We start from the raw sequence: 144179 nt of genomic DNA on the forward strand, positions 1-144179 counted from the left end.
TCTCCAATACTAATGTACTTGCAATAACCCTTATCCCTGAGTGGCTTCCGGGCCTTGATAAGTGGTGATCACTGTGTAAAAAGAAAAAAAAACTATTGCTACACTATCCCATTGATTATTGTACACACAATAACCCTTATCCCCGAGTGGCCATTGGGCCTTGATAAGTGGTGAACTCCATGTAAAAAAAAAAGTAATATAACATAGCGTGGACGGCTATATGCAAATTAGGGAAGAATAAAGATTTTTAAAGAAATCACGCGAGAGACGTGAATAACGTTCGAGATTTCGTTAGCGGAACGATCACGTATGTGACGTCACAGCCGTGACAATGAGGAAATAAATGTCATTGTTACGAATAATTAGTAAGCCAAAAATTCGCAAAAAAACTTAATATATTATGATTTTTCTCGAATCCAATTTATATGGTCACGCCGATCTGATTGTATCAGAAGTAATTAGTTCACATACGTTGAACCTAGTCAGTGTCAGATGGGTGACTATTTTGCTGTAAAAACTGCTCTGTGTAAGGCACAAAAATTTAACAATATTTTTATTACCATTTGGACGACGATTCACATAATATTTCAGAAAGATAATTCCTACGATTTATATTATTACATGGTAAGAATTTCTCATATAAGCTTTAAACTCACCATTTCATATCAGATATGCCGCGACAATATTTATTAAATAACCACGCACGCAAATATTCTTATATACCTGATATCCACCCGGGATTTCCATGACTCTAAACCGAGAGATCTTTTTAAGTTTTCACCTCGGATTACTGAAGTAATGTAACCCTAACCCGACGGCCATTAAAATGAATGCGAAATTAAATCACCGGTAAGGAAAAATAAAAAACTTTAAAAAAGAGATCACGTGGGAGACGTGAACAACGGCCGAGATCTCGTTAAGGAAACTTTTATGATCTGAGGTGTTATGTTGTGTAGTGGGGTCAGGGTTCATATGGGAGACGGGGGACTCAGAACAAAGGATTATAATGGCATTTATATTCTGCGAGAGACATTTATAAAAGATGTGAGAGAGATGCGAATTCATTATTGAAGGAATGTGTAATACAGTTCTTTGACATCAGAAGGTAATTCACTTATGATGGAGGAGGGGACAGACAATTAATACTTTGAGGGAGGTTATACAAAGTTCATTAAAGATTATGATAGAGAAAACACATTTACCTTTCAGTTGAATGACAACACGAGGACAAACAGTTACAAAATATAGCTGGTGATTCTTTATTCATCAGCCGGCAGATTGATGACTCAGGACTTCAAGCTTGTATGGCTATATTGTCTCCTCTTTTCCACTTCCCCTTTAAGCTTCACTAAGTCGCTGTCCGACTCTTGTTTGTTACTGACTCTATCACTCCCCAACTTCGAACCCTGTTTCAATATATTGAGAATCTCCTTCCTTTATGACGTATATAGAACTTAGTTGGGCTGGGGTTCATATGGGAGACGGGGGACTCAGAACAAAGTATGATAATGACATTTATATTCCGAAAGAGATGTGAATTCATTATTGAAGGAATGTGTAATACAGTTCTTTTACATCAGAAGGGAGATAATTGACTTATGATGGAGGAGAGGACAGACAATTAATACTTGGAAGGGTTTTATACAAAGTTCATTAAAGATGATGATAGAAAAAATACATTTACCTTTATCCCCGAGTTGCTTCTGGACCTTGATAATTGTTTACTACCTTGTAAAAAAAAAAGTTGTAATGACCACACGAGAACAAACAGTTACAAAATATAGATGGTGATTCTTTATTCATCAGCCGGCCGATAGATGACTCAGGAATTCAAGCTTGTATCGCTATATAGTCTCCTCTTTTCCACTTCGCCTCCAAGATTCACTAAGTCGCTGTCCGACTCTCGTTTTTTACTGACTCTATCACTCCCCAACTTCGAACCCTGTCTCAATATATTGAGAATCTCCTTCCTTTATGACGTCGGAGATGTGGTCAACCAATGTGACTTTATCACGTTTCAATTTAGCCGTGCATTTTGCAGGTGTATATACACATCTGTGATAAATAAATCCTTAAATTAAATTGTATCATTTAACCTATTTTTTGCATACCATTTTCACTTTTGTTGTTGTTCATTCTTTTAACTGACATATTTAATACCCAGTTATTTCTAAAAGAATGGATAATTGCTCTATCTCTGACATAAATAATATTTAGTCATTTCAAAAAGAATGAACAATCGGCTGCATTCCTAGTATTTCAATATCTATTATCTTTTAACACATGCCTACGGGGTTCGATTCTAGCCTTTTCCTAATATCATTTTCACTTATCTAGTTTGCTCTTTAAAAAAATCTATATCATTAATTGCTCGATGAAAGATAATGTTTTTAAATTGCAACAAAATGTACATTACATAAAATAAATACAAGGCAAATTTTAATTAAATTTTTATACCTTACTTTGTAAAATTTATAAAAGTGCACTTTGAAGATAAATGAATTTCAAATTGGATCTTGTACCTTTATTTTTAAAGCCTATAGTAAAATTATTTTGTTTAATAATTTTCATGCCTTGGATGAAATGCTTTTCTAACTTGTTATATTATGTGCTACTCTGTATTTAGTCTACTTTGCGACTGAGGCCACAACGTGTTGGTTCCCGGACAACGTTACAGTAATAAAGATCTTCCTTGGATATGCTGCAACGCGAATTGATTACCCGAGTCGAAATCCAGTGCACTTGACAATGGCGAATTAAATTTAAATGTAGCTAATTATGGTTTGATTGACGACAAGATGACAGTGTCGCTACTAATTTGAGACGTGTTCGTTGAATGGACACGTAATAAGATGATGAGTGTGAATCCGAAGATGATGAAGATGTCAACAATTGTTGACGCCAATGTTAAAATGAATCAATTTCATCCTGTCATATGACTAACACTCAATTAACAAAACCGTCGAGTTAGGGTTAGGGTTAGTTAACAAAACCGTCCTTTTTAATCGTTCTCAGCCATTTTGACTATTTCATAACTGACAATATTGAAACATATATTGTATGGCATCAGGAATTTGTTTGTGTTAGACTTGAAGACATCCATATATTGTAACAGAGTGCAAAAACGCGTATGGCAGCTGTATGCAAATTACCAAGCCGTGTACGAAGTGACGTCCCGGCAAAGAAAAAGAAAAACTATAAAAGAGAAGGCCGAGGTCATGATCATGTTTTATTCAGAAATTGTTTGCTGTTTCAAAAGGAAATAATAAATAAATATATATATATATCTGTAAAAGTGAGAATGCGTGTGTGTGTGTGTGTGTGTGTGTGTGTGTGTGTGCGTGTGTGTGTGCGCGTGTGTGTGCGTGTTCGTGTGTGTGTGTGTGTGTGTGTGTGTGTGTGTGTGTGTGTGTGTGTGTGTGTGTGTGTGTGTGTGTGTGTTTGTGTGTGTGTGTTTGTGTGTGTGTGTGCGCGTGTGTGTGTGTGTGTGCGTGCGTGTGTGTGGGTGCGTGTGTGTGTGCGTGTGTGTGTGTGCGTGTGTGCGTGTGTGTGTGCGTGTGTGTGTGTGCGTGTGCGTGTGTGTGCGTGTGTGCGTGTGTGTGCGTGTGTGTGCGTGTGTGCGTGTGTGTGCGTGTGTGTGTGTGTGTGTGTTTGTGCGTGTGTGTGCGTGTGTGTGCGTGTGTGTGCGTGTGTGTGCGTGTGTGTGTGCGTGTGTGTGTGTGCGTGTGTGTGTGCGTGTGTGTGTGTGTCTGTAATGGCATTTTTCAACCTATATACTCAACGAATCTTTTATCTCTAGACTTGAAATTTGGAATATAGAGTATTCAGACATGTGGCAAACTTATTAATCGGTCTTTATCCGCAACAAAGGGCTGCCAAGGGGTCAAAATTTAATGGGAGTCATCGGATTTTTATCTGTTTGTCAACTGTTTTACGAATGCGCATGCGTGGATCGTTCACATGACAGAATTCTTATATTTTAAATCCGTGTCAAGCTAGTCTAATGGTTATGGTACGTTACTCACTGACTTCAGATTTTCGTTTCAATCTTAGCTCGAGTATCATTTTAATCACAAAAAGTGAACAATTTAGGCATATGTCTCGGTTTCTGTGTGGATTAAAATATAAAAATTTCTGCGTATTTTACGACCGGAAAATGCCGGGCAGCCTGCTTGTATGGATGCGTGGGTGTTTCACATATGACTCACTTCACATCGTAACAAATATTACATCCGGTTTCAAGTTTTTTAATTAACTTCAGTTCCAGCACACGGACTTTTTTTGTTACATTTCACCCCAAACAAAGCCAATTGCCACTTTGGTGTAGGGGGCTACTATCAGGGGCAACAACTACTGGGGTACTATGTAGGGATTTGGACAGCAAGATGTCGGTTCACGTTACACTTGAACTTCTGCATATCAGTACAGTTGGGGAAGCAAGCACCTGGAATGGAATTCCAGCGTCTAGCGGTTCTGGGGAAGAAACTACTGGAATAGAAAGATCTTTTACATCTAGGGATCTCTACTGTGTGGGGAGGGATTTTTGACGAGGGTGTCTACGTCGTGGGGGCACAAGTGTCTGCAGTTCGCCAGAGCATTCACCATTAAGATACTTGTAGAACAGACAGAGGAATGCAACGTTTCGTCGATGGGACAGAGGCTGAAGCTTAGATGCCAGTTCAGGGCCTATCAGATTGGCTACTCTCTTTTGAACCTTGTCTGGGGGCGAGAGACTAGTAGCAGATGCACCATCCCAAATGTGACAGCAATACTCCATACATGGGCGAATGGTGGCCTTATATAGGTAAAGGATACTTTCGGGCGTTAGTAGATTTCTAGAACGGTAGAGAGAGCCTACCTTCTTCGATGCGGTCCTGGCAATTCTCTCTATGTAATTGTTCCAACTCATGTTTCTTGTGAACGTTAGGCCAAGCAGTTTGAAAGATGTACTCTCAGATAAAGAGTCACTAGCCATTCTATTGGCGGCAGAAAAGGTTTCTTGTAATTATTGAAGGAAACAAGTTTAGTCTTGGCAGTATTGAATGTGACCTTCCATTTTTGTCCCCATTCCACTAAAGATTGGAGGTCATCCTCTAGTGTTTTTGCCATTTCTTTAGATATGTGTTCATTTGTTTTCCTGTCGTGCCTGTTATAGAGTGTGGTGTCATCAGCATATATACCCATGTCAAAGACAATTTTGGCGGGGAGGTCATTTATGAATATTAGGAAAAATAGAGGTCCAAGGATAGACCCTTTAGGAACTCCCGCATTTATATCACACTGTTTAGATGTACGACCGTCAAGGACAACCTGTATTTTTCTCTTATCTAAGAAGGATTTAATTATGTTAAGTATTCTACCAGTAATACCGTATGATCTAATTTTCCTGAGGAGACCCTCATGCCATATCCTGTCAAAAGCCTTAGATATATGTAGAGCTACCGCCCTGCCCTCCCCTGCTTTTTCCAATGACTGGTATATACGTTCAGAGATTACAGTGAAGATGTCTGCTGTGGAATATGTCCTCCCACCAAGACTCTCTGACTCGACACCGTGATTTGTACATATTGTAAATATACCTTTTCTTTAATACACTTATTATTGCGTTATCTTGTTGTTTGCATCTTCATTGTATTTCCTTACTAATTATTGTTAAACCTTGCAACCACAACAATATATATATATATATATATATATATATATATATATATATATATATATATATATAGTAGCAAAAGTACCCGTCGTTGACTGGGTTCAAAAACAGCCTACAGAAAATGGATTCTGATTTATGGACTTTAACATAAATTTTTAACAAAATAAACATCTGTTTATTTTGTAACTATGCAATGGCTTGAAACGTATATAATACGTATCTTATTTAATATATATATATATATATATATATATATATATATATGCAATTTGAATTGTGTTCAAATATATAAGCAAACAATACAAAATTATTTTAGATAACTTAATAGTACAATACTAGAACTATAGTATTTTTTATAACATAAAGCTTTACCAAAAATAGGCACACATTTTATAGTTGATTTAAAAAATAAAATGAGATTACAACTGAAATGAACAATAAAACGTGTGTCCAAGTCTCATTTTTATAGTTGTTATTGTTTAACAATTTTTTAGCAAACTCATCCCATGGCCTTCTTCGGGTAATTAGCCGTGACTGGATAGAAATGACAAATATTGTAACTTCGGGGCTCGCAGCGTAGTCAACAGAAGCGTTGAACCTCTATAGTTTTCAGGTGAGCACTGTCTGAAGATAGCGGTTTCAAACCTATCCAAGCAGCCCAGAGGATCAATTGGACAAAAACTGGAAAAACAACAACTATTGTAAGCAGTAATTACTGAGGAAGCAATTACAAGATCCAGTATTCCTATTTCGTCACGGTTAATCACCTGAAGAAGGTCAAAGGATGAGTTGGCCAAAAACGTGGTGAAACAATACATAAAGAAGGAGTTAATTACTGAGGATGCAATTACAAGACTCAGCATTCCTATCTTGTCACGGTTAATCACCTGAAGAAGGCCAAAGGATGAGTTGGCCAAAAACGTGGTGAAACAATACATAAAGAAAGAGGTAATTACTGAGGATGCAATTACAAGACCCAGCATTCCTATCTTGTCACGGTTAATCACCTGAAGAAGGCCAAAGGATGAGTTGATCAAAACAACTATGAAGATGAGAATAACAGCCCACAAAAAAGAATGAGTTTTCTTATTAATATAAATAATACAAAGATTCATGCCTCATCTAAAAAAAAAATCTCAAAACCGTCAGAACGATGAAGTTCAATAAGTTTCCAGTCTGTTTTTGTACACATTTTAAATTGTCGTAGACTCTCGAGAATTCATTATGTTATTGCTATACATCTGATGAGATGACCGACCAATTTTTTTTTTTTTATGATTTCGAGTTCGAATGAACAGCTACGTCAGAAATGAGAATACATCCTACTAAAACCTGACTGTCACAGCTGGTCAATTCATTAGCATATTTAGATAAACAATAAAATTCTGTTTTAAAGTTGAAAAGAATGGCATAGAAACGTATGGAATTGTTCATGAATCAACCATCAGTTTTTAAGTGGCATAATTGATTTAAGGGAGGCAAGAAGTCTTGAGGGATAATGAGAGGTGTGGGAGGAGTGAGAAAGTCAGAACAGCAGAGTTGATTGGCCAAATAAAGAATTTCATGAATAAGAACCATCGTTTTTCTATAGAGACAAAAAAGCAGTTTGATGTCAGTGTTGGAACTTTACACACAATCATTCGCGAGGAGCTGAAAATGCGTAAGATTTGAGGGAATGAACCAGTCCACATCGTCATCATTGTCACAGACTATTTAACCAAGATTAGAATCAAGACGACTCCTCACTCTCTCTATAGTCCAGAACTTGCTCACTGTGTGTTTTCCCCTAAGCTCATAGAAAACCTTAGAGGCTTTGGTTATGAGACAATTGAGGAGATAAAAAAAGGTTGTTACAAGAGTCATTGACACGTTCACACCATAGGACTTCTATGGGGGCCTTCAACAAGTTGTTGGAACCGTACAAGTGCATTGCAGCCGGAGGAGATTACTTCGAATGGGACGAGTTTTATGTGTGTACCATCAATAAAAATGCGCATACGAAAAACGATCAATGTTTTCTATCTAAAAATTATCAAAACAAACTTCCTGCTAGGCTCAGTCATGGATATGCGCGCGACTACATGAAGGTTTACTAATTTGCATATCCATGTGAAAGACGAGCGTAAATTAATTACTTATTTGTTATCGTTTCTTGTGAGATGATTGAGTTCATTTCAATATAATGCGGAATTCTGTTTATGCATAGTTTCTACATTCTGCATAATTGCATAGAATTGAAGATGAAAATATTATAGCACACGGAAATATATATATATATATATATATATATATATATATATATATATAGCTATCTCTCTCTCTCTCTCTCTCTCTATATATATATATATATATATATATATATATATATATATATATATATATATATATATATTGGTGATAGGACGAATCCAATATTTTTTCCTGATTCCGATACAATTACCGATTCTGTACTAAATTCCCGATTACGACACGATTACTGATTCCGATTGTTTATAAATCTCTAAATAATTAACTGCAAAGTAGTTATTTTTCCCGGTTACCATAAAACACACACGATAAATGGGCATATATTTTTTAAAAGTTAAAACATTTAGGTCACGGTATGATGTCTCTTCTGACGCTGCACTTGAGTTGGTTTATCCATGGTCAGTGTGAGGGACGCCATTCCATACCAGGGCAATTTTTATTTTTGCCTACTTCCAGTGCCCCTTTTGGAGGAGCTGGTTTCCTACCACATTAAAAACGATCTTATGTCACATATTGCTTCTATGGGGAAGCCATTAATTACCAATAGAAAAAGTAGATCTAACCTTCGGGATAAGATCACAGTATAGTATCTGTTCCGGCAGATGCTGCATTTTCAGCCCATTGCCCTTATGACAATTAGTTATTGGTCCATGTAGGGGCAACCCTATACACCATGATAACAGTACCAGCTCCTCCTTCCCTCACATTGGGGGGCTTGTCTCCCCTTCCCTTCCCTCTTCCACTCCACATTAAAAACGACCTTGTGTCATATTTTGCTTACGTGGAGAAGCAAATAAATACCCACAGTGTAGTATCTGTTCTGATGCTACACGTAAGTTAATTTTTCCTTAGTCAGTGGAGGCGAAACCATGCTATACGAAGTAGTGTTGGGACGATTAATCGGAATCGGAATCGGGAATCAGAAAAATCGGAGCTTTTTGGGGTATCTGAATCGGTATCGGAATCAGAAAGATTTGAGCCTATTTTCCGATGCCAAAACCGATTCCTTAAATTATCTTTATTTGATTTTGGTTCAAGAAAAATCTTCCACTGCTTGTAGTAATAATAAAATAATAAACATTTATTGATTTTAAACTTCCAGTAAGACTAAAAGTTCTAGATCGCCCCCTCACAAGTGTGTTTTTAAGTTTGAGAAAATATAGGCACATTTAACATGTTTTTACAGTAATCGGGAAAAATAACACTTTTACAGTTAAATAATTAAAGATTTATAAAGAATCGGAATCGGTAAGTGTATCGGAATTGGGAAAAATATTCGAATAATCCCATCACTAATACGAACGCAATTTTAATTTTGTGTCTTCTTCCAGAGTGCCCCTTTTTGGGAAGCTGGTTTCTTCCCAGATTAAAAACGACCTTGTGTCACATTTTGTTTTCGTGGGGAAGCTAATCGAAAAGTTTGGCTTTTAATATAAATCTCAGAGCGAGAAAAAATCAACTTTATATGTATTATATTGATTGATAAATAAAAAAAAGTTATTTGTAATACACTAAATCAACAGTCGTATATTTTTGCTCTCCTGCAGAAGAAGTGAAAGGGGTTTGATGAGGATGCAATATCGAAGAAAAAAAAAAGAGTTGTAAGGAACCGAAATAGATTAATTCTAGATTTTGTTTTTCCTTTTTAATTTTAGCCGTCTTTACTGTTATTTTTCTCGCTCAAACTAGACAGAGTTAGGCTAGAATTATGACTGAATAAAAAATATTTGTACATAACATACTTCTCTGTTCTACAATTTTCGCGGTGAATGTTTTAGTTACACGTCAATAATATATTTTTATTTTTTGTCTAGTTTCGATAATTGTTCTTATCTTGATTGTTTTTCTCTCAAAGGTTCGGCCGTTGTAACCTTCGACCGTCTTCAGATGCATTCATACTGGGCAGGAGCTGCTAAAAGCAGCATATCCTGCCTTGACAGAGTACAAAATAGACTTCGTGGCTTAGTGGGGATGCCCTTTTCTCTTTCCTGCAACCTCTCTTCCACAGAATAGACGTCGCAAGCCTATCTTTGTTTTATTCGTTATTTCCATGGCAGGTGCTCGTCTGAACTCCAATCTCTGGTCCACCCTCGCAAATCTTTTACAAAAAACACCCGTCTAGCTGAATCCACTGTCAAAAACTTTCCCCACTCTTTATCTATACCTAAATCAAAACGTAGATTCCATGAACAAAGCTTCTTTCTAGAACTGCACGCCTATTATATTATATTATGTTGTATATTATATATTATATGTTATTATATTATATTTATCATCTTATATTATATTTATTATATTATATAATACTAGCAAAGATACCCGTGCTTCGCACGGAGCTTTGTTGCGCACTCGGGTACCAAAATCTGTGGGCACCTTTCCAGTAAGTTGATGTTGTAAGAGGAACGATTGCATAAGGTGATTAACATTTTAACTACCTCTTGTAGTGACTGAAATTCAATCAGGAACTTCACAAAACATTTTCATCAAAAAGGAAGGTTACTTGATGTTACATAGTAAATTTTTCATTGAAGTAATTTTCAACTCTTGCTTAAATTTTATCTTGCACATTCAATACTAAAAACTTACCACAATCAGATCATGTCAGTTTTTCCTCATATCCATTTCTCGAACTTTTCACTGAAGAGCCTCAGGGTAAACTACATTTCTGCTGCTTTGATTTGGAGCCAGAATGTAGAGTTTTTCTGAACTTCCTGTCCGGCTGATGGAGACGTAGAACATACCGTGACTGAAGCAGTCTGATGTCAAGTCTACGCCAATGGTGTTAAATGTCTGACCTTGACTTTTGTTTATGCTCATTGCAAAACACACCTTCACAGGAAATTGGAGTCTCCGGAATTTAAATGGAAGTTCTGAGTCCGATGGAACTAAGGGGATCCTTGGCAGTAGAACGGTTTCGCCTTTGTAGGGACCACAGGAAATGGTGGCCTCAAGTACATTGGTGTGCAATCTGGTGATAACACATCTGATTCCGTTTGTTGTTTTTGGCGGTTCCAAGGATCGAAGAATCATGATTGGCGATCCAATTTTGGGATTTAAAATGTGTGGAGGCATTCCAGATATCTCCAAAGAGTTTAAAAACTCCACAGGGTAGTGAACAGCTTCATATTCATTAGTAGCCGAATCAACTGACTTATATTGCTTTGTGTCTCCTGGAAATTCATCCATTATTGAATTGTTCAAATGATTCACATTGCTGTTTAATGGCGAAATAATAGCCCTCTCAGCAAGCCAATCCGGTGATTTTCCATTGTTTTGCAGGTCTGGGTACACTTTGTCTTTCAGTTGCTTCTGATTACCGACACATTTACCAAGCGCAGTTGGAATCTTAATTGTGTCAGGTGAAGAAGTGATAGGAAACTGACCATTACCGATTTGGAGAAGCAATTTTGAGAAGTCTGCTGCAGCTGTGTTATCAGAGATATAGGCTCTCATATTAGTAGTCAGTCTCTTCACTATAACGTGCCTCCAGAGATAGGATTGTTTCAAACTTGCATTGACAATGTTAGCCTTTGTGCCATTTTTAACCACTGGGAGGATTTGACGGAAATCACCGCAAAATAAGGTTGGAATGCCACCCATGGGATTCTTGTTTCCTGTGATGTCTTGCAGTGTTCGGTCAATTGCTTCATAAGCACTCTTGTGCGTCATTGGGGCTTCGTCTACAATGATTGCAGAGGTGTCTCTAATTACATTTGCCATGGCTGAGTTACCAGTAATTTTGCAAACTGGCTGATCCATTCGATGAGTATCCAAGGGTACTTTAAAAGTGTTGTGAAGAGTGCGGCCACCTTGTAGTAGAGTAGCAGCAATGCCACTGGATGCTGTTGCAAGCACAATCTTTCTCATGGATCTAATCTTTGCAAGGATCAAATTGATTACAAAAGTCTTGCCCGTACCACCTGGAGCATCAAGAAACATCATGTTTTTGTTCATTTCACCTTGTGCTTCCAACATTGCCATGAATGAATTGTAAACTTCTCTTTGAGAATCGGTCAGTTTTTCTTGCATATTTTCTGCTTGTAGGGAAAGTTCTTCAAGATTATAAGTAACTTCACGTTGATACTCTCTCGCGAGTCTTTCATCTCTCCCTTGCGTTGGTGCAGGTAATCCATAGCTTGCCAATGGTTGACCGCACATAAGGAGAACTTTTTCTTCAATTAGACAAGGAGTTTTATTGTAGATGTCCTCATTAAAATCTGCTTCTGGATTGTTAACTTCTTGCCTGTATCTGTGAAGAATGTCTTCAGATATTACATCACGAAAAGCCATCCAGATCTCAAGAGGATTTCTTGGCTCACAGGCTGTTAAAATTATCACAAATAGGCTTCGCAAATTTGAAGGTGATTGAGTGGCACTTGCCTCTCCTACTGCTTGATGCAAGTGATGGTCATTTTCTAGAAGGCCTCGAACAAGGCACGCTGCTCTGTATGTTTCAAACACCTGACCATTGTATGCTCGAAAATCTTGAAATGAAGTTGGACCAGCAACCTCATTGAGCAACAGGCGTAAGAAATAACACTCCCCTGCTTTTGGACTAATCGTGTAGATTCTCCCAATGCATGGTGCCTTCCATACATTTTCAGTACCTTCAACTTGTACCCCACGCATTCTTCTCATCCATTTCTTTGTCGATTTGTTCCAAGTGTAAAACTCAGGGACTTCTACGTATTTGAGACCCCTTGCAAAGTCATCCTCATGGCAGAGTTGAAAAAATGCTGTCAAAGTTGTGGCAGGCGGTGGACCTTGGGCTCGTTCCAGAGCAGTATCAGCTGAGAACATGACACGCTGCCCATTTTCAAGATGAACAGAAAGTTGTACAATTGGGGGGAAATGTTCATGGATGGGATGTTCCAATATCCTCCAGGCCGCCTCTGAACTGCCGACATACCTTGCATTCTGGAACTGCTGGATCTCATCCACAATGTGACTTTGTACTTGGCCTTGTTGGTTAGCTGCTCCATCAGTTCTTTGTAGTTCAAACACTGCTTGATCACATCCTTTATTCACGTATTTGAGGACATATTTGATGCTTTGGATCGAGCTGCAAATTTCTACGTTAATGTGAGCGTTGAACTGCTGAAGGAGGACCTTGTTGTACGGAACAATCCACTGGTTTGTTATTTCTTGATTAACATACCGACCATTTCTCTTCATCCTTATTGTACCAGTCTGGCCTCCATCTTCTGGTTTTCTTCGCCTGTACTTGGGGTAAGAGTCTTGGCCTTGCTCGGTACACTGAAGAAATTCTTTTGGGTATTTTTTGGAACATTTGTTGTCAATCATACATGGACAATTTGGATTAAATGGTCCACAAGGTCCATGCACCATATGTGCCATCACTTTAGCATGAAGATCAGGATCTTCCTCTTTGTCAGGGATCTCTGCAGATATGCAGAGATCCATTTTTTCTGGTAGAAGTTTGTCCTCTGGGGCCTGCCAGGTGAGGATGTGTGCATGCGGCAGTCCTCTTTTTTGATATTCAATACTGTACAGGAAAGCCCTCAACCTGCCAAATCCTCCCTTTTTAATAAATTCAAGTAACTTTTTTAGCTTCTGCCTGAAAACCCTGGCAACAATATCTGGACGATCCTGAGGGTCTTGCCCTTGAAGACAATTTTCTGTAATTTCTGTCCACTTTGGATTTGTTGTGAACGTGATGAAGAGGTCGGCTCGGCCCATTCGCCGAACATATGCCATGGCATCACTTTGACGCTCAAACATGTATCGAGGACCTCCTGTATAAGTTGCCGGAAGTACAACTCGTTGACCAAACTGTTCTGGATTCCCATCCTCCCTAAGAATTGAATCTCTCAAGTTGCTATAATTGTCAGCTCTCAGGGTCTGTTGCTCACGCCTCAGGAACTGTAAACGTTCTGTTTCAATCTTGCAGTACACATCCACCAGCCATTGTTGAAATAGCCTTCGGTACCAGAGAAAATAGTTTCCAGGCCGAGTCATTAAATGGTACGAATAAAATTGCTGTTGGGTAACTTTTCGCCCATTGGATGCCTTCATGTAGATGTTGTAAGATGGAGAACCAAAGGGGTACATTAACGGGTACATTAAAGTATCGTAGAGGGGATGTAGTTCGGAGATCCGTTTTAATGTATCATTTCTAAAACGCAAGACAATATCCCGGTTAGCTGTTGGTTCATTCTCCATTAATATTCCAATCTCATACGTTGTTGTTGGAGCATTGAATCGCCGTGGATGCTCTTCTTGCGGCCTTCGGTCTTCCCTTATGACAACTTTATGTTCTACCAAGTGTTCTTCTTCAATCCTCTCCTTTGTTGTTTTCAGCTGACAAATGAAGCTGTTGTTCTCATGTAAAAATTCAGTCAGACTTCGGAGAATGTCTCTATTGAGTCTACTGTCACGTCCCCGATTATGTAGTTCCTCTTCCAGACTATCCAAGAAGTAGACTTGAATAAACTTTGCTGTTTCATCTTCAGGTGGTAAAAGACTCCCAATCTGGTGGCAAACCTGGCCTCGAATTCTAAAAGAAGGATTCCACCCATGTACTGCCGCAATTTTGTGACCAAATGATGTCATTGCAAAACAATTGTTATAACTGCGTAGATTTTGCAGAAAATCTTTAGAGATGGGACCATTGCCGGAGAGCAAATCTTGAAGCAACTGAGGCAGTGGTGGAAAGCTATCAAGCACAACTTTGCCAGAAGAACAACAACAACCAGGGGTTTCTCCTTTAAATTTTACAGCTGAGCAATGTTGACATACTTTGTCCATTTTTCTTATATCAGCTGTAGTGAGAGAGTCATTTTTGTTGTAGAGCAATCCTTTTCTATTGCAGTGTTCTATTTCATGGTGTCTCAAAGCAGTCATTCGTTGTCTAGCTGCCTCGTTTTCTGTCAATTGCTGGGGCAAAGTCATACTCTCTCTCCATGCAGCCTCTCGTTGTTGCCCTTGGTATAGGCGAAAGCTTCGTTGGGTTTCCGATTCATTCTGATGTCGTTGAGCCACTCTCAACTGACCTTGTGTACGTCTACTTACCTCATATAATTCATTCGATCGTAATATTGCTTCTCTTTCCAGTGCATATCTTTGCCTTTCTTGAATTTCATCTTGTGATGAATTTAACCGCCTTACAGCATGTCTAGTTCTGTCAGCTTCACGTTGGGTTTCTCTTTCCAAATCTGACAGTCTTGCTCTCCTTTCTCTTTGACGTATCCTGTTAAGTTCTAGACGTCTTTCTCTATCTGAATTGTTTTCATTGGAGCGAATCGCAGCAACTCTTAGTCTATTAGCTTCCAATCTTTCCATTCTTTCTTCCTTACTTTCGTTTCTACTTCGTTTGGGTGGCATAATTTCGGTTTTAAACGGAATTGTTTAACGATATTAATGATTGTAAATTAATTAAGCGTAAAGGAAATGTATACTAACTGAAATGGACGAACTATAAATAATATTTCTGAATAGTACAATTATAAACAATTATATTGTAGCAAAAATGAATAAAAGCGACCTACTTGTGACTCATTACTTCCGGGTGTAAACGTCACAGTCTAAAAGTAATAATTAAAAAAAAAAGTAAATGTAAAATAAATGTAATACCAACTTAGGTTAACTAATATATGTAAACAGTACAATTAAAACAGTTCTATTAAAACAAATAATTACTAAGATCTAGGTAATTGTTAGTCTCATTGTTATGGTTTTAAAGAAAAAAATGTGTAAAAAAAATTCTGCTTTTGTGAGTACGTGTATTTCTTTTAAATTACATAACCTTTTTATTTTATTATTTATATCTCTTTTAAATTTATATATTTTGTTAGTAAACTGGAAGAAATTCAGTTGAATAAAACCTTGTTCGTGTTCTTTACGTTAAACTCATATTTTTATAAAAGGTTCATCCGGTTTAAAGAAAGCACTACGTTTAAATAAGACTGGAAATAACTAATTCAATATATAAATAGAAAAATGAAATAAATATAAGCTTTAAGTCTTAAGATAGTAATAATCAAAATGTAATAAATTATTTGTAGTTCAAATCTATGATAAGACAGGCTTTCGAAATAGGCTCGACCAGAAAGATTAAATTGGAACGAAATTATAATCTCCGTGCCATTTTCAAAACAATCCCACAAAAGTAACGGTATCCTGCAGTTGGTTAAATGACAACGTTGGTTATAAGAAAAATGTAAAAGAAAATGCGCTTATCTGTTTATTTTGAACTGTTTTATTTAATTAAAAAAAAATTGGCTATAACTGGAAGAGAGCGTTATGTTTTGGGGGTTGTTTAAAAAATAGAATGGAAATAAAGTTAGTTCCGTTTTAATTGTCTTTAATTGCGGCAAGCGCTAACAAAATCGAAAAAGCACTGTTCCCATTCGAAATGTTAACTTTTATAGGTTTACAGGTTTGCTGACAAGGCTGGGGTGTTTATTTAGAAAGCCATACTTAACATGGGGAGGTTGGGATGTTTTATACAATTATTTTACTAAATTGATTTTTTTCATTTAAAAATAAAATTATTTCTTTTTTAATAAAGTTTTATTTTAAAATATTTGTTTTTGTTTATTTATATAAAATTACGATAGTTGAATTGTATTCTTTCAATTATATTGGCAAGTAAAATATAAAAGATTAAAACGGAACGAAATTGAAATTTCCATTACATTTTCAATACAATCCCAAAACATAAAGCTTTCCTCACCAAAAAATTGTTTTAGCAGTAGAAGAAATTGATAATTATGCACTGTAAGAACCAAGCTGTAATATGGGCATTAAAGTAAAATTTTATCCAACTTTTGTACTGGGAAAATAATAATATCTACGAAAGTATTCAGTTGCGAAGTGTTTGAATATCAGATTCATTGTCGGCGATTATTCCGAAACCTTGTAAAAAAAATATTGGGGGGGGGCGTAATTCTTGTAATATGATGTTTTAAATATTTTTTTAGGTAAAATTAAGGTTTCACGATATTTTGTAAATAAGCAGATCATCTAAATAAAAAATATGAAAACTATTTAAAATTTTAAACTATTTTCAAGAGTTAACAATTTTTATTTATTTTAAACATTATTTTTTTAGCTAAAATTGAAGTTTCACGATATAATTTTTTTTTTAATTGTTAGTTGGAAGCACAAAATAAGTTACAAAACATCTTTGCCTTCATGGCTTTCAAAATAGTAACGTTAATATTTCAGAACGGTACCACAAATACCGAAGGAACTGAACTGTCTATATTGGTGGCCGGAAAACTCGTCCCGGGAAAACTCGTCTCGGAAAAACTCGTCTCGGGAAAACTCGTCTCGGGAAAACTCGTCTCCGGAAAACTCGTCTCCGGAAAACTCGTCCCCTTTCGCTAGGTAGGAAAACTGGTCCCTTATTGAATAAATACCGATTGAAAACACATTTTATGATCATTCTTGAAGGAGATATTATTTTTTAAAATAGACTATAGCCCCCCCCCCTAATATTTTTTAAAAATATTTTTACTTGTTTAATGTTTTCTTTTTTTTTTTTTTTAATAAAATCGATTTTCTAAGTGTCCGTTTTCTACCTAACTGGCTAAGTTCTTAGTGGTTTCACTTATATTAAAGCGTTTATTATGTTCATACAAAGTTGATTACAAATTTTTTTTGTTCTTATTTTAACGATGTTTTTTCGAGTCATAAAAACAATAATTAAAAACAAAACCAAAAAATTAAAAAACAGGGAGCGATTCGATTTTTCGTTACTTTTTTGTTTTGGTTTTTAATTATGATAGTTTTTTGTTGTTATGTTTTTGTTTTCTCTCATACCAAATGCACTCATGCGTTATTTAAAATTATATTTTTATCCATTATCAACATTTATTGTCGTCCTGTCAAATTTTGCAAAAATTAACTAATAAATTAAAAGCGAAATATTTTTTTGGCGCGATAGATGCCATGTGCTTACAATCTCTCGTTAACTATTTTTTAATTTTTTAAATTTTTACTTCAAAATTCTAAAATCAATCATTCAGAGAAAAAGTAATCACTAGATAACTTTATTAATCAATTTTATTGAAAACTCCGCTATCGTTTATCAACAATCTTTTTAATTTCATTTTTGTTGGTTGTTTTTCGGAGGGAGATATAGTTTTAACCCCCCCCCACTCTCTCTTCCTCTCTCTAAATTATATTTAAAAAAATATTAAAATTTATTATTTTCTATTTAAAACTAAATCTCCCTCCGTAATTTCTTTAATTTTCTATTTTTTAGCGATTATCAAGACCCCTAAGATGTGATTTACCGGACATTATTTCTCGTTCGGGTTTGTATTACTGTACACATAGATTCGAAAAAGTTGTCAAAAAAACAAATATATAACAAATAAATGTTATCAAAAGCAAGATAAATTACTTTTCTACCAAACTGGATATAATTTTCGTGTTTTTATTTAATTTAACATGTTTATTCAGCTCAAAAAGCATACAGTGTTTACCGATGTATTGGAAAATTCAAAATGGCGGCCGACTCTCTCTATTTAACACGGTAAGTTCGGGAAAAGGTGTTATAAATAATAAACCAGACAAAATACTATTAACAAACCACCGAATATATGTCAAGTTATGTCACGGCAACATATATTGAGCAAATTTCTAACAGTATTTGTTCTAGTTTATTATTTATAACACCTTTTCCCGAACTTACCGTGTTTAAGAGAGAGTCGGCCGCCATTTTGAATTTTCCAATACATCGGTAAACACTGCATGTTTTTCGAGCTGAATAAACATGTTAAATTGAATAAAAACACGAGAATTATATCCAGTTTGGTAGAAAAGTAACTTATCGGGTAACCCAACTTATCTTGCCTTTGATAACATTTATTTGTTATATATTTGTTTTTTTAACTACTTTTTCGAATCTATGTGTACAGTAATACAAACCCAAATTAAAATTTTAATATTTTTTAAAATATAATTTAGAGAGGAGGGGGGTTAAAACTATATCTCCCTCCGAAAAACAACCAACAAAAATGAAATTAAAAAGATTGTTGATAAACGATAGCGGAGTTTTCAATAAAATTGATTAATAAATTTATCTAGTGATTACTTTTTCTCTGAATGATTGATTTTAGAATTTTGAAGTAAAAATTTAAAAAATTAAAAATTAGTTAACGAGAGATTGTAAGCACATGGCATCTATCGCGCCAAAAAAATATTTCGCTTTTAATTTATTAGTTAATTTTTGCAAAATTTGACAGGACGACAATAAATGTTGATTGATAATGGATAAAATTATAATTTTAAATAACGCATGAGTGCATTTGATATGAGAGAAAACAAAAACATAACAACAAAAAACTATCATAATTAAAAAACCAAAACAAAAAAGTAACGCTCCCAGTTTTTAAATTTTTGGTTTTGTTTTTTATTATTGTTTTTATGACTCCAAAAAACATCGTTAAAATAAGAAACAAAAAAATTGTAATTAACTTTGTATGAACATATTAAACGCTTTAAAATAAGTGAAACCACTAAGAACTTAGCCAGTTAGGTAGAAAACGGGCAATCGATTTTATTTAAAAAAAAAAAAAACATTAAACAAATAAAAATATTTTTTTTTAAATATTATGGGGGGGGGCTATAGTCTATTTTAAAAAGCAATATCTCCTTCAAGAACGATCATAAAATGTGTTTTCAATCGATATTTATTCAATAAGGGACCAGTTTTCCTACCTAGCGAAAGGGGACGAGTATTCCCGAGACGAGTTTTCCGGAGACGAGTTTTCCCGAGACGAGTTTTCCCGGGACGAGTTTTCCTAAATTCGTCTATATTATTGGTAAGTGGTAAATTTTCACAATATAAATTTATAGGAATATAAACAGAACAGTGATATAAAAAATAATTTTGAAAGAAATATTGTTCACAAACCTTTTTTAATATTAATTTCAATTTTTTAATGTTGTATTAACTTAAAATCCAGCAGTTGATAGAGCAAACGTAGATATGTATGTAGGTTTGGTAGCGTGCGGAAAGAATACGTTATTATTTCGAAAGGCATTCGTAGTGTGAGGAGGGGGGTGGGAATTTAAATAAATATTGTGAAATTTCAAGTTTAGATAAAAAAAAAATGTATTAATAAAGTTATGCTTAAAATAAATAAAAATTATTGTTTATTTTTGAAAATAGGTTAAAAAAAAGTGTTAATGCGTAAGCACCAGAAGTTAAAATTATAAACATTTTCATATTGTTATTTTTTTTAAAAAGGTAAATTTAATAATAAAAATAAGTGGAAAAAAAATCCAATAAAAAGAAAAATATCTATTACAGACAACATGTAATGACGTAAATCTCCGATTGCACAAACAGTAAACCTTTCAGATAATATACGTAAAGTGAAATAAATCGAATATAAAATTAAATGAAAATATATTAAATAATTAAATGTTAAATAGATTTTGTAAATAGTACAGTTGAAATGATTAGAATATTTCCAATATGTAATAAGGTCGAGGTAATTAGTTAAAGAGATTTAATATAATGTGATATGCAAATGAGCATAAGTCATTCGATATGGGGGTGGTTTGTAGACTAGTATATAAAGAAATTAGGCATTGATTCTTATGTCTCCTATAACAGAAACATCCTAAAATGGGTTCTAATGTTTCTCTACCAGGAGAGATCTACCCTCTTACCTCCTTTATATTTCTTTGATGGTGGAGAGCTGTACACACAGACAGAAACACACGAACCCTATTACTTTATAAAAATATAGATTTATTATATTATATCATATCAATTATATTCTATTTATTATGTTATATTTATTATATTATATTTATAATATTTATTACATTATTTTTATTATATTATAGTTATAATATTTATTATATTATATTTATAATATTTATTATATTATTTTTATTATATTATAGTTATAATATTTATTATATTATATATTTTTTATTTATTATATTATATTTATTATATTATATTTATTATATTTATTATATTATATTTATTATATTTATTATATTATATTTATTATATTATATCACATTTATTACACTACATTTATTGCATTATATTGTATTATATATATTATATTATATATATATATTATATTATATATATTATATTATATATATTATATCATAATATATTCATTATATTATATTTATTATATTATAATTAATTTATTTATTATATTATCTTTATTATATTATATTTATCATATTATATAATATTATATTAGATTTATTATATTATGTTTATTATATTATATCCATTATATTATATTATATTTAATATATTTATTATATTATATGTATTATATTATATGTATTATATTATATCATATGTATTATATTATATTTATTATATTATATTTAATATATTCATTATATTATATTTATTATATTATATTATATTATATTATTATATTATATTATTATATTTATTACATTCTATTATATTATATTATATTTATTATATTTATTATCTGATATTTATTATATTATATTATATTTATTATATTATATTTATTTTATGTATTGTATTATATTTATTATATATATTATAATATATATATATCATATTATATTATATTATTATCTTATATTTATTATATTTATTATATTATGTTATGTTTATTATATTATATTCACCATATTATATTTACTATATTATATTAATTACATTATATTATAGTATATTTATTATATTATATTTATTATATTATATTTATTATATTATATGATATTTATTACATTTTATTCATTATATTATATTATATTATATTTATTATATTATATTTATTATATAATATTTATTATATTTTATCTATTATATTTATTTATATTATATTTATTATATTATATTATATTATTATTTTTATATTATCTGGATTGTAGAGACCCCATAGATGTAAGGACTTCTAATCTAATATTTTTTTCAGAACTACTAGACTCTAGAATTACTATTCGCTTTGATGTTTTCCCAACTGTACTGACATGCAGAAGTGTACGTGTAATATGAATAGACGTCATGCTGCTTATCTCCCTATATAGTCGGAGGTTACAAAAACAATCAAGAGCTGGAGTGGGCGTAGTTTAGCATAATATCTTTTCTTCCTGTTAATATGGGCAGCCTCTTTCTTTTCTTTTTTTTTTGATAAATGTCTGAGGAAGTATCTGTACAAAGATGTTATTCCAGAGATTTAGCTTTGTACGACAGCTAGTCTCTGTCTCAGTTCAAAATGTTGATATCTAGCAACAAGCAAGAGCAAGATAGCCAGCAACAAATCAATCTGCAGACCAGCTTAATGCGGGTACTGGTCTTCCGCTTTATGTTTTATTAGATCAGAGATTTGCTTCTCCTAGAGAGGCTGCCTTCACCATGGCTTTCTGGAGCCCTCTCCACGCCAGATAAAACAAATCCATGCAACATGTAAAACAAAGCAGCCATGAATCTTGGTGTTTTGTTTTTTTTTTTTAATTTAGAGAAGCGTTTAAAAACGGTATAATTCCTCAATGGTCATGACGATAGTGATGATGCTTACAATTCAATGAATACACACGATAATAAAAATAAAAACAAATCCAACTTGCTTACATACATACATACATGCATACATACATGCATGATGATTGCAACGTCTTGTCAGACGAGTGCCACTCCCTCAGACATTTAAAATCCATGAGCCCAAATGCCTGAGGGAGCATCTATACAAATATGATGTTACAGAGTCTTAGCTTTGTACGACAGCTAAGTCTCTCTCTCGGTTCAAAATGTTGAGATCCAGCAACAAGCAAGAGCAAGATAGCCAGCAACAAATTAAACTGCAGACCAGCTTAATGCGGGTACTGGTCTTTCGCTTTATGGTTTTTTTTTAAATCAGAGATTTGCTTCTCCTAGAAAGGGTGCCTTCACCACGGCTTACGGAAGCCCTCTCCACCCCAATACACATATACACACACAAATATACACGCATACATGCATACATACATACATACATACATGCATACATACACACGCACACACACATTTTGATTTTTATATATTAGATTCCATGAATGGCAGTTTTGTGACGATCACGTTATACTAAATTAAATCGGAAAAGATAAAAATATGACTGATCCTTTCGGGTCTCTCATCGTATAATGCCGGCTTAGCATGTTGTGTTTTTTTATTATTATTTAAATGCTGCCAACTATCAAGGTCAAAATGATTCGCCTCTCCAAAGAGATTTATTCAGATTACGATTGAAATAAATCAATTGCTCAGCACTGAGCTTAAGGCGGCCCTCCGATTATTTTATCTTTTTCTGATTTCGATCAATTTGCAATGAATAAATTTTAAATTGTAAGCCGCGTTTAGTGGTTTGGAAATAAGATGCGTGGAATCCGTCGTGGGCGGAAGAAAATACGTTTTCTTACCCATCCCACCAATTGTTAACATCGTTGTGATTTTATTAAAATGTTGTAATAATTTTGAAGTTGTTCGTTGTGTGTCTGCGAGCCGTCGTGTTGAGTGTGTCGCGTAAACTGTGTACTTGTGGGTGGTAGCGTCGAGAGTATGTTTGCTAGTCTCCGCACGAAGGAGTCTCTAATGGTTTGTGTCTCTATCTTTTTGTAAGTAGAAACTCTTGATTTTTTTTTTACAAAGTAGTTACCACTTATAAAGGTCCGAGGGCCACTCAGGGATAAGGGTTAAATGAGTATGCATTAGTCAATGGGACAATATCGTAGTAATCGTTAGTATTTGGTAAATTGATTACTTAAGGGGACGGCCCATTAAGAATTTGTGTATGTTGGACTTGAAGACAACCATATTGTAATCAGCTGGAAAGAAGGCAAATGGAACAGATTTCCACAAGTTTGAAGTTCTAAGAAAGAAGCTTTGTTCGTAGAATCTACGTTTTTGTTAAAATCAGTGAAAAAAATGGTAAGGTTATCGAATGTAGATACGTTGAAAAAATAATAACGAGTTTGACCTGTCAACCTTTTGACCTGTCAACCTTTTGACCTGTCAACCTTTTGACCTGTCAACCTTTTGACCTGTCAACCTTTTGCCAATAGTAAGGAGGTGCATTTATTTAGATTTTAATAAAATGGAAACAACACAAAAGGTGCGCTGAATCAACATGATCATCGCATAGAGTGCAAAGTTTGACACAAGACATTGGGAGCAGTCAAAGAAATTGAAGCCCAAATACTTAATTACGGCCCTAGCGATTGGCTGCTCTAGAATGACCAATCATATACGAGTTCGGAGAAGGGGCGTTTCTTCTTGCTCTTCTTCGTGATTGTGGCGTTTAATCATTCGTCAACAGTCCTGATTGGCTAACAAAGCAGAAAGCACATTTGCGAAAATTTGGGGCCATAAAAAGGGAACACCAAATTGAGAAATCGAGTTGGTTCGTTTTCCGTTTACCGAGAACCAAGTCCCTTGCTGACAACTCTACCGTTGCGGTACCTGCCATTTTTGACTATCAAAGATTTTCTATCAATCAACTATATTTTCCCATATCGCCTTTATTTTAACCAAGTTTTCTCCACATATTATTGTAACACTAACATTATTGTTGTTATTGTTGTCAATCTGCTTTTTCCACTTAAGTTGCTAAATCCATTACAAGCATTGCACAATCTTTTGGCCGAATCGCCCCAGGTCTTCTTTTGTGAAACTATTCTGACACAACGTGTGGAACGAAGGAATGTTTGAACGGCCGAAACCCCCACCACCACTCTAGTAGCGTGACAAAATAAGGACCAAAATATATATGAAACTTAGGCATCTATGAAGGCTGAGTATGAAGTTAGCCCCGTTTTTTTTCGGTTTTGTGAGAAGACTAAATTTAAAGAAGGAAAATATTTGCTACTACCTATGTGGGATTATGTAGCTAGGCGAATTAGGGCAAGGAGAGCAAATTATATTTTAAACGGTGACGAAATGTGTGTAATCTTGCTCTGAAAAAAAGCTGGTAAGTGCGAAAGATTGACTCTTTGTTTTTTTATAGTGTCAATAGTTACGCTACTGTCAAATGACAAAAGTAAGGCGCTTAGTTAGAAAGAGGCAAAGATGAATGCGACACACTATCGTCCTTTAAAACAGTAGGAATAATAATATGGTTGACACTTTTTGCATCCATTATCTTTAGATGGTTCGGTTTACTGTAGTTTTCTTTTTCTTGTTTTTTTTTTGTTTCGTTGACGGTGGTTTCATGAATATCTAATCCAGATCTTGATGGGAAGAATATATCCTGCGAGAGATATTTATTGCTTTTATTAAATAAGAAATAAAAAAAATTATTCACGTGCCTATCATGTAAAGCGGCCAGTTGGTCTGCATCGTATTGTACGGGGACAGTTTGTCGCGGTTCCAGAAATCTGCAATGAATAAATAAATTAGAAGTACACCGAGTTGGGGCGAGATGAGTTGACATATTTGGAAAAGGACGACGACAGTGGAGCCAGCCAATTCTTGATCTTAAACATCTCCTTACAATGTAATCCGTCATTCTTGACAAAAACATAGCATTTTTTTTATTTTAGCAAATATATATATATATATATATATATATATATATATATTAGCATATATATATTACCATATATATATTACCACATATATATTACCATATATATATATATATATATATATATATATATATATATATATATAAGAGCAAATAGTTAATAAAACATGTTAAAAACACTTTGAAAAAGAGTTTTTAACATATTTAATCTGAAAAGGAAACACTAAATAAGTGGATAGTCCTTAATCCGCGGAGTTTCGAACTATCCATTCACGTGAAATCACCTTTTTCCTCACCATATTCCCTCTGCTTCACTTTTTGTTATCAAGTAAGATCTTTGACTTATTTGCATTTTCATCAAATACTTTTGTATGCAAAATCCGATCCCGCATTTTGCTAATTCCTACCGTCTGATGAGAAGGAAAATATTTCTTCGAAACTCCGGGGATTAAGAACTATCCACTTATTAAGTGTTTCCTTTTCAGATTAAATATGTTTTTAACTCGTTTTCAAAGTGTTTTTTTAACATGTTTTATTAACTATTTGCTCTTATTATAAGCTCTATCTCCTATTTATTTATCGAGCTTTTACATCTGGTTGAGATTACTTTATAAATATTAATTCTTTAATATTTATAATATACTTTAGTTTTACCATCTTGGATCATTTTGGTGAATTTAATTGTAATTTATATATATATATATATATATATATATATATATATATATATATATATATATACATATACATATATATATATATATATATATATATATATATATATATTACATTTTCACCCCAAACAAGGCACATTGCCACTTTGGTGTAGGGGGCTACTATCAGGGACATAAGCTACTGTGATACTATGCAGAGAGTTGGGCAGTAAGATGTCAGTTCAGTTTATACTTGAACTTCTGCATGTCAGTACAATTGGGGAAGCAGCGAGCCGGATGCTTTCAATAAATTTCCAGCTGTTTTTCGTGTGGGCACTTTCATTCATAGTACGCATATGAAACTCTAGTTCGCTTCAAAGTAATTTCCTCCGGCTGTAATACATTTGTTGTTCCGTTCCAGAAAACTTCTGTAATCCCCATGGAAATTATCTTGTGTGAGCGTGTCAATGACACTCGTCACATCCTCTTTCATCTTCTCAACTGTCTCATAACACCAGCTGCTAAGGTTGTCCTTAAGCTTAGGGAATAACCAGAAGTCACAGGAAGCAAGATCGTGACTTTAGGGGGATGAGGAACTGCCTGGATGCCCATCTTGATCAACTAGTTAAACGTAGAGCAACTTTTGGAACAAACTTACGTACAAATCACCCGTATCTTCAGTTCCTCGCGAATAATTCTGTGAAAAGTTTGATATCAAACTGTGTACTTCGTGTCTATAGACACACGACGTTCCTTATCCATGAAACTCTTTATTTGGCCAATCAACTCTGGTGTTCTAATTTCCTTACTGCTCCCACACGTCTAATTATCCTCACAGACTCCCTTTCCTCCTTGAATCTCTTATGCCACTCAAAAGCTGATGCTCGATTCATGCAAGATGGTGCAAAGGCTGTCTAAAGCATTCCATACGATTCTGTGGCATTTTTTCAAGTTGCAACAGAATTTTTTTGCTTTTCTAAAATGTCATCACTTCCAGATTGCGCTTTTGAAATCTACGATCTGTGACATTCAGGCTTTAGTAGGGTGTATTCCAATTCCTGCTAATGCTGTTCATTTGGACCATAAAAATTGATCAGTCATCTCATAAGATGTATAGCAATAACATACTGAATTTTCAAGAGTCTACGACAAATTTAAATCTATGTATAAAAAATGTCCGGAAACATATCTAAGGGACGTCAGTTCCTTTAAGAAACTCGTTTCTTATCGTTGAGCACTTTCAGCTGAAATAAAAGTCTGTCAATTTACCTCATATGTACAGGTCATCATATAATGTTTAGATCACTCTGACAGACGTTAAAAACATTTCAAGGAATAAATGTTTAAATTTCAATAACATTTCTCGCGGTTAACGGTAGCCAAAGGATTAGGTCCTTGCTAATGAACCCAGTGATGGCTTCTGTTTCCGGGTTCGAATCTATCGACTGGTGTTAATCGTGATACCCTGCACTGATGATTCCCGAAAGGATGACACTAGTGTCTGTCTGTAGGTATTTGATTATCATTATAGTAAATAATTATATATATATATATATATATATATATATATATATATATATATATATATATATATATATATATATATATAGTGATATAAAACGAACAGGAACACAGAACTTTTGGAAACAAACCTGGGTACTCCTGCAGTATTTTACCCAGCGATTTCACGATCTTAGCCGAGCGTTGATCGACATCCGTCGGAAAACGCCGGAACATGGCGAGCGGTACGATACTCTATCAGCCAATCAGGGCGCTTCAAACGAACGCGCAGCAGACGAATAATTTTCATTGAAATTACACACATAGCGTTTCATTTCAGTTATTTTATTGTTGAAAGTAAAAATACGCAGCCTTTCATTTCAGCTATTTAATTTAGCGATAAAAAAAAACCGGGAGCTGTTGGAAACATATTTATGCGAATTTATGTGGAGACAAAAATTTGGACACAACCCTTTTGTCTCCATAATAAATCAAATCGCGGAAGGCTACCCGGTTGGGAAGGAGCTTCTTTCCACATCCTCTGAAAACCCTTTGCTCCCTACTTTGCCTCTACAGTCAGTAGAAAATCTGCCAGTCGGAACTAAAGATAAACAGTCATTGTTGTCCCCCCCCTACAAACATTACTGAAAAAAAAAACAAAAAAAAACATTGTTGTTACTGTTTAATAACGTTTTGTTAAAAACAAACAAAAAAAAACATTGAAGTGTTTATTACTGTTGCTTACCCCCCCCCCAAAAAAAAAAGCTATTGGAAAACAAAATGAACCAAAAAAAAAAATATTCAACAAAATAAATTTATTTTACTTTAAAAAAACTTACGGTAAGTGTTTGTGATTTATTTTATCCAAATTTTTTGTATTAATTTTATCCATTTTGTTGTGTGTGTGTAATATCTTTTCCTTGTAATGTTGCTATTCACATACTTTTAGCGTTCTTGCACCGTAGCTCCGAATTCTCGGCTTTCGTCGGCGTTAACGCCGAAAGCGTTCGTCAACGCTCGGCTAAGATCGTGAAATCGGTGGGTAAAATACTGCAGGAGTACCCAAACCTGTATTCACATATATTACAGGCGAGGCGGGTTAATACCATTCCTCCACGGTTGGGCGTTTTCACACGCCCTCCCTAGGCCTTCCCATTGCCGCGTTCCATTGCCGGGCACTGGTACTCTATACCGGAAGTCACGTCACCAGAGGAAGTGACGTCATGAGATAGTGCATTAATCTCATGAAGGCGTGATGTGTTGTTTTTATAACTTTTAAAAAACACTCTCTCACCTGATATGGAACATTTACTTGGTACACAAATGGTCACTAGTGGCCCTGACTGTTTGAGTAAGCGCGTGTCAAAAACGGATCTCATTTTCTGTGCAAACATCGTTTCTGCAGGTGAGACTGCTGTTTGTGTGTTCGGGTTGGGTGTAATCTGATACACGTGCAGAAATTGTTGAAGTGCTTCAGCTCTTGGGGTCCCTTGAGCCTTCTTAGATTGCTTAAGCTCGGGGAATTCTTTTGGTGCAGTTTCAGTTTTTTGGCTTCCTTTGACAGATTCCGTTGAAGCTTTTTCGATTTTTCCGTTGCTGCAAATGGGACGTTTCTTTTCTTCTTGAAAAAGGGCAAAGTGTTTTCTTTTAGTTCGAATCTTGCTATAGCCTTTGTACATTTCCCTAGTCCTGCTGAGAATACTTCTGGAAATTCCTCCTTTAACTCGCCCCTCAGTTGCTGCGCCTCCGTAAACGAGTCTTCTACCCTATGACAGAATTTATTTATAGTTGGTCCTACAATTCGAATCGCTCAATCCAGTCGGTACAGGTTTTCGGATGACCTATGTACATACACTTTCACTTTTTAGCAACACCATTTAAGGTCACCGGGAGTGTGAGCTCTCCCTCAAATTCCACTTTGTCGCCTGTCACAACTCGAGCTGATTTGTTCGTCTTCCGCATAGTTGGTTTCCTTAGCCTTTTCCATGTCTTAAGATTAATGATGGACAGGTCTGATCCGGAATCCAATTGTAGATGCACAGTTTTATCTACGATATTAACTGTGACATGTTTGCGCCGGTTCTTATCCGAATCCAAGTCGAATCTAGTTTGTCGGACGCTGTTCTTGTCCTTGTTCTTCCTGTACTGGATCGCTTTGTGGCCCACCCTTCCACATTCGTTGCAGTACTTATATTTGGAAAAACATTGACTCGACCAATGTTTCCCTCCGCGGCGATAGCACGGCTTGTAAAGGATCCAGGTCTTGTAACTGGTTGGCACTTATTAGGTGTAGCTTGAGTTTTCTTATTTTCAGCTTTGCTTTTTAGGAGTGAGTATTTTTCCGGTCTGAAGGTCGTCCTTCTAATGAATGCTGTGCCTGACTCATCAACGTGTCGAGATGTTCATTACGCAGACTACCCGTTGACAATCCTCGGCCAACTTCTGGACGGTGAGGCCCTGTTCGCTCTCAAGCCTACAGAGAACACGTCGTCTAATCTCAGCGTTTTTGGATCAGACTAGACCCTGCGTAAAAATTAAACACTTGAAATCATCTGCCGATAAGTCAGATAGACAGAAATCATCGGAGTGTTTATTAACCACGGACGCGAAGGTCAGGTAATTGTCGTCGTTGCTTTCTTGCAGGTTAATGCACTGTCATCTTCTATGAAAGAGCGTAAAATTCGTGCTGAACAGTTCGGATAAAAGTTTGACCGCCTCAGAAAATTCCAATTCACTCGTCTTCCTGGAGACAATATAATCCACAAACTTTCTATGTTCTGTGGTCCCTAATTTCCTCAGAAGTAGGCGAACTTTCTTAGCGTTGCTCCACTCTTGACATTTCACGGTAAATAGGTCCTCATATCTCCGATAGAAAACGTCAAACGTCCCATCCACCTCCGGTTGGTAGTTGAACGTTTCTATAGCGTTCCATTTGGTACTTTGGGAAAAAGCAAAACTCTTGTCTCTGTGTTCTGTTCCATCAAATATTTTTAACAATAGCTCTTCTTGTCTCTGTTGTTGAAGTAGCATTCTCTTTTCCAACGCTTGTTGCCTCTCTTGAAATTGTAACTGAGGCTGTTTACCACGTTCTTTTAAATTTTCCTCACCTTCTGCTGCTGGTCCATCTGGGCCTTGATTAGCTGTATTATACTGTTTTAACCTCCTCCATCTTGTAAAGGCTTTTTTCAAACGCACAAAAAACTTTATTTCCGTTTTTGACTGTAGAAGAGAGATAAAATAATGAAAAAAAGAAAATGCCCTTTCTTTGAGTGTGTGCATATGAGGCGGGAGCAATGTATCCCTTACTTCTTGGTAAAACCCTTAGAGATAACCCAATATGAGGGTGGACAAAAAAAGTTTTACTTGCGCAACAAAAACAAAAATATTGCAGTTGCAAAACAATAAAAAAATAATTGTGGAATTGTCTGGAAGTTAACCAAAATGGCTGTTTTTATGTGTGTGGGGGAGGAGAGTTGTCCCCACGCGGAACATTATTTTCACTTTAGAACCGACAGGTAACAATGGAATATTTCAAAAAAATTTCTTTTATTCCAAGTAAAACGAAAAGTGAAGAAAACATAAAGTCAGCAGCACAAAACAAAGGCAAAAATGTTCAAATTTACATACGAATAAACAGTCGACAAGTTACAATAGAATTGTTGTCGTGGTGAAATTGGGTCAACATTTTTCTCTTTTTTTTCTTCCAATAAGCAACCAACTAACTTTTACGGCCTTAACCAAAAAATGCGTTTAGCACAGTTCTTTTCAATTCTCACGGACACACAGACAAAGTTCATTATATATATATATATATATATATATATATATATATATATATATATATATATGTATATATATATATGTAATATACTGAGTTCGTGTAATTCAGTAAATTTTCATATACCAATAGGTTTTAAGCCAAAAATGGTCGACTTAAGGATTAAGCTACAAAATTATCACATTTTATAATTGAGCATTAATATACTGTGTGTGAAAAACAAAACTTCAAAACAAGGTGTTGGTGGCAACAAAAAGTGTATTTGATTTTATGTTACAATTATGTCGTTTGAAAATTTTCAAATCCAGCATTTCTTCAGACTTTATGAATAAACACACTTTAGGCAATGTAGTATTTTTTGAATAGAAAGAAAAAAAGCGGGGGTGGGAATCTCTAACGAAAAATTTTCAAACAATATAATGCTTGAAATTGTCGGACTAGACATTGAAACAATTGTAACGTAAAATGAAATACACTTTTTGTTGCCATCAACACCTTGTCTTGAAGTCTTTAATTTGCACACACAGTATATATATAAGTGTAATAGAAGAGAGATGTTGTTGTAAGAGAGATTGTTCGTGTTATGATGAGATTCATATATATAAAGTGTTCATACTTAGAAGTGTAATAGAAGCTCTTTGAGTGATGAGACAGTGTTCAGACAGTCTTAGTGTTCACATTGTAGATATGAGATGTCGAGACGTGTATGTAAAGACATTTTAAAACACATGATATACAAGACATATAATAACAATTTCACTTTACCTTTGGTAGAATTACAACACAAAGACGACGTTTATAAAAACACATGATGGGTGTATTTCTTCTCCCGACCGGTCGTGGTTTTCTGGGTCAAGAATTCAAAGCTTCACATTCTAAGTTTCAAAAGTGACCGTCTTGCTTCTAGACGTTCGAATCCCATGTCTGGACTGTCGTCTGTCCTCCTCAGACTCTCACTCTCAGACTCCCCCTGACTCTCTCTGACTCTTCCTGCTTAACTCTAGAGCTTCTAACTATATCGAAAACTTCCCATTTTCCATGACGTCATGCACATGTTAAAACATGTGTCTTCTTTCACGTGTTCTGGAAATGCGTGTCCAAAACTTTTTCCTTTGTTTACAAAAGGAATTTTAACCTATACTCTATAACCTATATTTCCAATATGTTAAAAACATGTTTATTAAATTATCTTATAGGTGCATTCTTCAATTGAATTTTCATAACAGAATTGACAATTCACATTCTTTTCTTGAAACTATTTTATCTCTAAGCTAAACAATGGTTTGTTTTCACATTCCATTTGCTAATTCTCTCTCGTAATCTATTTCTAAACCTAAATTACGAGGTTCGAATTTCGTCTATGCTATTTCATTTTCATTTTAACTAAATCTCTCTATTTTTATACTTACATGAAAAGGGGACAGCCCTTATCATGTAACACAAACATGTTTTCATAGCTCCGGCATTAACGTGTAAGGAAAAAGTACATCGTAAGCTAAACGTTTTGGTTTCGATTTTCGCTGGTGGCACACGACTCATTTTATTTTTACTTTTTAAATCATTACTATATATTGTCTGTTTAAATATATGTATGTATGTTTCTATGTCTGTCTGTATGTATGTATGTATGTTTGCATGTATGTATGTTTGCATGTCTCGCAAAAACTTTCGACAAAGGCGACTGATTTTCACGAGATCTGTATTGTTTTAAAGCTCGACAAATATCGAAAACATTGGCCAAAAACATTAATTCTTTCACTCTCATCTTTGCATTTTTCTACAGGGAGGGGTCAATTTCTTCGCCGATATTTTCGAAATTCATCGCCTCTTTTCGATTGTCTAGCCTTAATTTAAACATACGGCTTATTTAAACATTCAGTTTCACGATGGGCGCAGCAGCAAACACGTTTTTTTCACGTTCTTTTCCTCCTCCGCTGTACGGGTTCGAGCCTACCTGCCTACTACCACTTTTTTTTATTTTTGCTCAACGCACAATTCCAAACACCCGGGCAACGCCTGGCACCTCGGCTAATATAATAATAAATACGAAAATTGCATTAATCCAAATATTATATTAAAGCGTATTTTACGACCGAGCAATGTCGAGCGGCCTGCTAGTATATATATAATCTAAACCATTATTTACTTTCTCTCCTCCCCCTCTCTCTCTCTCTCTCTCTCTCTCTCTCTCTCTCTCTCTCTCTCTCTCTCTCTCTCTCTGATCATCTTATTTTAAGATCTTACTTTCTCAGGCGCTCTATTCAAATTGCTCTAATTCCTCTCTCTCTCTCTCTCTCTCTCTCTCTCTCTCTCTCTCTCTCTCTCTCCCTCCCTCTCTCCCTCTCTAGACCCTTCTCTCGATCTCTCAAAATGTCACTTTTTCGAAACTTTTCTTCCTTAAGGTGCCCAACTTTTAAAATAAAGTTTGTTTTTTTTTGTTTGTTTTTTCGCGGGAACCATTCGCGTCACAGTTATTGACGCTTAACTAATCATTCGTCTTCATATATTACTAGAAGAGTAACGACGTGTTTTTTTTTTCTTTCAAAAAATATCATCTGCATTTGACAGGAAAAAACGAATGAAGATTTTTATCCGACTAAAAAATAAAATATAAACAATTAAAAAGATGCGAATTTTCGGTGAAAAAAAAAACGAAAGTAAATTTGATCGATAACACGCGTGAATGTATCGCAAAAATTACGAGTTGCTATGAAAGCCGGGTTATATAATGTAATACTTAATCAAGCAAATATTGACAGCGAAAATAAAATCTCATACGTTGCTAAATTATTTTTCCTTAGCAGGACTCGTTAACCGGCGTTGCCCGGTGGTAACATGCCGCATAAAAACATTCAAGTACTGCTATTGTTGTTGTTGTAGCACAAACTCCAATCTCCTCATCTTAAGAATGCCTTTCGGAATGGACACCCCTAACCTCTCTATCTAAAGAACGGCTTTCGGAATAGATACCTGATTTTATGAGTGCCCGAAATGTAACTTTGATCATCGCTGTCAGGATTCCCACGCGCAAATACTATACTAATGTCGGTCGGCCCGAGTTTACTAATTTGGCTACCTGAGTATGGTTCAGTGTGTGGTATTTATGTTTGCAAAACTGGAGTTTAGGTGGCAAAATACTCTCGAACCCTCTATCACTTAAACGAACTAAATTTTTGCTGTCACCTCTACGTTTACCATGTCAGCATGTAAACGACATTGAAAGAAAAGAAACAGAACAAATGATAAACAATTATATAGAACTTTGTTTATATTATAAACAATATCGTTTATTATTATAATTATATAGAACTTTGTTTATATTATAAACGATATCGTTTATTATTATAATTATATAGAACTTTGTTTATATTATAAACAATATCGTTTATTATTATAATTATATAGAACTTTGTTTATATTATAAACAATATCGTTTATTATTATAATTATATAGAACTTTGTTTATATTATAAACAATATCGTTTATTATTATAATTATATAAGAACTTTGTTTATATTATAAACAATATCGTTTATTATTATAATTATATAGAACTTTGTTTATATTATAAACGATATCGTTTATTATTATAATTATATAGAACTTTGTTTATATTATAAACAATATCGTTTATTATTATAATTATATAGAACTTTGTTTATATTATAAACAATATCGTTTATTATTATAATTATATAGAACTTTGTTTATATTATAAACAATATCGTTTATTATTATAATTATATAGAACTTTGTTTATATTATAAACAATATCGTTTATTATTATAATTATATAGAACTTTGTTTATATTATAAACAATATCGTTTATTATTATAATTATATAGAACTTTGTTTATATTATAAACAATATCGTTTATTATTATAATTATATAGAACTTTGTTTATATTATAAACAATATCGTTTATTATTATAATTATATAGAACTTTGTTTATATTATAAACAATATAAATGGAACACTTTATAATTTGAAACATTGTACATCTTTGTAAATTTAAATTCTAGACAACAGAAACAGGATTTTTATAATAAATTTCAAAGTAATATTGTTCACAGACATTTTTTTAATAATAAAAAATGAAATTGAGGGAAATTAGGTAAGATAGTTATTTAGGTTTGTGACCTATTTGCATTTTAAAATAAAAACAAAACATTTAAGATTAGTCATAAGTTTTAAAGTACACAAAAATATTTTGAGATATATACAATGGTATTTTGCTTTGTGACCTATTTGCGTTTGAAAAATAAAAATAAAACATTTGATATTAGTAATTACCCGCGCGAGCCCTTAGAATTTTTTTTAAATCAAGCAACCGCCTATAATGAAAATAGCCTCGAGTACCCTTTCCAGCGCATAAAAAGGAAAAATATACCTGCAATAGTCAGGTTCGAACGTGTAACGCTAAGAGGAAAAGGGGTGAAGAAATACCGACTTAAAATATGACTTTGCGAGCAAAATGAAATGAGTACATGATGCTTACGATGCTCCTCTCTCTCTTTCTCTCCTTCTATCTCTTTCTTACTCTCTCTCTCCCTGTATATTTGCTTAACCAAATAAACTGAGTTCAAACGTTTAGCTAACGACTGTCCTTTTTCTCTAGCTCTCCCTCTCTCGGTTTCCTTTCTCTCCCTTTCTCTCTCCCTCTCTCTCTCTCTCTCTCTCTCTAACTATTTCAGTGTATATTTGCTTCCATAGTCTCTAGCTCGCTCGCTGTTCTGTAAAGCCTTCAAGTTCGTGCTTGCATGCTTGTTTATTTATGCAGAAAAAAGTGTATAGTAAATTAAGTATTATATTTAAGAAAAAAAGGAAGAATATTGGTTTGTTTTAGATTAAATTTATTGAGGTGTAGAGAGAGCAGCCATGTTTTTAAGGTCTAGCGTGTTCGTTTATTTAAGAAAATGTATATTCCCGAATAAGTAATTTGTAAACTCGCAGCCAATGAGAATTGCTGTAACTATATAAGGGAGAAATTTTTATTTTTGTAACAAGAAAAGTGAAAGGCAATGGTTTGTGTATGAGTTTATGAGCCAGTTACGAAGGTAGACAGGGTGGTATATGTATAATGTGTTTATTAGTTCCCGGTATTGACATGAATTAAAGTTTAAAATGCAAAAGTCAAGTATCATGCTTCAAATAGACTCATTCATTTCGACCGCGCCCTTGTCATACCAAAGAATCTACTGTTTATTTTATATGCCTGCCAATACTGGTTGTGCGGTGCTAATAACTTGAATGTAAGTTTAAAATTAAAAGTTAGGAATCATTATGAAATTAGCTTTAAAAAGAAACATTAATTTAGAAGGCGCCCCAGTCATATTAAAGAACCTACTATAAATTTTATATGTTGGGTCTTTTAGTAAAAAAACATTTTCGGTGCATTTTTGATGTTAAGCTTTGTAAGGTTAAAAATTTGTAAGGTTAAAATCGCCTGCTTTTTTTCATCGGATTATTTCGATTATCGATTATCGATACTTATAGAAGACATTTCGACACAAAACCTATATAAGAACACTGTCAGGTACATGAGGTACATTTATATGAAATTGCATAAAAATCGATCCCGCCATTTTCAAACTCACGGACAGACACAAACGTACTTTTATATAATAGTACAATATAGATAGATAGATAGATAGATAGATAGATAGATAGATAGATTTTTAATTTTCACCCCAAACAAGGCGCATTGTCACTTTGGTGTAGGGGGCTACTATCAGGGGCAGCAACTATTGAGGCACTATGTTGGGATTTGGGCAGCAAGATGTCGGTTCACGTTGCACTTGAACTTCTGCATGTCAGTACAGTTAGGGGAGCAGGGACCTGGAATGGAATTCCAGAATCTAGCGGTTCTGGGAAGAAACTACTGGAGTAGAAAGATCTTTTACATCTAGGGATCTCTACAGTGTGGGGGGGGGTGATTTAGCAGCCTGTCGGGTTTGTCGAGGGTGTCTACGTCGTGGAGGCACAAGTGTCTTCAGTTCGTCAGAGCATACACCATTAAAATACTTGTAGAACAGGCAGAGGGATGCAACGTTTCGTCGATGGGACAAAGACTGAAGCTTAGATGCCAGTTCAGGGCCTATCAGATTGGCGACTCTTTTTCGAACCTTGTCTAGGAGCGAGAGACTAGTAGTAGATGCACCAGCCCAAATGTGACAACAATACTCTATACATGGGCGAATAGTGGCCTTATAGAGGTACAGGATACTTTCGGGTGTCAATAGTTTTCTAGCACGGTAGAGAGAGCCTACCTTTTTCGCAGCGGCCCTGGCAATGTTTTCAATATAATTGTTCCAACTAATGTTTCCTGTGAACGTTAGGCCAAGCAGTTTGAAAGGTGTACTCTCAGACAGGGAGTCACTGGCCATTGCTATTGGTGGCAGAGAAGGTTTCTTGTAATTATTAAAGGAAACAAGTTTAGTCTTGGCAGCATTGAATGTGACCATCCATTTATGTCCCCATTCCACTACAGATTGGAGGTCATCCTCTAGTGTTTTTGCCATTTCTTTAGATATGTGTTCATTTGTTTTCCTGTCATGCCTGTTATAGAGTGTGGTGTCATCAGCATATATACCCATCTCAGAGGCAGTTTTGTCTGGGAGGTCATTAATAAATATTAGGAACAATAGAGGTCCAAGGATAGACCCCTGAGGCACTCTCGCATTTATATCACACTGTTTAGATGTACGACTGTCGAGGACAACCTGGATTTTTCTCTTATCTAAGAAGGATTTAATTATGTTAAGTATTCTACCAGTGATACCGTATGATTTAATTTTCCTGAGGAGACCCTTGTGCCATACCCTGTCAAAAGCCTTAGATATATCTAGAGCTACCGTTCTGCCCTCCCCCGCTTTGTCCAGTGAATGGTATATACGTTCAGAGATTACAGTGAGGATGTCAGCTGTGGAACGGGCTTGTCTAAATCCATATTGTTTGTCAGTCAGAAGTTTAGCATCTGTAAGGTGCCGGACTAGAGCATGGTTATATATATATATATATATATATATATATATATATATATATATATATATATACTTCATGTAATATATACGAAACCTTATTTAAGAAGCTCAATCTAATTACAGAGCAATATAGTGATTAAATGACAAAAAACTATATTCCAAAGTTCATGATGTGGACCATCTTATAATTTATTCCTTTAATTCACTTAACATTTACAATTCTTGGCTGTATCTGTTTCGTAGCGCAAAATCAATCACTTAATTATTTAAGTTATTGAGTTAAGGGCAAAATAGATTCACTGATTGATGTAATAATTAAGTGATTGATTTTGCCTTGATTTGAAATATGAAGAATTCAATACGTATTTTATTCTTATATATATATATATATATATATATATATATATATATAGTCATCCACATACAGTACTGTTTCGCAGCTGATCAGTGCGGCTAGACAAGCAACTACCTCAAGCAAGGATTGAAACGCGACCGTCTGTACGATAGTTAAGGCTCCTAACCATTACGCTATTGGCAGCTGCTGAGCGGATATATATATATATATATATATATATATATATATATATATATATATATATATACATATATATATATATTATATATATACATATATATATATTATATATATACATATATATATATATATATATATAATATACTAGCTGTACTCGGCCACGCGTTGCTGTGGCTCAGTTTGTTAAAATGGAACACATGTGAAAGTAGAGAAAAGTTCGATTCTTTTTTTCAAGAGAATGTACAAATTATTTTTTTAACAGATGTTAAGAAAATAAACAGAAAAATACTTCCATCATTAATTATGCAAAAAAATAAATAAAATGTTGATTTAGTGTTTCAATATGCTTATAAATTACGATAAAACTTGCTGAGTATGTACTGTTTTATGGTTGTTGTAAAAATGGAACAGAAACTTAAATTTCGCTTCATTTTAATCTTTCTTAATTTTTTAATTGTGCCCCCCAAACGAATATAAGCAAAACAGTAACATTCAACAATTGTACTTTATGTATATAAAACACAAAATGGGTGTTTGTATTACTGTACACATAGATTCGAAAAAGTTGTCAAAAAACAAATATATAACAAATAAATGTTATCAAAGGCAAGGTAAGTTACTTTTCTGCCAAACTGGATATATTTTTTGTGTTTTTATTCAATGTAACATATTTATTCAGCTCGAAAAACATACAGTGTTTACCGATGTATTCGAAAATTCAAGATGGCGTCTCACACTCTCTTTAACACCGTAAGTATGGAAAAAGGTGTTATAAATAAAAAACTATACAAAATACTATTAAAAACCCGCCGAATATATGTCAACCTATGTCACGGTAACATATATTGAGCGAGTTTTTAACAGTATTTTATCGGGTTTTTTCTTCCAACTGAAACCAAATTCCCCTCTTTCCTCATTCGATTCTTAGCTTTTAATTTATCATTCTGACGTTTCCTCTTAGAGGGTCAGACGATAAGGCCGTAAGGAAATTTTAATAATTTCACCTGTCCGTTTTTTTTTTTTTGTTTCTTTGGTATTTAAATTAAATTATGTTTCCTCTGAAATTTCTCCTTCCATTTTGCTGTACCAAGAATTTACTTATATATATATATATATATATATATATATATATATATATATATATATATATATATATATATATATATATATATATATATATACGTAGTTTTTGTTGTTCAAACGATATTAAGGTTAACATCTATCATATCTATAAAAGTGAAGTGTCTCTGTGTGTCTCTCTGTGTGTCTGTGTATATTTCTCTACGCAATAACTCTGTCAATTTTAAGTCTACAGGCTCAAAATTTGATATACAGGGTACTGAGATTTGGGGAAATATTTGTGATCGGGTTTCGGCCAAAAATTTGGCTGTTAAGGGGTCAAAGTTCAAGAATTTGACCTTTCAGAACTCTACCAAACTCCTCCGACAATTTTGGGTCTACGCACTTGAAATTTTAGATATAGGTTTCTTGAACATTGCTCTAACCTGATAAGTTGATTTGAGCCCAAAGCAATAATTGTTAAGGGATAATAATAGGGGGCAAATTTTAAAAAATTGACCACTTTCTTTTTTTCAACATACATCTCCAAACACCCAGACAACGCCGGGCTGAAATGCTAGTGTATATATATATATATATATATATATATATATATATATATATATATATATATATATATATATATATATATATATATATATAATTTTAAAACCTAATATTTGTTAGAAATATCAACTGTAAAAAGCTGAAATTTTGGCAACTGTTAGTCGTTCCCTTACTTTTGGACGTTCCTATCTTGAAAATAAATGATTGTTATAATTCTTTTTCTATCCTTTTCAAATGATTCAAATTTTAGTATGTTATTATGGATGATAACGACTACCAGTTGTCAAAATTTCAGCTTTTCGCAGTTGTTATTTCTAACAAATATTAGGTTTTGAAACTTTGTCCCTTAATTTTGGACGCTACTGCATTTCTTTTGCTATTTACATATTCCATTTCAAGACATTGTCTCATACTGCAGTGCCAAAATTTATATATATATATATATATATATATATATATATATATATATATATATATATATATATATATATATATATATATATATATATATCGTTGAACAGAGGGCATTTCTACCTGCGTAGACACAAGAAGATTTTCAACATCTTTCGCTTTTTTTTTTTTTTTCGTTTCTTTACTCTTTTGTCGGCTGACGTCTTCTAACAAACGATACCTGCAAAAACAGATTTTTCCTTTCACGTCTATTGTCGTGTCGCAGACAGAGACGGGAAAGTGATGAACGCCTTCAGCTATTTTATTTAGAGAAACAAACACAATGGCCATCGATGTCAATTCAATCTTCAAAAGTTATTCTTCTCAGCTGCGTCCTAGCATATCTCTGACGATTGTTGTTTGTCGGTCAATTAGTCACGTTTAATTATATTCTATACGATAAAGTAAAGTTAGTCAGATACCTAGGTTTGCGTAATCAATGCGTTCCCTTTTTTATAATCTTTCTGTATAAATATTTAGTAGCGATATACTTTGAAAAAAATGAAAATTGATGTTATCGTTGTTGTTGTTATTATTGTTGTTGTCGTTGTTATTATTGTTGTTGTTGTTGTTGTTGTTGTTGTCGTCGTTGCTGTTGTTGTTGTTGTACGGCATTGACCATATCGTTGTTGTCGTTGTTGTTGTTGTCGTTGTTGTTGTTGTTGTCGTCGTCGTCGTCGTCGTCGTCGTTGTTGTTGTTGTTGTTGTTGTTGTTGTTGTTGTTGATGATGATGATGATGATGATGATGATGATGATGATGATGATGATGATGATCCAACAATATCTGCGATTTTGTGAAGTTGTTTGCTTGCTACGCATATCATTAGGATGTACTGTTTAATATTTAATTCCCGGATAGCGCCGGATGACCCGGTGAAACAAGAGGTTGAAGATGGCGCTGTAGTATGTGACAATGTCTTGAAATGGATATGTTAATAACAAAAGACATAAAGGATAAATAAAATAAAATAATAGTCATAACATAAATTATCACTTCCCGTGCTATAAACAATAGTTTCGTAGTGGATTTGCTCTGTCTAGCCTTTTTGAGTCTGGGAGAGCTAACATACTTCCCCCGGGAACTCTGTCTTTTGATCTCTGGGTCATAACAGTAGATCCAGATTTCATTGCAGGTCACCAAGGCATCAAGAACTGCGGGATCTGGATTGACCAGCTCAACCATCTCCCCTCTATTATGACAACATCTTTCTTTCTGATCTCTTCAGACACACTTCGCGCAAATCTTTCGCATCTTCAGTTCTCATGAATAATAGTGTATACAGTTCCCGCACTGACATCAAACTGTGCACTTATCTCTATGAACACACGACGGTCCTTATCCATGAAATTCTTTATTTGGCCAATCATCTTTGATGTTCTGACTTTCTTACTCCTCCCACACCTCTCGTCATCCCTCACAGCCTTAATTTCAACGTTCGCGACCTCCGGTTTTGCCAGGGGCGCAGTGGTAAAGACATCACTTTCTGTTTTTACCTTCTTTTCCTCCTTTGCGTTACGGGTTCGAGCCTGCCTTATTACAACCACTTTTTTAACCTCTCTCCACCCGGGCTACTGTTGTTTTGATATCCCCCACTACTACCACTTTTTTCGGGGTTATTTATTACACTACATACACACATCCGAGCAACACCGGATACCCCCGCTAGTCATATAAATCTCACCTGTCTGTTAGTATGTATATATGTATGTATGTATGTATGTATGTATGTATGTATGCCTCGCTGAAAATTTCGACATACGCGACCAACACTGACAAAATTGGTATTGTTTTAAAGCCCAGTCTCTCGGCCGACAAATATCCAAAATTGGACAAAAACATTAATTCATTCACCGTCAACTGCCCCGTTTTTTATAAGAAGGAGTCAATTTTTCGTTGACATTTTTGCAAAGTCATCACACAGCTTGCAATGACTAACCTTAATTTGAACTGGCTGCTACCTACTTTTTTTAGCGCTCGCACAGGTACTTGTTGCTATTTACATTCTTTTAGGGAGTTGAGTAATTCTCTAAAAAAAACAAATTTTTTTTCAGGCTCCGTTGATCAATAACTTACCATAAAACCCCTCCACACCCGGACAACGCTGGGTACACCCGCTAGTATATAATATAAAAGTGAGAATGTGTGAGTTTGTATTTCTGCCAAAAACTTTTAACACACACGACGGATCCTGACGAGACTGGTAGTGTTTCGAAGCTCGACCTCTTGGACGACAAATATCGAAAAATTGGCCAAAAACATTGATTCCTTCACTCTGAACGGCCGTACTTTTTACAAGTAGGGGTCGCTTTTTTCGTCGACAGTTTTCCAAATCATCGTCTCCTTTCGATTGACTTCCCTTTAATTCCAACGCTTGTGATTTCCGGTGCGCGATGGACACATCGGCTAAGACGTTACCTTTTTTATTTTACCATTTTTTTTTTTACCTCCTTCGTGTTACGGGTTCGAGCCGGCCTGCCTACAACCACTTTTATAAAACACCTTTTTCCACCCAAACTGCCTACTGTTGCTTCGCTTTCACCCCCCCCCTCCCCGCTACTATCAATTTTTAACACCTCTGTTACCACCCACCCCTGGGGTGCTACACCACCTCGACATACCCGGTTAACACCGGGTACCCCCGCTAGTATATTATATGAATCTCCCCTGTCGCGCTAGTATTATATATGTACGTTGTGTTGTTGCATAACGGACTGTTGTCTTTAAATCCTTAATGTCTATTTTAGCGGCCCGTGATTCGTCTAGTAGTGCTGATGCGTGTTTGCGTGTTAGAACTTAGAATTCACATCCACATAAAAAATACATGACGACATGCCTGTTTCTGCTTCTCACTCCTGGCGGATTCGCCAACCTTTATATATATATATATATATATATATATATATATATATATATATATATATATATATATATATATACTTTCTTAATACTTTATAACTTAATAATCCTTTATTTTAATTCTTTATTTCTTCTTTGCTTGGCCGGTTTTTATCTGCAATTTCCGTTTAAGTCTTACAATATTCCTATCTATCTAATATATCAATCTACCCACACATTCATATCCTGTATTTTTACTTATATTTTACTATATGCATTTACTTACATACTTACTTGCTTTATCCGGAATTTGCAGATACCGGCCATGCTCTCCCCTTAACCTTAAAAAAATTTATTTTTTATTTTATATTTTATTTTTTATTTATTTTTTATTTATTATTTATTATTTATTTATTTATTATTTATTTATTCCATTTAGTGTCTTTTAACAACTTTTGCTGACATTTTCTTAAGTAATAAACTGTACATTTCAGTTGACCTATTTTTGCCCTAGATTTTTCGCGCCTTTTAACATTGTTTGTCTGCGTCATTTTGACATTTGCTTTTCTATTTTCTATTTAATTTTATCACCATTTAATTTTTTCTCTTCTTCTTCACTGATCTTTCTTAATTACATTATCTCTCGACAGCCGTGTGAAACGCATATCTTATTTTTCTTTTATTAATATTATTGGAATTTTTCCCCTTTTCCCTTGTACATATTTCTGAATTATTCTATGAATTTCGGCCTTTTGGATTATTTTGGACCATCTTCTTATTGCGTGATTTCCTTGGATTTTACTTGTGCGAATGGAAATTCAATTAACTTTCTTGGATTTATATTTTTGGATTTTACCGTCATTAGATTATTTACCTTTCACCAGACTATCTATTCACGTGAAATTACCTTTTTCTTCGCCATATTCCCTCTGCTTCACTTTTTGTTATCAAGTAAGATCTTTGACTTACTTGCAGTTTCATCAAATACTTTTGTATGCAAAATCCGATCCTGCATTTTGCTAATTCCTGCCCTCTGATGAGAAGGAAAGTATTTCTTCGAAACTCTGCGGATTAAGGACTATCCACTTATCAAGTGTTTCCTTTTCAGATTAAATATGTTTTAACCCTTTTTCAAAGTGTTTTTTAACAAGTTTTATTAACTGTTTGCTCTTATATATATATATATATATATATATATATATATATATATATATATATATATATATATATATAGTTTCGATTCAAGCCGATTCATCCAAGTCATATGGATATATTTTTTTTATTTTTGAAATCGCAACTTTATAATATATAAAAATCGATGGAACATTAACTCTATAATAATTACTGCTATCAAAACAGAATATTATTTTCATTGTTTTGACTCTTGAGTGTGTATTCGTTAATATCTTATATGCTTTTATATCGAGTGATATGTTTCTCAATTGATTAAATGCGTCTAACTGTGTCGGATATATACTCGAGAGTCAAAACAATGAAGAGAATAGTCTCTTGTCATAGCCTTAATAATAATATATATAAAATCTGCAAGAAGTAAAATATCATACTTATGCGTACTTTACGACCAGGCTACGCCGGGTGTCCTTGCTAGCTTAGATAAATACTTCTGCAGTTTTAACAAAAGAGCTACAATAATACCGGAGCGTCTCCATTTACACTGAACATCTACAAAATGCCAACATCAATATATTACATATGAATGAGTCCCCTGTTGAATTTCCATAGGCCCCACTAGTTATTATTATTATTATTATTATTATTCGATTTTTAGTATTTGCTTCAACATTGCTCACTGCAAATAGAACTAGATTGTAAGTTATGAAAATATATTTATGACAATTAAACTATTTCCGCCTTACATTCTTTCGCCTGATTATTTTCTATAAAAGGGATGTAATGGCAATAAATATACTTTAATCGACTCCAACATTTATCCTGTTTCCAAATAACGGATTTTTTTTTTCTAAATTCGACATTCGTTTTCTGATTTTTTTTTTTAATTTCTGAATATTCAATCACAGAGTATTTTGTCTTTTTTTTTTTTTTTTTTTTTTTTTGCTTTATCATGAATACCGTGTCATATGCGTGCGTTATTTGTCAAACGTAAAAATATGCCTTGGTGTTCTTGGCTGTTCTTGGATACTGCCATGCTTACCCAATTTCCAACATGCAAACTACAAAGTCGCTGTGTACCAGTTAAACAAGCTAATACATTCAAATATTTGTATGAATTAGAAAATACACTTTTAAGAAATATTTATACCTGTTATTTTTCAAAGTGACTGAAAATAGTTGAAAAACTAAATATTTTTCCCGATTGTTCAATTCACCCTAATAAAGGCGCAGTGGTTCTTGGACGTAAGGGGGTACTATATGGGACCAACACTACAAGAATACTCTGTAGGGAGTTGAGCAGCGAGATGTCTGTTACACTTGAACTTCTGCATGTCAGTATATTAAGAGAAGGAGCAACCCGAGATAGAATTTCAAAGTCTATCAGTTCGAGGGAAGAAATTATTAGAGCAGAAAATTTCCCGGCATCTATATATCTTTAGAGTGAATGGGTGGAATTTTGCTGCTTGTAAGTTTAGTCGAGGAGTATTTACATTGAGGGAGTACAAGTGCCTTAAGTTTTTCAGAGCACATTACATTAAAGTAAACGGAAAAAAGGCAGAGAGACGCAATATTTTGCTGATGGGACAGAGGTTGGAGTTTGGTTAATAGTGCGGGCTATATTAGGTTGGAGACTCTTTTTGGACTCTGCATAACAGATGATAGATGCGCCATTCCAGATGTAGCAACAGTACTCCATACACACGTGAAAGGTGGCTGTGTAAAGATACAGGATACACTGTTATGAGTAGTTTTCTAGCAGGGAAAACAGAGCCCACCTTTTCGCCGCAACCCCGGCAATATGATCAATGTTTTTGTTTTGAAGGTTTAAATTTAAATTTAAAAATGTTTCAAAAGCCAACAAAATGCTATTTTTTGTAATAAAATAAATGTAATGTTTATTTAAATATAAATTTTCGGTTTGCTAAGAAACCTTCAGGTAGAAATAAATTTAAGTGCTTTTTTTATTATTTTTTTTTCTTCAGTATAAGATCTTTTTGCTTGTCTTTTTGCTGGCAATTTTTGCTGGCAATTCTTCTATTGATGATTCTGATGCTATTATTTCAGATTTTCATTTGAAAACTAATCAGTAATCTTTAATTATCGCTTCAAATATAGTTGCTAGAATTTTTTTGGTCTAGGCAAATCTAAGGCTTCCAGTTCTGATTCGATTCCTGTTGTCACAAAATTATTCAATCTGTTTTTATCTCCGTCATTTTCAAATTTTCATCGTTCCGTCATTTTCAAATTTTCATCCATCCGTCATTTTCAAATTTTCATCCATCCGTCATTTTCAAATTTTCATCCATCCGTCATTTTCAAATCTTAACTTTCAAATGCTTTCTTACGAAGCAAATCACATGACATAAAAACGCGTACCAGCGTCCCTCCTCGGATTTACATAAAAAAAAAATAAGTGCTCATTACTACCGTTATGACAAGATCATTTTTTGAGTCTCGAGTATATATCCGACACAGTTAGACACCGTTAATAAATCGAGAACCACACACTCTATCTAAAAACATATAAGATATCGACTGATACTTGTCAAAAGTCAAAATAATGAAAAGAATATGCTTTTGTCATAGCCCTAGTAATAAACATACTTAAAAAAAAAGTCATTATATTACCAGGTAAATAAATTTGACAAAAAAGAAAAAGAAAATCTCAAGTCCATGTAATTTCGAAATTATGGTCATGGTAAGGCGGGAAAGCCGGCATTATAAAAATATTTAGATTAGAAACAGAAACAAAGACGGGAAATCATAATAAAGAACATGAAATAATGTCGGAAAGTAGAAATCAGGTGAGAACTATATAAGGAGGAATAATATATGTGCGTGTGTCTGTGTTTGTGTCTGTGTGTGTATCTGTGTGTGTGTGTCTGTGTCTGTGTGTCTGTATGTGTCTGTGTGTGTGTCTGTGTGTGTCTGTGTGTGTCTGTGTGTGTCTGTGTATGTCTGAGTGTGTGTGTCTGTGTGTATGTCTGTGTGTGTCTGTGTGTGTATGTCTGTGTGTGTCTTTGTGTGTGTCTGTAGGTGTGTGTGTGTGTGTCTGTGTGTGTGTCTGTGTGTATGTCTGTGTGTGTCTGTGTGTGTATGTCTGTGTGTGTCTCTGTGTGTGTCTGTAGGTGTGTGTGTGTGTCTGTGTGTGTGTGTCTGTGTGTGGGTGGGTGTGTGTCTGTGTGTGTGTCTGTGTGTCTGTGTGTGTGTATCTGTGCGTGTGTAAGAAATAAATAACAAAAAGAGTTTAAGTGTTTTCATTATTCTGACTCTCGAGTATATATCCGACACAGTTAGACACCGTTAATCAATCAAGAACCACACCACTATCTAAAACCATATAAAATATAAACTGATAAGATATACTCGAGATTGAAAATAATGAAAAAAATATTCTCTTGTTATAGCCCTAATCATTACATCTGACACTCGTATCTGTCAACAACACCAAGACAGAACGATGAAGAAGAATAAAAAAAAAACAGTTAAATTTATTTCTACTTGAAGAAGGTTTTTTGTAAACCGAAAATGTATTTAAATAAACATTACGTTTATTTACTAAAAAATATATCATTTTGTTGCCTTACTAAACATTTTTAATTAGTTTTTTATGTTTATAGTTTTTTTAATTTTTAAAATGTCTGATAGTGTGTGAATATGATTTTGCTAAATTAAAAAAAACTCATAGGAGCGGCGTACGAGTAGATATTTTCAAAATATTTTTTGTTATTTACTAATTTCCGACAACTACAGATTTATTTAAGAGGATTTACTAAGTCGACAATAATAATTCGGTGTTTTTTTTTTTAGATCGAAATTCGAAGTGAAACCAAGGGTGTTTATTTAATTGCTATTTCGAAAAATGAACACAAAAAACAATAAATATCCTAACTGGCTACAAAAGAAAATAATGAAATGAATGGAAAGAAGGAAACAAAAGTCAATTGCTGGATAAAATAAACGTGTTGTTTATTTACTGTTGAAGAATGAATGTTTTAGATGTAACACGTGTTCATGTCCGCGCGGGTGTCACCATCGTTTGTTGCGGGACTGGTGCTATAGAAAGAAAAGGAAATGCGTGTTCATCTCACGTTCGGGTCACCAACGTTTGTTCGCGCGTGGCAAGAAAAGAAAATGGAGTAGAGAAACGAGAAATGGCAGTCCGGCATGTAGAAAAAGAAAGAGAGAGAGGGTTGACATCAGTTAAGCTGCACGCCATGTTAGCAGTCAGCTACGCGGAGGTGTTTTGAGGCACAAGTTGTAGATACGAGTTGTCTGGTTGATTGACCAAAGCAAAAAGGGAAAAAAGAGTGAGAAAGTGAATCCAGTTCATGGAGAGAGAAAGCATATAAGGTGTACGTACTGTTTGTTAGCTTTTGCCCCACATAGTAACTGGTGGCGTGTGGCGCGCGGGCACGCGCACCCCAAAAGGGAGGCAGCCGGTTCGTCGAACCTCTCAGCTCGGAAGCCGAATTGAAAAAGAGTAGGAAACAGCTTGTCTCTTGCTTTTATAGTTGTTTCCGGTGGTCTTTTGCGCATGTGTGGATTTCCTTTGAAAGAGGAAGTGACGTTGCCCATGTGTGCGTACGTGTGCGCGTATGTGAGTACATGTGTGTATGTTAGCGTGTGTGTGTATACACGTGAATGTTTGTGTATATACGCGAACGTGAACATATATACGTGTGTTGACGTGTGCACGTATGTTTATGACAAGAAAAGTGGCTTGAAATGTGATCGCGTGTTTTTGTGTGAGACTAGAAAAGGATCGCGCAAAATTAATTATTAATGAAAATAGTTTACGAATAAAATTTACGAAAATCGAACGTTTTGTTAATTGAAAATTGGATGCTTTGTTTTAAAAATAATAAACAGTGACAAGTAATTATCTTCTGAACATATTGAACATCTTCGGCCAATTCCAAACTATGAGTCACTTTCCTTGGTTTTTATGCCACGTTGACTTGTAAATTCACCCTTGTCCGTTCGTCCGTCCGCACTTTTGCTCAATAACTACGCCTTGGAATTTCTTGAAATTTTGCACAAACATTAAACATGGTATGAGTAAAAACGTAACAGAACGGATTTTCCGGGAAAAATCCGGTTGCCCTCCTAGGGGTGCCTATCGGGTAAAAGTGGGTAAAATTGACACTTTTGTGCTTATTAAAAAAATTTGATGCCTTGGGGGCTTTTGGGGCTAAATAGCGGGGGGGGAGCAAATGATGGACTTAGTCATTTTGTTTTTGTTTTTTCTGTTTTTTTTTTTTTGCAATGTGTAGAACTCATATTTTAAGGCTTAAAATGCACTGTTTGTTCACTTTCACTAGGATTTGACGCCCCCTAGAGACTTTTGGGGGCTAAATGGGGGTGCAAATGCTGAACTTAGTCATTTTTTATTTCACTAAAAACATCCCGATATTATTCAACTGTTGATGGAGCAGCCGCTCTAAGTGCTACCAAAGAGCTAGGGCGCCTGTACTACCAGTTGGGAACAGCAGCCAGGAACTCTAAATCCGGTACCCTCAAACCATCAGACGATGGTCAACCCAATCTACTTGTACTGGCATTATGATGTTCAAGCACTCCCAACTGCCCAGTTTAGAGGGGGATGGGATGTGTCGTGAGAGGGAGAAATCGGCTTCATTTGTTTTATTCAATAAGAGACATGACAATTAAGAGCATGGCTTTTGGTTGAAACTGACACAAAAAGTAAGTAGACAATATAGGTTTGTTAATGAAAATTAATTTTTTCGACTTCCTAATTTTATTATTATAACGAAGAAGCACTAATAATTATTTGTCTTATGCGACCAGTTTATTTTCAAAAATTATTCAGTCATTCGAATTGTTTAGAATATTTCTACAAAGTAGATGAAAACTTCTCGGATGTTAGTGTCAATATTATCACATTTGCACAAATCAAAAGAAAACGGCAATATCGATCAATATCTAAGAATCCCAGAGTGTCAAAACAACACCACCGCTCGGGTTTACTTGACTTATTATTATTATTTTTTATTTTTATTGCTTTTCTTTTTTCTTTTTCTTTTTTTAATTCTTTCTGTCATTTATACTTCTTCCTTTCCTTCATTTCTTTTCTTTCATAATTCATGTTTTTCTTTCATAATTCATTTTTTATTTAGATCCGAGAGCAGTTCCAGAAGTAAAGTTATAGGGATGCGTGTCGAACTACTATTCAGCCTCGCTCGCACACACGGTCACAATGCACAGAACTCTCAGGTTTGAGACGTTTACGGTTATCTGCCTTTATTTCCAGATATGCATGTTAAAACCGATAGGTGGCGATATCGACTTCCTTTCTCTATCCATCTATCTCACTTTCTTTCATCTGCGACGCCATGCGGTATGGACCAGTGGAGATTTTCCTCTCCTGACTTTCTTATAAAATATGTCTTTTAACAAGTCGCCTGTAATAAATTTACACAGTTTGTAATTTACATGTTTTGATGAGTGTTCTTTCTTTATTCGTTGTTAGTTCATTGCTTTTGCCTTTGTCGACGTGGTAGATAGCATTTACCGATGTCCACTGCAAAGCTTCCTATTTTTAACTCAGAAAGTTGTAGAGCTACAAAGACAGTAGTGGTAGCATTAGAATAATCGACATTTTGTGCCCCAAAATTTATTTCCATTTTTGCTTGCTAGAAATAAACGATGGATATGCACGGGCGTCCGGATCACGCTTTGTTCATGAGGGTCGTTCCAAAAGTAATACCTGCTATTTTTTGACTCAGAAAGTTGAAGATCTACGATCACGGGAGTAGCACCATTAAAACGAGTTCTTTTGTGCCCAAGAATTTATTTTTCTACATAGTCACCAACATTCTTAATGCACTTTTGTGAGGAAGTAAATGGCGTATATTTGTTTCAGACGCACGTCGATTACAGATATTGCTTTTTATGGTCTCACACCGTCAATATATGTAACAGACATATGAAACTTTCAGGTTATAAATGCATAAGTTGAGGCATTATAACAATGCACTTTGCAATCTCCTGTACTCTCCTTCGACTGCATTAAAAAAATAGGAGGCATTACTTTCGGAATGCCCCTCGGATTACTTTATCTTACTTTACGAGTCTAGTCTGGCGGTTGAAACTTTGTTTGCTGGAGCGCCGAAGACTGAGGGGCGGCCTTATTTTGGTCTATAAACTTCTTCCTGGCCATTACAACCTCCCTCGGGATCTTCTCTTTACCTTGGCACCTCAACGTGAACTGAGAGGACATGACCTGAATGAATTATGTGTTTCATTGGAAATTTTGGCTAAACCGACGCAAAGCCGCATTAGCTATTCACATATTGGCTTCCTGAAATAGACTGCCGTTTTAGGTTATCACTACACCAACAACGGATCAGTTCAAGATGAAATTGGACAGATGCTGGTTAACTGTAATTCCGACCGTCTAAATTCGCAGCGCCATGCCATCCCTTTTTGTTCGGTTTCCTCTCTCTCTTTCTCTCTCTTTCTCTCTCTCTCTCTCTCTCTTTTATGGCGCTTTTACACTATCGGAACGACATTTCGGAAATCGCAATTTCATGAACACAATCGTATCTACGTACTCCTCGTATTTTTTTAGATTATTATATCCAAAATTTATGAAAATTTAATAGGTAGAAAAAATTTTATTAAAGAAAATAAAAATAGAAGTTGAGAAAAGCGATTGTATTTGCTTATGTAATAGAAAAGGAGGTAATTTTCCGGTTCGATTTAAACAAGATGGCCATAATTTTTCACCTGCTAACACGATTGAAGTTGATTTTTTTCGGTAATATTCAGGTAATTTGACTGTATAATTTAGAAGCTAACATTGATTTATTAGAATAGACAAAATATCATTGTTTTTTCTCTGAAAACTCCATTATCAAGTACAAAATTTCGTTCTGATAGTGTATATATTTATGTGCAACTTTTACCTTTTTTCTGTTTTTGTAAGTTTTTTCTTTCTTTCATGTTTTTATTCGTTTTTGTATACATATATATATATATACATATATATATATACATCTATACCGTCTGTTTTTGTAATTCCTTTGAACTTTCTTCTTGTATTTTAGCCATCTTAGTTTTGCATTCATTTGTAATGTGTATATCGAATATGTTGCAATATATGAGGTGACTTAAATAAGTTCCCAAGCGAAACTGGCATTAGGCCGACCATTTCCCTCGATGCGCTCATAATTAAAGGATACTCTAACTTAACATCTAAATCTGACCCCCAAGATCGCCATAGGCATGGAATATGTGCCTACATTAAATATATATTTCCATGTGGTAGGGATATCTCCAGAGAAGACCCTAATTTACCTTATATGTGCTTCCGGGTTTCACTTGCATACATCACCGCATTCATATTTGCCCTCTATCGCCCACACAACAGCGGAGTTACTATCTTTAAGAGTATATCTGAGAAAATTGACCACATCCTGTCTGCTCATCCTTCGGCTAACATTCACATCTGTGATGAATTCAATGTCCACAATGTGGAATGGCTGACCCCACCAAACAAGATAGATGATGAGGGGAGGTTCTGTCATGATTTCTCCATTGTTTATGACCTTATGATTGTTGACGAATCCACCCACGCCCGTTTGTCCGATAATAACGGTCAGTATGTAAGCTTTCTATAACTTTTTCTCACAACTTTCCCCGATCTATTTTCATGTTCCGTTCTATCTCCTTTTGGATCTTCCGACCACTCGGTTGTATCAGTTAAGATAAAAACGAAATGTAATAAGTCTTCAGACGTACTTCTCGACAGTACAGTATATCGATAATCTATGGCTGACTGGGATAGCTTCCGTACATTCAAATCTGGTCTACCTCTGCATTCCATGTATAAAAAGAATGTGTCCTCTATATTATCAGACCTGACGAAATGGTTAATTGTAGGTATAAACCGATTCATACTATCAAAAAAAAATTCCAGCAAAAACCTAACAGCCAGACATGGTTAATTGTAGGCATAGACCGATTCATACCATCTAAAAAACTCCAACAAAAACCTTACAGCCAGCCATGGTTCTCCCCAGAATGTGCTGCTGCCATCGCGCACAGAAATCACTTTCCCATAGCTACCAACATAATAGATGTACTGAGACTAAAGTTGTTTTCAGGACTGCCAACAACCATTGTAAAAGAGTAATAAAAAATACAAGAAATTTATATGCTTAGTCCGTTAAATCCAAAGTAGCTGAGCAGTGGCTTGGTTCCCACCAGTTTTGGAAAATAGCCAACAGCATCCTGAACAGAAGCGTGCGTTCTATCCCAACCATCATCAATGGACCTGAAGTCATCTCGTCAGCATCAGACAAAGCCAAACTATTTGCCAAGAATTTTGCAGTTAATTCTACTCTATGCGATCAAGGCCATAAACACCCCGTATTTCCTTCTATAACAGACAACACGTTATGCAACATACAAATATCTGTGCGTGATGTCGCCAAGCTAATTAAGAACCTTGGTTCCAGTAAAGCAACTGGCCCTGACGGCATTCCAATTATTGTGTTTAAAAAGCTTCAACCAGAACTTACCCTCATACTTACAAAACTGTTTAAGCGTTGTCTTAATGAGAATTGCTTCCCATCACACTGGAAAACCTCATCAATATGCTCTGTATTTAAGAATTCAAGTGATAGGTCATCTCCCTCTCAGTACAGACCAATACGTCTCCTGTGCGTCATAAGTAAGTTGCTGGAATCCATATGAAATAAAGAAGTAGTCATATGAAATAAAGAAGTAGTCAACCACTTCAGCAGAAATAACCTTTTTAGTGGCATGCAATATGGTTTCCGTTCTGCTAGATCTACAGCGGATGTGCTAATGGTTATATCTCATAGGATTAGTGAATCTCTCGACAAACGCTTCCTTGCTAGGGCAATTGCTCTTGACATATTCGATAAGGTATGGCATAAAAGCCTACTTCACAAGATTTCCAGCTACGGTATAACTAGAAATTTTTTCTCAATTATTGAATCACTTCTCTCTGATAGGCTCATAAAAGTAGTGGTTGATGGACAGAAATCAGAAGCTCGCAGTATTGATGCTGGAGTCTCTCAGCGGTCCATCCTGTGCTGGAGTCTCTCAGGGGTCCATCCTGAGCCAAACTCTCTTCCTGATCTACATCAATGGTCTCCTAAATCACATCCTAAGATCATTCGTAGATATTTTTACTGATGGCACTACCATCTATGGCAACAAATCAAAGGCCGTAAATGACAAAGTTCCTTCTGATTCTCTCTCCTCTGATCTTGAGCGCGTGATACAATGGGGGAAGAGGTGGCTTGTTACTTTTCATGCATCTAAAACCAAAATTCTATCTTTACATCATAAACGCTCTGATCCTTATCTGGCATCAATTGGAATCGATGGCTCTCGTCTTGGGGAGGCTCCATGTTTTGACAAGCTTCTGGGATTATCCTTTACCCCTGATCTGATATGGAACAGATACATCAAATCTGTTGCCATGGTCGCTGGAAAATGCTGAGATCCTTCTACCGCTCCAGTAGATATCTCAGTGCTGATGCAATTCTCTATCTATATAAAAGCTAAGTACTTCCTCCAAGGATGGAGTACTGCTGCCACATATGGGCAGGAGCTGCTAAAAACAGCTTATCTTGCCTTGACAGTACAACCTAGTGGGGATGCCCTTTTCTCTTCCCTGCAATCTCTCTCCCACAGAGGGAGCGTCGTTGCGAACCTCTCTTTGTTTTATCGTTATTTCAATGGCAAGTGCTCGTTTGATCTCCAATCCCTGCCCCCCCCCCCGCCAATCTTTCACGATAAACACCCATCTTGCTGAAACCACTGTCAGTAATTTCCCCCACTCTTTATCTGTGCCTAAATCAAAACGTAGATTCCATGAACAAAGCTTCTTTCTTAGAACTGCACGTCTGTGGAACTCTCTTCCGTTTGCCTATTTCCCACCTGACTACAACTGTGATGTCTTCAAGTCCAACATAAAAAAAAATCCTGATTATCCGCCCCGTTAAGTAATTCAATTTATCAAGTCTCCATTACTAACGATTACTACGATATTACCCCATTTATTACTGTACACGCAATAAACCTTATCATCGAGTGGCCTCCGGGCTTTGGTGACTCCCATGTAAAAAAAATAGAGACAGATTTACACTTATCGTAGACTTCTCAAATTCAGTATTTTATTGCTATACATCTTATGAGATTACTGACCAATTTTTATGAGTTCAGGCTCAAATGAACAGCTACAGCAGGAATTGGAATAACCCCTACTAAAGCCTTATTATCACAGCTGGTAATTTCAGCAACGCTATCTGGATGTGAGGATATTTTAAAAGCACGATATAAAATAAAATTCTGTTTTAAAGTTGCAACAAATGCCACACAAACGTATGGATTTCTTCAGACTGCTTTTGGACCATCTTGCAAGAATCGAACATCGGTTTTTGATTCAAGGATAGCAGTGAGTCTTTGAAGTGCACTTATTGTCTTTATAGACACACGTAGATCCTTATCCATGAAAGTCTTTATTTGGACAATCGATTCAGGTATTCTGACTTCCTTCTCCTCTCACACCTCTCATCATCCCTCACTGACTCCCTGTTTTCCTTGAATCTCTTATGCCACTCAAAAATTGATGCTCGATTCATGTAAAGTGGTCCAAAAGCAATCTGAAACATCCCATATGTTTCTGTTTCATTTTTTCAAGTTTAAAACAGAATTTTATTGCATATTTTTCTTTTAAAGTGTCCTTGCGTCCAGATTGCCTTTTTGAAATTCACCAGTTTTGACAATCAGGCTTTAGTGGAGTGTATTGCACTTCCTGCTGTAGCTGTTAATTTGACCCTGAAATCGTAAAAAATGTTCGGTCATCTCATAAGATGTATAACAATAAGATACTGAATTTTCAAGAGACTACGACAAAGTATTTGACCAAGATGAATATTAAAACAGTTCCTCACCCTCACTATTGTTCAGTCCTTGCTCCCTGTGACTTTTGGCTATTCAAAATGGCTGTTATTGTTCTGAAGACGTTTACTTGATTAAATAAATTAAATTTTAAAAAAGTAAAATGTTTTAGTAAAATATTTTGATAACATTCTAAATTGAACGTTAAATTTTTATTCTGCATTATAAAAAATATCTACTTGAAAAATAGTTTGGAAATATAGACAACTGAATCAACAAGCTTAACATAAACTTAGCAATTGTCAATGAAATATAGAATACTATATTTTATTTGTAAATTTTAAAAATTTTTTTTAATTATTTACTGTGAAATATTGTTGTTTAATTTTTAAAACATTCAATTACATTAACTGTTTCCTTATTTTATGATTTTTTATTTTTATTTTTTTTTGCGAACTGTTTTCATAATTGTTTTTAATCACTTTTCAGCCAACTCATCGTTTGGCATTCTTCAGTTAATTAATCACGACGAGATAGGAATGCTGAGTCTTGTAACTGTATCCCAAGTAATTACTGCCTTCCATAGTTGTTGTCTCGCCACGTTTTGACCAACTAATCCTCTGGCCTGCTTTTGGTAGGATTCAAACCGCTATCTTCAGACAATGTTCACCTAGAACGGTAGAGATGCAACACTTCTATCCACTGCGTTAGATTCTAAAGAAGATTCAAAAGATTCTCAGAAAGATCCAAAAGATTCTCCTGAAGATAAAAAAGATTCTCAAAAAGATCCAACAGATTCTCAAAAAGATCCAACAGATTCTCAAAAAGATCCAACAGATTCTCAAAAAGATCCAACGGATTCTCTAAAAGATCTAAAAGATTCTCAAAAAGATCCAAAAGATTCTCAAGAAGATCCAAAAGATTCTCAAGAAGATAAAAATGATTCTCAAAAAGATCCAAAAGATTCTCAAGAAGATCCAACAGATTCTAAAAAAGATCCAAAAGATTCTCAAAAAGATCATAAAGATTCTCAAGAAGATCCAAAAGATTCTCAAAAAGATCAAAAAGATTCTAAAAAAGATCCAAAAATTCTAAAGAAGATAAAAAAGAATCTAAAAAATATCCGATTCTCAATAAGATCCAAAATATTCTCAAGAAGATCTAAAAAATCCTCAAGAAGATAAAAAAGATTCTCAAAAAGATAAAAAAGATACTCAAACAGATCCAAAAGATTCTCACAAAGATCCAAAAGATTCTCACAAAGATCCAAAAGATTCTCAAAAAGATCCAAAAAGGTTTCAAGAAGATGCAAAAGATTCCCAAGAATATCAAAAAGATTCTCAAAAAGATCCTAAATATTCTCAAAAAGATCCAAAAGATTCTCAAGAAGATCCAAAAGATTCTCCAATAGATCCAAAAGATTATCAAGAGGACCCAAAAGATTCTCAAGAATATCCAAAAGATTCTTAAGATGCTCCAAAAAATTCTGGAAAAGATCCAAAAGATTCTCAAAAAGATCCAAAAGATTATCAAGAAGATCCAAAAGATTCTCAAAAAGATCAAAAGATTATCAAGAAGATCCAACTAATTCTCAAAAAGATCAAAAGATTATCAAGAAGATCCTAAAGATTATCAAAAAGATCAAAAAGATTATCAAAAAGATCTAAAAGATTCTCAAAAAGATCAAATAGATTATCAAGAAGATAAAAAAGATTCTCAAGAAGATCCGAAAGATTCTCAAAAAGATACAAAAGATTCTCAAAAAGATCCAAAAGATTCTCAAAAAGATTCAAAAGATTCTTAAGAAGATACAAAATATTCTCGAAAAGATCAAAAACATTCTGCAAAAGATCAAAAAGATTATCAAAAATATCAAAAAGATTATCAAAAAGATCCAAAAGATTCTCAAAAAGATCCAAAATATTCTCAAAAAGAACCAAAAGATTATCAAAACGATCAAAAAGATTATCAAGAAGATCCAAAAGATTCTCAAAAAGATCCGAAAGATTCTCAAAAAAATCCGAAAGATTCTACATGAGATCCAAAGATTATCAAAAAGATCAAAAAGAGTACAAAAAAGATCCAAAAGACTATCAAGAAGATTTAAAAGATTCTCAACAAGATCCAAAAGATTCTCAAAAAAATCCAAAAGATTCTCAAGATCCAAAAGATTATCAAAAAGATCCAAAAGATTCTCAAAAAGATCCGAAAGATCCTCAATAAGATCCAAAAGATTCTCAAAAAGATCAAAAAGATTATCAAGAAGATCCAAAAGATTCTCAAAAAGATTCAATAGATTCTCAAAAAGATCAAAAAGATTTTCAAAAAATTAAAAAGATTCTCAAAAAGATCAAAAAGATTATCAAGAAGATCCAAAAGATTCTCAAAAAGATCAAAAGATTATCAAGAAGATCCAAAAGATTCTCAAAAAGATCAAAAAGATTCTCAAAAAGATCCAAAAGATTATCAAAAAAGTCCAAAATATTCTCCAAAAGATCCAAAAAAATATCAAAAAGATCTAAAAGATTCCCAAGAAGATCCAAAAAATGCTCAAAAACATCCAAAAGATTATCAAAAAGATCAAAAAAATTCTGAAAAGATCCAAAAGATTCTCAAGAAGATCAAAATGATTCTCAAGAAGATACAAAAGATTATCAAAAAGATCCAAAAGATTATCAAAGAAGATCCAAAAGATTCTCAAGAATATCCAAAAGATTCTCAAAAAGATACAAAAGATTCTCAAAAAGATACAAAAGATTATCAATAAGATCCAAAAGATTTTAAAAAAGATCAACAAAATTATCAAAAAGATCCAAAAGATTATCAAAAAGATCCAAAAGATTCGTAAAAAGATCCAAAAGATTCCTAAAAAGATCCCAAAGTTTATCAAGACGATCAAAATGATTCTCAAAAATATCCAAAAGATTATCAAGCAGATTTAAAAGATTCTCAAAAAGATCCAAAAGATTCTAAAAAAGATCCAAAAGATTCTCAAAAAGATCCTAAATATTATCAAAAAGATCCAAAAGATTCTCAAAAAGATCCAAAAGATTATCAAAAAGATACAAAAGATTATCAAGAAGATCCAAAAGATTCTCAAAAAGATACAAAAGATTCTCAAAAAATCCAGAAGATTCTCAGAAAGATCAAAAAGATTATCAAAAAGATCTAAAAGATTCTCAAGAAGAGCCAAAAGATTCTCAAAAACATCCAAAAGATTATCAAACAGATCCAAAAGATTATCAAAAAATCCAAAAGATTCTCAAAAAGATCCAAAAGATTATCAAAAAGATACAAAAGATTATCAAGAAGATCCAAAAGATTCTCAAAAAGATACAAAAGATTCTCAAAAATATTCAACAGATTATCAAGAAGATACAAAATATTCTAAAAAAGATCCAAAGATTATCAAAAAGATCCAAAGGATTATCAAGAAGATCCAAAATATTCTCAAGAAGATTCAAATGATTCTCAAAAAGATCAAAAAGATTATCAAGAAGATCCAAATGATTATCAAAAAGATTAAAAAGATGATCAAGAAGATCAAAAAGATTCTCAAAAAGATCAAAAAGATTCTGGAAAGATCCAAAAGATTCTCAAACAGATTCAAAAGATTATCGAGAAGATCCAAAAGATTATCAAAAAGATCAAAAAATTCTGAAAAAGATCCAAAAGATTCTCAAAAATATCCGAAAGATTATCAAGAAATCCAAAAGATTCTCAAAGAGATTCAAAAGTTTCTCAAAAAGATCCAAAATGTTTCAAGAAGATGCAAAAGATTCCCAAGAAGATCTAAAAGATTCTCAAAAAGATCCTAAATATTCTCAAAAAGATCCAAAAGATTCTCAAGAATATCCAAAAGATTCTTAAGATGCTCCAAAAGCTTCTGGAAAAGATCCAAAATATTCTCAAAAAGATCCAAAAGATTATCAAGAAGATCCAAAAGATTCTCAAAAAGATCAAAAGATTATCAAGAAGATCCAACTAATTCTCAAAAAGATCAAAAAGATTATCAAGAAGATCCAAAAGACTATCAAGAAGATTTAAAAGATTCTCAACAAGATCCAAAAGATTCTAAAAAAATCCAAAAGATTCTCAGGATCCAAAAGATTCTCAAAAAGATCTAAAAGATTCTCAAAAAGATCCAAAAGATCCTCAAAAAGATCCAAAAGATTATCAAGAAGATCTAAAAGATTCTCAAAAAGATCCAAAAGATTATCAAGAAGATTTAAAAGATTCTCAAAAAGATACAAAAGATTCTAAAAAAGATCCCAAAGCTTATCAAAAAGATCCAAAAGATTATCAACAAGATCCCAAAGATTCTCAAAAAGATCCAAAAGATTATCAACAAGATCCAAAAGATTCTCAAAAAGATCCGAAAGATTCTTCAAAAGATCCAGAAGATTCTCAAAATATAAAAAAGATTCTCAAAAAGATCCAAAAGATTATCAAGAAGATCCAAAAGATTCTCAAAAAGATCAAAAGATTATCAAGAAGATCCAAAAGATTCTCAAAAAGATAAAAAAAGATTATCAAAAAGATCCAAAAGATTATCACAAAAGTCCAAAATATTCTCCAAAGGATCCAAAAAATTATCAAAAAGATCTAAAAGATTCTCAAGAAGATCCAAAAGATTATCAGAAAGATCAAAAATATTATCAAAAAGATCTAAAAAATTATCAAGAAGATCCAAAGATTCTCAAAAACATCCAAAAGATGCTCAAAAAGATCCAAAAGATTATCAAGAAGATCCAAAAGATTATCGAGAAGATCCAAAAGATTATCAAGAAGATCCAAAAGATTATCAAGAAGATACAAAAGATTCTCAAAAAGATCCATAGGATTATCAAAAAGATACAAAAGATTCAAAAAATATCCATAGGATTCTCAAATAGATCCAAAAGATTATAAAATAGATCCAAAAGATTCGTAAAAAGATCCAAAAGATTATCAAAAAGATTCCAAAGATTATAAAGAAGATCCAAAAGATTATCAAAAAGATCCCAAAGATTATCAAGAAGATCCAAAATGTTCTCAAAAATATCCAAAAGAATTTAAAAAAGATCCTAAACATTCTCAAAAAGATCCAAATATTCTAAAAAAGATCATAAACATTCTCAAAAAGATCCAAAGAGATTATCAAAAAGATCCAAAAGATTATCAAAAAGATCTAAAAGATTATCAAAAAGATCCAAAAGACTCTGGAAAAGATCCAAAAGATTCTCAAGAAGATCCAAAAGATTATCAAGAAGATCCAAAAGATTATCAAGAAGATCCAAAAGATTATCAAGAAGATCCAAAAGATTAACAAGAAGATCCAAAAGATTCTATAAAAGGTCCAAAAGATTATCAAAAAGATCTTAAAGATTCTCAAGAAGATCCAAAAGATTCTCAAAAACATCCGAAAGATTATCAAAAAGATCCAAAAGATTCTGAAAAAGAACCAAAAGCTTCTCAAGAAGATCAAAATGATTCTCCAGAAGATCACAAAAGATTTTCAAAAAGATCCAAAAGATTATCAAGAAGATCCAAAAGATTCTTAAGAAGATCCAAAAGATTCTCAAAAAGATACAAAAGATTCTCAAAAAGATACAAAAAATTATCAAGAAGATCCAAAAGATTATCAAAATGATCCAAAAGATTATCAAAAAGATCCAAAAGATTATCAAAAAGATCCAAAAGATTCGTAAAAAGATCAAAAAGATTCTCAAAAAGATCCCAAAGATTATCAAGAAGATCCAAAAGATTCTCAAAAATATCCAAAATATTGTCAAGAAGATATAAAAGATTCTCAAAAAGATACAAAAGATTCTAAAAAAGATCCCAACGCTTATCAAAAAGATCCAAAAGATTATCAACAAGATCTCAAAGATTCTCAAAAAGATCCAAAAGATTCTCAAAAAGATCCAAAAGATTCTCAAAAAGATCCGAAAGATTCTTCAAAAGATCCAGAAGATTCTCAAAAAGATCAAAAAGATTATCAAGAAGATCCAAAAGATTCTCAAAAAGATTCAAGAGATTCTCAAAAAGATCCAAAAGATTCTCAAAAAATAAAAAAGATTCTCAAAAAGATCCAAAAGATTATCAAGAAGATCCAAAAGATTCTCAAAAAGATCAAAAGATTATCAAGAACATCCAAAAGATTCTCAAAAAGATCAAAAAAATTCTTAAAAAGATCCAAAAGGTCCTCAAAAAGATCAAAAAGATTATAAAGACTACAATATTCTCAAAAAGATCCAAAAGATTATTAACAAGATCCCAAAGATTATCAAAAATATCCGAAAGATTCTCAAATAGATCCCAAAGATTATCAAAAACATCAAAAAGATTAACAAGAAGATCCAAAAGATTCTCAAAAAAATCCCAAAGATTCTCAAAAAGATCCAAAACAGTATCAAAAAGATCCAAAAGATTCGTAAAACGATCCAAAAGATTCTCAAAAAAATCCCAAAGATTATCAAGAATATCCAAAAGATTCTCAAAAAGATCCAAAAGATTATCAAGAAGATTTTAAAGGTTCTCAAAAAGATCCAAAAGATTATCAAAAAGATCCAAAAGATTATCAAAAAGATCAAAAATATTCTCAAAAATATCCGAAAGATTCTCAAAAAATCCCAAAGATTATCAAAAAGATCCAAAAGATTATCAAGAAGATTCAAAAGATTCTCAAAAAGATCCAAAAGATTCTCAAAAACATCCAAAATATTATCAAAAAGATCAAAAAGATTCGTAAAAAGATCCAAAGGATTCTCAAAAACATCCCAAAGATTATCAAGAAGATCCAAAAGATTCTCAAAAAGATCAAAAATGTGCTGAAAAAGATCCAAAATATTCTCAAAAAGATCCAAAAGATTCTCAAGAAGATCCAAAAGATTCTCAAAAATGTCAAAAAGATACTGAAAAGATCCAAAAGATTATCAAAAAGATCCGAATGATTCTCAAAAAAATCAAAAAGATTCCCAAAAAGATCCAAAAGATTATCAAGAAGATATAAAAGATTATCAAGAAGATCCAAAAGATTATCAAAAAGATCCAAAAGATTCCCAAAAACATCCAAACGATTTTCAAAAAGATCCAAAAGATTATCAAGAAGATCCAAAAGATTCTCAAAAAGATCAAAAAGATTCTAAAAAAGATCAAAAAGATTATCAAAAAGATCCAAACGATTCTCAAGAAGATCAAAAAGTTTCTAAAGAAGGTCAAAAAGATTCTCAAAAAGATCCAAAAGATTATCAAAGAGATTCTTTAAAAGGTCCAAAATATTCTCAAGAAGATCCAAAATATTCTCACGAAGATCCAAAAGATTCTCACAAACATCCAAAAGATTCTCAAAAAGATCCAAAAGGTTCGCAAGAAGATCCAAAGGTGCTCAAAAAGATTAAAAAAATACATTTTTTTGTTTAGTATTTTATGTTTTGCATAAAAACAGTATTATACATTTGTAACAGATCATTTGTATGAGCGCGTGTGAAAATATCAGCAGGAGCTGTAGGATAGCTGGCTTGCGATGATTTCAGCAGCAGTAGCCGAAATAGTACGTATACAAATTAGGAAGTGTGCGCGGCTTGTGTGAGAGAAGAAGAAAAATGCCCCACGTGGTCTGGCAGAAAGGAAAAATTTTATCAGGTGAGATTGATGTGTATCCCCGAAGTGTCGCAAGTGACTTTTAAGCTGGTGTCGAGACAGCAGGGATTTGTTAATCTGATGGCGGACGAAATGAACAGTTAGAAAAAAAAACAAGTAAGTTTTTTGTTGTTGTTTTATGGTTGTTCCTTATTCAACGGTACCAGACGAGGGAGGTTTGAACTTTAATGAGTTCGGGCATAACGTTACGTCACACATTCGTATCACAAAAACAAAGAAAATCAAACCTTTTCTTTTAAAAAAATTATTAATTTTTATTACGAAAAAGAAATAATTAACAGAAACACCGAAATCATTATCAGTGAGAACATTGCTGATTCACTGGGCGAATCAGTTTGTTTATACGAGCAGCTGTTTCTGAAAATGCGATTTTGATTATTCGTTTTCTGGCCTTTATCTTTACTGCAATTTTAACTTGAGAACCCTGATTCAGATAAGTATTTTTAATTATTAGCTACTTCAATTACTTACCCCCTACTAGATAATTTTTTTACGCCTAGGGGTAAATTTACCTTTGGTTGAGAGCCTCCGGCCTAATATAACACTTCCGAAAATTACTTCCGGCGAAGTAAAGTGCTTTGTGTCGACATTTCTTCACTTTCGACTTAAAAAATACAACAGAAAAACTAACACTTTTGGTATAATTACATATGGGGAGCTATGATGTTCACTCTTTCGCTGCCGGAAGTTCAAGTGCCCCGAAACGTTTTCTGCGCATGTGGCGAGAGGCGCCTTTTTACTAAATTACTTTAAAAATTCAATGTTTTGGTTTTCTGACCAATCAGAGAATTTTCCAAGCTGTCGGAAATTCGGTGTCTGTGGGAGCCGATGAGAATCTTTAAAAGAGGTCTGTATTTTCCAAAAAAAAACAGTTAACAAAAATTCAGAGATAGTGTTGGAAGGCATATATCACTACTGTCTGCAACTCAACTCTAACACGACAACACTTTGAACATAACAGTCAGCTAATCAGACAATGTAGGCGAACACACAGACACAGAAACAGTAACTAACTTTTGCATTCCCCCTTTTATTATCGTATGCTCACTTGAAATTAAGTTTATGAAAATAATTATTTTAAAACTTCTCACATTTTTCAATGAACCTTCCAGAGTGATTAATTAACTCTACTCAAAAACTTTCAGTGAAAATTATTTTATATAGTTGAGTGAGGAAGCTTTCTTTACGATTTACAGACCCGTGAACTAATCACGGCTCTTGAATTATTAACTCAAACTTCCTCGAAATCTCAAACTAATTTCCCCCTTTTGTTCACTCATAAATGAACTATTATTTTCAATGAAAATATTTCTTAAAATGTAATCAATCTTTTTCCTTTTATAAATTGAGAGTTAACCTTGTTTGTTATGTTGATATATTTTCTACGAAAGAACCTCGTAAATTCGACTCTCTGTCTCGCTTTCTTTACCACTTTTCCCCACAATAATAACATTAATAAATAATACAAATTAACAATAAAAAAGGAATAGGCCAAACTGGCGACCCACCGACGTGATTATTTTGAACACGCAAACAATTCTATAAACAAAAAAAAGCTACCTTCTGATGCTTCAAGTAACCAGTCTTTTGATGTGAATTTCAACGAAACTAAACAAAATGAAAACAACCCAAGGAATAATTTCACTACTAATTCACCACGGACCAACAACAAACAAACAAACAAAAAAACTGCCTTCTTATACTTCAAATAACCAACTTTTGATGTGAATTTCAACAAAAGTAAATAAAAACTCAAGACACAATTTCACCAAGGTCGCGAAAAACTACGGAAATTCAACAACAAAAATAAAAAGGGAAAAATATTTTTTATGAAAACGGTAAAACAAATCCTTCTGAATATAAAAATCTACTTTTCAAAAAAAAAAAGAAAAAAAAATTTCATTTTAAATACAATCCTACAAACATATTCCTTTTTTTCTTGAAAACGAACAAAATATTTCAAACAAAAAAAAATTATTCTTTTGAAACAAAAACATATTTTCACAAAAAAAAAATATATATATATATATTTTAACATAAAAACCTATCTTCATTACAAAATTTTAAAAGACAACACACAGCAAAAGTGTGTATAAAAAAAGGCAAACTAAAATGGCAGAAAACTAAGTCGACATGGCAGCAGAACAAGATAAACCAGTGCAGTCAATAGCGATTAAAACTCCGGCATTTATTGATTCAAATGTACTAGCTTGGTTTTCAATAATGGAAGCCCAGTTCAGTATTAAGAACATTAAACAACCAAGACAAAAATTTTACCATATTTTCGCGTCACTACCAACGGATATAGTTGAAAAATTACAAAACAACATACTGGAATCAAAAGACTTTGATAAGTTAAAAGATGCTGTGATAAACCAGTATGAAAAATCAAAGCCTGTAATGCTGGACAAACTAATGTCATCTTCAATCATGACAGGACGTCCTTCGATTTATTTGAACGAACTCATGTCGCTAGCAGGTAGAATTGGTGTTGGAGAAGACATTGTCCGACATAAGTTCATCCAAGCCCTACCTCATTCGATCAAACCCGTGATAGCAGCACAAATTGATCTCGATCGGGAAAGACTTGGAAATGTCCGATGATCTGCTGTTATATTTGAATAGACAGGAAGCCACGCAAATACAACAGATATCATGGAACCAAAACCATCGTAACCAGAGTGATGACGGATCTCAAAGAAAAAGTAATCCGTCACAAAAATCATATAATTGTCCAAATGGAGGTCGTCCTTTTAACAAGGATCAGAGACCCAAAATCTGCCGTTCACATCTATATTTTGCCGAACGTGCAAAATATTGCAAACCATGGTGTAAATGGCCAGACAAACGGAATGTGCAACTGAAACCCAGTTCTCGTCCTGCCTCCCCTGCTTTTAGTAAAACATCGGAAAACTAACCCAGCGAAGCGTGATAGCTTCCACATCTTCCACCCTTCTTGAAGTAGCCGCACGGTTAGGAGCTATAAAATTGAATTTCGTTGTGGATACGGGAGCTGCAATATCTGTAATCCCAAGAAAATATATAAGCGGTATAGTTATATACCCAACAAACATCTCAATTGTGTCAGCTAACGGTCAGAACATTGAATGTTCCGGTCAAGCAGTATTAAACCTGGCACTTTATAACTTAAGGCGTGATTTCACTTGGACCTTTCTCATTGCAGAAACTACCAGACCTCTCCTAGGTTATGATTTTCTGAATCATTTTGGATTGATGGTTGATTGCACAAATAACAAATTGATTGATCAAACAACCAAAAGATATTCAAACGCACAGCCATCACCAATGCTTATGAAAATTGCTTTATGCTCGGATAACGTTGCTGACACAACTGTTCACACAATTTCGCAAAAATATCCCAAATTAATTTCTCCACATCGCGATTCCAACGTAACAAAACCTAACGTGTTTCATAGAATTGAAACTGGCAGTAACCCTCTATCTTTCTCTAAAACGAGGCAGTTATCAGCCCAGAAATACAACATAGCAAAAGAGGAATTCAGGAAACTCCAGAATGCCGGAATTATATCCCCCTCTAAATCAGAGTGGATTTCGGCCTTGCACATGGTGAATAAATCTGATGGGATTTATAGACCTGTAAGTGACTACAGGTTACTAAACACTATAACAAAACCAGATCGATACCAAGTGCCAAACATAAATTCCTTGTCATCAAAACTGCACGGTAAGAAAGTGTTTTCAAAAATTGATTTATCTTCTGCTTACCACCAAGTACCAGTCCATCCGGATGATGTATGCAAAACAGTCATCACAACACCCTTCGGTTTATATGAGTACAATTACATGCCTTTCGGTTTGCGGAACGCATCTAGTACTTTCCAAAGGATGATGGACAATATTTTCCGCGACATCGATTGTATTTTTATATACATCGATGATATTCTTATTTTCTCAAATAGTGAAGAAGAGCATTCCAAACACCTCGATACTGTTTTACAGAAACTCAGTGAGTACGACCTTAAAATTTCCCTTTCTAAATGTATTTTCAATGTTTTTCAACTTTGATTTGTGGAATTTCACATATCTGTTGATGGTCTTAAGCCAAGTGAGAAGAAAATCCGCGAATTAAATGAATTTCCTCAACCGAACGATTCAAAATCACTGCGTCGATTCCTTGGCATGACAAATTTTTACAGAAAATTAGTTCCAAATTTCAGTGAAATCAATTTACCACTCACCGAGTGTATTCGGTTGAATCAAAAATCTAAGAAAATAGATTTTACAAAGGAGGAAGTTGAATCCTTTGAAAGGATAAAAACAAGTTTATCAGGTGTAACCGCTCTACCTTATCCCGATTCAAAAGCTACTAATTATCAGTTTGTTACGGACAGTTCCAGTTACGCTGTTGGAGCAGCACTTCATCAGATGATTGACAATCAACCAATTCCTATTGGATTCTTTTCAAAAAAGTTATCACAAACTCAACAAAAATATTCTACTTTTGACAGAGAATTGCTAGCTGCTTATTTAGCAGTCTTGTATTTTAAACATCAGTTGGAAGGCATAAACTTGTTGTTATAAACAGATCATAAACCGCTCTGCAGCGCCTTTAAAAGCCAAAAACCTTTAAAATCCGATAGACAACAGCGTCACCTTTGTTTCTTGAGTGAATATGTGACTGATATTTCACACATAAAAGGTTCACAGAACATTGTAGCTGATTGCTTATCGCGACCAGCGTATGCAATCACAATTGATATTTGTGACTTACAGGAGATGGCGAATCACCAAACCACTGATGAAGAAACGAAAACTCTATGTGATCAACTGAAGCCGTATCAGATTAATGAACATAATACAATCCTATGTGACGTGTCATTACCTTTTCCACGACCTTTTGTCACACAACTTGTCACACCCTGGAATTCCTGCTTTAACTAAAATGATAACTTCCATATAGTTTTGGCCCAAAATGGCCAAGTCAATAAAGGAATGGTGCAAGGAATGTCAGCATTGCCAACAAGCAAAGATAAACAAACACACAAAAAGTGACGTGCATCCGTTTGAATTGCCATCCAGCAGATTTCAAACTGTGCACATTGACATTGTTGGCCCTCTACCACCAGTCAAGAGCAAAACAGACCCATATTTCTTTCCCTATCGTTATTTATTAACATGCATTGATACGAGATGGGTAGAGGCTTGTCCATTGACTGAAATAACTGCAGCGTCAGTATCAACTGCTTTTGTTGGTCTGTGGATATCGCGATTTGGTGTGCCCCTCCATGTCGTTACAGACAGAGGTAGCCAATTCGAGTCTGAGCTGTTCTCAGAACTGTCTAAAATTATAGGGTTCCACAGGCTGAGAACGACTTCGTACCATCCCCAAGCAAACGGAATGATCGAGCGAGCACACAGAACATTAAAGACAGCAATTATTGCAAGAAGAGAATCTTCGTTGTCTTCTCTTCCTATAGTTCTTCTAGGTATCAGGATTACACCCAACGATTCCAATTATTCACCATTTACTGCAGTTACGGGTGCTAATGCACAGATACCTAGATTGTTAATCGATGCCTACGATAATAAAAGGGGTAATGCAAAAGTTAGTTACTGTTTCTGTGTCTGTGTGTTCGCCTACATTGTCTGATTAGCTGACTGTTATGTTCAAAGTGTTGTCGTGTTAGAGTTGAGTTGCAGACAGTAGTGATATATGCCTCCCAACACTATCTCTGAATTTTTGTTAACTGTTTTTTGGGAAAATAGAGACCTCTTTTAAAGATTCTCATCGGCTCCCACAGACACCGAATTTCTGACAGCTTGGAAAATTCTCTGATTGGTCAGAAAATCAAAACATTGAATTTTTAAAGTAATTTAGTAAAAAGGCGCCTCTCGCCGCATGCGCAGAAAACGTTTCGGGGCACTTGAACTTCCGGCAGCGAAAGAGTGAACATCGTAGCTCACCACTGGTTCATACGATACATAGCTTCTCCAAATGACATTATCTCTAGTCACAGCACGAAGCTGGATACTCTGCTAGACTAGATGAATCCTAGAATCATCTAAGACTAAGAGAAATGAAGACGTAAATCAGTTAACTGATCACTTTTTTACTAGCTCAACATTTGGGGTGTAAATGCGACCCTTTACATATTCATGTGTCGCATATAGAAATGAAACAAAAAAGATACTTCCGGTGAATTGAAGTATACTTGTGCCGACATTTCTTCACTTTCGACATTAAAAATACAACAGAAAATCTTAACTTGTTTTGGTATAAATCCTGATGAGTTTATTCAATAAACTGAAACGTGGGTTTGACATGAAACGTTAAAGAGGAAACGCTTAATATATACGGGGATACCTTCATTATTGCGAAAGTCGGTGACAGATTCCTGGGGAGACGAGCGAAGAAACGTCTAATTGCGTCTACGAAAAAGCAAAGGCGATTCTCTCGATTCTCGCTCCGATTATTGAATCATTGTTAACATAAACACTTAGCCAATCGGATTATTTCGAAAAAGAAATATTATAAAATATGGCTTTCGAGCTGTCAGCTCGTGATATTTCAGTTGGAAGAGCAGCTGATAAGTTAGACATTTCAATGAAAGCTTACTGATATTTAACCCTAAATAAATAATATTTCCTTTTCATCTCTTCTAAATAAGCCATCTATTATATAAATCTCAGCTGTCTGTTTAAATGTATGTATGTATGTATGTATGCATGTATGTATATATGTATGTATGCATGTATGTATGTATGTATGTATGTATTATGTATGTATGTATGTATGTATGTATGTATTGATACAAAGATCAGTGTCTATCAATCTTGTATTTTACCATTCCTGCTTTACGCTTCTGAGGCCTGGACAACTTATGGTAGACACATAAAAGTCATGGAGAGAGTGCACTAGAAATTCCTGAGATACATTCTGGGCATCAGGTGGAGCACGTTTATACCTGATGTGGATGTTCTCATGCGGGCTGATGTACCTTGTATCGAGAAGTTGATTGTACGCAACCAGATGAGGTGGGCTGAACAAGAATGTACGATGGTAGATTGCCAAAGCGCCTGTTCTATGGGGAAATGACACAAGGTAAGCGTCCACAACATAAACCGAGGAAACGCTTTAAGGATAACATCAAAGATAATCTTAAAGCTCTTGGTATTGACGTGTTCAGTTGGGAAAGTGTTTCCAATGATCGTAAAAAGTGGCGCTCCTTGGTCTATCATGGCTGTGATAGTTTTGAGAAGAAAAAATATGAGCATGAAAAAATGAAGCGTGATATCCGGAAGAAAAATCTGTGAGATGTATCAGGTCTGTCGGAGGATTTCATGCAGAACCACACCTGTGATTTATGCGGTAAAATGACTTTATCCGGAGCTGGCCTGGCTAGCCACAAGCGTTCACATGGAGATCAATCTTTCTTTGATGGGGTAAACTTTGCAGGGCACAGATGTTCTGTCTGCTCTGTGGTCTGTAAATCGAGTGGAGGCCTAAAGCGTCATATGAGCGTCCACAGTAGAGCAGCACCAGTTGGCATCCCTCAATCTCAGTTTAAGTGTGACCTTTGCAACAGACTGTGTCAAAGCAGGGCTGGTCTGAAGAGCCACCTTTGTTCGCATAGAAAATAGGAATTGATGCATTCTTGATCACATCTCCACATGTATATATGTGTGTGTATATAAGTGTATATATGTGTACATAATTATAATATATATATATATATATATATATATATATATATTCAAAAATACATGAAAATAATTGAGTAATCAACAATAAAGCAAGAGAAAGATGGTCTTCTTCTGTCAAGAAGTGACAATCATTATATTTATGTATGTGTGTATTTTGGGGGGGAGAGGGCTCCTGTAAGCTGTGGTGAAGGCACCCTTTCTAGGAGAAGCAAATCTCTGATTTAAAAAACCATAAAGCGGGAGACCAGTACCCGTATTAAGCTGGTCTGCAGTTTAACTTGTTGCTGGCTATATTGCTCATGCTTGTTGCTGGATCTCAACATTTTGAACCGAGAAAGATACTTAGCTGTCGTACAAAGCTAAGACTCTGTAACATCATCTGTGTATAGATACTCCCTCAGGCATTTGTCTAAAAAATGCTCCTGTGGCGATGGAAAAGTTATGACGCATGGAGGCTTGAAATGGAAGAGTCGTAACGTGTGGAGGCTTGAAATGCTGGAAACATGTAATAAATTGACCTCAATCACCGTCTTCAGTGGCATGCCTGCTTGAGCATGTTAATTCACCCGTAGGACTAAAAAAAAGTCATTTTGGGGCTCATGGACTTTAAGTGCCTGGAGGAGTGGCACTCGTCTGACTAGACGTTGCAATCATCATGTATCTATGTATGTCTGCCTAAAACTTTCGGCAGAGGCGAGAGATTTTCACAAAATCGGTATCGTTTTGAAGCTCGACCCTTCGGACGACAAATATCGAAAAATTGTCTAAAAACATTAATTTCTTCACCCACCACTGGGCACTTAACCCTAAACAAATAATATTTCTTTTTCATCTATAAATATAAAAGCGAAAATGTATGTATGCATGTATGTATGTATGTATGTATGTATGTATGTATGTATGTATGTGTGTTCGCTTTTTCTGTATATCTACAAAAGGCTTTTTTCAGAGAAGCGGTCACTCACCTAACACTTTTTAAAACTTTTTATATCACATATAAATCGTAATATCTCACAGTTAACAACGAAGCTCGCCTATTTATTTAATTTGCTCGACTTTGGGAAGATAAATATTCAACATTTGTCGCTCGCCGCATGTGGGTTAGTCTTTTTCCTATAAAATCTTGGGAAGCGTTCCCGAAGTAAATGAAATACTATCCCGCAGTCAAACTTGACCTCATTAACTCATTAAAACGGGCACCTTTCAAATCTAAGTAATTAAATAAATTCAAACGTGTTTCCGTTAGCATCTCGCGGTGGGGCAATGGTTAACGTTGCACTTTTTTTTCACACTTCAATTTACAACTTTGGCTCAAGGGTTTCGATTCGATCTTCGTACTTACTTTTTGTAAACCCCCACCCCCCCCTCCCACTCCCGGAGTTTCCACACCCACCTCCAAACACCCGGGCAACGCCGGGTACCCCTCGCTAGTCTCTTCTAAATAAGTCATCTCTCCAATAAACGAATAGATTGAAATGTATAGAAATACCTGTAGAACCCCCAACTTTGCAAGCCGCATGAACATGCCTGTGGCATAGTCTCTGCCTGCTTTTGGACGACTATAGCGTCTTTTGATATAGCTACGAACTCCAGCAACCCTATGAATATTAATCAACTTGTTTGTTCGTCCAGTGTCACAAAAACATCATGATCATCGCAATAATTAATTAATGAGAAATTAAATACCTCTCTTTATAGTCGCTCTTTATCAGTTAAAAATCATTAAAACAATTCCAAAAACTAGAAAGAATCATGACTGTCTGTTTACGGTTTCAAATTGGTCATGTTTAGAGGAGACTGTCAGTATTTTTTATTATAGATTGTTATAATAATTAAAAAAAATAATGTGCAAGTGAATTGACATCTGTTCTTTTATAAATTATTATTTATTATATTCAGAAAAGAATAAAAACATATGTGTTGTGTGTTGAATTTTTATTGAAAAAAATCTAATTTTTTTAAATAAATTATTTTTAGCTTTAAAAGGTTAAAATAATTTGCTATAAGTTGTTTTAAATTCGCCGTCAATTGTTTTATTTTTTTATTAATTTTATTTATAATGTGTTTTCAACTACTGTCAAATTCCTCCGGTTCTGTAGTCTATATATTAATACCGTAATACCTTTAACGTACGTACGTATGTCACGGTTTGAATATTAAAAATTATTTGATCAGGAGATCCTATTTATTAAAAAAAGAAGGCTGGAAAGTGATAACATACTACAAACATTAAATTCGTAGATAGATATGCTAATTTAATTTTCATAGTTTGTTATCACCCTCTATCCTCCTTTTTAATAAATAGGATCTCCCAATCACCGAAGGGGCAATATAAATGTAAAAAAAATTAAATTTGAATAATTATGTCACTTTTGGGCCGTACGTGAAATTAAAATTTTCCGTTTGTGCCGGGTGTCAATACAATAGATATCGGACGCCTATAAAGACATTGGAGATAATTCTTTTTATTTTTAAATTATTAAAAAAGGAATTTGCTAAAAATTGTTTTTAATTCGTTGTTATTTTTTTATTTTATTTTTTATTCATTTTATTTCTATGTTTTTAAAATTTTCAACTACTGTGGAATTTCTACGAGTTCTATATATCAATACTGTAGTACCTTTAGCGTACATACTACGTACGTACGTACGTACGTGTGTCACGGTTTATAGATTAAAATCTTTCGATCGGCGATCCTACTTATTAAAAAAAGAACATACTACAAATATTAAAACAGTAGATAAATACGCGCATTTAATGTTCGTGGTGTTTTATCACCTTCTATCCTCCCTTTTAATAGGATCTCCCGATAACTGAGAAGACAATGGAAAAAAAATTAAATTAAAATAATTTTGTCGCTTTTTAGCCGTACGTGAAACTAAAATATACCTTCTTGGTTTTCTGGCTATGATGCAAGTTTAGTTTCTATTCTGTCTAATTATGGTATAATGATATGGGGTTTCCGTTTGCGCCGCATGCTCATACAATAGATATCGGACTCCTATAAAGATATTAGAGATAATACACCGTAATAACCAGATATATTCTGACACTACTCAGATTAATTGGAAAATACTGTTGAACAATTTTAACAAAAGGGCTACAATAATATCGCGGTGTCGCCATTCACGCTGAACGTTCACAGAATGCCTATCCGCAATATATTGAAAAAAATGAAAATTAAAGGATGTATATAAAATAAAAAAAATGTAAATAAATGAAAAATTAAGAAAAGAGAAGGGTCACCAGTTAGCAAGTGCTAGTTAAAGCGTAAACAGATATTTGTAATGAAAATTTGAGAAAAGCGAAATGTTATAACAAAACATGTTTATATCTAAATTTTTCTAAGATAAAATTATTTTCGATTTAATAAATGTCTATACTGCCAATATGTGCTTAATAATAAAGTTAAATTCGTAGTCACAAGTAAATATGTTTATGTAGGTAATGCACATATGTAAGTATTTGACAGCGTTGCATTGTGTATTCAGCGTCTTTTAATGTTGCTAAGTAAATATAATTTAGGTATAAAGTTATGTTTTAGCGAAGGAAGAAAAGGAAGCAAATATGCTTGCTTAAAAAAATGTAAATAAATTAAACATTAAGAGAATAGAAGGGTCACCAGTAAGCAAGTGCTAAATTAAGCATAAATAGATTTTTGTAAATTAAAAATTAAGAAAAATGAAATGTAATAAAAAAAATACATGTTTATATCTAAACTTTTATAAGCATATAAAAGTTATTTTCAAATTAATAAATATCTATAGTACAAACATGTGTTTAGTAAAGAAAGTAACGTTAGTAGTCACAAGTGAATATGTTTTTAGTGTAAATATGTGTAATATACTATGTGCGTATTTGGCAGTGTGGCATTCTGTATGTGTGTGCACCGATATTCCTTGTTCTTATGTAGTACGTGTAAATGGGAGAATTTAGTTTCTGTTCGCTAGTGCGTAAGTATCTGGGCGTGAGTTGAAGATAGCAGGTATGTGAGTACTTGGATCCCTTCTACGCTCTCTCCCCGGGCGAAGGTATGCAAATATCTTAAATGCACCCACACCATCGTAAAAAAAACGTGAAAATGTTGTTTAAAATATAAGCGTGACAGATCGAAGCAAATCGCCTTTTTCGATGTACAGTTGGATAATTCAATCTCAAACTTCTATAAAAAGAAGATTGTATTTCAAACTTGACCACAGGAAACCAAAATAAAGTGCGCTTCCTATATAAATAAAAGTAGGCGTATGTGTGTCTAGTCCGATTCGTAGTATGAAGGATGTGTTGTGTAAAATTTAATTCCGTTTGGAAAATCAACTAATTAAGATGCACAAGTCTCTAGGAATACATGTGTCGCGGACCATAGTTCGCGAGCGCTGGTTTCGACATCCCACTCTCCTGATTGCTGTTTCCTGAAAGAAACTACTAAAATTGGTAAAGAAAAATACATATATGTAATGTCTTTTTTCGACTCAAATCTTCCTTCCTTGTCTTCCTTCCTCTCTTTATCTGTCGGTCAATGGACGGAGAGCGTAACGCGGGTAGTGGAGTAGACAGCCTGACTCTCAGCTTCAACTGTATTTTTCTGTTCTTGGCAAGCGAAAAAACGCTCTGCGCTCCCTCTTATAGGGCGGAAAAGGTGTGGGGTGTGAGGGAGCTGGGTTTTTCATTCAGCCAATCCATCTTCATGATGTCAAATTTGGATTCGACCTAATTGGCTAAATTGGCTAAATCACTTGTGCAACTTAATTAGGTGATTTTCTAAACGGAATTGAATTTTTCCACATAAGTTTTTCCACACAGCAAAATCCTAGAAACTTTTAACCCAAGGTTCTATCCCATACAAAACACTACTATTCGACACCATGTAATGGTTCCAGACAAAAAAAAAACAATATTATTATTAATATTCTTATCAGTTACCTCATTCTCGAAGTTATTTTCTTTTCTTGTATTTTGCGACACCAACCAAACATTTTTGATCAGTGAGACTATTGGTTATTACCCGGAATTGTTCACAAAAAGTTGTGATTCAGCTCATGTAATTTTTCAATCATCACGGGAGATGGGTCACAAAAAAGTATAAATCACATCTGATAATACATACGCACAGAATGAAGTGAAATAAGAGGAAGATTTGAATTTGAAGGAAGATGGGAAATATTTTAGATACAAATGTATACTAAACCAATTTTTTTACTTAGAATATTAAATTATTGTAAAATGTAGAACTATTTTGACGGTAAAGTAAATTAGCCACTGTATATTTGAATTTTTAGTACATTTTCATCTCAAACAAGGCGAATTGCCACTTTAAAGTAGGGAGCTATTATCAAGGACATAAGTTGCAGGATATTATGCAGAGGGTTAGCAGCAAGGTGTCTGTTTACATTATATTTGAACTTCTGCATGTCAGTACACTTGAGGAAGAAGGTACCCGGAAGAGAATTCCAAAGTCTGAACCAATTTTTAAACTTGAAATAAAATTTTAAAAAGTAATTTTGTTAAATAGATTCATTCATGTTGCTACTATATAGGAATTTATAATATATATATATATATATATATATATATATATATATATATATATATATATATATATATATATAAAGGTAAAGTGTGCGTGGGTGTTTGTATGTCCGCAAAAATCTTTCGACAGACGCGACGAATGCTGACAAAATCGGTATCGTAAGAATGATCGGATTCTCAGATAACAAGCATCCAAACATTGGCCCAAAGCATTAATTTTTCACCGTCAACTGGACCGTTTTTTATAAGGAGGGGTCAGTTTTGCGGGGGGGGTCAGTTTTTTGCGATATTTTTGCAAAGTTACGCCTTGTAATGACTGAGCTTATTTTGAATAGCAGCGACGTCGTCTGTCGCGATGGGTGCGGTGACTACACCGTTAGCTTTTTTCACCTCCTTTTTCTCTTAGCGTCACATGTTCGAGCCTGGCTACTGCGGCTATTTTCTTTTGTCTGTTGCACTCGCACGGGTACTCGCTGCTATTTACGTTTTTTTAGGGGGTTGGTAAATTTTTTTTGCGCTCGCAACTATTTTTTAGGGTACCGTTGCTCAGTACGCTTACCATCAAACCTCTGCACACCCGAGCAACGCCGGGTAACCCTCCTAGTATAACAGAAAATATTTAGAGAACAATGTATCTGGTGTAGAAAATAAATGCGATAACGATCGAAATATAATTGAATGATTAATGCACTGCACTTCAATAATCTCATCCGTATTAGGATAAGGAAATATTCATAATTGAATATCAATTAAATATACTGAAACTAAAATCTAAGGATATAAAAAGGAAACAGATTTTTTAAATCAATATAGAATTTATAACATTAAGGAGATTTGATATCGATTAGATAGTGTAAGATTAATAAGAAAAAGAATTAAACGAATAAATTATGTAAGATTCGACGAAATAAAATGTTCAATTATATATATTTATTTTTTACACAGTGATCAGCACTTATCAACGCCCGGAAGCCACTCAGGGATAAGGGTTATTGCAAGTAATTAATTTGTAAAAGAGTTGCTTCCCTTTAACAGTTGACAATTTTTTTTAGACAAAATCTATTTCAAATAATCAAATTAAATGATGAGAGCCTTCAACGAAAACAAAGCGATGTAAAAATATAGCTCCTACAACAAGTACTTTAATGGCGAATGAGCTGATGAACTGCAAGCAGTTGTGTCCCCATGTCGTAAATACCCAAGAAACACCAGACAAGCAGCTAAATCTCACCCCTACACAGTAGAGATCCGTAGATGTAAGAGGGCTTTCTACTCCAGTAGTTTCTTCCCCAGAACAGCTAGACTTTGGAATTCCCTTCCGGGTCTCTGCTTCCTCAACTGTATTGAAATGCAGAAGTTCAAGTGTAACATGAAACGACATCTTGCTGCCCAACTCCCTATATAGTACCCCAGTAACTTATATCCCTGATAGTAGCCCTCTACACCAAAGTGGCAATGGGCCTTGTTTGGGATGAAAATGTAATATATATATATATATATATATATATATATATATATATATATATATATATATATATATATTAAGTAATGTGATTTATAATTTAAAATTTTAAAATTTAAAAAAAATTTTTAATTTAAAAATCAAGTTTTAATTAAATTAAAAATCAGTTTCATAAGAAGGAACAACAACAAAATCAATTATCTGTACGATCGTTTCGGAAATCCGTGCTTTTTATTGTGGTATACATGAAGTTATGTAGAACAATTATATATAGTTTTTTGGTAAGCAAGGTCTCCTCATCAGCAAATTTAGGAGGGGTTTTATTGAATTTAAAAGACACAATAAATAAACCTAGCATTAAAAGTAAGGCAGATGAATCTGAAAAAATTGAAATAAAAGGTTTGGATTTAAAATTTATAAGAAAATTAATATGGGTTAGAGATAGAAATAAGTGGAGAAAAATATATATTTTTGAATTTACATAATAAATTTGATTTAAAAATATAGAGAGATAGTTACCTTTTAATTTTTCTTATTTTGAAATCAGGAACTGTGTTTAAAGTAGTCATTTAGATGTTTGCTATAGCTTTTTATTTTATTGAATGATGAATTTTTAAAGGGCGACGCTCGTGCAATAAATTGTTTCAGTTAGCGTATTTTTGATTTAAAGACGCTACAGTTTATATATAGAGAGAGAATATTTCTATTATAAGTTTTTAAGGGGAGATAATTGTCATGTGTTCTTGACTTTATTTATTATTTGTTTTACGGGTCTAAGGGAGGTAATTGGTAACATATATATATATATATATAGTAATATATATATATATATATAACTGAAGTTGTGTGTGTGGTAATAAATAGGCTCCTATATCGTTGACTATTTTAAAAAAAAAACTAATTACATATAATGATAGAAGGCGTATCGAGACACAGGAATGGGTATGTTTGATCCTGCAGAACGGTGGTTCATTATAATTGTGGGGTCTGCGTTCGCGCCGGGTCGACAAAGTATGAAAATAAAAAAATTAAAAATTAAAAAAAAAACGTTTACAAGTGTTTTTGATATAAATGTACATAATAATACTTTGATAAGTATGTTTTAACTTAAATAGGGATGGTATAATAAAATTGTGGGGGTCTGCGTTCGCGCCTGGCCTCCATAGAATGGAAATAGCCACAAACTTTAATAAAGACTTTTCATATCTATCTGCGTAAGTATACTTTGATAATTATGGTTCAGTTTGAAGAAATATGGTATAATAAAATGATGGGGTGTTCGTTCGCGCCCGACCTCCATAAAATGGAAATATGTCACAAAGTTTAACAAGATTTTTTAATATAGATCCACAGAATATTGTGATAAGTGTTTCAGTGTGAACAGGTATGGTATAATAAATTCTGGGTTTATCTATTTTATTTTTACTTTCATCATATTTTGCTTTGGTTTTGATACCCCCAAATTCAACCCAAATTTACAACCCTTCCTTTTCATAACCTATCATACTTCCATAAATCAGAGTCCATTTTCTGTAGGCTGTTTTTGAACCCAGTCAACGACTGGTACTTTTGCTAGTATATATACATATATATATATATATATATATATATATTGACTTGATTGTAATATACTGAATTTTACTGAATTTTACTGGGTTCGTATAATTCGTATATTCATTGGTATATATATATATATATATATATATATATATATATATATATATATATATATAAAGGGTGGGCCAAAATAAGGGTCCTATCTTTAAATTTGAATAACTTCCATAAAATAAAAGTTAAACTCACCAAACTTTATGTGTGTGTAGACTGACCCTTCCGAGATTTTTTTGAAATAAACAAAACAAATTTTGGCCGAAAAACACTTTTTAAAACTTACAAAAACTAAAGCATTGTTTTTTACACTGTTTTGAGTTTTTTAAGCAAAAATAAGGTTTTCTAAATGAGCGCCGTTGGCGGCTTCACACTCTTCGGCTCTTTTTAAAACATTTTCCATAACAGTTTGCAACATCTGAGGACTTATGGCTCTTATTTCTGCTTCAATATTTGCTTTCAGTTCCTCAATATTGTTTGGTTTATTGGCATAAACCTTGTCTTTTAGGTAACCCCATAAGAAGAAGTCAGGAGCTGTAAGGTCGGGTGATCGTGGAAGCCATTGAATTTCGCAACTGCGAGAGATAATCTGATTTCCAAATATACCCTGTAAAAGTGTAAGGGTATCTCTCGCAGTGTGTGCTGTGGCTCCATCCTGTTGGAACCACATCCTGTCAGGTTTGGCGGCAACCCACGGTTGCAAGAAATTTTGCAGCATTTCTCGGTAGCGGTCACCCGTTACTGTTACCTGATTTCCGGCATCGTCTTCAAAGAAATAGGGGCCAATTATCTCTTCAGCAGTAACGCCACACCACACCGTGCACTTGAGTGGATGTAATGTGTGCTGCTGAATTATCCTTGGGTTCTCCGTACCCCATATTCGGCAATTTTGTTTATTGATGAACCCATCAAGATGAAAATGGGCTTCATCCGAAATTATTAGTTTTTTGAGAAAATCGGGATCATCATTGGCCAAATCCTGGAGTCGCATAGCGTACTCAAGTCTTTTTTCATTATCTCGAGGTTGAAGTTCTTGAACTAGCTGCACTTTAGATGGAAAATATCCTCTTTCTCTTATCATTCTCCGAAGTGAGGTTCGAGAAATGCCAAGTTCTTTTGATCTCCTCCTTGTGGATGTGGATGCATCCTCCTCCAAACTTCTCTCCAATTCCTCGAAATTTTGAGCTGTTCGTACAGTACGAGGCCTACCACTTCTCGCCATGTCGGATATTCCTTGTTGGTCCCTAAAACGAGCAATAATTCCTCGGATTGCTTTTGCCGAAGGAGAGTTTCTGGTGTTGTAATGACGCCGATAGATGAGTTGAGTCTCCGAAATCGACTCATTGGATTTAAAGTACCACTATTATGAGGGAACGTTCCTTAGGGCTAATACGGCCCATGCTTCCTTCGGAAGGGGTCCTTTACTTATTCTGAAAAAAAAATCAATAAATAAAAAAGTTATGAATTTTTAAAAATAGGACCCTTATTTTGGCTCACCCTGTATATATATATATATATATATATATATATATATATATATATATATATATATATATATATATATATATATATATATATATATATATATATGAATTTACTTGATTCCTCCAGCCTTGACAGACATGTTTTAAATATTCTCTCCAGTGCTTTTTCTTTTAATTATTTGGCATTCATTCCATTTGCGATTTTTTCCAAGGAACTCTGCCTTTTGGATCATTTTGGACCATTTGGAATTTACCCATTGGATTGGAAATTTTAAATTCGACCGTGTTTGGATTTTACCATTCTTGGATTTTTTTACCCTTCACCGGACTATCCATTCATGTGAAATCTTTTTATCATTTTTTTCTTTTACCTCCTATTCCCTTTACCTCATCCTTTTTTTTTTAACCAAGTAAGATCTGTGACTTACTTGTAGTTTCATTAAATACTTTTATATGTAAAATCCGATCCCGCATTTTGCTAATTCCTGCACTCTAATGAGAAGGAGAGTATTTCTTCGAAACTCCGTGGATTAAGGACTATCCACTTATCTTGTGCTTCCTTTTTTAAAATTAAATATGTTTTTAACTCTTTTAAAGATGTCTTTTAACATGTTTTATTAATCATTTGTTCATATATATATATATATATATATATATATATATATATATATATAATGAATATATATAATGAAATCAAAGGGATGTAGTGTTTACTTGATATACGCAATGGTAAACTTCAAACTAATATAAATAACAGTATCTATATATAGTAAATTTAATCCCAATCTCTTCTTACTGTTAGATTCCATTTGAATAGGGACAGACTTCTCTTTGGACTACTGCATTGCCCGGAAAAAAAAAACAATTTTCATTATTTCAGCTGTTTTGTCAACTTTTTAATCGGATTTTTGTCAACTTTCCAACCGGATTATATACATCGTCACGCTGGACTTATTTTGGAATACATTCTATCTAAAGAACTATTTTGCATTTTGGATCAACTCTAGAAGAGTTTAATTCAAGCTGAAATATTATGCGTGGTTTGTTTTTATATTAGTTTTTTACATATCCAATATTTTTTCATTGTTTTATTTGGCAATTTATAACTACAATAAATTGCGGTTTCGCTTAATGTCTTAACTAGCAAATTGCTACAAATATAATTTGCTGATTTCTTTATGTCCTCTGATGAGAAAAATAACAAGAATAGCATAAATAAGGAATAAAGACTTTGTAATTTTTTGGGGGGGGGAGTATTCAGTCGAACAATAAATTTTGATTGTAAAGTTCAACTTACAGTTTTAATTTTCTTTCTCTTTTATATATATATATATATATATATATATATATACATATATATATATAACAATTAATCTTATATCTAGTGTAAAGTTTAACAAATAAATTGTATTACATCCAGGCCTTTATTTAATAGATGTAAATATGTGATACAAAGTTTACATCTTTTCGATTTGGCTTATACTCACTAGCACTCCCTATTATGGAACATTTTAATTTATATTCAGTTTTATTTCCCTAATCCACTGTGTTGCTAATTTTTTACTTCTCCTGATTTTATTATTTATTCTGTTATTATTATTATTATTATTATTATTATTATTATTATTATTATTGTTGTTGTTGTTGTTGTTGTTGTTGTTGTTGTTGTTGTTGTCGTCCTCACTGTTATTGGTGTTTTCTTCATTATATATATATATCCCAGCGTTTAAAAAAGATGTACTTCCCACGCTACAAAATAGTTTAATAACATATGAGTTTAGATGTCGGTGCGATGCTGACTACGTGGGTCGAACTTTTCAGCGTTTAGGGGTCAGAGTGGCACAACACGTTCCTGGGTATTTACGCAAGCTTTTTATATCATCCGGGTCTTTAAGGAATTCATCCGGGCCTTTACGGAATACATCCGAACGACCACCAATTCTCGAATCGTCAATTGGTGTTCATTTGTACGAAAATAAAACTTGTGGCCAAGCATATTCTGATGAATGTTTTCGCATTTTACATAAAGCCCGGAACAAACAGCACCTCAACATCTTGGAGGCCGTCAGTGTGCTGATGCGCAAACCAGCTTTATGTAGACAAAAAGAACTTTCACATAAATTAGAGTTATTTAAAGAACTCTAAAAAAAAAAAAAGTCTACATATACGCTGGTTTTTCTGTTTTGTCTTGTAGACAACGGATTTTCTTAAGTATATATAATTTTTTTTCTCTCGACTTCATCTTCTCCCCTTTTTCCATTCTCATTCGTTAATTTAATGCAACTTACCGACGAGATCTATTGAAAAGGGTCGGTCGAAAGGTTAACCTCTAGATCCCTTAATTTTTTTTTCCACGAAATTTCGTATGGATCCTTTTTTTATTCGATGTTTTTTTTTTTTTTTTACCTATAATTCTTTTTAGCCGATCTGTCTCTATACAATTTCCCGTTTTTTTTTTTGTTTTCTTTTTCACCCATAATGACTCCATTCATACTTTTCAAAGCAATATATATATATGTGTGTGTGTGTGCGTGTGTGTGTGTGTGTGTGTGTGTGTGTGTGTGTGTGTGTGTGTGTGTGTGTGTGTGTTATCCCGCATTAGACTAAATTAAAGGAATTACAAGAATAGAAGCTAAATAAACGAATAAGTAAATAAATATACATAAGAAAAAAAAAGAGATTCGAGTATAACTTATGGGGGAAAAGGTGGCTGGTTACTTTTGATACATCTAAAACCAAGCTTCTATCTTTACATCATCAACGTTCTGATCCCATTTGGCATCAATTGAAATGGATGGCTCTCGTCTTGGAGAAGATTCATGTTATTACAATTTTCTGGGCTCGACCTTTACACCTGATCTGAAATGAACCATGTACATCTAATCTGTTGCTAAGTCGCTGGAAAAATGATGGGATCTTTTTACCGCTCCAGTTGATATCTCACTCCTGATGAAATTCTCTATCTATATAAAAGCCAAGAATGGAGTACTGTTGCCACATCTGGGCAGGAGCTTATTCTACATTGACAAAGTTCAAAATAAACTCCGTCGCTTAGTAGGGGATACCCTTTATTCTTCCCTGCAACGTCTTTTCCGCAGAAGGACGTTGCAAACCTGTCTTTATTTTATAGTTATTTCTATGACAAGTGCTCGTCTGAGCTCCAATCTCCGCCCCCCTTCGTCAATCTTTCACGAAAAATACCCGTCTAACTGAAACCACTGTTAATAATTAATTTTCCCCACTTTTTAACTGTGCCAAAATCAAAACGTAGATTCCATGAACAAAACTTCTTTCTTAGAATTGCACGCCTGTGGAACTCTCTTCCGTTTGCCTGTTTCTCGGCTGACTACAACTTGGTTATCCTCAAGTCCAACATAAACAAATTCTTGATAAACCGCCCCTTAAGTAATCCAATTTACCAAATTTCTATTACTAACGATTACTACGATATTATCTCATTGATTACTGTAGACTCATTTATCCTTATCCCCGAGTGGCTTCCGGGCCTTGATAAGTGGTGACTCCTATGTAAAAACAAAATAGAAAATATAAATCTAATATAAATGATAGGGAAACCTACCCTTGAAATATTAATAAAGTAAAACCGTAGCAAATAATGAGAAATGCCAAAAATATATAGTTAGATTAAACAATTTTAGTAACAGTTAATTGTAAAACAGGTGATTGTAAACGCATTAATGTCTTAAATCTATATCTATCTATACTCCTATAAATTCGGTTTTTCTTTCAATTAGTATTTATTTGCTTTCTCACCAAAGCAAAATGTGACATAATCTTCCAGATGAGCATTGTCTGAAGATAGCGGTTTCAATCCCACCCAAAGCGTGCCAGAGGTTAATTGATCAAAATGTGGTGAGACGACAACAACTACGGATGGCAGTGATGGCTGAGAATGTAGTTAGGAGATTCGAAGCTCCTATCCGTCGCGGTTACCACCTGACGAAGGCCAGAGGAACAGGTGGCCGAAACGTTGTGAATAAATAAACCAATAAAAAAATCAAAAAACAACAACTAATAAAGATGAGAGTAATAGTCCGAAATAAAAATAAATTAATATATAATGCTCATCTCAAAAAAATGAATTCCAATTAAGGAATAATATATATATATATATATATATATATATATATATATATATATATATATATATATATATCTTAAAACATTAATTCTCTATTAGTTTTTTCGGTTTTCTTATAGGATGATCAGCTTTAGTTAACTATTACGTGTAATTATATTCATGCAGATATTCTACATGATTTATACTTGCTCAATATTTGGGTAACAAGTTTATAGTAAACACAAAACTGCATACGTATATATTTTTGTTCAATCAATCTATCTATCTATCTATCTATTTATCTAATTATATATCTATAAAAGTGAACGTGTTTGTGTGTCTATCTGTCTGCGTGTTTGTGTATATTTTCCTTCGCAATAACTCAGTCAATTTTCAGTCTACAGACTCAAAATTTGATATGCAAGGTTCTGAGATTTGGAAAAATCTTTGTAATCGGTTTATGGCCAGAAATTTGGCTGTTAAGGGTAAAAGTTCAACGATTTGACCTTTCAGAATCTTAACAAACTCCTTCGACAATTTGGGGTATAAACACTTGAAATTTTCGATATAGGTTTCTTGGACATGTATCTAACTTAATAACTTGATTTGAGCCCAAAACAATAAATGTTAAGGGGTCATAATAGGGGTCAACATAAAAAAATTTGATCGCTTTTTTTTTTGTGCTCAACATATACCTCCTAACACTCGGGCAACGCCGGGCTAAAATGCTAGTAGCTTAGAAACGCATCATAAATGACAGTTTAAGAAGAAGGATAGATAACACATTATATAAAGAAAATAATTTTTTAGCTAGATACTATAGAAATAGATACTGAAAAAAAGGGGGAAAAGAATACATAAATATAATAACATAAAAGAACAATCCACAAATGTTAATATGAGAAATAAGTAAAGTGAAATAACTAAGCAAAGGATATATTGGGAAAATTAAATTAGAGTTATCTCCCCTGGATCTCCCACAGTATATACAACTAAACAGAATGTTTACTCGCAGAAATATAAACAAATACATTTCAAAGATATTATAGATTTTAATACAATTGATAATAATATACCATAAGAGTATTTATCTCTTATGGTATATTATAAATTTTAAATAAAATGAAAAGAAGGAATTATTATAAATACGAAAGTGCGGCTATTTCAGCGTTGACAAACAAACAAGTGGAAAACAAATTGTAGTAAAAAAGAATCAGAACATTTTAAATTGAAAATAATATATAATAATATAAAGAAAATAAATTTTGGACTGAGGTACACCACCTGGGTAATACCTAGGAGGTCCACCCTCCCAGGCCTTGCCACCGGGCTTTCCGGTGGGGGAAGTTTATTGCTTGCTGCCTGAGGCGCCCCGACTGGGGAATGCCGACGGGATTACTCAGGCAATTTTTTAGAATTGCAGGAGTGCCCCTCCTTTAGGGGAGCCTGCGGGGTTCCCACTTTCGAGGCCTTGTGCCAAATAATGCTGATGTGGGCAGCATTTAAATAAATACCCCATTATAAGCCTCTTATGATGGGATGTGTCTCCTAGCGGCTTCGGCTGCAGGGAGACAGGGTAGAGTACAAGTCAAGGAACTGTTCTTGACACTCAGCCCGATGGCGAGGGACCGAGAACCGGCCCAGCATCTGTCGGACTGAGGTATACCGCTTGGGTATCACCCAGGAGGTCCACCCTCCCAGGCCTTGCCACCCGGCTTTAAGGTGGGGCAAGTTTATTGCTTGTCGCTTGAAGCGCCCCGACCGAAGAAAATAAAAATTTAAGGAGGTAAGTTATATAAAATAAAATGCATAACAGGAACAATTATAAATACGAAGGTATGGAAAAAGGGGATAAAAATTGAATATAAACGTGGAGACCTGACTAACAGGATTTGACTGTTTGTAACATGTAAAGATTGTGCTTGTATATGTTTTTTTCTCCCTAGAATTATCTGAATTAGAATTATTCAAAAAGGCAGTAATAACATTGCTACTGAAACAGATCTATAACATATACTCTTATGAGAAAATAAAAGAACATGTATTTTCAAAAATTGTAAAATACAAACACACACAGAGATTGTACTTGACTCCTCTTCCCTTAACCCCCACTATACTCCCTTCTTTCGCCACATCTCCCTCCAAAACCTCTATTATTAATTTTCACAAAGTATACACCTCACTTTCTTCCAAAGCGGAAACCACACCCGAATATCTTATAAAAATGTAATTTTGACTCTCTTTTCAATATCGCTCCTGTTATTCTCTAATAAGTTGGTGTCCTTGAATTAAAATTTCACTGAAACATGTATGTACATATGTAACCAATAATGTTTGTATACTAAAAAACTATATATATATATATATATATATATATATATATATATATATATATATATATAGTAAGTTATTTGGAGTATTCTGTGTTTCATCCTCGTAAGAATTCGTCAGGCTTTTGCACGATGAATTCTCACGAGAATGAAACGCGGAATATTCATTGTAACTTAATAGCCATATATATTTTCATAACTTACTACCCAGCTCTACGTATGTATTGAGCACTGTTGAAGTAAATACTGAAACATTTACGCATAAATTATATCTTCGTATGTTAATTTATGTGATTAAATGAAGTATATATATATATATGTGAGTGTGTGTGTGTGTGTGTGTGTGTGTGTGTGTGTGTGTGTGTGTGTGTGTGTGTGTGTGTGTGCGTGTGTAGACCCCGGAGTAATTTATGTTTTGAAAGTGAAATACAACAAAACAAATAACTACAAAGTTGGTATTTTCTTGACAGACCTGTCTCCGGATGGATAATATCAAGACCGTCAGAAATACATTATTCATTCTTTAATCGTAACTGGCGTATGTTTCATCACGGGGTTGCATTTTTGCAGATAATTTGTGTACTAGAAAAAAAAGATTACTTTCATTTTTAATTAAATAATTAAGGAGTTTTAAACCATTGTCTCAGGATATGAACGAACCAAGCGAAGTTTCTTCAATGCGAATCAGGAACAAGCGACTGGTTAGGCATATTTAAAATAAAATACCAACTTTGTGTGCATTTATTTTGTCCTATTTGACTTTTAATTGGACATACGTGCATACACACTGGCTGCTTCGAAACAGGTGAACTTTTTTCCGTTGTTCTAAAAATTTACTCACAGTTGTAAAGAGTCTAGAGTTGCAGGTCATATTTACTTTCAGAACAGTTTCCGATGGTTAGTTGCTACACAAGTCCTGGAGGTGACTGGTTCTCAGTAGACAGAACAAAAGATTCTTCACGTGTTGACACGAAGAAAACATATGCGAAGTTGCTACAGGAAATGTTTAATATTTATTGAGCAATTCTGGTTTCTGATTGGTTGGTAGCAGAACGTGAATTAATTTGATTCGTCAGTTCCTAGCAGCATCGTTTATAAATAGAATCTCCCGACTGTGCGAGATCATACCCCCATTACACCTCCATTGTGATGGGATGTGTCTCCTAGCGGCTTCGGCTGCAGGCAGACAGGGTAGTACATGTCAAGGATTCGTCACTTGACACTCAGCCCAACAGGTGAGGGGCCGGGAACCGGCCCAGCCCCTGTTGGACTGAGGTACTCCGCCTGGGTAATACCTAGGAGGTCCACCCTCCCAGGCCTTGCCACCTGGCTTTCCGGTGGGGCAAGTTTATTGCTTGCTGCCTGAGGCGCCCCGACCGGGGAATGCCGACGGGGTTACTCAGGCAATTTTTAAAATTGTAGGAGTGCCCCTCCTTTAGGGGAGCCTGCAGGTATCCCACTTTCCAGGCCTTGTGCCAAATATTGCCGATGTGGGCGGCAATTAAATATATACCCCATTACTACTCTGATGTGATGGGATGTGTCTCCTAGCGGCTTCGGCTGCAGGGAGACAGGGTAGTACCAGTCAAGGATTCGTCACTTGACACTCAGCCTAACAGGTGAGGGGCCGGGAATCGGCCCAGTACCTGTTGGACTGAGGTACACCGCCTGGGTAATACCTAGGGGGTCCACCCTCCCAGGCCTTGCCACCGGGCTTTCCGTTGGGGCAAGTTTATTGCTTGCTGCCTGAGGCGCCCAGACCGGGGAATGCCGACGGGGTTTCTTAGGCAATTTTTAAAATTGCAGGAGTGCCCCTCTTTTAGGGGAGCCTACGGGGTTCCCACTTTCCAGTCCTTGTGCCAAATATTGCCGATGTGGGCGGCAATTAAATAACTACCCCATTATAAGCCTCTTATGATGGGATGTGTCTCCTAGCGGCTTCGGCTGCAGGGAGACAGGGTAGAGTACAAGTCAAGGAACTGCTCTTGATGCTCAGCCCGATGGCGAGGGACCGAGAACCGGCCCAGCATATGTCGGACTGAGGTATACCGCTTGGGTATCACCTAGGAGGTCCACCCTCCCAGGCCTTGCCACCCGGCTTTAAGGTGGGGCAAGTTTATTGCTTGTCGCCTGAGACGCCCCGACCGGGCAATGCCGAAGGGGTGGCTCGGGCAATTTTTGTAATTGCAAGACTGCCTTTCCCTTAGGAGAGCTTGCTTTTGATCCCCACTTTCTCGGCCGTGTGCCAAATATTGGTGATGTGGGCACCAAATAAATAGTTACCCCATTATACTTCAAAAATATTGCAATACCAGAGAGTATTCGTATATCTTTACAAAGTCAGTATTCGAGTATTGTTTCAACATCTGGGATGGTGCTTCTATTATGATTTACAAAAAGGAGCCTCCAAACTAATACGTCTCGTACTATCAACCAATCTCCAACCTCTGTCCAATCGCTGCAATGTACGATCCATGTGCTTGTTTCACAAATAGTTTAATAGAAAGTGCCTCGACGAACTCAAAACACCTGTGCCTTTCGGTTTAAAAGTTTATAACATGCCCGACAAGCAACAAAAAACAAACCAATTAAATGTTGCGGTCACTCGATGCCGAAAGGCCTACTCTAATAATTTCATAACCTGCAGAAGTTTAAATATCATGTGATTAATCATCTCTCTGCTCAACGCCTCACAGATACGATCCCAGATATGCCTTGTTTGCGATGAAAAAGAAATTTTTAAAAATCTTCTACTCAATCGTGGCTCACGGAACAATAGGTTCCTTAATTTGATCCTTGTTGCAATGCCCAACACAACAGATAACCCTAACCCGACGGAACTCTTTCGCTTATTATAAAAACCGGGAAAAAATCTGTATTTCGGCGTGTGGTTAAATGGTTTTATTTGTGACAAGACTAAGATCTCGTGCAGACAGAAAGATGAAAAGAAAAGAAAAGGAAATGGATGTCTTTTTATGTGCTTGCTTAATATGCAAATGAAACGCTTCCGATTGGATATAAAAGAAGAGACTGATTTTTCAGAGAGCGTGGGTTTGGGACTTGACTATTAAAGTGGCGAATTGTGTCAGATGTGCGTCAGGTTGTGTAGTTAGATTTTGGTCTTTACTATTGAAGTGGCGAATTGTGTCGGTAGTGTGCCGTGTGCTGCAATCGGATTTTGGACATGATTTTTAAAATGGCGAGTTGTCTCATCTGTGCGTCGCGTTTTGCAGTTGGGAGGTTCTTGATAGCAGAACGCAGAGTATTGGAAGTATGGCATTGTTGCCGCTTGAATTTTCACCACATGGCGCTTACGCTCTACTCTTGCACGTATGTCCGCCAAAACTTTTAGACAGACCCAACCAACATTGACAAATTTGGTATCATTTTAAAGTCTGGCTTTTGGATGAATAATATCGAAAAATTGGCCCAGACTGTAAAGTTTAAGTTGGTCATTTAGCCGGTTTTCTGCAGGGGAGGGGTCCATTTAGTGACATTTTAACGTTTTTTTGTATATAATTTCATGTATTTCTAATGATATTTATACATATTTGAAAAAACGCTTTTCACCGGATGTGACGTCAGCTCCCTTTAATGGCGACGTTTATATACTTTAAATAAGACTCGTTATGGCTAAGTTGATATTATAGTATAGACTAAAAGATTCACGTTCACGTTATAAAAATAGTACCAACGTGATTATCGGGTTTAAAATAGTAAAATAATAGGGTATGACGAAAAACGATGAGGGGGAAAAAATATTTACGCTTAAAAATATTTAGCGATGAGGATAACGCGTCGCCATGTTTACAAAACAACACGTTGTAAGAATAACATAGAAAATTGGAACAGTTGTCCGAATAATACCAATTACACAAAAATCCTGAAATTTATGCAAACGGATCGAATAAAGTCACATTGTAAACTCCTTGAGTCAATCGAACCATTATTCTTTACACATCTTTATGATCATTTTCACAAGCGACACAGTGTGTAGTGTGACGGACAATGAAAGACAAGTCACCTGATAATGATTAATCAACAAAGAAAACAAAACGAGGGATTGGTGCATGGAACGAGTTGGCGGAGAAAATAAAGGGTACCGGTCCGGAGTTAAAATGGCGTCTGTCACACACACAGAAACCGGATAAAAACGTCTTGGAACTTCAAATAATGTCTTTCAATTTATCAGACTTCAATAGCTGGTCAAATTGAAAAGCAGTCGTAGAAATGTCGTAGAGCAGGCCAACCCATCGATTACAATGAGCAGAGATTAAACCCAAACGTCGTATACAGAAATATATGAATCGGAATAATCGTGTGTCCTTCTTGCAGGGACGTCTCTGGAAGTATTAAATACGATAAAACGATATGAAAATTTCCTTTAGAAAGGGGTTGTTACGTCTGCTTGACGAGTCTTCTCTTCGAGTTCTCTGCATCATCAGAGGCAGAGTTTTCATCGTCATGAATTCTCTTCTGAGAATTAATTATCTGGGTTGGAATCTTTGATGCTGGAATTGAAATATGAGTACAACACATTTTTATAAAAATAGAAATTTATTTTAATACTGAATTAGCATTTTTAAAACTCACACTATTTAGCTTGCATCATTCGTTCGTCGTTAATAAAAATCGGGTTCCCACTGTTTGCGGCTGCGCGGGAATGAGTCCTGTTTTCAACTTTTTGCGACCGACTCTCGATTTTAGCTGATAGGATCCGAGTCCCAGCTCTAAATGAATAACAAATCAAATACGCACACATATGTTTGCCCTTCCCGACATGGATAGGATTCCAAAACTGTTCTCTTTTTCGTACGATCTATGACTTTTTCTTTCTTGCATTTTTACTTAATATCCTGAAGATGTCCTATGAAATAAGGACGAAACATTGATTATTTTAATAATTTCATTCGGTTTTTCTATTTTTCTCAAAACATATATATATATATATATATATATATATATATATATATATATATATATATATATACTAGCAAAAGTACCCGTCGTTGACTGGGTTAAAAAGCAGCCTACAAAAGATGGACTCTGATTTATGAAAGTATGATAGGTTATGAAACTGATGGGTTGTAAAAAGATAGCTTCGAATTTGGAGGTATCAAAACCAAAGCAAAATATTATGAAAGTAAAAATAAAATAGATAAACCCCATAATTTATTATACCATACCTGTTCACACTGAAACACTTATCACAATATTCTGTGGATCTATATTAAAAAACCTTGTTAAACTTTGTGACATATTTTCATTCTATGGAGGTCAGGTTCGAATGAACACCCCATAATTTTATTATACCATATTTCTTCAAACTGAAACATAATTATTCAAATATACTTACGCAGATAGATATGAAAAGTCTTTATTAAAGTCTGTGCCTATTTCCATTCTATGGAGGTCAGGCGTGAACGCAGACCCCATAATTTTATTATACCATCCCGATTTAAGTTGAAACATATTTATCAAATAAATTATAATTATAAAAGTATTCTTATGTACATCTTTATCAAAAACATTTGTAAGCGTATTTTTTTAATTTTTAAAGTTTTTATTTCCATACTTTGTGGACCAGGCGCGAATGCAGACCCCACAATTTAAATGAATCATCATTATGCCAGATTCCGATACCGATATATATATATATATATATATATATATATATATATATATATATTTAAAAAAAGGTCACTACTTTTGACATTAGTCTTTAGCCTAGAGTTCATAGCTCTAAGTAAATCTATTCCAAGTGACAACAAGCTCTGCACTTTATAACATAGTTTTTAACTTTGCTTGCCTCCTCAAAGGAATAAAGAAAAGTCGGGTATAAAGCTTTTAAATGTGGAAAACTCTAGCACTCTGTCAAACGGGTTTTTTATTATTCTACCACAGGATATGATTTTTGGAATCTGACAATACATTATTTAATAACAAAACAATATACTAACATACTAATGCTACAGGAAAAGGGCTGTTCCCTTTCCATGTAAATAAGAAGAACATTAGATAAGTGGAAGGTTAGGATAAGCCGAGACTCGAACCTTGTAAGGAAGGTTCAGAGATAGAATGTTAGATATCGGAATGTTAAAAAAGGTCTATTGTTAAATTCTCTTATTAAACAGTTAGATATTGTTTACATTGTAAAAAGAATTGATTGTTTATAAAGCCGAATATTGAAAATGTCAGCTAAAAAGAATGAACAATACAAATCAAAAATACATTGTTAAAAATAAATTTAAAAAATAGGTTAGGTTAAAAAATAGGTTAGGTTAAAAAATAGGTTAGGTTAAAAAATAGGTTAGGTTAAAAAATAGGTTAGGTTAAAAAATAGGTTAGGTTAAAAAATAGGTTAGGTTAAAAAATATGTTAGGTTAATAAATATGTTAGGTTAATAAATAGGTTAGGTTAAAAAATAGTTTAGGTTAAAAAATAGGTTAGGTTAAAAAATAGGTTAGGTTAAAAAAAAGGTTAGGTTAATAAATAGGTTAGGTTAATAAATATGTTAGGTTAAAAAATAGGTTAGGTTAATAAATATGTTAGGTTAAAAAAGAGGTTAGGTTAAAAAATAGGTTAGGTTAATAAATATGTAAGGTTAAAAAATAGGTTAGGTTAAAAAATAGGTTAGGTTAAAAAATAGGTTAGGTTAAAAAATAGGTTAGGTTAAAAAATAGGTTAGGTTAAAAAATAGGTTAGTTTAATAAATAGGTTAGGTTAAAAAATAGGTTAGGTTAAAAAAAGGTTAGGTTAAAAAATAGGTTAGGTTAAAAAATAGGTTAGGTTAAAAAATAGGTTAGGTTAAAACATAGGTTAGGTTAAAAAATAGGTTCGGTTAATAAATAGGTTAGGTTAAAAAATAGTTTAGGTTAAAAAATAGGTTAGGTTAAAAAATAGGTTAGGTTAAAAAATAGGTTAGGTTAATAAATAGGTTAGGTTAAAAAATAGGTTAGGTTAAAACATATGTTAGGTTAAAAAATAGGTTAGTTTAAAAAATAGGTTAGGTTAAAAAATAGGTTAGGTTAAAAAATAGGTTAGGTTAATAAATAGGTTAGGTAAAAAAATAGGTTAGGTTAAAAAATATGTTAGTTTAAAAAATAGGTTAGGTTAATAAATATGTTAGTTTAAAAAATAGGTTAGGTTAAAAAATAGGTTAGGTTAAAAAATAGGTTAGGTTAAAAAATATGTTAGGTTAATAAATAGGTTAGTTTAAAAAATATGTTAGGTTAAAAAATATGTTAGGTTAATAAATAGGTTAGGTTAATAAAAATAGGTTAGGTTAAAAAATAGGTTAGGTTAAAAAATAGGTTAGGTTAAAAAATAGGTTAGGTTAAAAAATAGGTTAGGTTACAAAATAGGTTAGGTTAAAAAATAGGTTAGGTTAAAAAATAGGTTAGGTTAAAAAATAGGTTAGGTTAATAAATAGGTTAGGTTAAAAAATAGGTTAGGTTAAAAAATAGGTTAGGTTAATAAATATGTTAGTTTAAAAAATAGGTTAGGTTAAAAAATAGGTTAGGTTAAAAAATAGGTTAGGTTAAAAAATATGTTAGTTTACAAAATAGGTTAGGTTAATAAATATGTTAGTTTAAAAAATAGGTTAGGGTAAAAAATAGGTTAGGTTAAAAAATAGGTTAGGTTACAAAATAGGTTAGGTTAATAAATATGTTAGTTTAAAAAATAGGTTAGGTTAAAAAATAGGTTAGGTTAAAAAATAGGTTAGGTTAATAAATATGTTAGTTTAAAAAATAGGTTAGGTTAATAAATAGGTTAGGTTAAATAATAGGTAAGGTTAATAAATAGGTTAGGTTAAAAAATAGGTTAGGTTAAAACATATGTTAGGTTAATAAATAGGTTAGGTTAAAAACATAGGTTAGGCTAAAAAATATGTTAGGTTAAAAAATAGGTTAGGTTAAAAAATAGGTTAGGTTAAAAAATAGGTTAGGTTAAAAAATATGTTAGGTTAATAAATAGGTAAGGTTAAAAAATAGGTTAGGTTAATAAATAGGTTAGGTTAATAAATATGTTAGGTTAAAAATAGGTTAGGTTAAAAAATAGGTTAGGTTAATAAATATGTTAGTTTAAAAAATAGGTTAGGTTAAAAAATAGGTTAGGTTAATAAATAGGTTAGGTTAAAAATAGGTTAGGTTAAAAAATAGGTTAGGTTAAAAAATAGGTTAGGTTAAAAAATAGGTTAGGTTAATAAATAGGTTAGGTTAATAAGTAGGTTAGGTTAAAAATAGGTTAGGTTAAAAAATAGGTTAGGTTAAAAAATAGGTTAGGTTAATAAATATGTTAGGTTAAAAAATAGGTTAGGTTAAAAAATAAGTTAGGTTAAAAAATAGGTTAGGTTAAAAAATAGGTTAGGTTAATAAATAGGTTAGGTTAAAAAATAGGTTAGGTTAATAAAAATAGGTTAGGTTAAAAAATAGGTTAGGTTAAAAAATAGGTTAGGTTAAAAAATAGGTTAGGTTAAAAAATAGGTTAGGTTACAAAATAGGTTAGGTTAAAAAATAGGTTAGGTTAAAAAATAGGTTAGGTTAAAAGAAAGGTTAGGTTATTAAATAGGTTAGGTTAAAAAATAGGTTAGGTTAAAAAATAGGTTAGGTTAATAAATATGTTAGTTTAAAAAATAGGTTAGGTTAAAAAATAGGTTAGGTTAAAAAATAGGTTAGGTTAAAAAATATGTTAGGTTAATAAATAGGTAAGGTTAAAAAATAGGTTAGGTTAAAAAATAGGTTAGGTTAAAAAATAGGTTAGGTTAAAAAATATGTTAGTTTAAAAAATACGTTAGGTTAAAAAATAGGTTAGGTTAAAAAATAGGTTTGGTGAATAAATAGGTTAGGTTAAAAAATAGGTTAGGTAAAAAGTAGGTTAGGGTAAAAAATAGGTTAGGTTAATAAATAGGTTTGGTTAATAAATAGGTTAGGTTAAAAAATAGGTTAGGTTAAAAAATAAGTTAGTTTAAAAAATAGGTTAGGTTAAAAATAAGTTAGGTTAAAAAATAGGTTAGGTTAAAAAATAGGTTAGGTTAATAAATAGGTTAGGTTAAAAAATAGGTTAGGTTAATAAATATGTTAGGCTAAAAAATAGGTTAGGTTAAAAAATAAGTTAGGTTAAAAAATAGGTTAGGTTACAAAATAGGTTAGGTTAATAAATAGGTTAGGTTAAAAAATAGGTTAGGTTAATAAATAGGTTAGTTTAAAAAATATGTTAGGTTAAAAAATAGGTTAGGTTAAAAAATAGGTTAGGTTAATAAATATGTTAGGTTATTAAATAGGTTAGGTTAAAAAATAGGTTAGGTTAAAAAATAGGTTAGGTTAAAACATATGTTAGGTTAAAAAATAGGTTAGGTTAAAAAATAGGTTAGGTTAATAAATAGGTTAGGTTAATAAATATGTTAGGTTAAAAAATAGGTTAGGTTAAAAAATAGGTTAGGTTAAAAAATATGTTAGGTTAAAAAATAGGTTAGGTTAAAAAATAGGTTAGGTTAATAAATATGTTAGGTTAAAAAATATGTTAGGTTAATAAATAGGTTAGGTTAATAAAAATAGGTTAGGTTAAAAAATAGGTTAGGTTAAAAAATAGGTTAGGTTAAAAAATAGGTTAGGTTAAAAAATAGGTTAGGTTACAAAATAGGTTAGGTTAAAAAATAGGTTAGGTTAAAAAATAGGTTAGGTTAAAAATAGGTTAGGTTAATAAATAGGTTAGGTTAAAAAATAGGTTAGGTTAAAAAATAGGTTAGGTTAATAAATATGTTAGTTTAAAAAATAGGTTAGGTTAAAAAATAGGTTAGGTTAAAAAATAGGTTAGGTTAAAAAATATGTTAGGTTAAAAAATAGGTTAGGTTAAAAATAGGTTAGGTTAAAAAATATGTTAGGTTAATAAATAGGTTAGGTTAATAAAAATAGGTTAGGTTAAAAAATAGGTTAGGTTAAAAAATAGGTTAGGTTAAAACATAGGTTAGGTTACAAAATAGGTTAGGTTAAAAAATAGGTTAGGTTAAAAAATAGGTTAGGTTAAAAAATAGGTTAGGTTAATAAATAGGTTAGGTTAAAAAATAGGTTAGGTTAAAAAATAGGTTAGGTTAATAAATATGTTAGTTTAAAAAATAGGTTAGGTTAAAAAATAGGTTAGGTTAAAAAATAGGTTAGGTTAAAAAATATGTTAGGTTAATAAATAGGTAAGGTTAAAAAATAGGTTAGGTTAAAAAATAGGTTAGGTTAAAAAATAGGTTAGGTTAAAAAATATGTTAGTTTAAAAAATAGGTTAGGTTAAAAAATAGGTTAGGTTAAAAAATAGGTTTGGTGAATAAATAGGTTAGGTTAAAAAATAGGTTAGGTTAAAAAGTAGGTTAGGGTAAAAAATAGGTTAGGTTAATAAATAGGTTTGGTTAATAAATAGGTTAGGTTAAAAAATAGGTTAGGTTAAAAAATAGGTTAGGTTAAAAAATAGGTTAGGTTAATAAATAGGTTAGGTTAATAAATATGTTAGTTTAAAAAATAGGTTTGGTTAATAAATAGGTTAGGTTAAAAATAAGTTAGGTTAAAAAATAGGTTAGGTTAAAAATAGGTTAGGTTAAAAAATAGGTTAGGTTAAAAAATAGGTTAGGTTAATAAATATGTTAGGTTAAAAAATAGGTTAGGTTAAAAAATAAGTTAGGTTAAAAAAATAGGTTAGGTTAAAAAATAGGTTAGGTTAATAAATAGGTTAGGTAAAAAAATAGGTTAGGTTAATAAATAGGTTAGATTAAAAAATATGTTAGGTTAAAAAATAGGTTAGGTTAAAAAATAGGTTAGGTTAATAAATATGTTAGGTTATTAAATAGGTTAGGTTAAAAAATAGGTTAGGTTAAAAAATAGGTTAGGTTAAAACATATGTTAGGTTAAAAAATAGGTTAGGTTAAAAAATAGGTTAGGTTAATAAATAGGTTAGGTTAAAAAATATGTTAGGTTAAAAAATAGGTTAGGTTAAAAAATAGGTTAGGTTAATAAATATGTTAGGTTAAAAAATATGTTAGGTTAATAAATAGGTTAGGTTAATAAAAATAGGTTAGGTTAAAAAATAGGTTAGGTTAAAAAATAGGTTAGGTTAAAAAATAGGTTAGGTTAATAAATAGGTTAGGTAAAAAAATAGGTTAGGTTAATAAATAGGTTAGATTAAAAAATATGTTAGGTTAAAAAATAGGTTAGGTTAAAAAATAGGTTAGGTTAATAAATATGTTAGGTTAATAAATAGGTTAGGTTAATAAATATGTTAGTTTAAAAAATAGGTTTGGTTAATAAATAGGTTAGGTTAAAAATAAGTTAGGTTAAAAAATAGGTTAGGTTAAAAATAGGTTAGGTTAAAAAATAGGTTAGGTTAAAAAATAGGTTAGGTTAATAAATATGTTAGGTTAAAAAATAGGTTAGGTTAAAAAATAAGTTAGGTTAAAAAAATAGGTTAGGTTAAAAAATAGGTTAGGTTAATAAATAGGTTAGGTTAAAAAATAGGTTAGGTTAATAAATAGGTTAGGTTAAAAAGTAGGTTAGGGTAAAAAATAGGTTAGGTTAATAAATAGGTTTGGTTAATAAATAGGTTAGGTTAAAAAATAGGTTAGGTTAAAAAATAGGTTAGGTTAAAAAATAGGTTAGGTTAATAAATAGGTTAGGTTAATAAATATGTTAGTTTAAAAAATAGGTTTGGTTAATAAATAGGTTAGGTTAAAAATAAGTTAGGTTAAAAAATAGGTTAGGTTAAAAATAGGTTAGGTTAAAAAATAGGTTAGGTTAAAAAATAGGTTAGGTTAATAAATATGTTAGGTTAAAAAATAGGTTAGGTTAAAAAATAAGTTAGGTTAAAAAAATAGGTTAGGTTAAAAAATAGGTTAGGTTAATAAATAGGTTAGGTAAAAAAATAGGTTAGGTTAATAAATAGGTTAGATTAAAAAATATGTTAGGTTAAAAATAGGTTAGGTTAAAAAATAGGTTAGGTTAATAAATATGTTAGGTTATTAAATAGGTTAGGTTAAAAAATAGGTTAGGTTAAAAAATAGGTTAGGTTAAAACATATGTTAGGTTAAAAAATAGGTTAGGTTAAAAAATAGGTTAGGTTAATAAATAGGTTAGGTTAAAAAATATGTTAGGTTAAAAAATAGGTTAGGTTAAAAAATAGGTTAGGTTAATAAATATGTTAGGTTAAAAAATATGTTAGGTTAATAAATAGGTTAGGTTAATAAAAATAGGTTAGGTTAAAAAATAGGTTAGGTTAAAAAATAGGTTAGGTTAAAAAATAGGTTAGGTTAAAAAATAGGTTAGGTTACAAAATAGGTTAGGTTAAAAAATAGGTTAGGTTAAAAAATAGGTTAGGTTAAAAAATAGGTTAGGTTAATAAATAGGTTAGGTTAAAAAATAGGTTAGGTTAAAAAATAGGTTAGGTTAATAAATATGTTAGTTTAAAAAATAGGTTAGGTTATAAAATAGGTTAGGTTAAAAAATATGTTAGGTTAAAAAATATGTTAGGTTAATAAATAGGTAAGGTTAAAAAATAGGTTAGGTTAAAAAATAGGTTAGGTTAAAAAATAGGTTAGGTTACAAAATAGGTTAGGTTAAAAAATATGTTAGTTTAAAAAATAGGTTAGGTTAAAAAATAGGTTAGGTTAAAAAATAGGTTTGGTGAATAAATAGGTTAGGTTAAAAAATAGGTTAGGTTAAAAAGTAGGTTAGGGTAAAAAATAGGTTAGGTTAATAAATAGGTTTGGTTAATAAATAGGTTAGGTTAAAAAATAGGTTAGGTTAAAAATATGTTAGTTTAAAAAATAGGTTAGGTTAATAAATAGGTTAGGTTAAAAAATATGTTAGTTTAAAAAATAGGTTTGGTTAATAAATAGGTTAGGTTAAAAATAAGTTAGGTTAAAAAATAGGTTAGGTTAAAAAATAGGTTAGGTTAAAAAATAGGTTAGGTTAAAAAATAGGTTTGGTTAATAAATAGGTTAGGTTAAAAAATAGGTTAGGTTAAAAAATAGGTTAGGTTAAAAAATAGGTTAGGTTAATAAATAGGTTAGGTTAAAAAAAATAGGTTAGGTTAAAAATAGATTAGGTTAAAAAATAGGTTAGGACAGGCTTTTTGTTTGCAGTAGTGTGTTTTGGACAAACATGCATAGCCATGTGAATCAGTCACGTTTGAGAAACACACTTCTGACGTCATAGGAGAAGGGGGATTCTCAATATAGAAGCTAGAGTTAGTTATATCAGGGCAGGAGAACTGGCAGTCAGTCTGCTAGTCAGTCAGAGAGAGAGATTTAAGAGTCAGTCAGTTGGCAGTCAGTGGTCAGCTGACCCTTTGGCAGAGAAGAGTATAACATGTAGATCCCAAATTATAATTCCTGGCGTCATCTGGTCCAATGAATAAAGAATCATATTTGGGTTTTGATAAAACTGTTGTCGTGTCATCTTTCAACACCCAAAAGGTTATGTGTTAAACATCTTATTATGAACACTGCGTAACCCTTACAAAAATATGTATATCCTCCTCCTCCTCCTCCTCCTCCTCCTCTCTATATGCGTTATAAGAAATATAAGAACTGTGTATGTATAAATCTCTCTCTTATCCCTGAGTGGCTTCCGGGCCTTGATAAGTGGTGATCACTGTGTAAAAAAAAATCTCTCTCCCCCCCTCCCTCATCATCACTATCGTTAGATCCGTTGTATGTATTGTCTAAATATGAATACCCCGTCATATCTCTTTAAAAATGTCCCATTCAACATAAAAACATGTAACATTACATACAAATTTAAAAATGTCCCATTCAACATAAAAACATGTAACATTACATACAAATTTAAAAATGTCCCATTCAACATAAAAACATGTAACATTACATACAAATTTAAAAATGTCCCATTCAACATAAAAACATGTAACATTACATACAAATTTAAAAATGTCCCATTCAACATAAAAACATGTAACATTACATACAAATTTAAGTGTTACTTATGTAATGATTCAATCATCGTTTTCTGGCTGTGATGTATCAAAAAAGAACTTTGCTTTATTTTTCAATTTACAGCATTATATATTAAAAAAGACAAGCAAACTTAGGTACAAGGCTTTTAGATTTGAGAAGATCTAGCTCCGCAAAATAACTCTAAAAGAGCTGAAAAAAAATATATATATATATTGATGCTTCTTTCTGTTGTACAGAAATATTTTTAGCACTTTCTTTTACATAATTTTTTAGCTCTAAAAGAGCTAAAAAATTCAGTCGATGCTTCTGTTTACAGTTTTTTAGCTCTGTTTCTGTTTTTTTAGCTCTAAAAGAGCTAAAAAAGATTTTTAGTCTTGATGCTTCTTTCTGTTGTACAGCAAAGAATAAGCAATTGATAATTGTTCTACAGTTTATATAAAATTAGTATTCGGAATGCTGATTTTAAAGGCGACCAGATAAGGTGCGAGTCCAGTTTATAAAAAGTCAATGACACTCCCTTCCTCCCGTGCAAAGAATTAACTAAGGGTAATCTAGAAGTAATTAAAGAATTCCATGTACAGGGTGTCCAAAAAGTCACTAGAGGACGTTTCTAATTTTTTAAAATGAGGATTGGTTACTCGTATTATTTGGATTCATCTTTTGCAGGGACCTGTGGCGCAGTGGTTAGAATGCTTGGAAAAATCAATTGTAAAAAGTTATATTCTCTTGAATATTGACGATTCAATACAATTGCGAATTACTTAGGACCTCTCTCCAGTCATGGCTGACGGAACAAGAGCATGCTACCCCTGTAAAGTAAATAAAGGATTCCGCTCGAAGTTTCATCCAAATTCCCGAGTTCGACAAATTATACCTGAAGAAGGTCGGGGGTTATATCAACCGACACGTTGTGAAAATCACATTCAAGATGAGAACAGTAGTCCGATGAATTACCTCGTTTTGATCAGGTGGATTAGCAGGTTTATGCTTGTTAAACATTTAGAATATGAAGCAATTTCTAATGAAATCTCTACAAAATGTGGTCTTTGCTTGCAGTATCTACTAAAACAGATACTACACTTTGATCTTTGTATTTATTTGCTTCCCCACTGAGCAAATTATGCACAAGGCCATTTTTTAATGTGGAGAGAGAGGGAGGGGGAGGGAGACCAGCTCCCGAGAGGTGGGGAATGGGAGCTGGATAGTAACTGTTGGTATGAAGGGTTGCCCCTACATTGACCAAGGTCTGATATGTGGGGTTACCCCCACATATGGTCTTTGCTTGCAGTATCTGTCGGAACAAAATCTGACTAAGACATTGAGTTTTTTTTATGAAATCTTTATTCATGAAAAATAATGTCTTTTAAATGTTGCCCATTTTCAGCTTCGCATGTGTGTGCTCTTTCTGACAGATTGCAGGTTCACTTCTTTACTAGCTGCAAAGAATTAGCTAAGGGTAACCTATGCTAGGATAGAGAAACCATTTTTATTTTAAAAACCTTTTTTAATGTATAATATTTTTAATTGTAAAAGAAAGTAGTTAAAGAATTTCATGGATAAGGACCATCGTGTCTCTATAAGGACAATAAGGGAACTGTACACAAAATTATTCGCGAGGAACTGAAGATGTAAAAGGTTTGCGCGAAGTTTGTCCCAAATGTGCCGTCCACAACTGAAAATGTATTAAATGTCATATTCGGTGATTTTAAAAGCGTCAAAAAAAACAAAACAAATGTGCAGTCCACAACTGAAAATGTATTAAATGTCATATTCGGTGATTTTAAAAGCGTCAAAAGAACATTTGTCGAGCCAAGTTCATAAATATTTATTGTCTGAAATGAGATTTTGAAGGCGATCAAAAAAGTGCATCGTTTGAGCCAACTTTAAAAATAGTCACTATTCAGAAAGAATCACTGTTCATCGTTTGAGTCCAATTTTAACAGTGTGTAACGTTATGGAAGTCGTTCTCATTTCGTTCTTCCTTTCGTTTGTCGACCCCATCGAAGTGTCAACCAAATAAAATAAATACTTTGAACTCACTTTTTTTAGGGGCTTTTCATTTCACATAATAAATTTTCACACAGCTGTCACCGGCGAGCTGAAATTTTCTGTCGTCTGCTTTTCATGCCGTCACATCTCCGCCACCCCGCTCTCCCTGTCTTCTATCTCCGCGTGAAATCACCAGTCCTGCTACCTCCTACTGCTCCTCTCTCTATTGCACTTCAGCTCCTGCTGTCTACGCGACGTTGCCGCACGTTATGGTACTAGTGTTCAGTGTACTCATTTAAAAGTGATCAGAGATTTTATGAAAAATCATTTATAATGCTAGTTTTCAAATTTATTTTATTTAGTATACTTTTTATACTTGGGATCATCGCTTATTAAGACCAGCAGGCCACTCGAGGATAGGACAATAAGTGTAAAGTAGACGATGAGACAACACTATGTCGATCAGTTATAGTGAAACTTGAGTAGGGTTTCATTATTTAAAATAAGGACTCAACAAAAGCTTTTTTACATTAGACTTGAAAACTTCAATCTACCCCCCGTAAAACTCGTCTTTCTACAACAACCGTCAACAAATTGCCCACAAATTCTACTTACATTCGACTTGAAAACGACTATGTCATAGTCATCTGGGAAGCGGCACAACAGTATTGTGTTCCAAATACGGAATGTTCTAGGAAAGCAGCTCAGTTCATGTTGTTTTCGTTTCGTTTTAGGCAAAGGTAACTAAAACTAAACTGCTTGCCTAGAACCGTATTTGGAACACAATTCCATTGAGCTGCTTCACAGCTGACTATAACATGGTCGTTTTCAAGTCGAATGTAAGTAGGATTTGTGGGCAATTTGTTGACGGTTGTTGTAGAAAGACGAGTTTTACGGGGGTAGATTGAAGTTCAATCGTTCTGTAACAAAGCGCGTATGAGCGTATGTGAAAAATCAGCAGAATATGTAAGATAGCTGGCTTGCGAGAATATTAGCAGCAGTAGCTGAAAAAAAAAACATATATGCTATTTAGGAAGTGTGCACGAGCGTGCACGACAATAAAAAAAAGAAGAAAAGGACACCACGTGGTCGGAGAAAAAGTACGATTGGAAAAGATGGATATGTAAAGTCGAAGACGAAAAATAGCTGTCTATTGCCGGCGTGTAATGAAACAGAAAGAAAACGCCGTCAAGGAAGATGGACGTGTGGGTGGCCCTGCAGTGGCAACGAGAGACTCTTAAAGCTGGTGTCGAGACGGGGAGAAAGAAAAACGGTAACAAACGACTTTTGTTTAAAACGAAAGCAAAACCGAGTCGGGTTTAATTATTTTTATTTGTTTTTTTCCTATTCAACGGTTTCGCCCTTGCTTTCTCAAAGCTGTATCGAGACATTTTTTAAAAAGGCGGGGATAAATCGAAAATATGTACAATTTAAAATAAAATTACGTTGTGTGCCGTTACGTGTGGGGGAAAAAATTTTAAATGTGGGAAAGCGATTAAAATAAAGCAACGTAAGTATATCTTAGAGACTAATTACGCTAAAACCTAAGAGGCATTCCCTCTGTTTGCAGAAAGAAGACCTTCTCAACCGAACGTGAACAGTCTCCAAGATCATTAAATAGAATAATGAGTGAGCACGACTCAGGATTCGTGCTAAATTTGCTGCACATGATGGGTTTGTGATGAGTTGTTAGTTAATGCGTTGGCAAGCACGTATGTTGCTTGGTATGCCTAATTGGTGAGTGTTGATCTATAACTACTCAAGAACTGTGATACAGCAAAACAATCTTCGTGTAGATGACTATATATTTTTATTATTTCACTCACTAGCAATTCTCACAATGGTTATTATCAAAAATTGTTCGCTGACAATAATCGATGGTATTTCTTGGATTCTGAGTGACAACAAGTCTCCCCAGATTACCAGCACTCTTCACTGCTTTCAATAACATTTGTAAATGAATTTGTGTTATCGCAACGGTCGTCTGCCATTGATTTCCTGCCAGCAATAACCAGTGGTCTTCGCTGGAATTTAAGTGGCAATAAGCTTGCGCAAAGTCCAAGCCCCATTTCTTTATTATCCAGTGGAGGTCTGGTTAGTGCTTTCCCTTCTCGGTCTTTCCATCGTCCTTGACGCTTTGGTTCTTCTGAAAACTGAAGCCTCATAATAGAAATTCTTACGGATGATTTCATCTGATCGGAAGTGGGTAGTAAGAATATAATTGACTTCCGTCTTTATATAAGATAGAAAGTTAATTGTGCCTTATTCCTTGTCTAATTTTCTCATAATTGTTCCGACGAAAACTACAAAAACTGTTTGATCTTTCAATCGTTATTTGATGACCAGATGTCGCAGACATTCTGCATCTGGTCTTGTGTTTAGAAATTCCTTTATTCTAATCTAATTATTGAATTAATTAATTCCTTCTCCAAGACAAATTACAATTTTCTTTCGATACAAAATGGTCGCAGAATGGTGGATTTTAAAACGTAATTCCACTTAAGTTACAATGTTCATTTCTGTAAATCGATAAAGTTTACTGGCAGCTGCTCGTGTGGAAATTACGCGGTGTATTCAAGAGAATTAATAGCTTTACTTTTGTCATCTCTTTTTTTTAATATATTGAGTGGGACCATTCCTTCAAAAGTAAAGTTGATCTCTTCCTCCCGGAACAAATAAAAATAACTTCAGGAATTTTTACACAAAATATAGTACCTCACATTTTAAATGACCAGAAACAAATCATCATCATCATCATCATCATCATCATCATCATCAAAAAACAGTATTTGAGCGAATCGTGGAGGCTGGGTTGTCACTTTTCGACCGCGTGTGTTTTATTATTATTGTAAACAATAATTATCACAAATATATATACTTATTTAATGATCACCTCTATCCTCCTTGTTAATAAATAAGATCTCCCGATCGAATGACTTATAATCTGGAAGCCGTGACACAGATATGTACATACGAACGTACATTAAAGGCACTACGGTATTAATATACGGATATAATATTAATTTTAAAAATTAATTTTAAAAATATTAAAAATCAGTTTGAATCGAACATAAAAACATGTAGCACTTCAGCCGCATTCGTTACAGTTTGATATAGATAAGAAAGTTTTAAAAATTAAACCACCTCTTCATTAACAGAATAGATGTTGAATTCAAGGTGACCTTTAAAAATGCCCGGATATTGTTCTGCATGATTAACTGCTGATGCGCTAACTGTAATAGTGCCGTAGATCAGCAAATTTCTTGATACAGACTTTAAAACGTAATTCTACTTAAGTTGCAATGTTCATTTCTATAGATCGATAAAGTTTACTCGCAGGTGCACCTGTGGAAATTACACGGTGTATTCATGAGAATTTAAGGTTTTATTTTTATTATTCTTTAAAAACAAATTAGGTGGAATTATGCGCTAACTGTAATGTCGGGATTATTTCACCAACAAGAAGAGGGGGGTGTAAGAAAAGGAAGTAAGGGCTTGCAACGAAATGGTGACGTCGCTTACAAGCAGTCTTTTCTTTTCTTGTAAAGGTAACAATTAACTGGTAACGTTTGCCGAACAACAGTAACGAGGTAATTAGTCTAAAAGACGCCAACCAACTAGCAAGCGAGGTAACTAGCTTCTTAACTAATCACTAACCTGTAGTGAGACAACTCCTTTTATACATACTAACTCTCAGTGGCGAGAATTCCAACGTGATTTCCAACGAGATTAGAATGTTTATTTAACTTAGTAGGAAATAGACACCCAGTTTCTCAGTAACGGCAAACAGCAATTCAGTGTCTTTTCTTCCCTCCGACCCACTCCCGGTAAATCAAATAAATTTCAATTCTTACAGTAATACTGTCTATGATTCAGCAAATTTCTTGATACAGATGTTGTGTCTCGAGTAACAGTTCTCGACATATTAAAGACTTCCAAGAGGGTTACTACAAAGGGTTGCTTCACAAACGTATCTGTTACAGGATACCTGATAATGTCTTCACATGAAGTTCTTTCTGTAATGTTGATAACTGTTTATAGTTGTTGATAAGCAAAGGTCTGAAGCACATTACATTTTCACTTTTTTTTTCAATTTTCTAATCTTGTTCTAGCTGAGATGGGACATCCCACCGAATGCCAGACATTCTAACCAAGTGATCTTTTAAAAACAAATGCACTTATAAAGCGCACTTGTTTCTTTTCATCTCTATCGCCATTGTTCGCCGGGTATATTTGCCAGGTTGTTTTTTTTTTTATTCTTTGTCATGAGTCTGGTTGCTCTTATAATAACTAAAAAACTAAAATGATTCAGGTTTAATCTCTATAAAGAGAAATATATAAAGATATGTAAAGTATATTTGAAGCTAGATTAGCGACCGACGGGCCTCTTTGTGTAAACAAATCGAGCTAGGTTATTTCAGACGATATCAAAACATCTTTAATTCAAGACTCGTGCAGCAGCCGCCGATTAGCGTAATGGTTAGGAGCCTTGATAGGTTTCAATCCTGGCTTGAGGTAGTTGCCTGTCTAGCCGCACTGATGAGCTGTGAAACAGTGAAACAGCGAAACAGTACTGCATATGGATGACTATAATGCTCCTCATCTTGAGTTGAGCATATTGAGAAGTGACACACGAATAACCATTAGCGTATAAAGCGATGCTCTTTGTGTAAACAAATCGAGCTTAGGTATTTCGGGTGATGTCAAAACATCGTTAATTCATCCAAATTCCGACCAAAGTAGTGTAGAAAATGCTCAGTTAACATATTAATGTACTTAGTCGAATTAATTCGACCTTGCAAGTAAACTATAGGCCGTGGACTATTAGTACTAATAATGACCCACACAAAAACTAAACCTCCACCACCTTGCAGCGTTGAAACTGAGCACCTAGGATTAAATTCTTTGTCTTTCCTCCGACGTACGTACTGCCTACCATCACTGCCTCGCCTATTGAACTTGCTTTCGTCGCTAAAAAACATTTTTAACCAATATGAAGAGTCATGATCTTCATTGCATCTGACAGAGTCCAGACAGCGCTTTCTGTTCTTTACAGAAATCATTGGTTTGCGCCTTGCAACATATCCTCGCAAATTAAATTCCTTTAATCGGTTCTTGACAGTAGAAAGAGAGCACTTTTTAACAAAATTGCACTGTTGTTGGATTTGAGGAGCCGTTTCAAATCTGTTTCTTAAGCTGCAGATCTTGATAGCATTGTCTTCCCTGTTAGAAGTAACTCTAGTACGACCAGATTTAGGGGCATCACGAACATTGCCGGTGTTTTGGTACTTTTGCACAGTCTTTAGTACCGTTTTCTCATCACATTTCAGTCCGAGGCCGATTTCTCGATTGGATAAACAAGAAAGATGGAGATTAATGAGCTCCTGACGATCACTAAGAGAAAGTCGAGGCATATGGACTAAATGTTGCGTTGTATAACCTGGAACAACAACAATTACGATTAGAGATGCTTTGTTTCCTGTTGGTGGATATTTTAAACTGATTTAGGAGCGATAATTTAAGCTGGTTTTAAACGAATTTGTTGCTGCGAACTTTTTTTTTGCCTCCTCAATTTGAAGATATTTTTTTAAATTGACGAGAACACTAGAATATTTCAAGTAAAAATCAGATATGAAGGGGTAAAATTATAGAAGAATAAAAGACGAATCAAATGAGGTATAGGTTCTTAAACAGTTACATGTGCGGACTTCCTTTTTTCCGGCACTATATATATATATATATATATATATATATATATATAGAGAGAGAGAGAGAGAGAGAGAGAGAGAGAGAGCGAGAGCGAGAGAGAGGGGAAGAGAAAGAAAAGGAGAGAGGGAGACACAAAGAGAGAGAGAGATGTCATTTATTTTTTTTGCTATTGCGATAAGTTTTGAATGAATTCAATTATTTATACGAAAGCGCATTTTTACCTAAATGCGAATTGGGAATAATTTTCACTTTTACCAGTTTGGTGCCCCCAAATTAGGAGCGGCATACATATGTTGCATATTGGAGTTATAGGAAAAGAGAGAGATTGTTCTTGTAAGAGAGATTTATTAAGAGGGATGTTAAAAGACTCCGAGAGAGAGATTTTTGTTGTATAGTGACTTAGAGAGATTGTTCGTTTATAACGATTCCTATATATTAAATGTTCATTCTTTAGATGTGTAGATTGGAAGAAGAAGGGGAAGAAGCTCTTTGAGTGAAGGGGATAGTGTTCACTGTTCAGACATTGTGTAGACATGAGATGTCGAGACGTGTATGTAAAGACATTTTATAACACAAATATATAATACAATTTCACTTTACCTTTTTGTAAGAATCATAAGACAAGACGACGTTTTTGTAAAACACATGATGAGGTTTATTTCTTCACGACCGGCCGTGTTTCCATCACCAAGAATTCAGGGCTTCACATTTTAGTTTCAAAGTGACGTCTCGCTTCCTAGACGACTGACTCTCTCTGAGTTTTCTTTTACTCTCAAGTTTTTTTTCTCTATAACTAGAACTTTCTATTTTCCGTGACGTCATACACATGTTAAAACATGTGCCTTCTTTCACGTGTTCTGGACATACGTGTCCAAAACTTCTCCTATACTCAGTAACCTATTTTTCCAATATGTTAAAAACATTATCTTATAAGCTGCATTCTTTCAATGTAAAATTTCATAACAAATTTCATGACATTCTTTTCTTGAAATATTTTATCTATATTCTAAACATGTTTTTGTTTTACATTCTTTCTTTTCTCACACGTAATCTATTTCTAAACCTAAATCACGAGGTTCGAATTTCATCTATTGCTATTTCATTTTCATTTTAACTAATCTCTCTATTTTTATTCTTACATGAAAAGGGGACAGCCCTTATCATGTAACACACACACACACACACATATATATATATATATATATATATATATATATATATATATATATATATATATATGCCGCTCCCTATCTCATTTAAGCGCACGTCTAAACTTCAATCTATGGTCCCCCTTCGCAAACCAATTACAACAAAACTCGCGTAGTTGCAACGACTGTCAACAATTTCCTCCACCCTTTACGTGTGCCTTAATATAAACACAAATACTATGAACAAAACTTCCTTACTGGAAGTGTATACCTGTAGAACTTTGTTCCGCTGGACTGCTTCCCAGTTTACTAAGATATGGTTGTCGAATGTAAAAAGTTCTTGTTTAGTCGTCTCTTTAAATAATGATTTTTTAGCAGTAACGGTACTTGATGACCGTAACCTCATTATCTCTCATATTTGATTGGCTTCGGCTCTTGATAAGAAAAAAAAATATATATGCAACAAGAGGGAATGGACGGACAGAGAAAGAAGAAAAAGAAAGAGATGGAAACATTATTCAATAAAAAATGTTATTATTATAAACATATATATATATTTGTATGTGTGTGTGTATATATATATATATATATATATATATGTGTGTGTGTGTGTGTGTGTGTGTGTGTGTGTGTATATATATATATATATATATATATATATACTAGGAGAGGTGCCCGGCGTTGCCCGGCGTTGCCCGGGTGTTTGGAGGTGTGTGTTGAGCAAAAAAAAAAAAGAAAAGCGGTAGTAGGAAGGCAGGCTCGAACCCGCACCGTGAAAGAGAAAAAAAACGGGAAAGAAACGTGACGTCTTTGCTGTTACAACCACCGCCAAACCGGAAGTGATGTAAGTTTAAATTAAGGCCAGACAATCGAAAAGAGGGTATGACTTTCGAAGATATCGGTGAAAAAAGTTCCCAGTTGATGGTGAAAAAATTAATGTTTTTTAGACAATTTTTCGATATTTGTCGTCTGAAGGGTCGATTTCAAAACGATACTGTCGAAAGTTTTATGCAGACATGCAAACATACATACATTTATATATTGGTGGCTAAAATTTTCGACCCAAACCGATTAAAAAGCTTGAGCCTGAATACCCTTTCTGTAAAATGTCAAATGTTTAGATCAGAAATTGTCTGAGTAATTTGGTAGAGACCGCAGGGGTCAATTTTTTTTTTAGCTTGTAACCCTATTATGACTCCTCACCATTTATTTTGTTTTTGGCTCAAATCAAGTTATTAAGTTAGATCTACGTCCAAGGAACCTATATCTAAAATTTGAAGTGTTTAGACCCCAAATTGGCGGAGGAGTTTGTTAGAGTTCCCAAATGATAAATCGTTGAACTTTGACCCCCAATTTCTGTCCGAAAAATAGATTACAAAGATTTTCCCAAATCGTAAAACGCTGTATATCAAATTTCGAGTTTGTAGACGGAAAATTGATGGAGCTATTGTAGGGAAATGTACACAGACAGACATACACTTTCACTTATATATATATATATATATATATATATAATGTCCCCTATCTTGAGTTGAGCATTTCAGGAAGTGATATACAAACTGCCATCAGCGTATTAAGTGACGCTCTTTGTGTAAACAAATCGAGCGGAGGAATTTGTCAAAATATCGTTAATTCATTACCCACACAGCAGCAGCCGTATAGCGTAATGGTGAGAAGCCTTGACTGTATTTTGGGAGGTCGGGTTTCGATCCTGATTTGAGGCAGTTACCTGTCTAGAAGCGGTGATGAGCTGCGAAACAGTACTGTATGTGGATGACTATATATATGTGTGTGTGTGTGTGTGTGTGTGTGTGTGTGTGTGTGTGTGTGTGTGTGTGTGTGTGCATATTAGCAGAAGTACGCGTCATTGACCGGGTTAAAATATCCTTAAAAAATTGACTCTGATTTATATAACAATATAAATATCTTCTAAATTCTTTGAAACCGATACGATATATGTTTTGTATCTTATATTCCCGTTCGACTTTTAAGTGTACAGGGAGACAGACACGCTGACGTTGAGATTAATTACATCGTCCCATATATGTACAGATAGAAAGACACAGAGACACACCCGGCATTGCTTGGATCATGTTTGTGTGGGGTGGGTGGGGCAATTGCTCAAATGAACATGACTGGCCAATGATAGGAATCTTTATTGACACAAACGTATGAACACTAATTAGGGTTCCCATTATAAGTGTCTACATGGGGGTTTCACCTCCGTTCGTAGGGAGAGGGCAAATTAACTCGTACCCCCTTTTCTATGGTGGGTTATCATGGCAAGTTCGGTAGCTTTACGTGAAACGGTCTGAGAGTGCATACGGTTCCCAGATATAAATGAGCGCTGTAACCCGTCTAAATTTCCTCTTCCCAAGGACGGGTTATTCTGTTAAATTTAGTAGCTCAACATGAAACGGTGTTAGCGTACATAGGGTTCCCCTAATAATGACCTAACTCTTCGGGGCTCCACTTTCTGATGCCCATTTAAGGTACTTGATAACTTTTCTGTCATTGTGTGACGTCTGTTTAGTATAATAGAAAGCCATATAGGATCCTAATCGTGTGCACACACAGAGAGACACACAGACGTTGAGTTATATTTAAATAGAAATATACCTAACTTTATAAATATGGGAAGCTATATATATACGTATTTAAAAAAAAAAAGAGAGAGATAAAATCAAATAATTTACCGAGAGATAAGGAATGTTCTCAGAGACCTTAAGAGATGTAGTATCAATTTCGAAGGAGATTTTTCTGGTCGTTAAACAAAATTGCTTCTATTATTATGATTGATGTTTGCGTCGCTTTTTTTTCACCATTACGGAATACCAATCTTCACCCGGCGCCATTGATAAACACTACTTTAACGTGTTTTTGTTTTTATTTCTTGTAATGTTGTTTTTATAAAGTGAAAATTATCAATTAACCTTATCTGAAGTAGTTTCCGTCACGATAATCATGTTATTAATAAATCAAGTTCGTGGTTATTCAGTTTGAAAGAAAGCAACGTTTTATTTCGACTTTACATTTTTGCACCAAGACTTTAAAAAAAAATCTAAGACAGTTATCATCAATTTTTAAATGAATATTGCTTCACAAAGAAAATGAGATAAATCATCACACGCGGCAACAACCGTCAATTTAACAGGATAATAAACGGAAACCGAACAATGTCGTATATACGAGTCAACACAATTTCCGAACGATTTCTTTCCACACGCTCCGGCACGGTCCCTGAGAACTCACTCGATTCGAACCTGAATACCTCCATCGATTCGTCACGACACGATCCCGAACAACTCTGTCAGTTAAAACCCGAACACCTCCGTCGATTCGTCACGACACGATCCCGAACAACTTCGTCACTTAAAACCCGAACACCTCCATCGATTCGTCACGACACGATCCCGAACAACCCCGTCAGTTAAAACCCGAACACCTCCGTTGATTCGACACAACACAATCCCGAACAACTCCGTCAATTTAAACCCGGACACCTCCGTCAATTCGACAAAACACAATCCCGAACAACTTTGTCACTTAAAACCCGAACACCTCCATCGATTCGTCACGACACGATGCCGAACAACTCCGTCAGTTAAAACCCGAACATCTCCGTCAATTAGACAAAACACAATCCCGAACAAATTCGTCAGTTAAAACCCGAGCACCTCCATCGATTCGTCACGACACGATCCCGAACAACTCCGTCAGTTAAAATCCGAACAACTCCGTCGATTCGACAAAACACAATCCATTTGGTCTCGACTACTACCGTCGATTCGGCACGGTACATTACCAGAGCAACCTCGGCAGATACTGTTCGAACGCTTTTAACAGCTTTTTATACCTCTAGAACGAACTCATTTTCGCAGTAAGTAGGCCAGACAAAGACAGGGCGTACTCATCGCAATGTATTCGGTTGCATTTAGCCATTGGACTTTTATAAAATATTTTGATGTGAGTGCGTCAAATTAATAGAGTAGAAATTTAAATGAGAGCTACCTCTCTCGGAAGTTACATTACAGACAGGAAACCGCGAATCTGACGTGGCAAATGAGCACATAAGACCTTCCTCTTTTCAGTGAATTAACAGAGAAGGCGAGAATATTTCCTTTTTTGTAACTAATTCTTTCATATGGTTGGTTGGTTGGTTGTTTTTGTTTTACGGCATATCAACCCTTTTCGGGTTATTTAATGCCGAATCCAAAAATTTTGAAGAAAAAAAATTTAATAGAATATATTTGTTGTTTTCAAGTCGGTTTCTATTTAACCCATGGTTGGAACCCTAACAGGTACTACCCCTCTGGGTCAGAGTGGACCTGGGAGCAATGGCAATTAAAGGGTGGCTCCACACTCCCTAAAGCCCACAAGCTGGGGCCTTACCATTGGATATAGTTTAAGGTCATATCCAGGACCCACATTGAGGGACTTTTACCCTCTGCAGGGGGGCAGTCGGTGTATTCTAATGCCCCACTGACAGGGCCTCTTTCATAGGGAGCGGGTGAATTGGGTCTTTGTGTAAGAAGCAAATGATGTTATGAGATTCCTTCAATAAATTTCCAGACTTTTTGCACACATTTAAAATTGTCCTAAACGTTTGAAAATTCAGTATTTCTATTATTTCTATACGTTTTATGAGAACATTTTTATGATTTCAGATTCAAATAAACAACTACTAAAACCAGATTATCATAGCTGGTGAATTTCAAAAATGCAATCTGATACAAATGCTACAGTAACGTATGGAATGCTTCATACTGTTTTTGAACCACCTTGAATGAATCGAACATCAGTTTTTGAGTTGTATAAGAGATTCAGTGAAGGCAGGGAGTCTATAAAAGAATGATGAGAGGTGTAGAAGGAGTAAAGATGTCAGACCACCAGATTCGATTAGCCAAATAAAGAATTTCATGGATAAGGATTGTCGTGTTTCTATAGAGACAATAAGTGCACGGTTTAATGTCAGTGCGGAGACTGCACACACAATTATTCGCAAAGAACTGACTATGCGGAAGATTAGCGCAAAGGTTGTCCCAAGGGTGTTCCATCCTTGCGTTGGATAACCCAAGTGCCCGGGAATGACGTCAAATGGAAAGTCAGTCAATGTAGGTGCCCCAAGATTTTGAATAATCAATGTGCCCAGGAATGACATCAATAAAGTCACATCAAATGATAACATCAAAGAAAGTCGGGCAAATACGTGATGCAGGTGCCCTGGGAATGACGTCAAAGAATTCAGAATAGGAGATTAGGTCAACGAGACTAACCGACATTTCAAGACAAAGCGTGCTGGAATGTTTGATGTCATCTGTGCCAATAAAATGGATAGGTAAACAAGAGAGAGAGAGAAGTGGCGGCGACGAACAAGCTAAGCGACACATGTTTCCCACTGCAAAAACACACCAACTACTGCCACGCGCGCCGTTCATGTCAAAACTGTCATTCTGAAACCTAACGATTTTTAATAAACAAAATATTTTATAACCAGCTGTGTGTATTTTTATTTGCTGCAAAGTGTATATATCGAGACAATGGCAAATGTGATTTTTAGAAATTATATAGACTGAATAAACACATTCGACAACCGACCGTAGCGAATATATATATATTTTTTAATTCAATTTTCACCCCAAACAAGGCACAGTGCAACTTTGAAGCAGGGGGCTACTATTAGGGACTTAATTAGCGGGGTCATTATGAAGGGAGAAGAGTAGAAAGATATTTGTTAACATTACACTTGAACTTCTGCATATCATTGCAGTTGGGAAAGCAGAATCCCGGAAGGGAGTTCCAAAGACCCGCAGTTCTGGGGAAGAAACTATTGGAGTAAAAGGCTTTCTTGCACCTAGGGATCTCTACTGTAAAGGGATGAGACTTAGTAGCTTGTCGGGTTTGTCGGGGGTAGTTACGTCGGGGAGGTACAAGTGTTTGCAGTTCGTCAGAGCATTCACCATTAAAGTATTTGTAGAACAGGCAGAGGGATGCAACATCTCGTCGATATAACACTTGTCACAGACTATTTGCTTGTACTATGAAGACATATTCGCTGCAAGGCGAAAAATTAAAACATGAACCAATAGCTATTATGTTACGCATGCATATTCGTAATGCCGTCGTTCGACCTTCACCTAACAAATTCTTTTTTTTTTAATTCTCACACTTTTGCACTGATTTTCTCCGATTAACCCCCAAATATAAAGTTTCGCATAGGTTTGAATACCCTATATATTAAGTTTCATGTCTGTAGATCAAAAACTGATAGAGGAGTTTGGTAGTAAAATATTTTAAACAAATATATATACGCATACATAAATATATATAGAAAAAGGTTTGTGTTTACTATAACCTTTTTACGCAAATATCACGCAGGTATAAATCATGTAGAATATCTGCATGAATATAATTACACGTAATAGTTAACTAAAGATGATCATCGCATAAGAAAACAAAAAAAAACTAATAAGGAATTAATTAAAATGAATGTTTAAAAATATGCAAATTAGCTAGATCTTTTACAAATTAATGAAATTCCACGACCCATATATAACAAAGTTGTTTTCCTTTTTAAATAAATAGAAAAAAGGATTTTCAATATAAATATCAATGCACAAAAAAACAAATTTATAGAAATATTCATTACCGTGGTATACATTGCTGATCAGAAATTTAAGACCACTTAAAAATCTTTAAAAAAAAAAACTTTTTTAAGGATAAATTTTAAACTTTTAGTTGCTTTTTGTTTCCATGAACTTTTAGATTGTAGTATTGGTAATCTGACGTCGGAAGAATTTAAAATCTATCCTTAAAAAATGTTGTTTTCTTTTAAAGATTTTTAAGTGGTCTTAAATTTTTGATTAACAGTGTATAACTTGGCCTTTGGGTCAAGATCAAAGTGTAGTATCTGTTCCGGCAGATACTGCAAGCTATGACTAGCAAAGACCAGATGTGGGGGCAACCCCACATGCCTGACCATTAACCAGCTCCCATTTCCCACCTCTCGGGAGCTGGTCCCCTTTTTCCCTTCCCCCTCCCTTCACTCCTCACATTAAAAATCGGCCTTGTGCCTAATTTGCTCGGTGGGGGAGCAAATAAATACCATCTGTTCCGGCAGATGCTGCAAGCTATGACTAGCTATGACTAGCAAAGACCAGATGTGGGGGCAACCCCACATGCCTGACCATTAACCAGCTCCCATTTCCCACCTCTCGGGAGCTGGTCCCCTTTTTCCCTTCCCCCTCCCTTCACTCCTCACATTAAAAATCGGCCTTGTGCCTAATTTGCTCGGTGGGGGAGCAAATAAATACCATCTGTTCCGGCAGATGCTGCAAGCTATGACTAGCTATGACTAGCAAAGACCAGATGTGGGGGCAACCCCACATGCCTGACCATTAACCAACTCCCATTTCCCACCTCTCGGGAGCTGGTCCCCTTTTTCCCTTCCCCCTCCCTTCACTCCTCACATTAAAAATCGGCCTTGTGCCTAATTTGCTCGGTGGGGGAGCAAATAAATACCATCTGTTCCGGCAGATGCTGCAAGCTATGACTAGCTATGACTAGCAAAGACCAGATGTGGGGGCAACTCCACATGCCTGACCTTTAACCAGCTCCTATTTCCCACCTCTCGGGAGCTGGTCCCCTTTTTCCCTTCCCCCTCCCTTCACTCCTCACATTAAAAATCGGCCTTGTGCCTAATTTGCTCGGTGGGGGAGCAAATAAATACCATCTGTTCTTCAGATGCTCCACTTCAATTTCTTCTTCTCTGTCAGTTGAGGAGAAATCCTTCACGACTGAGACAATTTTTATTTTTGTTCCTTTTCTCCACATTAAAAAACGACCCTGTTGTCTAACTCTGCCCCGTGGGGAGGCATTGTAAATAGGAACAGTGTATATCAGAATAATTCAATGGAGAGTTCCTACAATGTTTACGTCTTTGTGCAGGTAAAAATGCGGTGATACCTACAAATCTGGCTGCCAGCAGTGAAGGTTAGGTTTTGAGTTACTGTGAGGATTAGGGTTATCCTTTTAGGTTGGGGTAAGCGTTTAGGGTAATGATTTAGGGTTTATAGTTAGAATTGTTGTTTATGTTTAGAATCTGAGATTAGTGGCAGGCTTTAGGATTAGGGATTCGAGTTGGGGTTAGGGTTAGGGTTAGGGTTATCCTTTTAGGTTGGGGTAAGCGTTTAGGGTAATGATTTAGGGTTTATAGTTAGAATTGTTGTTTATGTTTAGAATCTGAGATTAGTGGCAGGCTTTAGGATTAGGGATTCGAGTTGGGGTTAGGGTTAGGGTTAGGGTTATCCTTTTAGGTTGGGGTAAGCGTTTAGGGTGATGATTTAGGGTTTATAGTTAGAATTGTTGTTTATGTTTAGAATCTGAGATTAGTGGCAGGCTTTAGGATTAGGGATTCGAGTTAGGGTCGGAATTAAGAATTAGCAAGGTTTAGGGTTATAATTTAGAATTATGGTTAAGGTGTAGGTTAGTTTTAGTATTTGGGTTAAGGTTAGGGTTATAAATTCACACTTGAAGTTATTCTCTATCTTTAAAAATCTACGAGCATACAATGCATGGCGAATCTCTATTTCATTTGAAGGTTGGTGATAAGGTGCAGAAGCGTATCTGTAATTTGATCGCCTTATGTTTTTTATGCGACCTCTCTATCTCATGTGATGTTGCTAGTCTCAGTCTTTTTTATAAATAGGATTATGACATGTGTTCTTCAGAATTACCTGACATATTACCTGCTTCTTTTGTTAAAGCTCGTTTGACTTGTTGATCTAGTGGTCTTCATCGATTCGCTGTTCTTGGTATCTCGTTAAGGCTTGATGGACTCTCTTCAGTAAAACAGCAAAAATAAACACATTTTAAACTTTTCTCATTCGTAGTAAATCCAAAGTGACTTTGCAAACTTCTAAAACGTTTATAATTTTGATCAAAACAATCTCTGAATCGGATCAAATTGCTATGGACTTGCATCGAATGTCTTATTCTTCTTCCTATCTTCTTCTTATGTTATTAAATTTATTATATATATATATATATACATATATATATTATAGACGCACTTTTACAACATGTATACACGCTTTCTCATCAACAACTTGTTAAATCAACAAAGTTTTATTTATTTTACAAAATTATAATCTGGAAGGCGAGAGAGTTCGGGTCAGTAACGGATGGATTGCTTGCTATAGCCGACGTCTGATTGTTTTGTCTTTGTTTTTATATTTAGGTCTGCGCATCCGTACTTACCGACATGGAACGTTCGTATAATTTTTACCATTTTTTAATTAAAACAGTTTTCTATGTTCCGGTTTTCCAATTTAATTTTTATTTTTATTTTATTTTCCAAGATTGTATGAATATTATCTTCTGTCGATGATTATACGTTCATGCGTGCAATAGAAATATTAGAATCTTACATAAAAAGATTATGTTAAAAATGTAACCGTAAAAACAGTAGAGATAATTTTGCAATTATAATTTTTTTGTGTGTAAATATTAAATAATCAATGCTTAATTCAATGATAATATTGATAGTTTGGGAAATTAATTTTTCTCCGGGTTGTATAGGTTTCGTTAATACAGACATTTGTTACGTTGTTGCTCTATAATAAAGGGTTGTGTGTTTGATGTGTTATCTCTAATAATGGATTAGAAGAGATGACGTGTTATATAATATACTTATGTTGTATCATAAAGGGAATCGTGTGTGAGTGATATGTATTTTCAGAACCTACCTCTGCTTCTTCGATTTTTGACAATCTGGAAATTTCTCGTCCTGGAGGGAGACTTGATACCTGTTTTTGGATGAAGATTCAATCATTCCAAGACAAGGAATTAGTTCTATAGTTTATTTCACTTTTCCCAGATGTCTTGCAGAAGGTGGAAGTGAAATCGGCCTGTGTGGGTTCTTCTTCTACACACGTCAGCGTTCGTTCCCCCCAGTGAAGAGGAGGAGACAACGGGAAGCCGTCCGTTGTCTTCTGAGTCCAAATCAAATCTCTACGATTCAGCTAATCTGATCATATGACTCACACGCAATCAAATCAGCTGATCTTTTACTTCCGGCCAACGTGTCTATACTATAACTCACCTCTTCCCTCTCTCTCTCTCTCTCTCTCTCTTTCTCTCTCTCCCTCTCTCTATTCCTTAACACATTAGGGCTTTTTCGTTATGTTCCTGTAAAATTTGTAATTTTTATTTTTTTTTTTTTTCATTTTTACAAATTACGATGCTTTATTTACATAAGAAAAATAAAAAATAAATTTATGCTTTTTTATTTACTACTGAAAATTATAACTTTAGTAAAAGTATTTATAGAAAAGGTATTGATCAACAGAGCCCTTAAGACTAAAAAACATTATAAATAGCAGCGAGTGCCTATTCGAGTGCAAAAAAACTGGTAAGTAGGCAGGTAGGCTCGAACCTGCAACGCTAAGAGGAAAAGGAACTGAAAAAAAGACAACGGTTTAGTCGCCACGCGCACTGTGATATACGGCGTCATCGCCGTTTAAACTAAGCTTAGTCTTTGCAAGGCGTATGATGACTTTACAAAAACTGTCGACTAAACAGCTGCCCCATGCTTTAAAGAAAACGGTCCAGTTGACGGTAAAAGAATTCATTGTTGGATTGATTTTTGGATATTTTTCGGTCGAGAGATTGAGCTTTCAAACGATACCAATTTTCTCGGTGTTGGTCGCGTTTGTTGTAAGTTTTCGCCAGACATACAAACATACACACTAACAGACGTTTTCTATAATATATATATATATATATATATATATATATATATATATATATTTGCCTGGCTCCGATATTTTCCTGTGCTGTCCGTTACCTCTGCAACATTTGTAGTAGTATAGACTATCGAAATCATATATCCTCCATACGAACGTAAAATGAGATATGATAAAACCTTCGTAATACACGCACGATTACATAATTTCTATCATTATTTTCATGGCACGTGCTCGACTGAGCTTCAATCTATGGTTTCCCTCTTCAAAACTTTCACAACTCGTCTAGCAACAACCACTGTCAACATTTCGGAACACTTAAATCCAAACATAAATTCCATGAACAAAGTTACTTCTCTAGAATTGCACATAGTCGTTTTGAAGTCCAATGTAGACAAGTTTTTGTTGGACTACCCCTTTAAATAATTTAATTTCTTTTTTTCAGAAAGCCATCACCACTTATCAAGGCCAAGAGGTCACTCGAGGATAAGGGTTAAAAAGTGTACAGTAGACAATTGGACAGTAATAGAAATTCGGTAAATTTGTTAACTTATACGGAACGGCTCATAAAAAAACTTGTTTACGTTAGACTTGAAGACAAAAAATTATTGATTGTGTTTTCTGTTAGACAGGTGTTTCTTGTGAAAGTTTAGCGAAGGGGGGGCATCGCTTGGAGCTCAGTGAAGCACTTGCCATGAAAATAACGATTAAGCAGAAACAAACTTGCAACATCTCTTCTGTAAGAAAGAGGTTCCAGGGAAAAGAAAAGGACATCCCCTATGAGGCTACGAAGTCTATTTTGAACTCTATCTAGGCAAAATAAGTCCTTTCTAGGAGCTCCTGCCCTCATGTGGAACAGTACTCCATTCTTTGACGTACCTGACTCTTATATAGATAGAGAATTGCATCAGCAGTGAGATATCTACTGGATCGATAGAAGGATTTCACCATTTTTCCAGCAACCACTTTTTCTGAAAACATATTTGTTTTTTATTTATCTAAAATTCCTTCTTGTTAATGTTCATAGAATCTAGTCATTTAACAATATTTGCCCTCGAATTGAATTTTTCTCTTTCAAACAAATCTAATTCAAATACACGGTAGTAGTAGTAGTAGTAGTAGTAGTAGTAGTAGTAGTAGTAGTAGTAGTAGTAATAATAATAATAATAATAATAATAATAACAACAATAACAACAATAACAATAATAATAATAATAATAATAATAACAACAATAACAACAATAATAATAATAATAATAATAATAACAACAATAACAACAATAATAATAATAATAATAATAATAATAATAATAATAATAATAATAATAATAATAATAACAATAACAACAATAACAACAATAATAACAATAATAATAAGAAGAAGAAGAAGAAGAAGAAGAAGAAGAAGAAGAATAATAATCATTTTGCTCAAGTAATTCGGCGATGCCCCGGAGTGCTTATATGTAATCCATGTATTTACGTTATTAAAACATCGGAAAAGCCATGGTGTAGCCAACGTTTATTAACTTCAGTTTTAAAACAAATTAGATGTAGAATAGTAAGATAAAACTCATTTAAAACTTTTTGCATTTGTAGTAAATCCTTATCAAGCTGAATATTGGAAACTTCTAAAGCGATTATAATCTTCATCACAAAAACTCCGACACATAATATCAAATTGAAAGAGACTAGCATCGCTTGCGAAAAACAAAAGTAATTATATCTGAGTAAAATATACAAAAGAAAAATAACAATTTTAAATAAATATGTGCATGTGATTCTATAAATCTTTTACTAATTGGAAAAGTATTCAACTATATAAGAAATAACACCGAGTTCTATAGATAGCTCAATAATGCAATAACAGAGCCTCAACAATCGTATGGAAATGTTGCCAACAAAACCTTTTTTTTAAATGAACAATAAAATCTGTGCCTGTTCCAGGTAAAAAGATACATTATAATATATTCTAGACTATCCGATACCCGATGAGTCAGTATATGTTATAGGTACCAATGAAATAGTGAGTATTTTTTTGACATAGGAGTCACCACTTATCAAGGCTCGGAGGCCACTCGAGGATAAGAGTTATTGAAAATACAGTAGTCAATGGGAGAATCGTTAGTAGTGTAAATTTGGTAAATTCGATTACTTAAGGGAGCGATTCATCAAGAATTTGTTTAAGTTGGACTTGAAGACAACCAAATTGTAGTGGAAAACAGGCAAACAGAAGAGAGTTCCACAGGCGTGCAGCTCTAAGAAAGCATCTTTGTTCATGGAATCTATGTTTTTCTTTAAGCACAGATAAAGGATGGGAAAAATTATTGACAGTGGTTTCAGATAGACGATTTTTTTTTTCGTGACAGTTTAGCGAGAGGTGATCAGATATTGGGGTTCAGACGAACACTTTCCATGGAAATAACGATAAAGCAGAGACAGGCTCGCAACGTCTCTTTCTTGGGGAAAGAGGTTGCAGGGAATAGAAAAGTGCATCCCCCACTATGAAGTTTATTTTGTACTCTGTATAAGCTGCTTCTAGCAGCTTCTGCCCAGATGTGGCAACAGTACTCCATCCTAAGCTACCAATTAATACGGAATTAATGTAGAAACGTGATGTTCGTGATGGAAAGATGATAGTTTTAAAAATTACATACCGTGTTTGAATATATGGTTAAGTGTTAGTTTTAGTCATTTAGAACTGCTTTAACTCATCATCCCTCACTGATTTTGCGGTCAAATTAAAACCAATTTTTGCAGTTCATAGGTCACCGTCTCAGCTATATTTTGAAATAAAAACTTTACATTTGAGTTAATTAAAAACAAAAGTTATTATAAAATTACTGGTGTTCCAAACTTCTCAGAATTACTAAGAAATCTAATAGACGACTTCTTCTGATTGGCTGTTGATTATCATAGCAACGTTTTCAACATTGACGTTTTAGAGACGACTTCTTCTGATTGGCTGTTGATTATCATAGCAACGTTTTCAACATTGACGTTTTAGAGACGACTTCTTCTGATTGGCTGTTGATTATCATAGCAACTTTTCAACATTGACGTTTTAGAGACGACTTCTTCTGATCGGCTGTTGATTACCATAGCAACGTTTTCAACATTGACGTTTTAGAGACGATTTCTTCTGATTGGCTGTTGATTACCATAGCAACTTTTCAACATTGACGTTTTAGAGACGATTTCTTCTGATTGGCTGTTGATTATCATAGCAACGTTTTCAACATTGACGTTTTAGAGACGATTTCTTCTGATTGGCTGTTGATTATCATAGCAACTTTTCCGTCAACGAAACCTGCACACATCATAGCGAGAATATCGCTTGCATGCTATCTTATTTGGGTTATATAGAGAGAGTTAACAAAAGTTATACTTTTTGCCATGCTAGAACTAATAATATTTCGCTTAAAACGTCGCCCGTTAATTGTGTTTCTCTCTTTTTTGCCAATTCTTTCTGTTTACTTAATTATGTTTTTTTATTCATTCAATTTAAGAAGCTGGTAATATTTTTATAGATTGTTGAAAATGCGTATGATAATGAATACAAAAAAGAAAATATTATTTCAAAGCAAAGCCTGAAAAAATCATGGATTACATAGAAAAATGCGAGCATGAAAAGTAATATGATAAAGATTAAGCTTAGAAAAGTAAAAAGACTAGTTGTTAAAACTGGAAAAGAAAAAGACAAGATATTCTAGTAAAAAAAATATAATAAAGTTATAACTTAAAATATTGCAGCGGTAAGAATTTATATATAATGTTAAATTGAATTTATTTAAAATATAGTAATGCTGCAATGTTTTAAGTAATAAAGTTATTATATGTTTTACTAGAATATCTTGTCTTTTTCTTTTCCAGTTTTACCAACTAGTCCTTTTATTTTTCTAAGCTTAATTTTAACTTTATTTCTTTTTATGCTCGCATTTTCTATGTACAACATAACCACCTACCCACCCATATATATATATATATATATATATATATATATATATATATATATATATATATATAATGGGTTAAGAAATTCCAACGAAAGAAAGATGTATATTTAAATAAGGGAGTAGTCACCAACAATGTGTATTTTTTAACATTATTTTATTATTCCGTGTCTTGGTTTTTCATTGAGAATTATGTTTGGATCATTGTAATAATGTTTTTAAGTCATTGAAATCGTTTACGCGCGTTTCAGACGGTCTGTGATGCGTCCTCGTCAGAAATTAAAAACATTATTACAATGATAATGTTAAAAAATACACATTGTTGGTGACTACTCCCTTATTTAAATATATATATATATATATATATATATATATATATATATATATATATATATATATAGAGAGAGAGAGAGAGAGAGAGAGAGAGAGTCTGGGAATTTATTTAAGGAAAATTGCATACAATATATACATATATATATATATATATATATATATATATATATATATATATATATATAGTAAGTTATGGCGATTAAGCTACACTTAATATTTCGCGTTTCCTCCACCCCAGGATTCTTCAGGCTTATGCCTGAAGAATCCTAGAGTGCATGAAACGCGGAATATTCAGTGTAGGTCAATCGCCATATAGATTTTATAAATTACTAACTAGCTCTACCTACGTATTGAGCACGTTTGAAGTAAATACTTAAAGTTTACGCATAAATCTATACTTTCGTATATTAATTTTATCTGAGTAAATTAAGTAGTTATGTATATATATATATATAAAACTTTTTTCGTATAGGCACTTTTATTGATAGTACACGTATGAAACATCTTCGAAGTAATCCCCTCCGACTGCAATTTATTTGTTGTATTATTACTTCTTACTTGCTCCGTGGAAATCTTCTTGTATAAGCGTGTTGCAGCCTCTTTCATCTCCTCAATTTACTCATAACGACAGCCTCAAAGGTTTTTCTTGAGCTTAGGGAATAATCAAGAGTCACAAGAGAAAGGATACCCATCTAAATCGTCACATCGCAATCTATTTTATGTCGATGTTCGTCTTCCCAAAAATAAAAAATAAAAAGTTTTTTATCCTGGTTTACTCAATAAATGAAAGTGCGTGTTGATATTTCCCACAGAGTTTGTAATAATACGATGTGCCTTAAATAAATTGCCAGTCGTTTTCGTACGGGTACTAATAATAAACGTTTATATAACAGAGTCTGTAAACATTTAGAAGTTCGATCAACATTTAACATGACAGTAATAACCGGGGCGAAATCACATACCTATTCCTTCAAAAGATGGCACATCGCAAAGTAACATTTATTCACACAATGTGTCAACATTTCGGTGATTACAACGCTTTGACTTCACATTTAGATCTTGACGTCACCATCTTAAGTGACCTCTACGTCAGACTACGTCAGACTCTGGAGGTCAAACCTATTTATAAATTATGTCTTTATTTATTTAAAATTTCATCATGTTATTGTTTATAGAATCTAGTCAAGTAAAATTCCTAAAATGTCATTTAACAATATTTATCCTTGAATTGCATTTTCTCTTTAAAATAAATTTAATTCAACTACACAGTAATAATAATAATAATAATAATAATAATAATAATAATAATAATAATAATGATGATGATGATGATGATGATGATCATCATCATCATCATCATCATCATCATCATCTTATTGTCCAGGTAATTCGGCGATGCCCGGTAGTGCTTGTATGAAACCCATGTATTTGCGTTATTCAAACATCGGGAAAAGCCATAGAGTAACCAACGTTTATTAACTTCAGTTTTAAAACAGATTAGATGTAGAACAGTAAGATAAAACTCATTTTAAACTTTTTTCATTTGTAGTAAATCCTTATCAAGTTGAATGATATTGGAAATTTCTAAAACGATTATAATTTTCATCACAAAAATTCCGACACATAATATCAAATTGAAAGAGACTAGCATCGCTTGCGAAAAAAAGTAATTATATCTGAGTAAAATATACAAAAGAAAAATAACAATTTAAAATATATATATGATTCTCTATATACTCTTTACAAATTGGAATAGTACTCAAATATATAAGAAATAACGTCGAGTTCAATAGATAGCTCAATAGGGCAATATTAGAGCCACAGCAATCGTATTCAAATACGGCCAATCAAAAACTATGTTTCTAAATGAACAATAAATTCTGTGCCTGTTCCTCGGAAAACAGTACATTATAATATATTCTAGACTACCCGTAACCGGATGAGTCAGTATATGTTATGGCTACCGATGGAATAGTAAGTATATATATATATATATAGGCATCCACATACTGTACTGTTTCACAGCTCATCAGTGCGGCTAGGCAAGTAACTACCTACAGCCAGGATGACCCAAACGACATTCGGAGTTTCTAACCATTGCACTATATGGCTGCTGCTATGCGGACAGTGAATTAACAATGTTTTGACATTGTCCAAAGTACCTAAGCTCAATTTGTTTATACAAAGAGCATCGCTTCATACGCTAATCTTTATTTGTATATCACTTCCTAAATGCTCAACCTAGGATAGGGAGCATTATATATATATATATATATATATATATATATATATATATATATATATATATATATATATATATATATATATATATATATATGATTAGTTTTTTTTTTGGAACAAGAATTCCAGCAGAGTGCTCAATTAAAAGGAAAATCCAAATTTTAAGAGCGTACTTATACTTTGTGTACAGAAAGTTGTTAGTTGAGACAGATCATTGGTACCGTCGGTTTCAAGCCCGATAATGATATTGATATATATATATATATATATATATATATATATATATATATATATATATATATATATATATATATATATCCTTTATATATATATATATATATACTAGCAAAAGTACCCGTCGTTGTCTGGGTTCAAAAACAGCCTACAGAAAATGGACTCTGATTTATGAAAGTATGATAGGTTATGAAAAGGAAGGGTTGTAAATTTGGGTTGAATTTCGGGGTATCAAATGCAAAGTAAAATATGATGAAAGTAAAAATAAAATAGATAAACCCCATAATTTATTATACCATACCTGTTCACACTGAAACACTTATCACAATATTCTGTGGATTTATATTAAAAAACATTGTTAAACTTTATGACATATTTCCATTCTATGGAGGTCAGGCGCGAACGAACACTCCATAATGTTATTATACCATATTTCTTCAAACTGAAACATAATTATCAAAGTAGATATGAAAAGCAGATAGATATGAAAAGTCTTTATGAAAGTGTGTGCCTATTTCCATTCTATGGAGGCCAGGCGCGAAGCAGACCCCACAATTTTATTATACCCTCCCTATTTAAGTTAAAACACACTTATCAAAGTATTCTTATATACATCTATATCAAAAACACTTATAAACATTTTTTTTTATAATTCTTAAATTTTTTTATTTCCATACCTTTTGGATCAGGCGCGTAAGCAGACTCCACAATTTTAATGAATCATCATTATGCCGGATCAGACATACCCATTCCTGCGTCTCGATACATCTTCTATCATTATATGTGATCAGTTTTCTTTAATAGTCAACTATATAGAAGCCTATTTGTGACCAGACACGCACACAGACGTTCAGCTTTATATATATATATATATATATATATATATATATATATATATATATATATATATATATATATATATATATACTTCAGATTAATAAAATGCAATATATCTACTGGTATGCGAATTCAGTGATTAACGGATTTATAAAATATTATTGGATGTAATATTTCATATAATACAATCACAGCTAAATAAAATTTCTCAATATACAAGATAGAGAAAATAGATCATCGAAAACTCATGGTTTAATGAAAATATATTTATTAAAATGCATTTTTCGTTTTCAAACAATGACAATTCTATATTTGAAAATTAGCCTTTTCAAATCATCGAATTTAAATATCTAAATTATGATATATATATATATATATATATATATATATATATATATAATGATAGTACACATATGAGACTCAAGTCCCCTTCGAAGTATTTCCATCCTGTTAGATAATAGCCGCATTTAATTGTCTGTTTATCTATCTATCTGTCGATTTATATATCTAACTGTCTTTATAATTATCTATCTATCTGGTAACATGTTTTTACATGTATTAAACTTTGTGACCGATATTTTGTACCGGAAGTATCCGAACAGGGATCGGACGATACATTTTTAGCGGGAAGCGTAGATATCTAGTGATCTAACCTATTTTAAACCTAGGTGTAGTTAAATTGTTGTTGTTTTTTTGTCTACATATTTTTTAAAAATATTTTTAATATTATGTTAGTTTAGCAACAAGCACACACAAAGGAAGGGTTGAACCTAAGGTCAACTGGGCCTTTGTCCTGTAAGTGCCTGCCCATGGGCTGATTAGAAAGGGAGCGGTGGAAACTAGGAAGCTGATTGGCTAACTAAAAACTCAATTGAATGTGCGTATCTAAAAACGCAAGACAACCAAAACTCTTCGCATAAGCCTGATGCATCCTAGCGTGTATGAAACGCGGAATATTCTGTGTAAGGTAATTGTCATATATATTTTTACAACTTACTACCTAGCTCTACCTATGTATTGAGCACTGTTGAAGTAAATACTTAAAGTTTACGCATAAACTTATACTTTCGTATATTAATTTATGTGGTTAAATGAAGTATTCGTATATATATATATATATATATATATATATATATATATATATATATATATATATATATATAAAGACCACTATTCAATTATTCTTTGTACTTAAAGACACGAGTGTTTCATATGCTTTCGAATTCATCAGTAAGCAAGGATATTGAAACACTGCTACAAAGCTTTATTTGCTAAGAAGTTTTCTCCGGGTCCGCATTAATTCTTATGAAAATTAAGGGGAATTTAACATCTATAAATGTCCAATTGCGAAGCCATCGTAAAGCAATCAACAGTATTTTATCGAACGGAATTCCTGCACATTGCTTAGCCCGAGTTGATTTCTATTTTTGTTCTTTATTTCCTGGAAAAGCTCAAATTTAATCATCTTTAAGGGGCTCATAATTATAAATATTAATCGATGCCAAATGCGAGCATAATGGCACAACAGTCAAGAGTGTTTAAACGAGCGGTATAAACTGTTCACATCAAACACTCGCCTAGCTACAACAACTGCCAACAACTTCCCTTGTTCTCTATCTGTACCTAAAACTAAACAAAAATTCTATGAGCAGACCACCAAACATAGGCCATCCACAACTTTGTAGATGCTTTTGTAGCGAAGAGTTCTTTTTGGGGGGTGAGGATGCTAGCCGCGCGCCAAACCTTCCCAAAAGTCTTCTTAAATGGTCACCCATGAGCAAAGCTTCATTCTTATATCTGCCTCTCTGCGGAATACAGTACCACAGGTTGCTTCCAACTTACTATAACATGGTCATTTTCATATGCTATATAAATAAGTTTTTGTTGAGCTGTCCTTGTAAATAATCAATTTCTACTCGTTTTCTATAATTAGCGACTATTACAGTGCTAGAAAAGTCTGCAAATGACATTGGGCTTAAGGTACCTGTGCTGCAATATAGGTTCCACGGAGAAAGATATCGAAGTGTTCATCTCAAAAGCATGGGCTGCATTAGATAAGCTGCGGTCAGTATGAACTTCAAGACAAACTGACAAACTGAAAAGGCAGTTCTTCAGAGTCTGTCCTTGTTTATGGTGCTACAACCCGGAAACTCACCAAGATTGGAAAGAAAGCTAGCCAGCACGTGTGACGTAATCAACCTGAGAGAGCAATTTGCCCTCATTGGAGAGCTTTAGATCCCTCCAGACGCCCGAGGAGGGCCGAATAGCTATGCTAAGCTAGCTTTTGACCGATCCCGGGTAACCGCAGATAACCTGAGGATTTAAAATAGAGAATATAGATATATATTTTTTATTTCAAATCAAAATAGATATTGTTTGAAACCAGATAAATATATTTTGCAGTTAAAATTGATGACAGGAAACTTGGAGCATAATATTGTCTGGGCTTGGTGAATTCAAAGTCAGATGTCAGTGCTGACATGGAAATTAGTTTGTCTGTAGATCTCAGATCCCAGATTCGGGAATTGCACACACGCAAAATCTGGGGTTTTCCGATTTCGTGGCGAAATCTGATTGTCTAGGGATACTTCCACCCCATCCACATACCTCACTATATATATATATATATATATATATATATATATATATATATATATATATATATATATATATATATACACTACTGTCGCGCGAAAATTAGTGAGTTTCGAGTTGAGTTTCGAAGCAGTTTCCGAAAGAGTTGTGCGCGTAACTCGAGTTAACCCGCTGTCCCCTGGAGACGTGACTCTTCTTCCCCACCCCGTCTGACGCTGTCTGTGAAGAGAGTTTTGAAACTTTGAAAACTTATTAAGAACTGAACGATATTTGTAAAAATATTTGTACATAAGCTTGTGAAATTAATTCTGTAGAATAGAATTTCACGAGTCTGTTTTTCTTCCTGCCTGCGGCTTCGATATTCGCTTTCAGCATACAGGATTCAATGTAACAACCCTCAGAGAAGGACCAGACGATACGAGCCGAGAGTTCCAGATAAACAGGGGTCCTAGCCGAACTTCATCAGTGAGGGTTACATTAATGGTGGCCGTTGATCTGGTTACCACGGAAAAAAAGAAAAATACGGAGTTAGGATTGCGTTATAATCTTATATCATCGGTGGCAGGAGGAAAGACGTACTAAGAAAGAGACAGACAGACGGGGATATTTGAAAAACAAAGGAAGGAGAGACAGAACTGAAAAATATAGAAAAAGGCCCGGTTGAAAAAAAAAAAACGCTTGGACATTTCAAAAAAAAAAAACTTTTTAAAATGCCCTTTAAAAAAAATGCCCGGATGAAAAAAAAAACGTTTGGAAAAAGACTTTAAGTCACAAAAAGAAATCGTACGCGTGAAAAGGACATTATGGCAACGTACCTGCCATATCTACTACCATCAGACTATGATTCGCCAGTCGCTGCCAGATAAGCAAACAAAACAGAATTGTATTGTTGTCGACTCCACGGTATGGGTGCACGAACACAGGACGACCTAGATCTACATACATCCCTATGCCTTAATAAGTGGTGACTCCTTCTAAAAAATCTCCTCACTAATTGCAATAAATAAACGCAGATGACGAGACAAGATAATCTATTTTGTTACCTCAATAATTTTAGTAATACACTAGAAGATGTATCCAGCGTTGTCCGGTATTAAACGTAACTTTAAATTCTTTAAAAAAAAAACACGAATTAACAAAAAAACGGAAATAAAACTGAGGTATATGAATACGAGTAGTATGTTTGTTTTTTTTAAATAGTTCACTTCTTGTGAGTAAAAATTACTCGAGCTGAGATCGCAACCAAAACCAAAAGACAGTGAATCTAGTACGATAACCATTAGGTCAGCTTGACACGTTCTTAAAAAGTGCTTTGAGACCTTCTTATATTAACATAATGTGAGTGATTCGGGCATGAACCCCAAGTAACAATTTTTAAATTGAGACTCTTTTAGCAGCCTTTTTTCCAGATGATAACCGATGAAAAAGTTTTCACACGTCTGAATGCCCTATCTACCTTATTTAAAGTCTTTAGGTCAAATATTCGTTGAGCATATAGGTTGAGAAGAGTTTTTACACACACATCTCACTTTTATAGATATATAGATTTGATAATTAGTGTGAAGTACTGACTAGCGATATTAATTTATCAATTACTTTATATTATTGCGTTTTCAACTTCAAACAGTTCGCCAGTGCTTTACGCAAGCGCGTACAGTAGGTGACCAAATATAAATCCACAAACTGAGTCCATTTACATACGTGCGCGGTCTTTAGTTTTCATTCTACGACCATCGTTTTTCCTATTTTTCATACCTATGTCATATCATTCGACACCTGTATTTCTAGCTCCTTTTGTCATTGGTAATCCTTGAACGCTCGCTTGAATCATACCAGCTTCAGGTGGATGTATTTCTGTTTGCGCAAAATCATCCGGACATGTATTTAATGTGACGTTTTCAACTTCAAAGAAACAGTTCGCATAATCCCATCAACATTCGTCAAACATTCACATCAAGAACTCATCTACTTACATTGACAGCAAAAAAATTGCCACCTCTTTGTTACTCCCACCCCCTCTTTCTTTACAATACTCTACCCCTTTCACTTTCTCTCTCTCTCTCTCTCTCTCTCTCTCTCTCTCTCTCTCTCTCTCACCTACCCACTCTATGCTCTAACTCTTTCCGCTCTCAATATCTGTATCAAAAATAAAACGGGATGTAAATATCATGAATCTGCTTCTCAACCGACTCCAACATGGTCGTTTTCAAATATGATATAAACAAATACTTGTCCTCTTGAATAAGCAATTCCTCTTAAGAAATCTATTCCACCAATTGCTTCTAATTCTCTTGTGATCAAGATCATCGTGTAATTAATAATCTCTCTCTCTCTCTCTTTCTCTCTCTCTCTCTCTCTCTCTCTCTCTCTCTCTTTCTCTCTTATCCGCCCTGTTTCAATCTCCGATTCTCCTATATTTTTCAATCTCTCTTAATCTTCTCTTCTCTCTCCTACTAACTTTCCTACGAATTTCTCTCCCTCTCTCTATCAGTGTCTCCTACTCTTTCTCTCTCCTACTCTTTCTTCTACTCTCACTCCTACTCTCTCAATCTTTTACTCCCTCTCCTAGACACTCTCACTCCTACTCTCTATCTCTTTCTCTTTCCCTCTACTCTCCTCATCTCTTCTACTCTATACTCTTTCTTCTCTTTCTTCTACTCGCTCTTTACATCTTTCTCTCCTACACACTCTCTCTCTCTCTCGTACTTCCTCTCCTTCTCTCACTTTCTCTACTCTGCCCCACTCTTTCTCCTGTACCTCTATCTCATGAAAGGAAAAAAAACACTATGAATATTAAACGGAAATATGCAACGTTCTTTTGTGTTTCGGTTCGTGCATCTCGACAATCATGTGCGGCGTCAAGTCTCCAAAGTTCCAAACACGGTGCTATTTCCGTTCCATAAATGGTTGTCTCCTGCCTTCTCACGCTCAGCCTCATCCACCTCTCCATCCTCAGCTTCCTCCCTAATCCGCCCCCATCTAACTCTCGTGTCAAAACCCCAAAACGTGAAGCGCGTTTGGGGGCTTTGCATGACCTGCAACAACACGTTCGTTTCGCGTACGCAGTGCACTTTTTACTTTGGGCCTCGCCATCAGTTCGAGCTAGCAATGTTTTCCGCGTGAATTCCGCCTTAAAAATAAACTCATCTTATCGTTCATCGATAATATAAATCTTAGCTGCGTGTTTAAATGTATGTATGTATGTGAATAATAAACACATCTTATCGTTCATCTATATGTATAAAAGCGAAAATGTATGTATATGTGTATGTTTGTGTGTCTGTTAAAAACTTTCGACAGGCAGAACAAAAATTCACAAATTTGGTCTCATATGAAAGCCCCATCCTTCGCTCGACAAATATCGAAGAATTGGTTAAAAACATTTATTTTTTCAACCTGAAATTAGCACTTTTCTACAGGGGGTAGCAAAACCCGTCCTCTCATGACGAAGTTGCTTCTACGCATGCGTCATTCGACGTCGTAACCTGATTTAGTTTAAAGATTTAAAAAATGAGCTAATTACGTGTACGTCGTGTTAGGTCAGTTTGTTGGAGCTCTGGGTCATTATCTAACCGTTTTGGGTTCGAATCGTGTTGTGAGATTCTTATTTTTTTTTCGATTTTTTAAATTTTAATATTGAATCAGGGTTATTTAAGCCATTTTTCTCGTAACGTTCGTTTTTCTGTTTTGTTTTTTTTTTACTTCGCTTATTCTTAGGTTTTCATTAGCACCCCAACCCCCGACCGACCACATATACCCAAAAACACCCGGGCAACGCCGGGTACCCACGGATTTTTTAAATTTTGATATTGAAACAGACTTATTTACGCCATTTTTCACGTGTTTTTTTTTTTGAGGGGGGAGTATTTTCCAGATTTTTTTAAAGAAGTTTTTCTGTTTTCTTTTTTTGTTTTTGTTTTTCCGATTTTTACATTTACCAGCGTTCGTTTGCCTTACGTTAGTTTTTTTGCGGTTTTTTTTTTCGATTTTTTAATTTTCATTTAATATTCAAAAATATTTACTTCGCTTTATTTTTCAGATTTTTTATAGAGGTTTTAACGTTTGTTTTTCTGTTTTCTTTTTTTGTTTTGTTTTTTTTTCTTCACTTATTCTTATGTTTTGATTAACACCCCCCACCCCCGACCGAGCACACAAACACACCTCCAAACACTCGGGGAACGCCGGGTACCCCCCCCCCGCTAGTATCAAATAAAACAAAATCGTTAATGTTCATTAAGCGTTATGGAGCGAGCAATAATTAATTTAAAAAAAAAAAAGAAATCGCTAAGATCGTTCAATCAAATACAAACGAAGATTATTTTTTACTAAGATTCCCGCGCAAAAATACAAACAAATTTGCGGGTTTTAGCAATTTTACTCTTTATGTACGACAAATTAAGGCACGATAAAAATACGACAACTGTTCCTGCTGATCGTTTTTATTGAGCATAACAATGGCCAACAAAAAATAAATTTTCATAGTGCCCAAGATGTTTCAAATGTGTTTACCTTATTTGAGGATTCTGATTCCAGAGATGCTGTCACTTTTTTTCTATCAGGTCTAGTTTTTCTACTGTAGGAAGCTAAATTAAAACAAAAAGTAAATTGAAACATATTTTTATGTAACTTTAGGACACTTATTCATGAACTCACACCAAAATATTCACAATTAAAGCTTGAAGTTATAAAAATGCTAAGCATAGACATCATTATCCATAAACTGACGTTTTACTTATTTTCTAGAATGGGGGGGGTCAGGCATACTTGCGCTTGATAGACCAACAGTAGTCTACAAACATGGTTTTAAGAGTCGATCAATTTCACACCGTTTAAGCCGCAGTATCCTCCTCTTCGCGGGCCATAAAAAACACTTATCGTTTACAAACCGCTTTACCTATTTGGTCCAAAGCAATTTTTTTTTTTTTTTACAAAGGCATCACCACATTATCAAGGCCCAGAGGCCACTCAAGGATAAGGGTTAAAGAGTGTACAGTAGAAATTGGTCAATATAGTAATCATTAGTAATGAAAATTTGGTAAATTTGATAACTTATATGGAACAGCTCATCAAGAACTTATTTACTTTAGACTTGAACACAACCATATTGTAGTCAGCCGGAAAGCAGGAAAACGGAAGACAATTCCACAGGCGTGCAGTTCTAAGAAAGAAGCTTTGTTCATGGAATCTACGTTTAGGTTTAGGCACAGATAAAGAGTGGGGGAAATTATTGATAGTGTTTACAGCTAGACGAGTGTTTCTTGTGAAAGTTTGGCGAGGGGGGGACCATAGATTGAAGCTCATTAAGCACTTTCCATGAAAATAACGATACATCAGAGACAAACTCGCAACATCTCTTCTGTGAGATAGAGGTTGCAAGGAGGAGAAAAGGACATCTCCTACGAGGCTACGAAGTCTATTTTGAACTCTATCAAGGCAGGACAAGTCCTTTCTAGCAGCTCCTGCCCAGATGTGGCAACATTATTCCATCCTTGGACGTACCTGGCTCTTATATAGATAGAGAATAGCATCAGCAGTGAGATATCTACCGGATCGATAGAAAGATCCCACCATTTTTCCAGCGGCCTTGGCAACAGATTTGATATACGTGTTCCATTTAAGATCAGGAGTAATGGTCAAGCCCAGAAGCTTGTCAAAACTTGAGGCCTCCTGAAGACGAGAGCCATTCATTTCAATTGATGACAAATGTGCATTAGAATGTTGATGATGTAAAGAGAGAAGCTTGGTTTTAGATGCATTAAAAGTAACCAGCCACTCCTTTCCCCATTGTACTATGTGCTCAAGATCAGAGGAGAGAGAATTGGAGAGAACTTGGTCGTTTACTGTCTTAGATGTGGTACCATAAATGGTAGTGTCGTCAGCATAAATGTCTACAAATCATGTAAGGATATGATTTGGAAGATCATTAATGTAGATCAGGAAAAGAGTTGGGCACAGGATGGATTCCTGAGGGACACCGGCATTAATACTGTGAGCTTCTGATTTTTGCCCCTCAACTACTACTCTTATGAACCTATCAGAAAGAAATGATTTAATAATTGAGAAGACTTTTCCAGCTATACCATAGCTAGCGATCTTATGAAGTAAACCTTTATGCCATACCCTATCAAAGGCTTTAGATATGTCAAGAGCAATTGCCCTAGAAAGATTGCTACCGTCGAGAGATTTGCTAATCCTATGAGATATAACTGTAAGGACATCTGCTGTAGATCTAGCAGAACGGAAACCATATTGAGTGTCACTAAGAAGGTTATTTTTGTTGAGATGGTTGATTATTTCTGTATTTAACACAGATTCTAGCAACTTACTCATGACGCACAGGAGACTTATTGGCCTGTACTGAGAGGGGGATGAGCGATCACCTGAATTCTTAAATACAGGGCATACTGATGAGATTTTCCAGGGAGATGGGAAACTATTCTCCTTAAGACAACGTTTAAACAGTTTTGTAGTATGGGCGCTAGTTCAGGCTGAAGTTTTTTGAGTACTATAATTGGAATACCATCAGGGCCAGTTGCTTTACTCGAATTAAGGTTTTTGATTAGCTTCGCAACATCACGTACAGATATACGTATATCACATAGCGTGTTTTCTGATACAGGAGGAAATATTGGGGGTTGGCGGTCTTGGTCGCAAAGGGTAGAATTAGCTGCGAAGTTCTTGACAAAGAGTTTGGCTTTGTCTGATGCTGACGAGATTACCTCAGGTCCATTGATAATAGTTGGGATGGAGCACACGATTCTGTTCAGGATTCTGTTTGCTATTTGCCAAAACTGGTGGGAACCAAGCCGCTGCTCAGCTACTTTGGACTTAACAGATTGAGCATACAACTCTCTTGCGTTCCTTATTACTTTTTTGCAGTGGTTGCTGGCAGTCCTGAAAGCGGCTTTAGTTTCCATACATCTATTACGTTTGAAGCAGTGAAAAAAGTGATTTCTGTGCGCAATGGCAGCAGCACATTCTGGAGAGAACCATGGCTGGCTGGTAGGTTTTTGCTGAAACTTTTTAAAGGGTATGAAATGGTCAATACATACAATTAACCATTCAGTCAGGTCTAATACTATAGAGGACACCTCCTTTTTAAACATGGAATGCAGAGGTAGATCAGATATAAATGTACGGAAGCTATCCCAGTCAGCCTTAGTGTATCGATATACTGTACGATGGAGAGGTACGTCTGGGGACTTATTACATTTCATTTTTATCTTAATTGATACAACAGAGTGGTCGGAAGATCCAAGAGGCGACAGAACAGAAACTGAACATAGTTCTGGGCAAGTTGTGAGAAAAAGGTCTAGTAGGCTCGCATACTGGCCGTCATTATCGGGCACACGGGTAGGTTCCTGAACAATCTGAGTGAGGTCATAGGCAATGGAGAAATCATGACAGAACCTCCCCTCATCATCGGTCTTGTTTGAGTGGGTCAACCATTCGACGTTGTGAACATTGAAGTCTCCACATACGTGAATGTTAGCTGAAGGATAAGTAGATAGGACTTGGTCAATTTTCTCAGATAAATTTTCCCGCTGTGTGGCGCCACCAGCATGCAAATGCTCTTGGTCAACAGCCAAACAAATAATAATGCTTGAACATTTAGCAACTCCTGTGGCTCCGTTTAATATAAAAATACTAGCTGGGCTGTACATTGCTTCACACACCGTGCCACTATTCATTCTGCTTCAATTTTATTTAATAAAATCTATTACGTTTTCTTTCCTGTAGATTTTAAAATATATATTGCCAATTAGAGGTACCTGAAGAACGAGCAAATAAAGAAGGGGAGGGGGTTCCTTAAACGCTTTCTTTAAACCTGCGCTTTTGTCATTCTGTTCGCAATAGACTTGTACAATCCTTTTGTTTGCATTAGAATGTCTTCAACCATTACGAGCGAGTATGAGTTATTGCAAATTGCAAAGGTTAAGCGCCTCCGGACTTACCTGCAACCCACAATGAAACCTCATCCACAATATCACGTTGAAACCTGAACGACAAAACTAGCTGTGACCTATTTATAATATAGTGACACCAAGAAACCGCGCAAATGCTAACATCGACTGTAATACACACACACAAACATACATATATATATAAAAACATATATACATATATAAACATATATATATAAACATATATATATATATGATTACATATATATATATATGATTACATATATATATGATTACATATACATATATATATATATATGTATGTATGTATGTATGTATGTATGTATGTATGTATGTATGTATGTGAATAGAACCGCGTTTCAAATGTTTGAAGTTCGTAACCATTGTTTGCCTTCGGAACGTGTGTTTTTGTGTACAAACATTTTATTTAAAAAATGAAAAGGAGAAAAGAAGAAGGGGAAGGAAGGAAAAAAAAGACAAAAAAAAGAAACTCCAGCCGTTTGAAACGCTGTTGTATTCGTCTGATTCTATGTATATTTAGTTTCTTTTGGATTTTTTTTTTGTCAAACTCATTGAATTGTACCCATCATCTTCGTCCTGATCATTGAGGATATATGACTTTTGGAACGCTCCTTCGTGTGTATTTTACATGTATGTGCATGTGTACGTGTGTGTATTCATATGCAAGTACATGCTTATGATGTGTAACTCTATGTGTGTATGTTTGCATGCTTGTGTACATGCATATGTATGTTTGTGCACATTCTGTGTGTATGCATGTATGTGTGCATGCATGTGTTTATTTCCATGTGTATGTGGGGTGGAGAGGGCTCCCATAAGCCGTGGTGAAGGCAACCTATCTAGGAGAAGCATATATCTGATTTAAAAACCATAGAGCGGGAGACCAGAACGTATGTATTTGTGTATGTATGCATGTGTGTGTATATTTCTTAGGTATGTATGTATGTATATATGTGTATATGTGTGTATGTTTATGGATATATGTGTGTATGTGTGTATGCGTGTACGTATATATATATATATATATATATATATATATATATATATATATATATATATATATAGCAATGACCGTCTTCAGTGTCATGTCTGCTTGAGTGTGTGAATTCGCCGGTACCACTAAAAAAAAGTCATGTTAGGGCTCATGGACTTTAAGTGTCTGAGGGAGTGGCACTTGTCTGACAAGACATTGCAATCATCATGTATGTATGTATGTATGTATGTATGTATGTATGTATGTATGTATGTATGTGGTCAAGATCTGGTGTGGACGTGTGTTAAAAGCACACAGATGTCTTAGCGTCATACTGTGCTTCTCCCAGATAAATCAACCCCACGTGCACGTTGTGACCACTGCCATGCAGACGGGGCTCTGATGAACGGCGAGCGTCCTGCACCATATAACTGGATCTCCACTGTCTTGTGGGCCAACGTTCTTTTAACCAAAGGCTAAAGGTGAGGTAATCCTGGCAGAAACCTCCAGAGGAGCTTAAGCCCTGTCAGCTGCGTCATACATGACCCACCTGCGTGTGGCGTATGCCAAGCAACAGTTATGAATCAAATGGCATGGTGGGTGGAGAGGGCTCCCCTAAGCCGTGGTGAAGGCAACCTCTCTAAGAGAAGGAAACCCCTGATATAAAACCTGCGATGACTGCTGCTTCCAATGATGTTAACTTGCTCTTCTTTTCGGTTCAATGTGACAGTTATTTAGAGAGTGGGATTGTCTTAGTGCAAAGTCTTTCCTCACTATAAAAAGCTTCAAGCGCAGGCATTACTTGATATGCAATGGAATACACATTTTGCAGTATCTATACAAAGATGATGTTACAGAGATTTAGCTTCGTACGACAGCTAAATCTCTCTCTCGGTTCAAAATGTTGAGATCCAGCAACAAGCAAGAGCAAGATAGCCAGCAACAAGTTAAACTGCAGACCAGCTTAATGCGGGTTCTAGTCTCCCGCTCTATGGTTTTTAAATCAGATATTTGCTTCTTCTAGATAGGTTGCCTTCACCACGGCTTACGGGAGCCCTCTCCACTACCCTGCCATTTGATTCATAACTGGGACTTTGCTTCACAAAAACACACGTTATCGGTGTGTATCTCGATAACGAAAAGGTTGGCTTTAGCCTAGAATGGCAAACGGGCATTCAATGAGGACTGATGCAAATATGGGCGTGAATGGCAATAAAGGCTCTGGAACTTCCAGGGTCTGGCCTGGTAGGTGTTCGGGGCATCACAGATTGGACCTGGTAATCAGTGAATGTGCAGGACTATAGAAGGTTTATAGAAGTGACTGTCTGGCACGTGCTGCTAGTTGCGCTCATGTTTGCGTCATTTGAGGCAGAGATATATTGAGTAATGGCAATACCCGAGAAAGAGTTTCTGCCATATGCATGTGTGTGCGTATTTCTGTGTGTTTATCTATAGAAAGAGAGGAGGAAGATATGGAAGTCAATTAAATTTTCACGAATGCTAAATTGTAAAACAACAATATTAACACACGTCACAAGAATATGGCTTTTCTCTTTTTTTTTTCTCTTGGTCTTACTGGATTCCAGAACAAGAATTTATCTAGTCTGGTGGAGTATTCAGCTTCGTGCTATTACTTTAAGTAACATCAGAACAAGAATATTCACACACTTTAAAGAATGTAGTTTTCTCTTTTCTGTTTTAATTTTCTTTTCAGTTTGTACTTTTGCTGGGGATGAGGCATTCTACCGGATGCCAAATATTCTCCCATTAGTTTAGCTATTCCAAGCGAGAGATCTTTTTAAAGATTCTAACCATATTGTTTGTATTTCTGTGGCTATTCGCTAAATAGTTTTTGAGATGCTTTTTCGTTAGCCAGGTTGCTCCTATAATGACTGGTATTAGAACAAGAATATCTACACACTTTAAAGAATGTGGTTTCCCCCAGCGTGCGTTCTCATATGCCTCACTGAGACTCGTTTTTCAGAACAAGAATGTGGCCTTTTCCTTTTTTTGTTTTATTTTACTTCTGTCGAAGTTCTCAGAAATCAAGGGGTCCACAACATGGGGTTAACACATGAACTCTATATGAGATACATAGATATTCGAATGTGCCATTTAAGTTCTTGATCTCTCAAACACAGAGTTAGTAAAGAAATTGAGAACATAATTTTCATCTCCCCAATTAATCATTTTCATATGTTTTAGTATATTTTTTCGTTTTGGTATCTTGTATTCATGTGCATGTGTGTGCGTGTTTCTGTGTGTTTATCTATAGAAAGAGAGGAGAAGATATGGAAGTCAATTAAATTTTCACGAATGCTAAATTGTAAAACAACAATATTAACACACGTCACAAGAATATGGCTTTTCTCTTTTTTTTCTCTTGGTCTTACTGGATTCCAGAACAAGAATTTATCTAGTCTGGTGGAGTATTCAGTTTCGTGCTCTTACTTGAGGTAACATCACTTGGAGAAGGTGCACCATTCCTCGTAAAAGCTAATGCGAGTTAGCCATAGTGAGGAGGTCCTATTTGGGCAGCGAATACTATGTGATTTTGAATATTTGAGTTTACTTCCATTTTATTCTCATGTCAGGTTGTTCTGACAAACCCCTGTAGAGAGAGACCTTAGACACTCGAGGATAGCGTCTAATAGGCATTCAAGTTCTCTCCAGTAGGCATTCAAGTTCTCTCCTACAGTGTGTCCTTATATATCTCACAGCGACGAGCTAAGTTCGATTAAAATATATGTCCAGTTCGAGTTATCCCTCTCTCTCTCTCTCTCTCTCTCTCTCTCTCTCTCTCTCTCTCTCTCTCTTCCTCAATATATATAAAAATATTCTCATGCCAGGTTGTTCTGACAAACCCCTGTAGAGAAGAGACCTTAGACACTCGAGGATAGTGTC

The 144179-nt window shown here is 34.3% G+C and overlaps 1 protein-coding gene across 1 annotated transcript; it reads left to right on the top strand.

The window, feature by feature from the left end:
• The first annotated feature begins 66580 nt into the window (after positions 1-66580).
• On the top strand, positions 66581-67051 carry LOC145248753 (uncharacterized). Its single transcript, XM_080110396.1, has one exon. It carries the CDS (start codon positions 66581-66583, stop codon positions 67049-67051), a length of 471 nt encoding a protein of 156 aa, XP_079966522.1.
• Positions 67052-144179: the final 77128 nt, after the last annotated feature.

Source organism: Euprymna scolopes, chromosome 27 (assembly GCF_053919585.1).
Source record: "Euprymna scolopes isolate OS-2025 chromosome 27, ASM5391958v1, whole genome shotgun sequence".
NCBI classification, from domain to species: domain Eukaryota; kingdom Metazoa; phylum Mollusca; class Cephalopoda; order Sepiida; family Sepiolidae; genus Euprymna; species Euprymna scolopes.

Bases quoted from the DNA above. Each gene is read 5' to 3' on its own strand.
- LOC145248753 (XM_080110396.1), top strand. From the start codon at position 66,581: ATGGCAGCAGAACAAGATAAACCAGTGCAGTCAATAGCGATTAAAACT.